The sequence below is a fragment of the Canis lupus genome, chromosome 10 (assembly GCF_011100685.1).
Source record: "Canis lupus familiaris isolate Mischka breed German Shepherd chromosome 10, alternate assembly UU_Cfam_GSD_1.0, whole genome shotgun sequence".
Classification (NCBI taxonomy): Eukaryota; Metazoa; Chordata; class Mammalia; order Carnivora; family Canidae; genus Canis; species Canis lupus.
This window is the reverse complement of record NC_049231.1, coordinates 68,487,760-68,606,047: the sequence shown is the minus strand read 5'-3', so window position 1 is coordinate 68,606,047 and position 118,288 is coordinate 68,487,760. Positions and strand designations below refer to the sequence as shown.

At 42.9% G+C, this 118,288-nt stretch overlaps 3 protein-coding genes and 1 long non-coding RNA gene across 7 annotated transcripts; 2 read left to right on the top strand and 2 right to left on the bottom strand.

Annotated features, from left to right (window-relative positions):
- The first annotated feature begins 358 nt into the window (after positions 1-358).
- PPP3R1 (protein phosphatase 3 regulatory subunit B, alpha) lies at positions 359-64,597 on the top strand. 3 transcript variants are annotated; one of them, XM_038551473.1, is made up of 6 exons: positions 359-494; positions 33,373-33,412; positions 52,487-52,663; positions 54,297-54,356; positions 55,279-55,463; positions 64,238-64,597. In XM_038551473.1, exons 1-6 carry the CDS (start codon positions 447-449, stop codon positions 64,283-64,285), a joined length of 558 nt encoding a protein of 185 aa, XP_038407401.1. In that variant the 5' UTR covers positions 359-446; the 3' UTR covers positions 64,286-64,597. The 3 variants fall into 3 exon arrangements, with proteins under 3 accessions (XP_038407401.1, XP_038407402.1, XP_038407403.1); XM_038551474.1 differs by lacking the exon at positions 359-494 and adding an exon at positions 2,599-2,704; XM_038551475.1 differs by lacking the exon at positions 359-494 and adding an exon at positions 4,055-4,111.
- A 2,512-nt stretch (positions 64,598-67,109) lies between these two features.
- On the bottom strand, positions 67,110-77,839 carry PNO1 (partner of NOB1 homolog). The gene is made up of 7 exons (XM_038551472.1): positions 77,578-77,839; positions 76,926-77,075; positions 74,257-74,340; positions 74,020-74,080; positions 73,668-73,785; positions 68,444-68,514; positions 67,110-67,557 (listed from the first exon to the last, which is right to left on the bottom strand). The coding sequence occupies exons 1-7, from the start codon at positions 77,788-77,790 to the stop codon at positions 67,490-67,492; spliced, it is 765 nt and encodes a 254-aa protein (XP_038407400.1). The 5' UTR covers positions 77,791-77,839; the 3' UTR covers positions 67,110-67,489.
- A 148-nt stretch (positions 77,840-77,987) lies between these two features.
- On the top strand, positions 77,988-100,223 carry WDR92 (WD repeat domain 92). Its single transcript, XM_038551470.1, has 8 exons — positions 77,988-78,494; positions 85,218-85,318; positions 87,610-87,740; positions 90,091-90,192; positions 92,551-92,666; positions 93,289-93,423; positions 96,151-96,248; positions 99,312-100,223. Exons 1-8 carry the CDS (start codon positions 78,312-78,314, stop codon positions 99,517-99,519), a joined length of 1,074 nt encoding a protein of 357 aa, XP_038407398.1. The 5' UTR covers positions 77,988-78,311; the 3' UTR covers positions 99,520-100,223.
- Positions 82,180-88,540, bottom strand: LOC111097804. 2 transcript variants are annotated; one of them, XR_005366208.1, is made up of 4 exons: positions 88,260-88,540; positions 87,308-87,422; positions 84,718-84,803; positions 82,180-83,539 (listed from the first exon to the last, which is right to left on the bottom strand). It is a non-coding gene; the product is annotated as an uncharacterized LOC111097804 (long non-coding RNA). The 2 variants fall into 2 exon arrangements; XR_005366209.1 differs by lacking the exon at positions 84,718-84,803 and having other exon boundaries at positions 88,260-88,538.
- Positions 100,224-118,288: the final 18,065 nt, after the last annotated feature.

The following is a 118,288-nucleotide window of genomic DNA, read 5'->3' as shown; positions in this document are numbered from 1 at the left end:
TTCACGAGAGACATTATTATTCATGAGAGACACAGAGAGAGGCAGCGACAAAGGCAGAGGGAGCCCGATGTGGGACTCGATCCCAGGACCCAGGGATCACGCCCTGAGCCAAAGGCAGGCGCTCAAGCCCTCAGCCATCCGTGCGTCCCCCAGCTACATTATAATTTAAATAGGCTTTTGCAGAAAGGCCATTGTTTACAAAACTCTTTGTAAAATGGTTTCTATGGAGAAATGAGTTTCCAAGATGGAATTTAGAATCCTTGGCTCAACCCTCTGCTGCTTAGCAAGAAGGGAAGGACCCACTTCCCTGCCATCTAGGTGCTAGGAACCTCTCCTCGACCACACCCTGGGGCACGGGGTGGGGGTGGGGGGCTGGCATCTCTGCTCCTTCCTTGGTACAGACAAGGATCCTGGGAAGGAAGGCGATCTATTCCCCGTGCAACCTCATGCCCATCAAAAGCGAATTCTGTGGTGTGAAACCAGGTGGCGAAAAGGTACAAAACATTCTTAAATCCGGGATTCTTGAACTAGGACATAGATGTTTCATCTGGGAGGAGAGGTAGACATTTCCTTTAAATCTGCATTAACAATAAACAGGTACTGAAAAGGAAGGGACAGGACTTCCAGGTCGTTTCGGTCGGCTCTCCTTGTCAACTGGCGTTTTCTTCCTAGAAGAGGGTGCAGCCAACGGGGTTTCTAATTGACCTCAGCAGAATCACGAGTAGAAGCGTGAGCCCTGGGGTAATGCTGCACCGGAGTACCTTAAACAGCCGCAGGAGTGGTACTTTATTTCCTCTGCCACCCTTAAATCGTGTGTGTGAATAAGGGACAGTGACCAGTCCTTGAAGAATAAGGCAGATTTCTGGGTTTCACAACCATCTAGAGTCTCTAATACATAAGATTTCCTGTGACATTCCTAACTTCTTACACGTAATTGTGGGGACACTGAAGCCCGAGGCTGCCTGCGGTCAAATAGGACCGTAAACATTAATTTCTTAAAAACTTTAACTTGCTCTCTGCTTACAGCTTAATTACTATCTTTGCATCTTTTCTTTTTTCTACTGCTAAATAAGAGAAAATTTGAAGATTCACTTTTGACCCATCTTGAGGCGGATTCCCATGTCTCTACTACCTTCTAACCTGCATCGCGGCCTCCTACTTGGACGCCTCCGCTGGGCTCTCTCATTAGCAACTCAGCACTCTTTTTTTTTTCTTTAATATTTTATTTACTTATTCATGAGAGAGAGAGAGGCAGAGACACAGGCAGAGGGAGAAGCAGGCCCCATGCAGGGAGGCCGACGTGGGACTCGATCCTGGGTCTCAGGCAGGTGCTCAACCGCTGAGCCAGCCAGGGATCCCACAACTCAGCCTTCTTAAATCCAAACTCCTCTTGCCCTACTCGGCACCCAAACTTTGGCTGATTGGTTTCTGTGAAGGACATCCTTATTTCCTGTCATCCGAACTGAACTTGGCCATCCTTCGCCTCTTCCTCCCTCCTTGTCCCCGGCATCCGCTATGCTGCATACTCAGGGCATCTCTGCTTCAGGTCTTTCCCCTTCCTTTCCTGGGCCATTAGTACTTCCCATTACCCCCTGCATGTCGGGATGTCATAAAGGTATCTCCCTCCAGCTTATGGGGCATAAGACTCCCCAAGTCACCTTTGGGTCGCTCAATTTTCTGAGAAGGCCCCCTTCTCACACAGGTCTTCGGTCTTGGGCTCACCTAGTTATCCACCGACGTGCAGACCTGCAGGGAGACTACTGGGCGCCCGCCCTCTCCCATACCAGGCTTCACACCAAAACTTAATGGAAAGAGACAAAGGGAGTGACTGAGGTCATACTTCGTTTTTTTGAACCTTAGGGCGAAAACCCGCGAATTAAAAGGTGCATTTTAGGATTCAGAATAGACGACCCGGTGTCAGGGGCAGAGATGCAACCTGCTGCAGGCCTGTATCTTGTGCGGTGTAGACAAGGCTGAGAGTGTGGGTGGTGCCCCCGGGTGTAGACCGGGACCGCGCAGACCTTGTGTCTCGCTGTGTCAGGGGCCGAGGCTCGCGACCTCTCACGGTGCCTCACTTCCCAACCTCGGACTCACCTGCACAGCACACACCTGCTGGGCGCCCGTGGTCTAAACTGGCTCAAAATCGCCAACGAGACCGCGGGTTACTCTAAACCTACTGCATCCCACAGAAGTCAAATCCTTTCCCGGTACTTAATCCCTCAAAGGGATCATTCGACTTTCACGGAGGACGTCCCAGGGCCCTGCACACGGGGCGGGGGATTTTTTTTTTTTTTAAGATTTTATTTTATTTATTCAGAGAGAGAGAGAGAGTGAGAGAGGCAGAGACCCAGGCTGAGGGAGAAGCAGGCTCCATGCGGGGAGCCCGACGTGGGACTCGATCCTGGGTCTCCAGGGTCACGCCCTGGGCTGCAGGCGGCTGCACCACCCGGGCTGCCCAAGGGTGGGGGAATCTTTTTTATGTACTGCTTAAAGAAAAGAAAAGAAAAAACAAAGAGGGTGTGTCTTAATTTTAGGATAAAGTCATCAAAAATAGCACACGGGACACGCAGCTCAGCTCGGGAGCCTCTCCCTGTTTTAAGGGCTCATCGGGGTCTAAACAGCAACGTATGCAGGGAGGGAGCTCGGAGGGAGCAGCGCGGCCCCCTCGGCCTTTCCCGGATGGATGCGCGGGAGGCGGCGGCAGGTCAGCTCAGGGGCGGGACGCGGGGGTCGGGGTGGGCGTGGGACGGACCTGCCCTAGGGCAGGTGACCCCCGCGGCCGAGCAGGACTCTCAGGTGGGGGCCACTCGCCCAGGGCCTTTAACAGCCTCCGGAGGATTCGCCCACGGGGGCGTCCCCACACTCCCCACACCTGCCCGGGCCGCGTCTCACACGTGATCCCCGAGTTAGCAAGACTTCGAAGAGGAGCGAGTGGTCACAGCAGATGCACACGGTCGTCCCCACCATCCCGGGCGGTCCCCTCGGATGGCGCCGCTCCCCGTGCCCGTCCCCTCCCCCCCCGCCCCTCCGCCTCGCTCCCCTCCCTCCCGGCGCCCCCCTCCCCCGGCCCCTCCCCTCCTCCTTCTCCACGTCCTCCTCCTGCCTCCCCCTCCCCTACCCCTCCCCTCCTCCCCCTCCACGTCCCTCTCCTCTCCCCTCCCCGCCCGCCCCGTCCTCCCCATCCTTCCCTCCACCCCAACTCCCCCGTCCCCTCCCCCACGTCCCTCTCCTCCCCCCGGGCTCTTCCGCCCTCCGTTTCCCTTAACGGGCTCTGCTTCCCGGGCAGGGAACCGCCCCCCTCCGGGACCCGCGAGACTCCCCAATAGAAGGGGCGGCCCGGAGGGAGCGCCCCGGCCCCCCGCCCTGCAGCTCCCAGCGGGCACGGGCGCCCCCGCTGCACCTCGGCCGAGCCCCCGGCGCCGGCACGCCCCTCGGTTCCCGCTTCTGCCGCAGCGCCCGGGCGGCCCCGACACCTTCCGCCCGCCCCGCCCCCCCGCCGCCGCCGCCCGGGCTCGCGCGCCCCTCGCGCCCCTCGCGCTTCCTCCGCCCGCCCCAGCCTCCCCCACCCGCCCGCCTCCAGCCACGTGACAGGAAGGGCTCCGCCGCGCGACGTCACGACGTCCCCGCCGTCCGCCCCCGCCCCCCCGCGCGGCGCACGCAGACGGCGGGGGGACGGCGGGGGGGGGGACGTGCTCGCGCGCCCCGCGCTCCCCACCCCGGGCCGCGCGCGGGTTCCCGGATGTGCGCCGCGCCGAAGCCCCGCCCCCGCCGCCCCGCGGCGCCCCGCTGGCCCCGCCCTCCGCCGCCCTCCCCCGCGCTCGTGCTGGAGGTTGCGGGTCAGCGCGAGCCTCCGCAGAGTCGGTCGCGGCCCCGCCTGAGCGCTCGGCTGCAGCCCCCGAGCCGCCCGCGCCGCCCGCCCGCCAGCTCCTCGGCTCGGGACCCGCTCCCCGCCCCCGCCCCCGCCGCGCGGGCCCGAGGGCCGCCGACCCTCCCCCACCCCGCGGGCCCCGAGGGCCGCCGCCGCCGCCGCCGCCTGCGGGAGCCCCTTCCGAGCGCCGCCGCCTCCCGCTCCCGCTCCCGCCGCGCGAGCCGCCGACCGCCGAGCAACATGGTGAGCGCCCGCCGCCCCCTCCCCCTCCCCTCCCCCCTCCCCCTCCGCTGGCGGGGCCGCCGGGGCCGGGGCGCAGAGGGGCTGCCGGACGGGCCTCCGGTCCCCCGCCCCGGGCCGCCCCCGCCGCCGCCTCCACGTGGACCCTCCCGTCCTCCCCCGCCCCCGCCCCCGCCCCCGCCCCCGGGCTCGCTCCTCCGAGGCCGGCCTCGTCCGGGTCCCGGGCAGCTGCGGACGCGCTCGGGGGCCTTTATGTAAGCCCCGCCGCCTCCCGCCGCCTCCCGCCGCCTCCCGCCGCCTCCCCGCGCCGGGCCCCCGCCTCGTCCCCCGGGCCCCGCGGCCGCGGCTGCAGCGTCGGGCTCCCCCCACCCCCTCCCCCCCGCGGAGGTGCCCGGGTCGGCGGCCCCGGCTCTCGGCGCGTCCCCGCCGCCCCGGCCGCCCCGGCCTCCCCTGCCCGCCCGCCGTCCTCTGCCTCCCGAGCTGCTTGTTTGAATCATGGCGACTTAAGTTTGTCTTTCCTTCCCCGGCGTTAATCCCCAGGTAGGAGTCCGCGCCGTGGTGCTGGGAGCAGACGCTAGGGTGTGTCCCCGCCCCGGCCCCGCGCCCCGCAGCCCGCGCCGCCGGGCCCGGCCGCCTCCCCTCCCCTCCCCGGAGCCCCGGGGGTGCGCCGTGACCCGGGCGCCGGCCCTTCCCCCGGCCCCGAGGTGTAGACGGCGGCTCGCGGCTGGGCTGGCGCCTCGCGTTCGGCTCCGCCCGGCCGTGGCCCTCGGTGTTCCAGGACCGAGCGGCGCGCGGGCTGTGAGCTTCGCCCGCGGGGGTCCCGGGGAAGGGGCTGCGGAGGATTCGGGAGTTGGGGTGGGGAGGAAGCCTGGCCCAGCTCGGGACCTGCCCCCCCAGATAGGGAGCCCGCAGGCCCAGCTCAGGACCTGCCCCCAAGTTAGGGAGCTCGCAGGCCCAGCTCGGGGACCAGTCCCCCAAGTTAGGGAGCCCACAGGCCCAGCTCGGGGACTTGCCCCCCAAGTTAGGGAGCTCGCAGGCCCAGCTCAGGGACCTGCCCCCTAACTTAGGGAGCTTGCTGGCCTAGCTCAGGGACCTGCCTCCCAACTTAGGGAGCTCGCAGGCCCAGCTGGGGACCTGCCCCCAAGTTAGGGAGCTCGCAGGCCCAGCTCGGGGACCTGCCCCCCAAGTTAGGGAGCTCTCAGGCCCAGCTCGGGGACTTGCCCCCAAGTTAGGGAGCTCGCAGGCCCAGCTCGGGGACCTGTCCCCCAAGTTAGGGAGGCCGCCGGCCCAGCTCTCAGACATGCCCCCCAGATAAGGAGCCCAGGTGTCTGCAGGCTGCTGCAGAAACCGGCTTAGATCGCGGCTGTCTGTGCTGCAGTCTTTTTTTGTTGACATAGATTTTTTTGCAGTTAGGAGTTGCACCTGAGAGCTCTAAAACCCCCTCCTCACCCATGGATTTTCCTTGAAGGTCAGGATCTTGAAGATCTTTGGCCACGGCTGCTAGTGTTTTTGCAGCATTTGTAAACAATACATTGTGAGCAATAAAGACCCAGCTACAAAAGATCCAGCCTTTTGTGGCATATGGATTATATATCAGAATGAGCTGGTTTCCTTCTCTGTGTGTGTTGGTTTGTTTCCTGTGCTGTGTCCCCTCTTTGACTCCCCCCCCCCCCCTTTTTGACCCAACACATTGGATTTGGGAAATACTTTCTCAGCTCTTAATTTTAACTTCCTGGTACTCAGTGTTTCCTTATCTTGAAAAAAGTGTTTTAAGATTTATCTTAGCGGTATTGTTTTTTTTTTCTCCCCCCCTAGGTCATTATTTCCTTCATACCAGTTTTCAGTATTTTCTGATTTTTTCTGGGTTCTTGCTTCTGCCATGGTCTCAGTACCATTTTGGACCTAACGGATTTGTTGTGACAGTAATTTCCCAACTTTAGAATGATTTTGGTCTGTTGAACGCAACACTGGTTTGAAAGTATCGAGACCATATCTATAGCTCAACTCTGCTATGTGGGATATTAATTAGCTCAAATAATTTGGGCTTTGGAGTGATCTAGTTCATTTTTCTAGTTAAGTGAGTATAGAATTCTGAAAATTTTCATTCCCTTTGGAAAGTTTTATTACAACTGAGTATCATGGACGTATTTACAATTTTGTCAGTGGGTTTTAATTTATGAATAAACTAAGAATATCGCTGATTAATTCAAGTAAGGAGAAAGTAAAAAGATGGGATTGAACCTATCAACAATCTTTTCTGACAGGTATTTATTTTAGTTGCTATGTAAGAGTAGTTTATTTCTTTTTTTTCCTGAGAGTTAAGTCTTTTCCTCCTTTCACCTCTTTTTGAATTTTAAACTGCTGAGCATTCAGGTGGGATGAAGATTTTACATATAACATACACATACCACAGCTGAGTCCTGAGCTTCTAGGAATTCTCCTTAAACCACTAACGGTCAGTTGTCTCTGATGAAATAGTGTATATTTGCTGAAATAAAAAAAATATATGCCTTCACAATTTTTTTCTCTAGGTGGGCATCTGTATTTTAGAGTACTTCAGTATATCAGTGTTAACTGATATGCAGAAAAAATAAAATGATGAAACAAAAATCACACATCTAGGTGTGTGTGTGATTGAAAAGTCTCTTGAGTGATTTTTGGAGGAGTAAATTTTGTAGGGGCATTTTTAGAAACTTTTCATGTATCAGAGATAGTTTTTTTTTTTTTTCAAAGATAGTTTTTACCACGTACTTAAGATAACAAAAATAGGATTTTATTTTGGATGCATATATGAATACTGTGCATAAGTAATTGGCTTTTTTAAAAAATTTGTTCCTTAGGAAAACCCTTAATTTTAAAAATGATCTTTTTATGTCCTTGTGTTTTTAAGCTTTGTGTTAAAATTATCTCCATAATCTATAAATAGATCTTAAAACATTTATTGCTGTCGTCAATACCTACTCTTAGAGTTGCACCCAACATATTTTAGTGTAGATTCTGTGACAAAGGCTATATAGCAACAACAAAGGCAAGCAACTTGCTTTATGGCCAGCAGAATTAAAATTCACATTAGTCATCATGAGAAAATTTCTCTGCTCATTATGTCCCAAAATGGATGAGAAAATTACAAAAGCGTAGATTGCAAGGTGGAGAAGCTAAGGGTCAGTCAACAAAGCAGGGCAAGGACCCGGTAACCGTGGGTAGATGAGGCATCTGTCATAGGTGGTAAGGCAAGGACCAGTACAAGGGAGCGGAAGGAGGTCCTCCTGGGCCAGGAGGATTAAGTAAGTCAGACCGGGGCCCAGAGTCTGGTCAAGCAACAGGGATTCATTCGTATCACAAATACTTGTAGATTTTGTCTGCTGTTCACTGGTTACTGTGCTTCGGTGTTGAGGGTATTAAAATGGTGAAGGCAGGTTTCCACCTTCATTTAAGGCTAGAACATTAGACAAATGCCAATAGGTATAAAGAAAAGTTAATGTGAGTTATCCTATGAATAATTCACACAAAGTCTGATAGAAAGTGAGGAAAGAGAAGGTTAGTTTCATCTGGGATTAGGGAAAGTTTGATGAAGGAGCCGACAATTGAATTGGGTTTAAAAAAGTTATTAGAATTGCAGAAGGCAGAGTTGGAGCATCTAGGAAAAGATGACTTTTTAAATCCTGGAGATAGGAAGAGAAAACATTTGGAGCACTAATAACTTGGACCAGCAGAGTCAGCGCCATTTGGGGACTCGTTGGGTCCCACCCTGGACCAGCTGAATTCAGAACTCTAGGGAGGGGGGCAAGCAGTCTAGGTTTTACAGCTTTTCCCCCTAATTCTGATATGTGCTGAATTTTGAGAGCCACTATTTAGAGAATATCAAGGAATGGATTTTTTAAAATTTTAGTTGGAATATCTGTTAGCGCACCTCACACTATACAAGCAGGACACATTTGTAATTTCCAAGGAACTTAATCAAGTGGAGTAAACAAGACAATTATGCATTGTGACGGGTGTTGAACAGTACGTGGCAGGCAAGAGTTGCCCGGTGCCTGGCTGGTTCAGTCAGTGGAGCATGCGGCTCGATCTTGGGGCTCTGGGTTCAAGCCCCAGGTTGGGTGTAGAGATTACTTAAAAATCTTAAAAAAAAAACAAAAATTACATGTCAGAGGAGAGGCTTAATCTGAACTGTGGTGAGGATGGGGCAGGGAGAAGAATGCCACTCAGAGAAAGCTTCCTGAAGAGATGGTGTCTGAGCTGAGTCTTAAAAGGAGGAGTATTTAGCCAGTGAGACCGTGGTCTAGATCGAGAGCTTTAGTTTATGACCGTAGAGGCATGAGACATGAGACGCACAAGGCAGTTTAGCATGGCTGGAGGTAGCGGGGTAGGGTGGAAAGGAGATGGGGGTGGTCAGGTAGACGGGTTTGCATGTCATATGGAGGATGTAACATTTTTTTTCCCTCCTGAAGCCAGTGGGAAACCATTATTTTTAAGCAGAAGAATGACATGGTCTTAATGACTTTTGTAGAGAGATCAGTCTGGTGGCCATGTGGATTATAAAATATAATAAATGAATAGAGGTGTGGGGACCAATGAAGAAATTGTCACAGTAATTCATGTGAGAAATAAGGACTTGAAAGACTAGTAACGGTGCAAATGGAGAGGAGAGACCAAGTATGAGACGCATTTTGGGAGGTAGAGGAATAGGACTGGGGATCCCTGGGTGGCGCAGCGGTTTGGCGCCTGCCTTTGGCCCAGGGCGCGATCCTGGAGACCCGGGATCGAATCCCACATCGGGCTTCCGATGCATGGAGCCTGCTTCTCTCTCTGTCTGTGTCTCTGCCCCTCTCTCTCTCTCTGTGACTATCATGAATAAATAAATAAAATCTTAAAAAAAAAAAAAAAAAAGGACTGATGATGACTGTTGGATTGTAGGGAAGAAAAAGGGGTGTACCCTTTCAAGGGTGTGGTTTCTGATTTGGGTGACCGGACAGAAGGTAGTACCATCCATTCAGCAAATGTTTACTGAGCACCTGCTGGGGGTAAGATTCAGTTCTAGGGATAGAAGAAATGTCCTCTCCTCAAGAAACTCCAGTTTGCCGGGATGACTGTTCCCTTTAGCTTTCTCTTATCATCTGAATATTAATGCTTGGAATGCTGTGTCGCAAGATTCCGTATGTTCAGTAAGATAGAGCGCTGTGAAATACTAAAGCTGCTTGCTGCATAGATTCCATGGCCTAGGGTAGAGGAGACCGGATGGCGTGAAGGGAGCAAAGGTAACGCGTTAGGGCAGTGATCCTCAGTATGCGGGTCCTGAACGGGCTGCATCAGCATCATCTGGGACTGTTTCGGAGTTGCACATCCTCTGCCTAGGCGGTATAGGAAAAGGAGATAGGAGGGAGTGATGTTGATTTCTATTTTGGACATGTTGAATTTAAAGTAGTTGTGGGGGGGCAGCCGGGTGAGTGGCTCAGCGGTTTAGCACTGCCTTCAGCCCAGGCTGTGGCCCCGGGGTCCTGGGATCGGGCTCCTCGCAGGGAGCCTGCTTCTCCTTCTGCCTGTGTCTCTGCCTCTCTTTCTCTGTGTCTCATGAATAGATAAATAAAATCTTAAAAAAAAAAAAAAGTAGTTGTGGGTCGGGGGCACCTAGACGGCTCAGTTGGTTAAGCATCTGCCTTTGGCTCAGGTTGTGATGCCACCCATGGTCCTGGGGTGGAGCCCTGAGTGGGGCTCCCTGCTCGTGGGGAGCTGTTTCTCCCTCTCCCTATCCCTCTCCCTCTCCTCCCCCTTCTCCCTGCTCATGTGCACTTATTTCACCCAGTTTCCTGGCTCACTCTTTTTCTCTCAAATAAAATCTTTTTAAGTAGTTACGGGTCATCTAGGTGGAAATGGCCAAAAGGTAAACTGGCTATCTGGAGCTCAGAAGAGAAATCTGGACTAGGGTTGAAGATTTGAGCATTGTCTGTGCAGATCTGTTAGGAAGTCGTTGAAACCAGGAAACTGGGTGAAATCCTGTGGAGAAAGAATATAAAATGAGAAGAGAAGAGGGCAAACCCTAAACCCTTCACTTAGGTAGGTAGAGGATGAGGAATCTGTTTTATTCTCAGAATAAATTGAGAATAAATTGCCAGAGAGGGTTGGGAAGTTAGAGTGATGTCACATCTGAAGGAGTCAGCAGGGCCTAGATACTGCAGAGCTCAGGAAAGAGAAGAACTTGAAAGTATCTTAGAGGCATCAGGAGAGGTCTGGTGACCCTGGCAAGACTACAAGAAAACACCATTTTGTGCCGGTAGCAAGGAAAGCCAGGATGCAGGGAGTTGAGGAATAAATGGGTGGCCAGACATTGAGTATAGACTCCTCTTTAAAGCTTTGACTAGAAAGAGACAAGATAAAAAGCTACAGAGTTTAGGTTTGAGGAAGGATTTATTTTGGGCTAAAAGAAATCGCCTGGAAAGAGAGTGTGGTTGAGGATTCAAAGGGAAAAGATGGAATTATTAATAGTTCGAGGTTCCCCAAGGGGGTAGGAGGAAATATGACTCTTCTTAGGCAGTAAGATTTTTTTTTTTTCATCCGTTAACATGAGAGGGAAGGAGATAAAAATGAAGACTGTTATACAGGTCATAATCTTTAAGACAGTAACTTCAGTTAAATCCTAGGTAATGAAAATAAGATTGCAAGGGGATGTAAACTCAGAATGCAGAGGCCTTGCCTTTGTCTTTTCACTCTTCTGTTACAAATACGTGGTATATACCAGATACGAAGTAGAGTTTGAAGAAGAAATAAGTGACTGAATAAGTGGAATAAAGGAGTGAGTGCTGATGACACAGCGGAGGCAATGAGTGTAAGTTCCTCTTTTGAGGCATTTATGGGAAAAGAGGGACAAAGAAAGGTTAACTTCAGTGGCTTACAGTTGGGGTGAGTTCTGTTTAAGATAGCAGGTGTTGGTATTCTTTAGAATTAGCGGAGAAGCCAGGCGAGGGAGCTGTAAGAAAGGATAATTAATGGAATGAGTGCTAGAAGTGGCAGAATGAAGAGGGATAAAGGGAAAGAAAGGACGTCTAAAGAGAGGGTAAAAAATCAGAGTGAGGTGAGTGGGCCATGGCAGCAGATACGTTATAATAACGGAGTTCATGTGAGGTGGCCTAAATTATCTCAGTAAATTCAAGATAAGTTTAAGGTAAGATCATCTGAAGTTGAGATTAAAGGCTGAGGCAAATGGGGTGAGATGGAGGGTGAGGAGTATGGAAAAGGATATTATGATGCTGATTTTGGGGGATTTGATAATAGGGTATTAAATAAATGTTATTAAATAGTAAGTGGGACCCAGGAGAGAGTACCAGTGGGTCAGTGACCTCGGGCATGAATATAGGAAACAAGAGTATTAACAAGAAAAGAGGGTTAATGCTTTGTCAGTCTTTGTTTTCATAACTTCTGATAAAATTACATAGGTTTAAAAGAAACCATTTTCTGAGTTTAGGTTTTATGTAAGGGGAACATCTAGTTGCAGATTGATATTCTTTAATTTTTTTTTTAAGGTTCTGAAGACACTATTAATACATTTGCTTAAAATTCAGATTATACCAAAAGGTATAAAATGGTGCGTGAGCCTTTTCAGGGCACCCCTTTCTCTCGTATTGATCACTTTTTTGAGTTTCTTACATACTTTGTTGTATACGTTAATAACAAAACAGATTTGGGTTTTTTGTATTTTTTCATCCTTCTTTTTCCTTTTTTAAACTTCTGACACTGTATGGATATATTACTTTTTTAATAATTTAGTTTTTATTTAAAAAGATTGCGAAAGTCAAGTTTAAAGAGATTTTAATGATACCATGCTCTAGTTAGCTTATTACTATTAGTTTTATTCCAAGGGTTTTCTTTCTTTCTTTCTTTCTTTTTTTTTTTAAGGATTTTATTTATTTATTCATGAGACACACAGAGAGAGAGGCAGAGACACAGGCAGAGGGAGCAGCAGGCTCCATGTAGGGAGCCTGATGCAGGACTCGAACCGGGGACTCCAGGATCGCGCCCTGAGCTGAAGGCAGATGCTCAACCGCTGAGCCACCCAGGCGTCCCTATTCCTTTTTTTTTTTTTTTTTTTTTTTTTTTTTTTTTAGGCGTCCCTATTCTAAGGGTTTTAACTGAATTTCATTGTAAGCACTGACTTAACAATTGAGCATAATTTTTAAAATCAGGTAGCAATTTTGTAACTATTGAGGTTGGTATTTTAACAAGGTTCTAACTATGACAATATTTTACAAAATTACTTAGGAAAAAAATTTTTTTAAAGTAATTTTTCCATCCAATGTGGGACTTGAGCTCATAACCCTGCGATCAAGAGCCATGTGCTCTACTGACTGAGCCAGCTGGGCCTCCAAGAAAATATTTTATTAGAGCATTTTTTTGTGCTTATTTTTTCCACTTATCACCTTATTACGCATTAACTAAATGGATAACACTTTTTTTTTTTATTTTATTTATGATAGTCACAGAGAGAGAAAGGCAGAGACATAGGCAGAGGGAGAAGCAGGCTCCATGCACCAGGAGCCCGATGTGGGATTCGATCCCGGGTCTCCAGGATCGCGCCCTGGGCCAAAGGCAGGCGCCAAACCGCTGCACCACCCAGGGATCCCTGGATAACAATTTCTGAGAAAAAGTAATCTCCAAAGTGTAGTCCTATAAAGCATCTATTTTATTTCAAGCTTATTTCAGATTAAATTTACTTCCTCACTTTTATACTTTCCAAATAAAGCTTTTATTTAACAGCGCGCATCTACTTTCCTTTTCTGAATCTTTTCCTTGAACTCTCATACCTTTTTTGTGATAATGAGTTGACAGCGTAAAGCATATATCTGGCACAGGAATGAGAGATGACTAATATATGTTTTTGGGTTTTTCTTTGATTTTTATAATCTTGTGCTATAAATTTTTTTTAGACTCTCGAAGATTTTTATTGCAAATATTTTAAAGTTTTGCACTGAAAGTTCAACAGGCCATAGGTTCTTAGAAGTTCCTTCCTCGGAGTTTTGTTTTGTCAGTTAAAGCCCTTTATTATGATTATCATAAGGAGGGCCATGTGATAATCTATTGCTATCCTAAAAAACATTTCTGAAAGTGAGATGACACTTTGACTTGTTTTGGTAGCATTATTAAACTTTTCTGTACTCTAACCGGGTCTCTTTTGTCCCTTGTAAATAATAGAGTATTCATTTTAATTTGTGTGAGAGTTAGGTATGCATTTTAAAACCTAAGTACAAGACAGTGAAGCATAGCAACCTACAGAAAAGATCAGATCTTTACCATTGGCCCTAATGAAGCTGTTAGCAGTTTTATTTTTTAATCCTTAATATGTCTAGTTTCAGAGCTGATTTTTTTATTGTATCTGCCGGAGTGTGATGCCACAAGGACGTGCAATAAGCTGGCATCCTGTAGTATTACTTGTAAGGCAGTCTTTAATAAAAATTGGAATGTCACGAAAAACAAGTGTAATGGGTAATAAGAGAAGTCTGTGACTTTGTGTCGGTCTTGCAAATGTTTTCTTAACAAATAGAATTTATGAGTTATAAACAAACTCATAATCTTTTTCAAGTAAATAACAAATTTATGAATAATCAGATTACTTAAGCTCTGCCTTCCTATCTGTCACTTTCTATCTTTACCATCATACTTCTTGGTTCTATTTGCTCATTTTCTTGCTTTTCAATCTACTACAGTCTAGATCTGTGATGTATAATTCCGTAGCCCACATGTGGTTTAATTTTAATTAAAATGACTTTAACTTACGTAAAATGATAAATTCAGTTCTTCAGCCACAATAGCTACCTTACAAGTGCTTAGTGGCTACTTGTGGCTAGTGATTCCTGCATTTGTGCAGATACAGAACGTTTCTGTCCTTGCAGAGCAGAAATTTTTATTAGATAGCACTGGTCTAGAATGATTATGTATCTGCAATTCACTGAAAGTTACTGTGTTGGCAGTAATCCTCTAATACCAGCAGGAGCTTTGGAGTTGGAAAGATTTGAATTTAGATTCTGGTTCTGCCATTCATTAGCTGTGTGACCTTGAACAAATACCATAAACTCTTGACCTTATTTAGTCGTGTAAAAGGGGGATAAAACTACCTCAGATCGTGGTGACAGTAGTGTCTGGAAATCCATTTGGTACTCATTAAATCTCCTTGGTTCTTCATTCTTACTTGACTTCTTTGTAATGTTGGAACTTCTTGGAGACTCTTGGAGTTCTTTCCTTTTTTGGCTTCTGTGACATTTTCTGCTAGTTGCTGTTCTCCATCTCTGACCATTTTTAATCTTAGTTCCTAGCTTCTCATCTGGGTTTGGTCCAAGGCTCTCTTAAGTATTGATTGCATCACTTTTCCATTTAAAATCCTGTATATTATGGTATTAACATAGCCTTCGCATAGCCCATGGACTCTGTAGCTTCTACGTGTTTACTTCGGCTTCTTTACCCATGTCCTTGCTTTTTCTCTATATTCTAGCAACGTGGGCTTGTTAGCATTTTATTCTGTATCGGATGCTAGATTTCTTCTGCCGTCTGTTTAATCTATCATCTGAGCCTTTTGCATAGGCTATGTTTGGAATGGTTCAGAAGTCCCTCAAGTAAGTAACGGAGTCTCCTACCCCCATGCCAGGTCAGACCGTGTTCCTCTGTTTTGCCAGCTGCCAGCGTAGACCCCTCCATATTACAGGAGCTTAATAAACATTTGTTGAATGAGTGAATTGAGTGAATACATATACTCTTTGTTTATTTTCATCGTCTCCTGTGTACTGATGGTTCGTATTTTCAGCCTGCATCATTCTTTTCTGCTCCAGTCTGTGGATCTGACCACTTACAGGATATTTATCTAAATGAGGGTGTCTATAAGTCACCTCAACTCATCAGAACTAAAACCACATTCATTATTGTCTTCCAATGCATGTTTCAATTATTCCCTAATTTTTCTTCCTAGAAACAGTATCTATTCATTCACTCCTATCTGGAAACCTGATATGCCTTTTTCTCCCCTTTACTACTATTTAAGTCTTTTTTTTTTTAATTCTTTTTTTAACTTATTTATTCATGAGAGATACAGAGAGAGAGGCAGGGAGACACAGGCAGAGGGAGAAGCAGTCTCCCTTGCAGGGAGCAAGATGTGGGACTTGATCCCAGGACTTCTGGATCACTCCCTGAGCTGAAGGCAGATGCTCAACTGCTGAGCCACCCAGGTGCCCCCCTACTATTTAAGTCTTAAGTAATCAATCATCAGTTACATCCTGTCCTAAAACAGTGTAATGTAGGAATATGTGGCCTGACCTGGCGTAGGGGTGGGAGGCTCAGTCACTTACCTGAGGGACTTCTGAGGAATTTCAATTTGGTTCATGTAACTATTGATAAAGAGGAAAGTATATTTATAATGTTCTCAGCATATTAATGCTTCATGCTGTTAGGTAGTAGCAACTGAATCCAAAACACACTAGCAACTAAAAGTAGCAAGAATAATAGCATTTTATACTATCCATGTAGCCCACATTCTTTCTCTTGACTCAGTTTGGCCATTTACCTATATTGGAAGAATTTATTGCATAATTCCCTCAGATATTTGTGCATTTTTCTCGTGTTTCTATAATTTAGTTTCAGATATCCCTTTTTCTTTTACTCTCGTGTACCTTTTAAAAGTCCCATACTTATTTGTTAGCTAACACATCTTTACCTATGCTTAATTAGGATTTTTGTTGGTTTTGTTAGTACTCTAATTGCCTAAGTTTTGAGTGTCTGCTTCCAACTCTGTTTTCCTTAAGCCGTGTTATTTTTTTTTAAGTAAGCTTTATGCCCATTATGGGGCTTGAACTCATGACTCCGAGATCAAGGAGATCAAGAATTGTATGCTCTACAGACTGAGCCAGCCCGGGGTCCCAAGCCATGCTATTTTTAATATGTAGTTTTAAGAGCATGTTTTTTTCAGGAATATAAGTGTCATGTTATAGATCACACAAATGAATCGGCTTCTTTATCCTTATTGCCACTGGCATTGTTGGAATTTCACTTAGATCTTACTGGGACTAAAAACAAAACAAAAAACAAAAAAGATCTTATGGGGACTATTTCCATAGCCTACTTAATGCTTTGCTCTTTTTGCCTCCAGTTTCTTCTTCATTCTGTCTTTCATATTGCCACTAGAGTTTTTCTTCTGAAAAGGAAATCCAGTGTCACTGCCTTACTTAAAAGTTAGTGCTATATCTTCTTATATTAAAATTTTTAATTCCTTTGTATAACACTCGTGTTCTGATCCTTATTTCTGGCCATCCTTGTGTTTAACCAAGTCAGACTACTTGGTTCTCAAGTGCCTCCTCTTTTTTCTTTTCTTCTTCTTCTTTTTTTTTTTTAATGTGTAAGTGCTTTTGTATGTACTCTTTCTTCCATCTGCACTGTCATCCTCCTTTGTTCCACAAACGTTAAGATCCTATTCTAGTGGCATTCTATGAAAACTTTCCCAACTCCCTCCAACAATTAATGGCCATTCATAGATAGCTTTCATGATAGTACATACCATATTTCATTGTGTTTAGTTGCCTCCCCTTACCTGTGGGATCCTCTAAAGTAAGGGATGCATTTTTACTCATTTTTGTAAAGCTAGTTCCCATTGTAATATCTCTCATGGAATATGAATGTAAATAATGGATAGGTATAAGTAGACATTTTTTTTTTTCTGCTGGCTTGGGAAGCCAGCAAAATGCAACTAGGTTAGTTATATTTATCGTCTAGGGCTAGGGAGGTCTTTGAAAGTCTTATGAATAAACAGTTACAAAGCTCAAGTGCATTAGCACAATGGGAAAGCAATTGGAAAGGAAAGTATTGATTCTAAAAGTAAAAGGACTTCTTTTATGCTTGGAGATATTTTTATGTATCTGAGTAAATTATCAGTTGCATGTGAGAATGTTATTCATTAAGGAGTAAGTAGACTTTTTCATAAATAAAGGAGACTTAATTTATAAATAACATTTTTATTTACTTAGGCTGATCTAACATAACATTTTTGTACTAGATATATTATAGAACAGCTGATAAAGTGAAACTGTTACTCTAAATCTTTGATTTCTTAATTTACCAAACACTTATATTTGCCTACTACAGCTATAAAACTTAGCGTTACAAAGATGAAAGAAAAAAAGACATAGCTCCCAAAGACTTCACAGCATAGACTGAGTCAAGCATGAGGAAGAAAATATTGTAATACAATATAGTGTATGTGTACATATACATGTATATATAAAATTAGAATACAGTATATGTGCTCTCTATATATATACACACACACATACACGTGAATATGTTTCAGTAGAGCTATTATAAGGTGCTAAATTTCTTCTGATCACTCTGCTTGCCTAGTTTGAACTTGACATGTAGCGGCTGTTTGGACATCCTATTACTCGTTTGGGTCATGCTACTCATAGACCGTGTCAAACAATTGAATGCTGAGAGAATACTATAATTTTATTTATTTTAGAGCGTGCATGAGGAGTAGTGGAGGGGGAGAAGAATACAGAGAATCTTAAGCAGGCTCCATACCTGGTGCAGAACCTGATGTAGGGCTGGATTTTACAATCCTGAGATCATGACCTGAGCTGAAACCAAGAGTTGGATGCTTAATCAGCTGAGCCACTCAGGTGCCCTGCTGTTTAAATTTTTAAAAATTAATGTAGTAAAAACTAGTATTTGTATTTTTGGATGATCTGAGTTTCATAATCATTTCATGCTGATTTCTGTGTAGCTTTCTATCCAGTAATTTTTAACAAAGTAGCACATGTATCTGAGTGTTGGGCTATAAGTAACACAATACCCACCCAACTAAATGTGGCCTAAATAATAAGGAATGTATTATTTCACAAACTGAGAAGCCTAGAATCAGAGTTACAGGGTGGTTCAGCAGTTGACCCAGTTTCATCAGGGGCATAGATCCACTTTACATTAAAGCTCCACTTGTCTGAAGAGGGCCACTGCAATTTTAGACACCAACATCTGCCTGCAGAATAGCGGGGAGCACTTCTTCAAGTGTCTCTTTTTATTAGATTGCAAGTCTCATTACAGATTTTTTCTTAAGGTCCATTGTATTGTCTGTATTTCTTGCATACCAGAAAAAGAGCAAATTTCTCACTCTGGCAGTTAAGTGCATCCTCCTCCCCCACTTGCCCTCTGTTGATTGAGAAATAATTGTCATACATCAGTGTAAGTTTAAGGCTTACAGTGTGATGTTTGATTCACGTATGTTATGAAATGATTGACACAATAGGTTCATTTAACATCCATCATCTCCTATAGATACAGTAAAAAGAGAAGAAAAATAATTTTTTTCTCCTTGTGATGAGAACTCTTAACAATTTTCCTATATTTCAAATAGCAGCATTAGCTCTGGTCATCATTATATCTCTAATACGTATTTCTCTTGTTACTGGAAGTTTGTACTTTCTGACCACCTTCCTTCAAGGCAGCTCTTAGAAATTGTCCCAAGGTTACCTTCTATCACCAGAGCCTAGGCCTTATGTAGTAAAAACAACTTCAGTATTTTATTTGGTATTCTGAACAAAAGTCGGTGAGGATGGTGTGATTGTAGGTAATGAAAATTAGGTTTTCTTTTTTTCCTTTAAGATTTTTATTACTCATCAGAGGCACACACAGAGAGGGAGGGACATAATCAGAGAGAGAAGCAGGCTCCCTGCAGGGAGCCTGATGCAGAGACTCAATCCCAGGACCCCGGCAGGGCAGACACTCAACCACTGAGCCACCCATATGCCTCTGGAATAAAATTTTTATAAATCATAGGTTCTATAAGAAACTTCTGTCCAGAATGTTTAAAGAATTCCTACAATTCAGCAATAAAAAACAACCAATGAAAAAATGAGCAAAAGATCTGAGCATTTTTCCAGAGAAGGTCAACAATTAATTGTCCATAAACACATGAAAAGATGCTCCGTATCATTAGGGAAATGCAAATCAAAACCACAAAGAGCTACCACTTCATACCCACTAGCATGGCTATAACCAAAAAGACCAGGTAAGTGTTGGTGAAGATATGGAGAAATCAGAATCTTCCGAACATTGCTTGTGGCGATGTAAATATTGTAGCTGCTTTAGAAAACAGTTCTTCAGCATGTTAAACATAGAGTTGCTATATAACTTAAGTTACAGAACCTAAACTATATAACCATTTCTAGTGTATACCTGTAAGAAATGAAATGAAAGACTTGTACATGAATGTTTATGCAGTATTATTTATAATAGCCAAAAAAGAGGGGACACCTGGTTGGCTCAGTGGTTGTGTCCCAGAGTCCCAGGATCAAGTCCCACATTGGGCTCCCCGCAGGGAGCCTGCTTCTCCCTCTGCCTGTGTCTCTGCCTCTCTCTCTATCGCTGTCCCTCTCTCTCTGTCTCTTACGAATAAATAAATAAAATATTTAAAAAAAGGGAAATAGTCCAAATGTGCACAGATTAAATAAAATGTGGTATATACATACAACAAAATATTTTATGGCATTAAAACAGAAGTATTGATTCTTGCTGTACTATGTGGATGACCCTTGAAAATATTCTAGGTAAAAGAAGCTGGTTACTGAGGAACACATACTGTATGGTTGTATTTTATATGATATCCAGAATAGATAAATATGAAGAAACAGAAAGTAGAATGGTGAGATGAGTGAGGGAGATGAGGAATGCCTCAGTGGATATGGGCTTGCTTTTTGGTGTGAGGAATTTGATTCTGGTAATGGCTGCACAACTGTAAATGTACTAAAAACCATCTACTTCAGATGGATAAATTGTATAGGTTGTGAATTGCATTTCAATAAAGCTATTATTTTAAAAACCAAACCCTTACAAAGCTATAGTAATCAAAGTAATATGGTATTGGCATAAAAACACATAAACCAGTGGAATAGAATAGAGAGCCCAGAAATAAACCTGCACATATGTAGTCAGTTTATGACAGAGGGTGTGGAGAGGATGGCCTCTTCAATAAATGATGTTCAGAAAACTAGACAGACACATGAAAAAGGATGAGGCTGGACCACTGTCTTACACCAGATATAAAATCAACTCAAAATAGATTAAAGACTTGAACATAAGACTTAACACCATACAATTAGAAGAAAATTGAGGCAGTAGTTCTTTGACATCATCTGTGTTGATGGTTTTTTGGATTAAACACCAAAAGCAAAGGCAAGAAAGGAAAAATAAACCATTGGTATTACATAAAAATAAAAAGCTTCTGCACAGCAAAGGAGAGTCAACAAAATGAAAAAGAAACCTACTGAATGGGAAAAATATTTATAAATCCTGTATCTGATAAGGGGTTATTGTCTGCAATATATAAAGAGCTCTACAGCTCAATAGCAAAATGACAGTCCAGTTTTATAAAAAAAGGATCTGTATAGACATTTTTCCAAAGAAGACATACAGATGGCTAACAGGTAGATCAAAAGATCCTTAGCATCACTAATCATCAGGAAAATGCAAATTAAAACCATAGTTAGATACCACCTCCCACCTGTTAGAATGGCTGTTATCAAATGTCAAATGACAAGTACTGGCAAGGATGTGGAGAAAAGGGAACCCTTGTGCACTCTTGGTGGGGATATAAATTGGTGCAGCCACTATAGAAAACAGTATGAAGTTTCTTTAAAAAATTAGAAATAGAATTGCTATATGATCCAGGAATTCCACTTCTGGAATTTGAAGGAAATTCAAACACTAAAAGATGTTTGCACTGTCCTGTTCATTGTAGCTTTATTTACAGTAGCCAAGACATGGAAGCAAACTAAGTGTCCATCAGTGGATGGATATGAATGAAGAAAATACAGTGTGTATATATGTCATGGGATATTAGTCATAAAAAAGGAAATCTTGCCATTTGCAGCAATGGGGTTAGATCTTCAGGGCATTATGCTAAGTGAAATAAGAGAGAAGGACAAATACTGTATCTCACTTCTGGAATCTTAACAAAAAAAAACCCCAAAACTGAATTTAATACAGAAAATAGATTGGTAGTTGCCAGAGGCAGGAGATGGGTGGGTGAAATGGGTGAAGGTGGTCAAGAGATACAACCTTAGTTATAAAGGAACTCATGAAATAATACAGCATGGTGACTTACAGTTAATGCTATATTATTTGAAAGTTGTTAAGAGTAGACGTTAAAAGTTGTCATCACAAGAAAAAAAATTATGATTGTTCTGGTTACTGACGTTAATATTAATAAGATCTACTGTAATCCCAGGGTCCTGGGATCAAGCCCTGTGTCTGGCTCCCTGCTCAGCTCAGAGTCTGCTTCTCCCTCTCCCTCTGTCACTCTGCCTGCTTGTGCTTTCTCTGTCAAATAAATTCTTTTTAAAAATTGTCTTAATTTGATGAAAATAATGTCATTGTAGAAGTAAAGTTTTTGTTTTTGCCAACCCAGACTTTCAGAAAGATCTCTACTTTAATAAAGCTTTTGTCGGCAGCCCAGGTAGCTCAGCAGTTTAGTGCCTGCCTTTGGCCCAGGGCGTGATCCTGGAGACCCCCGATCGAGTCCCGCGTCGGGCTCCCTACATGGAGCCTGCTTCTCCCTCTGCCTGTGTCTCTGCCTCTCTCTCTCTCTGTCTCTCATGAATAAACAAAATAAAAAAAAAACTAAAATAAAATATTTTAAAAAATAAAGCTTTTGTCATGTGTCTGTTGCTACTTGAGAGGTGTCTTACAGCTTTTGGGAATGAGATCTTATTCTTAAATCCTTCCTTTTATTAATTGCTTACAGTGTATCCAACACTTTGTAAGGTATTTTTAACTTTTTGGACATACACTGAGTCAGTCCTGGAAAAATTCTGGTTTGGAAGGTTAATTGGCGAATGGACTATGTTTACAATTTATATAACAGTTGTTTAGAAATTAATACATTTTTTCAAAGAAATTACAAAAGGGGATTTACTTTATAAATATAAAAAAGGATATTTTGGTGATAACTTAAAAATATTAGTATTTTGTATGTCTCATAGAGTAACTGTAGTGAATAAAACCAGAAGACTACAACCACTGAAGTTTGTGGGATGTGGGTAAAGCAGTGCTGAGAAGGAAACTTAAAGTACTAAATGCAACTATATTTTAGAAAAAAGTGTAGATAATCTTGAGCTCCCATCTCAGAAACCTGAAGAAGAAAAATTAAAAAGAGAAGCACAATCTACCCAAAGCAAAGAAGCAGGGGAACCCTGGGTGGCTCAGCGGTCTATCGCCTGCCTTCGGCCCAGGGCATGATCCTGGAGACCCGGGATCGAGTCCCACATCGGGCTCCCTGCATGGGGCCTGCTTCTCCCTCTGCCTGTCTGTCTCTCTCTTTCTCTCTCATGAATAAATAAAAATCTTTAAAGAAAAAAAAAAAAGCAAATAGAGATAACAAATCAGTGGAATTGAAGACAAAAACCAGAAAATCAATGAAATAAAGAGCCAGTTCTAAAGACATAATTTTGACAACTGTGATGTAATGGACTAGTTTCTTGAAAAATACAAACTACCACCCTTCACCCAATATGTAATAGATAATTTGAATAGTCTCTATTACCTTGATACCCCCCTGGAAAATAATGCAAAAACTATCAATTTGCCCACATCAGTGTATATCCAAAAATTTTAAGGAAATTAAGCACTATGGGGAAAAAAGTTGGAATACTACTACCGAGTAGTATTTATACTAATAATAACTAGTATCAGTTCTTGCACTGTCCTGTCACTGATGAAACGCACAGCTGTTTCACTATTTGAAACTCAGTATAAAAATCACGTGATCACATAATTTGATGGAAAAGACATTTAATAAAATTCAGGACCAATTCATAGTTTCTTAAAAAAAGATAAAAATAGATATTTATCCAACTGTAACTCAGTTGGATAAAGACTATACAAATCTGTAGGTGCCATTATACTTAATGGCAAAGACCAAATGCTTTTCCTATCAGATCAGTAACAAGTAAATACCTGCTCTTAAACGGCTCTTTAAACATAGTGATGAAAGTTTTACCCAGTGGAATAAGGCAAGAAAAAAAAGGTATACAGATTGTAAAGGAAGAAAAACTCCCTATTTGCGGATGATATGATTGTCCACATAGAAAATAGTGGGAAATCTACAACAGCCAAAAACTAGAATAAATCCTCAAGATCAAAGGAGACAAGATAAAAATACAAAAACCGAGGTTGATCTTGGGTAGAAAAGAGTAGGATTGGTTAGGTTAGATATTATTTAAAAGATAAATTTTAAACTGTGAGATTGAGTAATAGACACTGCTATTTCAGGTCCCATCAGGCAGTAGGATCTTTATATTTTTATGCAGTAGGAGCTTTAAGCTAGTTAACGTATTATGTACCTTCAAACATTTGCTAGGTAAAGGTACAGAGTATAATTTTGACAGCATTTATCAGGCTAGGAAACTTCGGGGTTTGGTTTTCCTCCTGAAATAATTTGACAGGTACAGATGTTACTTCTTTTGGAAAACTCGTCACTGTTTGACAGTGGTATTCTGTGTTAACATTTTTCCCGTATGGTGACATCATAACTAATTTTTATAGAGTGTCCACAGTATCCCTGGTACCAGGATTTGTTGCCATAACCAAGGTCATGTTTGATTTGTATTGCTAACTATTTCTGCTTCTGAGATTTACTGCCTTAAAAAAAAAGTTTCATGTGAGCCTGTGTATGAGAGGGCGAGAGCGCATGAGTGAGGGGCAGGGGAAGAGGGAGAAGCAGACCCCGATGTGGGGGCCGGTCCCAGGGCGCTGTGAGCTTGGCCTGAGCCGAAGGCGGGAAGGCAGACGCCGAACTGACTGAGCCACCCAGGTGCCCCTGCCATTTCTTGTCTTGTGCCGATTGCTGTACTGCCCACAAAGGAACGGAATAGAAGTGAAGCATCCTCTGTTTGGTAAACTTTGGTCTCCTGAGTCCACAGGATGCTGTAAAGGGCTTCTTGATCTCCCCTGTCCTCCTTCCTTTACTATCCTCCTCTATATTTAAATATATCTAGCATCTTTGCTCGTCGTCGGAAACGGTACAGCTGGAAGGACCCTTTGAACTCGTCTAGTCAAACTTTCTTACTTCCTTTATGGAGAAGTCCATGTCTAGAGCAAGGGATACTTGTGAACTCCCTTGATAGGGAGGGAGACTTGGCCTTGGAATCTGCTGGTATCAGTGCTTTTTATCTCTTGCTTCTATCCTTTGATCTGTTCACTTCTTTCCCCCCAGTTTATCCATCCGCAGTTTCACACGTTGTTTTGTACTTTTTTTTTTTTTTTAAGATTTTATTTATTCATGAAAGACACAGGCAGAGACCGAGGCAGAGGGAGAGAAGCAGGCTCCCTGCAGGGAGCCCGATGCAGGACTCGATCCCGGGACTACGGGGTCACGACCTGAGCTGAAGGCAGACCCTCAACCACTGAACCATCCAGGTGCCCCTTGCTTTGTACTCTTGAGAGCAAAGGGTGGATGTCTGTTCTAGAACAAGTATTAAGATGGTCAGTGATTTTACCCAAGAAATTAATAGATTTCTTTATAATAATTCCCATAACTGTGGGAAGTTGGCAAACTCTGTCTTTAAGCAGATGAAGACATTTGGATTCTTTTTCTTCAAGTCCATATTATTTAGTATTTTAAAAACTTACCATATCATGATTACCAATTTGATTGGAGGAATAGGAATATAATTTCTAAAGAAATTTTCTGGCAAAGAAATGAAGAAAGTATTTTTGGATCTCTTTCATCTCACTTTGTTTAGAGTTACTTTGATCCTGAAATGTCTTGATGTGAGAGAATAAAAATAAATTTTGTAGATGCATACGGTAAAGTTTAGACGATTTTCAAAGGGCCTGCTGTCAGAATACGTGGACCCTTGTCTTCAGTAGACTTGAAGAGGGGACAGCATGGCCTTACTGGGCCATAGGCTCCTCTTGGGAACATATCAGAGTGCTGCTTGCTTATTTAACCTGTCCGGACATCCAGATGCTTAATAGATAACTCATTATGACAGGTGAGCATCAAGGAAAGCAGAAATCCAAAGTTCCTTAGTAAATGAACTTTTAAGAACGTAGAGAATCTCCTAAGATGCCCTGAATCTAACCATGTTCTGTAACACATTGGTGCGTAACATGCCACTTAAACGAGGTTCCTGAAGGCTGTCTGGATTTTTATGTGCACCTATAGAATACTTCTTGCATAGATTTAGGACAGTGTTAAATCTGGCAAGGGGTTGCAAAAGATAATAAAACCGTTGCTGCCCTCATGGAATTTAATATCTGAGAAGGGGACTAAGTAAAGGATCAAGATTACTTAAGTTTCTGGTTCCTCATGATACTGTAAGATTAATCTAAAAATATGTAATTTGCTACCTTGAAATGAGTCTGTAAGTTACAAAAACAAAAATCCATATACTTGATATGTGAATAGTAGTATGATAGGAAACATTATTTTAAAGAAAGTGATGAGAAACTTATATTTTTTATTTGCAATGTTTTTTCTTAACTAGAGACTTAAATCTATGAGTCCTAAAGTAATTCCATTATATCTGAGACTCCTATTGAGTTTTTTAAAAAAAATAAGCTTTAGGGGCACCTGGGAGGCTCAGTCGGTTGAGCATCCAACTCCTGATTTTGGCTTAGGTCGTGATCTCATGGGCTGTAAGGTCAAGGAGCCCTGTGTGGGGCTCCGCATGCTTGTTCCCACTCTGTCTCTCTCCCCTTCCCCACCATCCCCCCTCCCTGCTTGTGCATGCACACATTTGGATGCTTTTTCTCAAATTTTTTTAAAAATCAGCTTTATTGAGGTATAACTAACATATAACAAATTTTAAGTGTATCGTTAACGTCATGACAGTTTTGTAAGCACCACCACAATCAAGATGTGTAAACATTGCTGTCACCTTTAAATGTTACCAGTACCCCTTTTCACTGACCCTCTTAACCTCTGGCAACCCCTGATCTTTTGGTAACTGTAGTTCGCCTTTTTTAAAAGTACTTATAGACCGGGATCCCTGGGTGGCTCAGGGGTTGAGCGCCTGCCTTCAGCCCAGGGTGTGGGCCCGGAGTGTGACCCCGGGGTCCTGGGGTTGAGTCCCGCGTGGGGCTCCCTGCATGGAGCCTGCTTCTCCCTCTGCCTGTGTCTGTCTGTCTGTCTCTCTCTCCCTCCCTCTTCCCCTCTCCGTGTCTCTCACAAATAAATAAAATCTTTAAACAAAAATAAATAAATAAAAGTACTCACAAACGGAATCACGCAGCAGGTAACCTTTTGTATCCAGCTTCTTTCACTGACTGCTTTTGAGACCGATTTATGTTGTGTGTATCGGGTGTCTTCCCTCTTCCTCAGTAGTACTCCAGTGTCCAGATATACCAGTTGATCCATTTGACGGTTGACGGACACTTAGGTTGTTTCCTCCTTGGGCTGTTAACAAAGCTTCTGTGGACTTACATGCACAGATCTTTGCATGGGCATGTTTTCATTTTTGAGTGTCCTGTTAAACTCGCTGATGGGAATCCATCAGACTGTTCTCCAAAATGGCTTTGTCATTTGGGGTTCCCACCAGCAATGTATAAAAATTTCATTTGCTCCGTAGCTTCACCCACACGCGCTATGTCAACATTTTTACCTCTAGCCACATACACAGTGTGTCTGGGTGTTGACCTCTGTTGCTGTGTTACAAATGACCGTTAACTTAGCGGCTTAAAACAGGGCCTGGTGACAGTGTCATAGTTGTGTAAGTCAGAAGTTCTCTGCAGGGACTCACAAGGCTGCAGCTCAGGTGTGAGTCAGAGTGAGCTCTAGTCTGGAGGGTTTGGGGAAGATTCTGTTCTGAGCTTGTTTAGGTTGTTGGGGGGACTCAGTGTCTAGCTGTGGCATGATCGCCGTCTCCGTTCCCTGGTTCACTGTGCGCTGGAGGCCTCTCGCCCTTAGAAGCTGCCTGAGTGCAGTGGCCTGTTCGGTGGCATGCGGTGCGCTCCCTCGTCCTGAATTCTCCTCTGGGTTTGAATCTCTGACGTCCACTCTTTGCTTCTAAAAGGCTGTTATGATTAGAGCAGACCCACCTGAATAATCGTACCAAGGTCAGCGGGTGTGGCACCTTAATTACATGTACACAGTCCCTTTGAGCCAGTCCCTAGGCCTTAGTATTTGAGTAACCGGGAAGAGCCGTTTGCACACCTAGGCCTGGGAGTGTCGTGCGGCGGGGGTGGGGGTGGGGTGGGGGGGTGGGGGGGGGTGGCATCTGAGAACCCTGCCTAGCACCTAACCATGTGCGCTGCATTCTCAGGAGCATTTGGTATGTCAGTTTCTAAATTCCGGGCATATATATACTAGTTGCAAATATTGTATCTAATTGTAATTTGCATTCCGCTAATGTCTAATGATGTGAAACATCTTTTCATCTTATTTGCTGTCTTTATCTTTTATAAAATACCTACTCGTGTTTTGTCTTTTCCTTTTTAAAATACCCATATCCATTTGTTTTATCATTATTTGTTGCAAAGGTTTTTTTTTCCCCATTGAATTAACCTGGACACCTCTGTCAAAAAGATTGTGTGTGTGTTTTACATTTTATTCTGTTCCATTGATCTTTATGTCTGGTCTTACACTGATACTCTATTAGTGACTAGCCTTACTCTTAAAGTCAGATAGTGTAACTCCTTCGACATTGTTCCTTTTACAAATTGACTACGTAGGTCTGTATGGAAATGCATTTGCTTTTTGTATACACCTTGTATTGGGTGACTTTGCTTCATTTTTTTAGTTGTGATAGTCTTTTGTAGTTTGTTTGGTATTTAGATACATAATCATGTTATCTGCAAGTAAAGGCAGTTTAACTTCCTCTTTCCAGTCTGTATTGCCTTTTATTTCTTCTTGCTTGCCTTATTGCACTGCTGCAGATAGCTTTATCTTGTTCCTGATCTTAGGGAGAAGGCATTTAGTCTTTCACAATTAAGTATATTAGCTGTAGGCTTTTTGTAGGTAGACTTCATGGATTGAGGGAGATCCTTAGCTTGCTGAATTGTGGTTCTTATTCTATCATGAATGGATATTGAAATTTGTCAGATGCTTTTATTGTATCTGTTGAGATGATCATATGGTATTTTTTCTCTTTTTAGTCCATTACTGTAGTGAATCACATTGATTTGGAATATTAAACCAACCTTGCAATGCTGGGATATTCCTCAGTTGGTCATGAGGAAACAATTTTATGTTTTAAAATTTTTTTCTCGATTTGCTCAGATATTGTTAAGGATTTTGTGTCGGTTGTCATGAAGAAGTAGGAGAGTATAGTTTTCTTTTTTTTAATTTTTATTTATTTATGATAGTCACACATAGAGAGAGAGAGAGAGGCAGAGACACAGGCAGAGGGAGAAGCAGGCTCCATGCACCGGGAGCCCGACGTGGGATTCGATCCCGGGTCTCCAGGATCGCGCCCTGGGCCAAAGGCAGGCGCCAAACCACTGCGCCACCCAGGGATCCCTAGTTTTCTTTTTCGTAATGTTTCTGTCTGATTTTGGTACGAAGGTATACTGGCCTCATTAAATGAGTTAAGGCGGCATGTTTTTTACTACGAATATATGATCAAATTGACTGGTGAAGCCAGCCAGGTCTGTAGTCTTCTTTATAAGAAAGTTTTTAACTCAAATTCAGTGTATTTTTATAGCTGTAGAGTTATTCGGCTTTTCTTTTTTTTATCTTGAGTCAGTTTTGTCATATTCTGTCTTTCAAAGAAACTTGTCCATCAAAGTTGTAAAATTTGTTTTCATAACATTGTTTAGAAAATTCCTTTATTATTATTTTAATGTCTCTAGGGTTTGTATTGATTTGCCTGGGGGGTTTACTTATTGACCTTTTCCAAAAAATGGGTTTTTGTCTTTATTGATTTTTCTTGTTTGTCCACTTCTATTTTATTTCTCTTTTTTTTTTCTTTGTGATTTCTCTTGCTTTAAGTTTAACTTACTCTTTTTCTAGTTTTTTGTTTTTTAAGATTTATTTATTTATTTATGACAGACGCAGAGAGAGGCAGAAACAGAGGCAGAGGGAGAAGCAGGCTCCCTCTGGGGAGCCCGAAGTGGGACTCGATCCCAGGACCCTGGGATCATGACCTGAGCCAAAGGCAGAGGCTCAGCAACTGAGCCACTCAGGCATCCCTCCTTTTGGATTTTCATGGGTTTTTATGGAAAGGCTTCATTACATAAGCATGACTGATTAAATCATTGGCATTTGGTGATTAATTCATCCACTAAACCCTCCTCCCCTAAAGGAGGGTAGTGGAGCTAAAGTTCCAACCCTCTAATCACATAGCTGATTCTCCTGCAACCAGCCCCTATCTTTAGGTTCTTTCTCAGCTTCACCCCTTAATATAAGAAAAGACACCTTTAAAAAAAAAAAAAAGAAAAGAAAAGACACCTTTTTATATAGTTCTCATTTAAGAAATTCCAAGAGTTTTAGGACCTTTGTGCTAGAAACAGAGGAAGACCAAATATAATTCTTATTATAAATCACAATATATTTAGGATTTTTAACATCCTCCTAATTGAATCCACTCTTTTAACATTATGAAATAGCCCTCTTTATCCCTGGTAATATTACTCGTTCTGAATTCTACATTATCTAGTATTACTAGCCACTGTATCTTTCTTTGGATTAATATCTGTGTGGTATATCTTTCTTTTTAGTTTTAACCTAGCTCTAACCTCTGTTTAAAGTAGGCTTCTTGGGACATCTGGGTGGCTCAGCAGTTGAGCGGCTGCCTTCGGCCCGGGGTGTACATGGTCCTGGAGTCCCGGGATCAAGTCCTGCATCGGGCTCCCTGCAGGGAGCCTGCTTCTGCCTCTGCCTGTGTCTCTGCCTCTCTGTCTCTGTGTCTCTCCTGAATAAATAAATAAAATCTTAAAAAAAAAAAGTAGGCTTCTTATAGATGACATACAATTGGATCTTTTTTTGTTTGTTTAAGATTTATTTAGAAGACTTCCTGTGTGCTTGTGTGAGCAGGGAGTATGAGCAGAGGGAGAGACAGAGAAGCGGGTTCCCCACTGAGCAGGGATCCAGACATGGGGCTCCTTCCCAGGACTCCGATCATGACCTGAGCCAAAATCAAGAGTTGGATAGTTAACCAGCTAAGCCACCCATGCGCCCCTACAGTTGCATCTTATTTAATTGTAGCTTTAGAATGATTACTTAACATTGTATTATTTTCAGAATGTTTAGATTTAAATCTGCCATCCTGCTATTTTACTTCCTATTTTTTCCACATTTTTTGTTTTTTTTCCTATTTATCTGCCTCCTCTGGGTTGAGTATTCTTCATGATACCATTTTATTCATTTTTTTATTAGAAATGGTCGCTCTAGGGTTTAAAATACACATCTTTAACATCATGCTGTACTTTCAAATAACATTGGAATGTTTCCCTCATACTGTAAGATCTTGACAGCATACATCACTCTTCTGTCTCACATTGATGCTGCTCTTGTCATAGATGTTACTTGTGCAGCACGTTATACACTCTAGAATACATTGTTACTGTGTTTGTGTTAAGCAGTCAGTTATATTTTAAAGGTGTTTAAAAATGAGGGAAAAAAAAAAGCCACATTTGCCATTTCTGGTGATCTTCATTTCTTGGTCTAGGTCCACATTTCCATTTAATGTCATTTTTTTTTTTTTTTTTTTTTTTTGCCTGAAGGATTTTCTTGCGATATTTCTTATAGTGCATGCGTATTGGAGCTTAATTCTTTTAGTTTTTGGTTATCTGGGGGAAAGCATTTTGCTTTGAATCATATTTTTTTGAAAGCTATTTTTGCTGGGCACAAAATCAGACAGGTTGAGGTATGAGTTCTAAGTTTAGGAGACAGATGAGGCATTCACTCACTGTTAGTGGAAAAGCACTGAAGGGTTCCACCTGGGCTGGTGCTTGCTGCTTGTGGATGCTGGCCAGCTAGGAATGATATAGATAGAGGAGGGATGGCATCATTTATAAAGAATTGATAACATTATAAAGGTCAGTGAGTTGAAGAAACCTGGACCTGGTTTCAGAGTTCTCCCTGAAACTACCATAGAACCCTTTTTGCCTTCACTTCTTTTTTTTTTTTTTTTTTAAGTTTTATTTAAGTAATCGCTACATCCAGTGTGAGGCTTGAACTCATGACCCTGAGATCAAGAGTTGCATGTTCTACTGATTGAGCCAGCTGCTCCATACCCTCACTTTTAAGACAATTACAGTATTAATCATTATTGTTAATAAAACACAAACCAAAACAAACCAAACAAAAAAGACCAACCCAACTCAGAATGACAATCCAGAGTATCATTGTACTCTTTCGAGAGCCTCTCAAGAAACATACTTTTAATAGAGTGTGGGGTTTTTTTTTTTAATATTTTTAAAAAAATTTAGGCCTGAAATATGTGATGCAGTAAAAGATAGGAATCATGGTAAGAATCTTAAATAAGGGGTGGAATAAACAACTCTCTCTTGTTCATTACTATCAAGTTTTCTTAATGGTTGCTATTTCTTCCATTTTTAACATATATTTGATGTTTAAAGTAATCTGAAATTAATTCTGGAAAATTGCAGTTATCTGCTATAATTTTCAAGGGAAAGGCTAATTATTGGTAACAGAAGAATTAAAGATGCAAAATTACTGATAACCTTTTTTAGAGCTCAAACTTATAGCTAATGAACCGGACTAAAATATGTTTTTCAGGCTGTATTCAGTAACCTCTGAGGCTCTGCTAAGTATATTCATATGTTAATCCTATTGTACACATTGCTAGACAGGGTCAAGATTAGGTAAACGGAATGAACATAGGATGTGTGGTATTGATTTTATCACTGAACTTTTAAGAATTCAATTATTTAAGGATCTGTAGACTTTTTAAAAAAGTTTATTTATTTATTTATTCATGAGACCCAGAGAGAGGCAGAGACACAGGCAGAGGGAGAAGCAGGCTCCCTGCGGGGAGCCCAGTGTGGGACTCGATCCCAGGACCCTGGAATCATGACCTGAGCCAAAGACAGATACTCCACTGCTGAGCCACCTGGTGTGCCCGTAGACTTTTTTCTCCAAGATTTTATTATTTATATTAGAGATGAGGACAAACAGACCCCACGCTGTGTGCAGAGCATGATGAGGGGCCTGGATCCCATGACACTGAGATCATGACCTGAGCTGAAATCAAGAGTTGGATGCTTAACCGACTGAGCCACCTCAGGTGCCCGTAAATTCTATAGACTTTTAAAAGATCTTCATGATTTTTACATCATGTGAGTCTGTTATACTTGGAGTTTTTAGTGTTTTAGAATTACTCCTGGTTTTATCACTAAGCAAATGATCTGATCATTCACCAGGTACTTGACTGCCCTGGGCTCAGTTCAGTAAGATTCATTAAATGTAGACTCTGGGCCAGGTCTGTAGTTTTTTTTAGAGCTCTTTTTTCCTTCTATAAATTTAAATGGAATCCTGCATAGAAAACAGATGGTTGGTTTTATATATTTTATAAGTTAGGAATTCAGGTAAATTATCAACTTGGAGTTTTATTCATGAAATAAGACTTCTCAAGAAAAAGACTTGAATTGGCTGTCTTACTTTGGACCCATTTTCTTATGAAAATTTGTCTTATTTTAGTTGAGCAGCATATAGAAAATGGTTTCAGTGCAGGTATAAATGCTAAGAAGCTCTTCTTTTTCTTCTTTTTTAAGAGCTTTACAGTCCCGAGAAACTTCATTAAAATAGAGGTGACGGGACGCCCAGGTGGCTTCAGAGTTGAGCGTCTGCCTTTGGCCCAGGGCGTGATCCAGGGATCCTGGGATCGAGTCCCACGTGGGGCTTCCCGCAGGGAGCCTGGCTCCCTCTGCCTGTGTGTCTCTGACTCTCTCTGTGTCTCTCATGAATAAATAAATAAATCTTTAAAAAAATAAATAAAATAGAGGTAACAGGAGAAGGTTTTTTCTGAACTTTGTCCCAAATTGAATTCAGTTAGAGCATTGATAGTCTTCAGTATGTTACAATTGGGTATTCAGCATATTTAGGGCATTAAAATATTTAAAATAAATTTTACTCAAATGTTTGTGTAAGTCACACAACTCAGGTCTGTTTGATTCAGATCAGATTTGATTTGTTAAGAATTTTACTATGTAAAATTTTTTTGTATCTGAAAACTGTAATTTATAGATCTGGATACTTTGGTTTTTGGCTTATTTCCCTATGTTTTGGGACCCAAATAACCTTTTAAATAAATTTGTGACTAATTATTATTTCTTTTTTCTAGGGAAATGAGGCAAGTTATCCGTTGGAAATGTGCTCACACTGTAAGTCAGATATTCTTGTTATCAAGAATGTCTTTTGTTTACACATCTCTATATATGTATGTATACATATCAGGTCCGTCTATATATCTATACAGCTAAGTTAGCCCTTAGCTATTTAAAATGGATAATGAATTGACTTTTAGTCTTTATAAGTTATTAAGAGTTGGGAAATTTTAAAAAATAAAGTTGTTCTTTATATCTGCACTATGCTGTAGTTACAGATTAACCCTCAAATCTCAGTGGAGTAACCCAACAGAAGTTACTCAGATTAACAAAGTTTCAAGTAAATGGCTAATTTATTTATCCTTTGGTAACATAAAGTATTTATTGAAGGCAATACTTCCGTAGACCAAGTAGCTATTGCAAAAGAGGTTTCTCAGGGAATGAGGAGTGTAAAAAGTGTGGGTGGTCTGGTCATTTCTGACAGTACTGGAGAATGTAAAGAAAGAAAAATGACAGTTTTAGAAATTCTAGATCAGTCAGGATCAAGGGGCTTAAATAAAAATCATAAAGTCTCTGTGTAAGAGGGTAGAAGTATAAATTGTTACCTCAGCATATTGCTAGAATTGACCAAAACCAAACCTAATTATGACTGGAGACCAGGGGTTGGTAAACTGCCTGCTGGGAGTTTTTGTTAATAAAGTGTTGTTGGACTATAGCTGTGCCCATTTACTTATATTTTGCCTGTGGCTGTTTTCATGTGACAGTGGCAGAACTGAATAGTTGTAACACAGACCATATGGTACCCTAAGCCTAAAGTGTTTACTACCTAGCCTGCTACAGAAAAAGTGTGCCAGACCCTGTTGTAGACTGTAGTGGTCTTCTGGATTTGCGAACTGTCACTTCTGGGAGTGTCTAACCTACCTTTGAAAGACGATCAAGATTAGAGCAGTTAGGTACTGGTGCTCCAGGTGTTACCTAGATCTGTAATTCTTACCCTGGAAAAGTTCCCGTGTCAGTTTTATAGTCTCTTTAGAATTGAAAGGGTTCTGCTCAGAATTGTGCCTTGCCACTTACTGTTTAGTTTGAGGATGTGACTTTTTTTTTTTTTTTTTTAGATTTCATTTATTGGAGAGTGTGGGCGAGAGAGAGAGCAGAAGCAGGGGGAGGGACAGTAGAAGAGAGAAAAGCAGGTTCCCCACTGAGCGCAGAGCATTGATGCAGGGCTTCATCCCAGAACCCTGAGATCTGACGTGAGCTGAAGGCAGATCTTAACCCACTGAGCCACCCAGGCGCCCCGAGCATGTGGCATAATTATTTCTCCAGTTGCCAGTGAGCAAAAAGGAGGTCTGGAAATCTGTAATTAGATGGGCATCAGGCTGCAAATAGAGTTGGGATTGGCTGTTGGGATTACAGCTCTGATAGGAAAGAGGTATTAGGAAGTTAGTTTTTGTTTCCTCGTTAAGGTTAAACCATGTCATGCTTCCTCATCCCTCCAAAAACCACCTCAATTCTATGTTCTTGATGAGGCCTTATGTAATTGGCATAGCCTTGAGTGGTCTTCTCCACTCTTCAAGTAGTTACTGTCTGTTTTGTTCTTTTAGTATTTAAATTGTGCTTTTTAAAAAAGCAAGAAGGTTCTTTATTTTATTCTGTAAGGTACTGTCTTTGGCTCTGTGATATACAGATAAGTAAGCCCCACACGGTACTTACAGTCTGGCTATTGAGAGGAATTACTACAGTATAAGTAAACCATTATGAGAAATAAAAACAAAGGTTCTAAGGAGGGAAGATTAATTTGGCTATGGATGTTAAGAAAAGCTTCATGGAGGTTGTTTTGAAAGCTGTTTAAGATTTATCCAGTACAAAGATGGGCTATTCTCATTATTCTCATTATTTAATTAATTATTTATTTGTTTGTTTGTTTGTTTTTTGCCTCTCAATTCAGTGTTCACTTCTTATTGAGTTAAATTACTGTAGGCCACTGTGACTTTTTGTTGTCTGTTAGCTAACCTGGCTGAGCTAGGAAATGTATACTGTGCTGGGGTGATTTGCTCAAAGTTGAGACCTTAGTTGTAACTTGGCCTGAAAACTTGGAAAAGTGACTGAGTGCAAGATACTACTTTAGATAGTTTACGCAGAATACTAATGGGGGAATAGTTGGAAGTTTGAGTGGAAACTCAGCTTTAGCTAGTTTTTACTGCTGATGAAACCAGTATAATTCTGAATGTTTCTGATAAAATTGGTAAACACAGGTCTGGCTTATTTTGTAGACTGACTGAATATAGATGAAAACAAATCTTTTTTTTTTTTTTTTTAAGAATTTATTTTAGAGAAGGAGCATTAATGGGAGTGGGGACAGAGGGAGAGGGGAAGAGAGAATTCCAAGCAGACTCGACACTGAGTGGAGTCTGTTGCAGGGCTCCATCCCACGACCCCAGGATCATGACCTGAGCTGAAATCAAGAATCAGATGTCCAACCGACTAAGCCACCCAGGTGCCCCAAGAGATCTTTTATCTGAAAAGATTTCTCAATTTTCTTTCATTAGAAGGTGACCTATGAAGATCTTGGCAGATTCTGAAGGCATGTCCTTTAACAAAAACAGCTGTCTGTAGAAACCTTGAAGACATCATTAGCTTTTAGGACATTGCTCTCATTTTGCGTAAAAAAAAGTCAGGCAATTCAGGCAATTTTGTTTCTGGTTTGAGAATATACAGATGACGTGAAAGTGTAGAGACTTGACTTTGTGCTGTTAATTTCTGCTCTCAATCAGACTGTCACAGGGAAGTTTACGTGTTCATATCCCTGAGAATCATTGTTTTTCTTTGTTATGAGAACAAGACTTTTTCAGAGAAAAAGTTAATCTACGGTTAATTTAATTTCCTCTTTCATTTTTGCATTCCTTTTTTCCTCCTTAATTTGGACTAGCTTAATTCCATTCAGTATTTGTTTTAAAGATTTTACTTATTTTAGAGAGAGCATGCACAAGTGGGATGGGGGTCAGGGGGAGAATCTCAAGCAGACTGCCTGCCTGCAGGTGGGGAGCCCCAGAGATCATGACCTGAGCCAAAATCAAGAGTCAGACACTTATCCGACTGAGCTACCCAGCAGCCCCCCGTTCAATTTTTAAATAATGTCTGTCTTAAAGAGTGATTTAGGGTTGACCCTCAAACCTTTATTCATTGTCTCAGAAATCTTTGGTGGAAACTCTTTTAATATCAAAAATTTCATTTTGAGTGTGTACAGGTGAAAATATGTTAAAACATTTTATTCCTTTGGGGTGCCTGGGTGGCTCAGCTCGGTTAAGCGTCTGCATTTGAATCCGGTCATGATCCCAGGGTCCTAGAATTGAGCTCCACGTTGGGCTCCCTGCTTAGCTTCTCTCTCAGCCCACTCCCCACACCTCACCCCACTCATGCTCATGCTCCCTCCCCTCTCTCACAAATGCACACATGCTCTCTCTCAAAGAAATAAAATCTTAAAAAACAAAGCAAAACCCATTTTATTCCAGAATACTATTTAGTATTAAACTTATTTGTCATTAACTTTGAAATTGACTTCTGGATTTATTACTTCGATTAAGATATTTATAAATGTATCACATAGTTCATGTTTCTTTTTTTTTTTTAATTTTTTTTTAAATTTTTATTTATTTATGATAGTCACAGAGAGAGAGAGAGAGAGGCAGAGACACAGGCAGAGGGAGAAGCAGGCTCCATGCACCGGGAGCCTGACGTGGGATTCGATCCCGGGTCTCCAGGATCGCGCCCTGGGCCAAAGGCAGGCGCTAAACCACTGCGCCACCCAGGGATCCCAGTTCATGTTTCTTAATCTACCAGCTGTGCTTTACCATTTACTTACTAATCTAGTGATCCTGAACTCGATTTTACCTAGTTTGTTGAGAATTGCTTATATTTTGATTTCTTTTGAGTCAAACTGTAGAGCTGGGTAATGGAGAGAGGGATGAAAAGCTCCCTATAGTGTATGACTTGAACATCTGGGTTTTGAGTTGTTACCTTGTTTTACTGTTATAGGTAACCTTTTAAAAAGATCCCTGGATTGTCTGTTAGCTTCTAAATATTTTTAAGATTTTAGGCAGGTAGTCTTAAGAAAAAGTGAGGGGCTAGCTATCCAATTTGGGTATGTCAGCACCTACAAATCTGAGGTTTTAACAATGAAGTCCATGACGTATAATAATGTGATAGGCTGCTACAGATTTGAATAATTTTGTAGCTGGTGTGCAGAAATCAGTTACTTTAGCTGGTGAAAAAGCCTAGCCAACTAGTTAGCAAAAGTATGATGAATTCTTGGGTCTCCTTCCAAATGTTAGAGCAAAGGATAAGGAAAAATATACAAAAAAGGAAAGATTTGGGGCACAAATGCAGAGAGTAATAGCATCTGCCTAGGGGAAATTTCAAAGGATATAATAGATAAAATAGCAAAACTAATCAGTGAAATAGAAAAATTTCCTCACCTGAAAAATCAAATCTTCTGATTGAAAAAGCATTCTGATAACCAAGTTTAGATAAAAAAAGATTAATATTTAGTCTCAACTTTTGTAATTTTAAAATCCCAGGAGGAAACGAACTAGGGGTGGTGGAGGGGGAGGAGGGCGGGGGGTGGGGGTGAATGGGTGACGGGCACTGAGGGCGGCACTTGACGGGATGAGCACTGGGTGTTATTCTGTATGTTGGTAAATGGAACACCAATAAAAAATAAATTTATTATATAAAAAAAGAAATAATAAAAAATAAAAAAAATAAAAAATAAATAAAATCCCAGGAGTAGAAAGAAAAACCTCAATGCTGCTAGGCAAGGGAAAAAAATGCCTAAAAAGAAAAGGAATCTGTTGGCATTGGATTTCTTAGCAGCCCCAATAGATATTAGAAACAAGTGGAGGAACATATTCGGAGTTCTGAATCCCTAAATCCAGAATTTGGTTCCAGCTTAAATGATTATTCAGGTTTGGGACCAAATTAAAGATATTGTCAGCAATTAAAGGGCTTGGAAAATGCACCTTTCATAAGTTCTTGAATATGTACCCAGAGAAATGAAATAGAAGTTAAAGAACATAAAATGAGATCTAAGAAATGAAATCTCTCAGACATCAGTGAAAATCACAGGATAACAGCTATGCCAGTGGGCCTAGAAAACAGTTGGTACAAATTAGAGCAGGAGGCCAGAATTGTCTGTGAAGAGTGTCTTCAAGAAGAAAGAAAAGCCATAATATAAATTGTGTCCTGGAATCTTCTCCCTCCCTCCCTCCCTCCCTCCCTCCCTCCCTCCCTCCCTCCCTCCATGTCCTCTTCTTTTGGAATTTCTTGAAGTAAAAGGCAAGTCAAAAAAAAAAAAAAAAAAAAAAAAAAGAAGCCCTGGATATATAGTATCACATTATTGATGATAAACCAGATTGAACTCTGGAGCAGCCATAAATAAGTCTTGAATAATTCGTGTTGCAAGTAAAAAGACTCTTAAATATCCATTCTTTAGTGAAAATACCATATTCTGGGGGGGGGGGTTTGGGATGGGGAGTGGTACAAAGCTAAAGAAAAGTGCAACTAAGTGTTTAAATGCAAGCATAATATTAGGAACAAATAAAAAATAAGAGGAAAACCTGGAGAATATAGTATGTAATGAGTTGTGGTTGGATTTGACTTACAAAACAATGGAAATCTTTAAGAGATCTGTCTTTTGAATAAGATACGTTACTGACCTCACGTGTACACTTGGGTTTAAAAAAGTGTGACTTTTAAGCCATGGTTATTAATAGCAGTGGGAAAATTCATTGTGTTTTTATGATCTTATAAATACATGATTTTTCGGTAGTTATTGCCTGTTTTGATTAGAACCACAGTATAGATAAACCAAAAGGAGAAAAACAGCATCAATACAAACACCTTCAGTAGGAAAGCCAGTAATATATAAGTTAGAGAACATCTCAGTAATACACTGTTTGATTTTTATCTATCCGGAATGAGAACATTCTTATTATTCCCTTTTCTCCACATTTAGCCTGAAAATGCAGGTAAAGGAACAGCAGTGTCTAGTATCTCTCAGCCTAAGCTTCTGTACTGTTCACATGGAACTAACATAGGAAGAGAAATCAGATCAGAAAGGATTTCAAGAAATCCTGTCACTCAGCTTTGCCATCAAGCTTTATAGTATTGAGCATCTTAACTCTCTGGGTCTGTTTACCTCATCTTGAGTTTTTCATCTCCAAGGTTTCTCTGAACAATTTACATTACATGGCTTTTCTGTGATAAATTTTCTTCTGAAGCTCAATTACCTCTGGAAATAATTTTAAGAAAAAATTTTAAGATTATTACAACTGTACAGCTATTTTTGACATTTTTGGACAACATTCCTATGCCTGAGTGATTTCTAGAATGATGGATCGTTTATGGTCATGTCTTTTATATGAGGTAGAAAGCAGTCAGTGGAACATGCAGCATTAACATTTTGAAGGAACATTCTAGAAGAAAGAAAACAGTTACCAATATTAGTAACAAAAGAATTTGAAATCATTACAGATCCTACAGATGTTAAAAGAATAACAATGAAATGCTATGAAGAATTTAATGCCAAAAAGTTCTGCATCTTAGATTAAATGGGAAGATTTCTGTAAAAACAAATACCTAAAACTGACACAAAAGTAGAAAGTCTTAATAGAATTGTATCTGTTAATGAAACTGTATTCTTTTTTTTTTTAAGATTTTATTTATTTATTCATGAGACACACACACACACAGAAGGAGAGAGGCAGAGACACAGCAGAGGGAGAAGCAGGCTCCATGTAGGGAGCCTGATGTGGGACTTGATCCTGGGTCTCCAGGATCACACCCTGGACCGAAGGCGGTGCTAAACCGCTAAACCACTGGGGCTGCCCTGAAACTGAATTCTTATTTAAAAATCTTTCCACAAAGAAACTCCAAGCCACGTGGCTTTACTGGTAAATTCTAGCAAACATTTAATGAAAAAAAAAATCATAATCTATATTTCCTTCAAAAAATAGAAGCTAGCATTAGACCATTAGCAATATCAAAGACATTATAGAAAACTGTAGACCAACATTCACCATGAATGTAATGCAAACATCCTTAAATATTTTTTTTTTCATCCTTAAATATTTTTAAATAGAAGCCAGCAATATGTAGAAAGGACAGTAAAACATGACTGAGTGAAACTTATCCTTGGAGTAGGATTTTTAAATAAACAATATAATTCACTATGTGGTTAGAAAAAGAGGATAAAAACAATGATCTTATCAATAGATGTAGCAAAATCTTTGACAGAGTTTAGTGGTAAATACTCTTAGCAAATTAGGAATAGAAGGGAACTTCCTAGATAAAGCATCTGTAAAAACCCTATAGTTAACATCAAACTTAATAATGAAAGACTGAATGCTTCCCATCCAAGATTGGGGAAAAAAGATATAGTTTTTCCACTCCGACCAAATGTAGTCAAAATTGTACTAGAAGTCCTGGTCAATACATTAAGTCCAGAAAAAGAAATATAATATGTTCAGATTAGAGAGGAAGGAGTAAAAAATAAGAGCTTTTATTTTCAAACGATGTCATTGTATAAATAGTAAATCTTGAGTTACAAGAAATAAGTGAATTTGGCAAGGTTGTAGAATACAAAAAGTGTGCAAAAATCAGTGGAAATTTCATATAATCACAATGAATAATTCAAAATGAAATTGACAGAAATACCATTTATAAAGAATAAAAATGAGCATATTCATGTAACCTAATAAATGTAATATTTGTATACAGAAACTATAAAACATTTCTAAGAGAAACTTAAAAAGACCAATAAATGAAGAGAGAGAATCACATTCATGTTTTGGAAGACTTGGTAAGGCATCGGTTCTACTCAGGCTGATGTACAGGTTCATGTTGATCCTTAGCAAATTCTCAGCAGGACTGTTTTTTTTTTTTTTTTTTTTTTCCCTTAAGATTTTATGTATTTATTCATGAGAGACACACATACAGAGAGAGAGAGAGGCAGAGACACAGGCAGAGGGAGAAGCAGGCTTCCTGCAGGGAGCCTGACGTGGGACTTGATCCCGGGACTCCAGCATCATGCCCTGGGCTGAAGGCAGGCAGGCGCTAAACTGCTGAGCCACCCAGGGATCCCCTCAGCAGGCTTTTTGTGAAAATTACCAAACTAATTGTTAATTCCATTTGGGAATGTCCAGGTCATAGAAATGCCAGAACAATTTTGAAAAAGAAAAACAAAATACTAGGACAATGCTCCCTGATTTAAAGATTTACTATAAAACATAAGACTAGTATTGGCATAAGACAGAAATGAATCAGTGGAACAGAGTGGAGGGCATAGGTCCATACACCTGTATACACATATACACACACATGTAGCTTCACTGGTAAATACATAATTTGATTTGTTTCTAATTTGTATATAGTTGAAATATAGTTGACATTGTGTCAGTATAATATGTAAATTTAAGATGTACAACATGTTGATTTGTATAATTGATTTTTTAAAAGATTTATTTATTTGAGAGCATGAGCAGGAGGGGGGGAGAGAGAGAAAGGGGTGCGAATCTCAAGCAGACTCTGTGCTGAGCATGGAGCTTGACACAGGGCTTTATCTCATAACTGGGATCATGACCTGAGCCAAAATACAGAGTTGGACGCTCAACAAATTGAGCCACCTAGGCGCCCCTGATTTTTCACAAATTCATTGAAGATACCACTGTAAGGGATACTTTTCAATAAAATACAACTATATTTCTATATGGAATAAAAATTTACCTCTACCCTTACTTATACCATATACAGAAAATTACATGGGTCATAGATTTAAACATAAAAGCTAAAACTATGGAACTTATAGAAGAAAGGAGAAAATCTTCATGACCCAGGATTGTCAAAGATTTTTAATACATATAAAATACAAATCATAAAAGAAGAAAATGGATTTCATCATAATTGAACATTTTTGCTGCTTTATTTATATTGATTAATTGAGCATGAGTGGAGGGGAGGGGCAGCGGGAGAAGGAGAGAGAATCCCAAGCCGACTCTGCACTGATGCTGATATAGGGCCTGATACCATGACCTGAACCAGAATTAAGAGTTTTGACACTCAGCTGATGGAGCCACCCATGTACCCCACTTTTTTGCTCCTATGAAAAGGCAGCTTATAGATTGGGAGAAAATACTTGAGAAACCTACTCTCTGACAGGACTTGCATCAGTCAGTATATAATATAGACAGAATTTCACAACTCTTTCAGACAACCCAGTTTTTAAAAGGTAAAAGAGGGATGCCTGGGTGGCTCGGGTTGAGCGTCTGTCTTCGGCTCAGGTCGTGATCCCTGAGACCCAGGATTGAGTCCCGCATCAGGCTCCCTGAGGGGCCTGCTTGTCCCTCTGCTTGTGTATCTTCCTCTGCCTTTTTCTCTGTGTCTCTCATGAATAAATAAAATCTTAAAAAAAATAAAAGGATAAAAGATTTGAACGGTCACTTCACAAACGAAGATAGACAAATTGACAATAATCACCTGAAAAAGATGCTCAAGATCCTTAGTCCTCAGAGAAGTACAGTTTAAAACTATACAGACGGCTGCCACCCACTAGAATGGCTAAACTTAACAAGATTGACAGTACCACATGTTGACAGGAGCTCCAAATGGGGACCTCCTAGAGTTCTCACACATGGATGAGGAGAGTGTAAAATGGTACACCGCTGTGGAAAGGTTTGTGATGATTATTGAAAGTTCATAAAGTTCCTTATATGCTTACCCTGTGATTCAGCAAGTCCAGGAAAACATTTGTTGACGAAAGACTTTGTGAATATTCTTAGCAGCTTTACTTCTTATAGTCCCAAACAGGAAACAGGTGTGTCTAGTAACCGGTGAATGCATAAAAAAAGGAGCGTGTGTATCCATAGAGTGGACTATATATACTACTCTGCAATAAAAAGGAACAAACTACTGACCTATAAAACAGCTTGAATTAATATAGAAAACTAGAGAAAAAGTAGATACAAGAGTACGTCATATATGATCCCATTTATTATATGAAATTCTAGACATTGCAGAAAGCAGAACAGTGGTTACTTGCTCTTGGTGGTAGGGGACATGATTGTCTGCAGAAGAGCGCAAGGGAACATTTTGGGATGATGGAAATGTGCTTTTATCTTGATTGTAGTGATGCATATAATCACTATTCATTTGTCAAAACCTATAGAACTGTGTATTTAATGATGTATTTTTGGAGTGTCAGTTATTTCTCAAAGTTGGCTTAAAATTTCTTATTAGCATCCTACAATTGATAATTCTTTTTTTGGTGCTGATGTCTAGCTTTTGCATATTTGACAGTTCATTTTTTTTTTAAGATTTTTTTTTATTCATTTGAGAGAGAGCCAGCAAGAGCATGAGCAGCGGGGAGGGTTAGGGGGAGAGGGAGAAGCAGACTGTCCCCTGAGCAAGGAACCCAATGTTGGGCTTGATCCTAGGACCCTGGACCTGAGCCCAAGACCAACACAGAACCGACTGAGCCACCCAGGCGCCCCTACTTTTTTTTTTTAATTATATGAAAACTATAATCTAGAAACACCAAAACTGCATGCTGCCTCTTGGATTAGAAAATGATGATATCCCCTAAATTTGTGTGACTGTATAATCGTGTTGCATAAAATACTTTTTCTGTTATTTCATAATATTGGTAGATTGTTTCTTTGCTTTGTTGTCAAACAGTTACTTACACAATGTAAATATTAAACTGCTAATCATACACAAGGTCATTACAGAATTTGGGATTTTTTTTTGGAACTTCTTATGGTTTTATCTGTGACCATCTCGACTGCGCCCTCTGGTGGTTTTTGCAGCTTACTTGGGGTAACATGAAAATACAGTCTTCCTTTGTAAGGAGATATATTTTACAAAAGACCTTACAATGTCAAAATTAAACTTTATGTTGAGAAACTACCCCAGTACCTCGTATTGATGACACTGTAATGATTTATTCTTGTGGCAGTCTTTATAAGAGTCCTTCAGTTCATGTTTCTTCGTAAGTAATTTTGTTATGCTTGGTAGTTCTTTCTAGAATATTTCTAGGTAGAGATTCTGAGATTCCTTGTTAGAGTAATCCTTCCTAACAGTTTTCATTCTATAATATAGTTCTAAATTTTTACCATAGAAAGTAGATTGGGGAAGCTCTTCTTGGAAATATCACCATACAGTCAGGATGAGGCTGGAAATTTTCATGGTGCCAGAAATTAAGGAAGTGCTCAAAATGGGGATTGTTGGTAAGTCACATAGGAGCCAACTTGAGGTAGTACCTAAACAAAGCTGGAAAAATTTGACTAACAAGTAATGACAGTATTGGACTTTAACCTATGGAAAATATCTGTGATCCATGCTGTGATATGAATAATTAAATAAGGAAATAAAAGGAGAAGGAACAGTTTTTAATTTTTTCTTAAATAGGAACATTTCAATTAATGTAGGAAGAAAGAGGGGAAAAGAAAATCATTGTTAAGCAAATAGTAATAAAGTCTTGCCCACAAGATTCACCTATAGGTGCTAAAGTTGGGTCACACTTTTAGGAGAAATAGGCTATTTGCATAGCCTCAAAGTATTGCCCCCCCCCCCCCCCAGCCGCCTTCTCTGATACTTTTAATACAAAGGGGAGAGGTAATAGATTTATAGTGGAGAAATCTGACAGACACCACCCTGGCCGGGTGACCCAAGGTAACATCACTAGCAAAAAAGACATGACATCATGAATCCTTTGATAACAATGTGCTGATGAGGACACATCATCATTTCTATGGTATTCTTGCCCCAAATGCCCAAATTCATTCTAATCATGAGAAGACATCAACAGGTTCAAGCTGAGGGACATTTTGCAAATTACCGGATTAAAAGTTTCAAGAACATGGAAGACCAGGGAAGAATTAAAAGCTGTCACAAATTAGAGGAGACTAAGGAGAAATTATTTTAAAAAATGTTAATGTCTCACCAAACCATAGTACAGTTATCAAAATCAAAAAATTCACATTGGTACAATACTATTAAATTGCATGTTTGAATGAAAAAACTGGTGACATCTTAAAAGCTTTCCAAGATTCTAAACAAGATCCCACATTACATTTAGTTGTTTCTTTCAAAATATTATTACTGCTACAAGATTTGAAAAGATTTACTTTGTTTTTGTTGTTAGATGATTAATAGATAATAAATTATTTATAAATTGGCTATTTAAAAGAATTTCCTCGGGATCTCTGGGTGGCGCAGCGGTTTGGCGCCTGCCTTTGGCCCAGGGTGCGATCCTGGAGACCCGGGATCGAATCCCACGTCGGGCTCCCGGTGCATGGAGCCTGCTTCTCCCTCTGCCTATGTCTCCACCTCTCTCTATCTCTCTGTGACTATCATAAATAAATAAAAATTAAAAAAAAATAAAATAAAATAAAAGAATTTCCTCAACGAGGAATAATCTTGTTTCTGTTAACTACTGTGCAATTATTGGGAATTGGCTAAAGTTCAAGGAAAGTTTATTTCTCTACCATTCTGCTTATTTCTGTTCATTTTGAAAAATCTCAGAATCATGTAAAAGAGCTTAGACTTCAAAGTAGTTTTTCTAAAAACAAAAACAAAGTAGTTTTTCTATTCATCCTAACAGTGGAGTAGCATCTTGGTGTGTATGTAGTAATAAGAATAATGCTTTAGCAGCTAGAGACCTAGATGTTTTCTATATAATACTATTTGGAATCTCTTTTATCCTTTTTTTCTAAATGAGAAAGAACTATGAAGGGAAATGGTTGAGTTTATCTGAGAGAGTGATGATTGAGTGTGCAACCTTCTATCTCGTATTATATTACTCTAATATTAATACATCCAGTTGACAGTATTTATTAAAATTTACTGTAGTTCTCTTCAGTAAATAGTGTTGGGAAAACTGGGCAGCTACAGGCAAAATAATGAAACTAGACTACTTTCTTACACCATACACAAAAATAAATTCAAAATGAACTAAAGACCTAAGTGTGAGACCTGAAACCATGAACATTCTAGAAGAGAGCACACGGGAGTAATGTCTCTGACATCAGCTGTAGCAACATTTTTCTAGATACGTCTTTTGAGGCAAGGGAAACAAAAGCAAAAATAAACTCTTGAGATTTCATCAAAATAAGCTTCTGCACAGCAAAGGAAGCAATCAAAACTATATGGCAGTCTATGGAATGGGAGAAGATAGTTGCAATGACATATCTGAGAAAGAGTTAGTATCCAGAATATATGAAGAACTGATGCAATTCAATGCCAAAAAACAAACAATCCAGTTAAAAATGGGCAGATGACATGAATAGACATCTCTCTAAAGAAGATACCCAGGTGCCAACTGGACGCACACAAAAAATGTTCAACGTCACTTATCACTAGGGAAATGCAAATCAAAATTACAGTGATATATCACCTCATACCTGTCAGAATGGCTAAAATGAAAAAGACAAGAAACAGGCCTTGGTGAAGATGTGGAGAAAAAGGAGCTCTCCTGGAGCCCCAGGAGAAACATGGAGGTTCCTGGAAAGGTTAAAAATAACCCAAGAATCCAGTAATCATACTACTGAGTATCCAACCAAAAAATAACAAAAACACCAGTTCAAAGGGGTGTGTGTACCTCTGTGTTTATAGCATAGCAGCATTATTTGCAATAGCTGAATTATGGAAGGAGCACAAATGTCCATTGATAGATGAACGGATAAAGAGATGGTATATATATACAACAGAATACTATTTGGCTATAAAAAGAATGAAACTGCTATTTGCAGCAATATGGATGTAGCCACAGAATATAGTGCTAAAAGAAATAAGTAAAAAAGATAAATACCATACGATTTCATTGATATGTGGAAATTAAGAAACAAACTAGCAAGGGGGAGAAAAGACCTGAACCAAGAAACAGACTCAACTCTAGAGAACTAATGGTTACCAGAGAGGAGGCGGGTGGAGGGATAGGGGATATAGGTGATGGGGATTAAGGAGGGCACTTGGGATGAGTGAGCACTGGGTGATGTATGGGATTGTTGAGTCACTGTATTACACATCTGAAACTAATAGAACACTATATGTTAAGTATACTGGAATTAACAACTTAAGGGATCCCTGGGTGGCTCAGCGGTTTAGCGCCTGCCTTTGGCCCAGGGCGCGATCCTGGAGACCTGGGATCGAATCCCACGTCGGGCTCCCTGCATGGAGCCTGCTTCTCCCTCTGCCTGTGTCTCTGCCTCTCTCTCTTTCTCGATCTGTGACTATCATAGATTAAAAAAAAAACAAAAAACAAAAACCTTAAAAAAACCCACTATCTAAATGCAAAAAAAAAAAATTCTGTAGCCAAATGAATTCTCCAAAGGAAATTCTTAATTATTTTATGTGTTAATGAGATTCCTGAAATCACTTGTTAAAATGAAGTAACTATCTAGATTTCATCTTTATTCTTGAGTATAGTGAAGGTGCAAGGATCTGGGTAAGGTCTCCACAGTTTAATTTGGTGTTTTCTGTGTTAGCAATCCATCAATTCCTTATTAACAACTTAAATTTCATAAACTGATGAAAAGATCCAACTTTTTAATGTCTTGGTTAAATTTAAGAAAATGATGTATATGACTTTTATAAGATTCTTTATTTTATTAGTACCTTGTATAATATAAATTGAATATTGTAGGCATTTTCAACCATTAAAAATGATAGTTTTTCCAAAGGTATCCTTACAAGAGGAAAAATAACATGTTTTAACTTGGCAAAACATATGAAAAAGAGTATCTCTGAGTCACAAGATGAGTCAAGAGGGTGAGGTGTTTTTTTCCCCCCCCTTGTCCATCTGTTTTAAGGGAGTATGATCCCAAGCAGTAGAAAAAAATCTTTGATGAAACTTGGTACCAAAACTTGGAATCTAATCCTTAATATTTAACTTGTACTAAGTGCAGACCTGAACCAATTAATGGTACTACCTGTTTCAGAGCTCTGTGCCTAATTTGTAGGAGATTGGTAAGTGCCGATATTTCAAGAATTGAGATGCTGTGTCATGCTCCAGCATACGTTTAATCCTGCGGCACATGTGGTCTGCAGTGCTGGCGAGTGCAAGTGCTGAATAACTGCTTCGTGGTAACAGTAAAGACCAAATAGATTACTTTGTTCCATGCCTAAAATAACTTTTTTTACCATTTATTTTTGAACCTAGCTTTCTTAGATCTTGGATTTAAAAAATATTTATGGCATTGCCTTCTAGGCTGACCATTTAAATATATTGTAATTACTTAGGTACAGATTCCTCCAGTTGTTCAGTTAGCCTCAAATAGATAATAAATACTAGGTAATCTAATCTCTGTCTTAACTTACCATTGTGATCCACGCAGGAAGGAAGGGACAGAAAGCAGGAAATAAAACAGGTGATTGGAGAATAGATACTCCCTTCTTTCAAATTAAACTGGCTTCTTAAAGAATCTCAGGGTGAGTTTTGGCTGCGTGGGGTATGTGAGAGAGGTGAATAGAGATTAAATAGAACTCATTCTCTCCAGGTCTTACTTGAGGGGCTTTTTAAGAAGCCAGTTAAAGTGTGATCGCTGGCACATTGCTTTGCCTTTGAGGAAAGTTGTAACTACTCGTCCAGAATAAGTATCAACTATCTTGTAATATTTCATAAGATATTTAAAGCAAAAGACAAATTTTAAGATTTTACTTATTCATTTGAGACAGAGAGCATGAGCAGGGGGAGAGGGAGAAGCAGACTCCCTGCTGAGCTGAGGGCCCACCTTGGGGCTCGATCTCAGGACCACCCAGAGATCATGACCCGAGCCAAGGCAGATGCTTGACCATCTGAGCCACCCAGGTGCCCCCAGAAAATGGTTTTAAATGTTGCTTTAAGGGCTTTTGCCAGAGAATGAGTTAATGATACGTACAACAATAGAAGAGTTAGTACCTCCTCCCTTTTTTAAATCAGAAAAATTGATAGGAGTCTCCTAAATGGAGAGTTCGGGGAAGGACATTCCAATAGAGGGTATATAAGGAAGTGGAAGCATGAAATTTATGCTCTCTGATCAACTGTGCCAAGAGCATTGTAGCTAAAGTCAAGATAATGGGGGAAGAGAAGGATGGAAATTCAAATTGAGGCTAACTATTGTCGAGGGCTCTAGATTTTTTTATCCTGATTATATCAGGAAGCCACTACATATCGGTAAGCACGAGAGTTAATGATTTGGCTGAATGTGTCTTTTAGAAAGATTATTGTTGGCAGTATAAAGAAGTCAATTTGTTGGCTGATGATTTATCTTTATTCTTAATATTCCTTAGTCATTTGTCAAGACTGGAATGCTGTCTTCTGGATTAGTGGGGTTTTCTAGGTAATTGAAACATAATCCTTCACCTCATTTTCAGTTTCCTGATGTGACTTGATGAACCGTTATTTATGTCCCAGCCTTAGTAAATGGAATCTCACAGTGTCTGGGTTAGGGCGCTGCATTTCCGCCTTTGCTCCTTCCAGTTCCTGATACGCACTCGAGACCTGTTGCTAAATGGCATGGCATGCTGTTGGTGGACATACGGTCTCTCCTTTTCCACTTGCAGTATACGTTAGTGATCCTTTGTGTTCCGTTTCCTCGACGTCTTTTCTGGTTTCTGGTTGTAAACTAAGGCAAAACTAAATATTACCAGAAAATAGTTAACTCATCCTTGGTATGTACAGAGAGGAGAGTAGCTTTCAGCAAAATCTATGAACTTGGAGAAACTTGTGAAAGATTTGCTGATTGGTGTCTGATTAGATAAGTAGAGTTTTACTCTAAATTCTAATGGCACTTTGATCAGCAAATTTTATTTATTTATTTATTTATTTATTTATTTATTTATTTATTTATTTATTTATTTATTTATTTATTTATTTATTTATTTATTTATTTATTTTTAAAAGATTTTATTTATTTATTCGAGATAGAAAGGCGCAGAGACACAGACACAGGGAGAGGCAGGCTCCCTGCAGGGAGCCCGATGTGGGACGTGATCCCAGGACCTGGTGATCACGACCTGAGCCGAAGGCAGACACTTCACCACCGAGCCACCCAGCCATCCCTGATCAGTAAATTTTAAATCTGAAACACAGTGCTAATTTAAAACATTCATTGAGCACCTTTTATATGCAGCGTACAGAAGAACAATGAAAAGTCGTGATTTCTGGTCTGGGGTAGGAGAGATGTGTAAATAAATAAATGAAAAGCATTTGAGGGACTTAAAGTGAAGTTTTTTTCTCCAAGGGTACAGGTATCCAATTTCATGAATTACAGAAAATCAGGTACTCAGAAAATCAGAAAATAAGGTTTATCTGAACAGTTTGTTTTTTATCATCTGTTCATTAAGGAATATACTTTAATGGATAAAAGGCTCTTTGTAGTTGATGTGTTCATGGAGTGTGTGTTTAATCGTTGGAAGCAGTGGTTAGATGAATCGTGAAAGGCATTTCTGTTCTGTGGTAAATTTAGTATGTATTCTTGAACGTCTCAAATGCTGCAAAAAATCACATATCTGGGGAAAGTATGGATTGGATAGGCCACTCTGCAGCTTTGTTAACAGTACTTAGAAAAACTATAAAGATCTGAAATTTTTTAGCACAAATAACCTGTGGTGTTTGTAGCAGTTCATTTATTAGCCTTAAACTAGGACTTGTGCTTCCTATTTTGAACTTTCTTCCCGATCCTTGAGACATCTACTTCAGCAGAAACTTAATTTTGTAAAAATTAAATAATGAGCCAGGTTATAGTCACTTTTAATTGCTTTTCGAGGCTCGGTGGCGGGGAGACACGGAGGTGGAGAGATGAGGAAGTACATTTGCAGCTTGTTCATTTGTTATCTGTGCTTTTCACCCGATAACAATGTTGAAAAAGCCTTGAAGGTTTTGAAGCCACTAAACTTGGAGTTATTTTCACTAAAGGCATTTGTTTTCACCTTTTTTTTTTTTAAGATTTTATTTTATTAAGACTTGCTCTTTAATTTGAGAAAACTTGGTCCTTTTCCCTTCATAACACACTAGGAAAAGTCCCTGCGTACCAGTGGCGTTTCTGCTCCAGGACTGACAGGACTCAACTGCTTCATACCAGAGCAGCATCTGGTAGTTGGACAGTGTGTACTTCAGTAGTGCAGATAATTACAGTTTGTATTCCATTTTAAGATAATATTTTTATATTTAAAAAATCTGTTCTTTAGCTTTTAAGTTCTTATAATGAGGATGCCATATATTTGAATTTTCAAGAACAGTTTGTAGTCTCACTCTCTAATATTGTGGGCTATAATACATGTACACCCATGGGCTGCATAACATTTGACTTGTTAATTTTCTTTTAAAAGTTTCTTTTAGGAAGTTATGCTTTTAATATTTTATTCTGTTACCAGTGATTAAAATTATTTGTATGAATTAGTCTGATTTCTTAAAGGAATGAAAACAGTAATGTAATTTAGGAGAAAATTATCTTCTTCAAGAAAGTATATGCTGCTAAGAGACCTGATGCTGAATTTTTATAGAGTAATCACAAACTAATACAAACGGTTCTTAAGTTTATTTTTCTTTAAGGCATTAAAGAAAAATTAATTTTGTTAGCTCTGGTTCTTTTGGTTAAAAAAGTTGAAAGCTTGTGTTTTATTTACTTGCTAAGAGTATCTCTGGAAGAATACTCAAGAAACTGGCAACATTGCCTCTAAGGAGGGAATTGGATGTCTGCAGGGTGGGATAGGAGGAGGCCTTGAATTCTGAACCATGTTTAAACCATGAGCTATTAGAAATAAACTTTAAAAAGATAAGTGAAAATCAAGATACTCTGGTACAGAACGGAGATTGATTTAGCTTGCCTAGTAGGAATCACCTGACTTCCATGATCAGCTTAGCATTGCAATCCTATAATATCTTGGTGCGGTATACAGTTGGTTATGGCGTGGGCAGGCAAACAAAAAGGTAACCAAATAAAAATATCATCGACTTTCTCTGTTACAAGGAATTAACCAATAGTTTATGTAACTCTATCAGTTAAACTAGAAATTAAACTATTGATTAACTGATGGATTTTTTCCCTTTAATTTTGATAAAATCATTTGTAAATCTTGCTACCTCTTTTGGTTTGCTTTTAGTTGATGCTGATGAAATTAAAAGGCTAGGAAAGAGATTTAAGAAGCTCGATTTGGACAATTCGGGTTCTTTGAGTGTGGAGGAGTTCATGTCTCTGCCTGAGTTACAACAGAATCCTTTAGTACAGCGAGTAATAGATATATTTGACACAGATGGGAATGGAGAAGTAGACTTTAAAGGTAAGAAAGTATTTTTTTAATTTAACAAGTTAGGTAATCTATAATTAGTTTTACAGTTCTGTATATGAAATATCTGACATTTAGTTTTTTAAAACTATGTTTTTTGGAGATTGTATAATTCATTATGTTAAATTCTCAATCTGTGGTATATGAACCTTAATGAACTAAGATATTTTACTCTTTTTTTCATAAATAATTAAATTGTCCTTTAAGGTAAGGTAAGCTAAGAAAAAAAAAAAGAAATTTAGTATTTTCTTTGTTTTTAGAAAAGCAGTCTTAATCTAGGGCAACATTATAATAGAATTGCATTTTTAATTATTTTAATTTTTTAAACTTATTTTTAAAGATTTTATTTACTTGACAGACTAAGAGATTACAAACAGGGGGAGTGGCAGAGGGAGGGGGAGAAGCAGGCTCCCCACTGAGCAGGGCTCCATCCCAGGATCCTGAGGTCATGTCCTGAACCGAAGGCAGACGCTTAACCGACTGAGCCACCCAGGCACCCCAGAACTGCATATTTAGAAACCTTTTTTAAAGAATGAGACTTTAAAAATAAAATGAAGAATGAGACTTGCACTAACCAATAAATTAAACTGTAGTAATAAGGATGTGGGCATTATACAAAATATTATTTGAATTAATCTAGATTTTTATGTAAAACAGTAGTATTTTTGATAATATTACCATGATACAAAATTTTATATTTGATTCTATGATTTTAATCAACAGATTTTGTTATTTTAGTTCCAAGAACTGAATTTTCAGTGAATGGGGATCTAAAGCTGATTTTATGACTTAGTGTTTAGCAGGCAGTGAAGAAAAATGATCATTTTCACAAGTCCCATTTTCATTTAAATGGGACTGAATTTTGGAACCAGAAATTCAGATTATTTTTGTTCTGGCAAAACAGTGTATAAGAAGGGCACCTGGCTGGCTCAGTTGGAAGAGCATGGGATTTGATCTTGGCATCATGAGTTCAAGCCCCATGTCAGTTGTAGGGATTACTTAAAATAAATAAAAATTTCTAAAATCCCAAAACAACATATGATTTTTTTTAATACTTTTTTTTTTTTTTAAAGATTTTGTTTTTAAGTAATCTCTACACCCAGTATGGGGGCTGAAACTGAAAACCTTGAGACCAGGAGTTGCATGTGCTACCTACTGAGACAGCCAGGCACACCATGATCTTTTTATTTTTTACATTTCTTTATTTTTAAAGATATTCATTTGCTTGAGAGAGAGAGAGACAGAGAACAGGAGAGGGAAAAGCAGACTCCCCGCTGAACATAGAGCCCAACACAGGGCTTGATCTTTTTTTAAAAAGCCCCCTAGAATAGGTATATTCCAAAAAGAAAGAGTTAAATAGCTTAAAGAATGTGTTTCTTTTTAGTAAGCTCTCTGTTGCTTAATAAATACTGTTCAAATTGATTTCACCCTAGAGTTCAGATTTAAAAAAAATATATGGAACCTTGTTTGTCGAAGTTTCAAATTTAGCATTTTCAGTTTAAAACACTGCTTAGTAATATTTTTCTTTTGTAGCAGGGAGACATCATTTTGTGAATGTGTGTGTGTGTATTTTTCTGTATAAAGAATAGAAACTTCTGATTTGTAAACACTTTTTATTCTTGTTCAGAATTCATTGAGGGAGTCTCTCAGTTCAGTGTCAAAGGAGACAAGGAACAGAAGTTGAGGTGTAAGTATTTTTCTTCAGGGAGTTCATTTTCCCTTTTATACCACTACCACCCCATACTACATTATAATTTCCTTTTAAAGTATTATAAAAGATGTCTTCTATTCTGGATCCTTAATATATACCTAACAGCAATTTTAAATTCTGGAGAAAATCCTTTTAGGATATTTACAACTAGTATTTTTTAAAAACAATGTCATTGTTGTTTTTTAGTTGGATAGAAACAAAAGTTTCCTTCTACTGAGAACAGCTATGTAAACTACACGTCTTGGATAAGATATTTTTTTTTTTTTTTTTTAATGAAAGTGAGGAAAAAATGTTCTAATGTGATTAGGTGAACTTAGTTTATCATATACATATTTAGCTATAAGTCCACTGTTTTGGTTAATGTAAGCAGCCTCTATTAAAGTGGACATCTGGTACCTTTTTAAGGTAGTCAGCTCTTAACTAGAGAGACATTTTACTCAATCACAGTTCTCTGAGGCACAGGATAGATGCAGACATCCTTTGTAAATGAATTCTTAATGTAAATGAGAATAATAGTAATAGCAATTATTGTCTTTCATTGAACTTTGCTGTGTTTCAGACACTGTTCTCAGCAATTCTCATGTATTAGTTGTCATCTGAGAGTACTCTAAAGAACACGGGAGGTTGGAACTGTTAGTCCCAATTTTATGTGTAGAAACTGAAGCTTAAAGGTTAAATAACGTAACCCCGAGGTACGCTGATTGGCCCCAGCACTCTTGACAGCCAAAGCCTGTCCTCAGCCCAACTCTTACCTACTAGAGACAAGATCCAGTGTGGGAAGGAGCCATCCTCATAGTTCTAATTCTCCGTATTTGCCACTTACTGTTTCTTCCTCATTCCGAGTATTTTCCTGTGATTGCCTTATAACTATCACTGATTTTCCTTACTCTCTTTTTAGTTGCTTTCCGTATCTATGACATGGATAAAGATGGCTATATTTCCAATGGGGAACTCTTCCAGGTGCTGAAGATGATGGTGGGGAACAATCTGAAAGATACACAGTTACAGCAGATCGTAGACAAAACCATAATAAACGCAGATAAGGATGGAGACGGGCGAATATCCTTCGAGGAATTCTGTGCCGTAAGTACAAAGGGCTGCTTCTCCTGACCACTAGGCTCTAAAGTCCTTTACAAAACCACTTCATAGGTTGCATTCCTTATACTTGTTTTGCCCTAGAAATTTACATATTTGATTTTGCCTGATGGCCCATATTCAAAATTTTTGTGTTCCTGGCAACTGTTAATAACTAACAACTGTCACTCTCAAGAATTCATATTCTCAGTGATTATTTGGTAACGCACCACAGGAATGGAACTAGTCACTTTGCTTATTGTTGGTAGCCCCCCTACTATAACCAGAGTATATTCTTAAGGTTGTTTATCTAAAAATAAGTATGTTTGAAAATCCTGGTGGAAGCTATGTGTTCATGGGTTTCAGTGAGGAATCTGGACAGAAGGTTGGCTTCACGAGGGTAACAGAAATGGAGTCCACATGCATCTCAGACTCCTCAGTGAGGCAGTGTCAGTGGTGATTCCGCCCTCCTCCCTCTCACAAGCTATCAGTGGCTGGTTCTTGTGTGTTAGGGGAAGGGCCCCGCAGGTGCAGGGACTGCAGTTACAAGGAGCCCTAAGAAAACTCACTGGAAGTGGAAATGGGGGCCACAGATGACCTTCCAGTTTGTTGCCTTTCTTCAGTACATCTAGGGTCTTACCACCACTGACTGCTTCCAACAGCCACACAATCACTCATCTTTCACTACTTTGCCCCTAAAGCAAACATATCAGCCTTTTGATATTTTACAGGAAGTTATAAGTGCAAGCTAGAGATGCTAGAGAATCCAGAGGAGAGGCCAAGATAACAAAGAGAAACGTTTTGAAATTCTTCGGTTATGATTGGATGCTTCTGTAGGCAGATTCCCTCCTCCCTTTTCATCTTTTATTTAGACCACACAAGGAAAAACAAATGACTGGTTGTGTGTCGTCATGTAAGCTAAGGTTGCTGCTTGGCATTTAAGTAGAAGTTCATATTATCCTTTATATTCCTTCATCTCAAGGGAATACTGTCTGCATGTTGTTTCAAAAAGTAGGGTGGTGCTCTATTTTAAAGAACAGACTGGATGATTTTGGAAGAGAGTTAGTTTGAGAAGGAGGGGTTAGGAATCCAAGATGGCAGAGGAGTAGGAGACCTTTGTTTTGTCTGGTCCCAGGAATTCAGCTAGATAGCTGTCAAATCATTCTGAACACCTGCAAACTCCACTGGAGATCTAAGAAAAGGATTGCTGCAATTCTGCAAATAGAAGAGCAACCATTCTCTGCTAGAGTGACAAGACAGAAAAACCCACCGCAAAAAAAGAGAACCAAGAGTCAGTACTGACTGCCAGGGACCCCGATCAATATGAATATAAGTAAGATGTTGGAATTAGAGTTCCGAATAACGATCATAAAGATACTATCTGGGCTTGAAAAAAATACAGAAGACACTAGAGAATCCCTCGCTTGGAGAAATAAAAGAACTAACATCTAACCAAGTCGAAATCACAAAGGTTATTAATGAGATGCGTTAAGAAATGGAAGCTCTAACTGCTAGGATAAATGAGGCAGAAGAGAGAATTAGGGATATAGAAGACAAAGTGATGGAGAATAAAGAAGCTGAGAAGAAAGGTAACTACTGGATCATGAGGGGAGAATTCAAGAGACATGTGATACCATAGAGCGAAACAATATTAGAATAATTGGGATCCCAGAAGAAGAGGAAAAAGAGAGAGGCACAGAAGATATATTGGAACAAATTATAGCAGAAAGCTTCCCCAAGGAAGGAAAACAGGCATTCAAGTCCAGGAAGCACAGAGAATCCCCATCAAAATCAGTAAAAATCGGTCACTTCGACATATGATAGTGAAACTTGGACATCTCAGAGACAAAAATTCTGAAAGCGGTCAGGACAGGTTTGTAACCTACAAGGGTAGAAACATTAGACTGGCAGTGGATTTATCCACAGAGACCTGGCAGGCCAGAAAGGACTAGTATGATGTATTCAGGTTGCTAAGTGAGAAAAACATGCAGCCAAGAATACCATATCTAGCAAGGCTGTCATTCAAAATAGAAAGAGAGAAAGAGCTTCCAGGATGAACAAACTAAAAGAATTTGTGATCACTAAACCAGCCCTGCAAGAAATATTAAAGGGGATCCTATAAGTGAAGAGAAAGCCTGAAGTAACATAGAAAGGAACAGAGACAGTATATAGAAATAGTGACTTTACAGGTAATAGAGTGTCACTAAATTCATTCTTTCATTAGTTAACTCTGAATGGAAATGGGCTAAATGCCCCAATAAAAAGACACAGGGTATCAGATTGGTAAAAAGAGCAAGACCCATTGAGATGCTGTCTGTAAGAGACTGATCATAGACCCAAAGACACTTCCAGATTGAAAGTGAGGGGGTGGAAAACCATTTATAATGCTAATGGACATCAAAAGAAAGCTAGGGTAGCAATCCTTATATGAGACAAATTAGATTTTAAACCAGACTGTAATAAGAGATGAAGAGGGACACTATATCATTAATTAAAGGGTCCAGCCAACAAAAAGATCTTAACAATTATACATATTTTTATTCCCCTAACATGGGAGTAGCCAATTATATAAACCAATTAATAACAAAATTAAAGAAACACATTGATAATAGGGGACTTTAACACCCCACTCACTTCAATCATAGATTGCAGATCAACAAGGAAACCAGGGCTTTGGATGACACACTGGATCAGATGGACTTCACATATATTCAGAGCATCCATCCTAAAGCAACAGAATATACACATTCTTCTTGAGTGCACATGGAACATTCTCCAGAGTAGATCACATACTGGGTTAAAATCAGATCTCAACTGATCCCAAAAGATTGGGATAATTCCCTGCTTATTTTCAGACCACAGTGATTTGAAACTTGAACTCCATCACAAGAGGAAATTTGGAAAGAACTCAAGTACATGAAGGCTAAGCAGCATCCTACTAAAGAATGAATGAATCAACCAGGAAATTAAAGAAGACTTAAAATTCATGGAAGCAAATGAAAATGAACACACAACTGTTCAAAACCTTTGGGATGTAACAAAGGTGGTCCTAAGAGGAAAGTATACAGCAACACAAGCCTTTCTGAAGAAACAAGAAAGGTTCTTAAATACATAACTTTACACCTGAAGGAGCTGGAGAAAGAACAGCAAATAAAGCCTAAACCTAGCAGGAGAAGAGAAAATAAAGATTACAGCAGAAATCAATGAAATAGAAACCAAAATAACAGTAGAACAGATCAACAAAAGTAGGACCTGGTTCTTTGAAAGAATTTGTAAGATCAATTAACCACTGGCCAGACTTACAAAAAAAAAAAAAAAAAAAAAAGACAAAGGACCCAAATAAAATCATGAATGAAAGAGGAGAGATCACAACTAACATCGAAGAAATATATACAATTATTAGAACATATTATGAGCAATTAGATGCCAACGAATTAGATAATCTGGAAGAAATGAATGCGTTCCTAGAGATGTATAAACTATCAAAACTGAGAAAAAAAGAAATAGAAAACTGAACAGACCTATAACCAGCAAGGAAATTGAATCAGTCATCAAAAGTCTGGGGCCTCCAGGGCGCTAGGTGGCTTCCCAGGGGATTTCTACCAAACATTTAAAGAATTAATATTTACTCTTCTGAAGTTGTTTCAAAAAAGTAAAAATGGAAGGAAAATTTCCAGACTCTTTCTGTGAAGTCAGCATTACCTTGAAACCAAAACCAAAGACCCCACCAAAAAGGAGAATTACAGACCAATCTCCCTGATGAACATGGATGCAAAAATTCTCACCAAGATTCTAGCCAGTAGGATCCAATAGTACATTAAGAGGATTACTCACCACGACCAAGTGCATCCCTAGGCTTCAAGAGTCGTTCAACATCTGCAAATCAATGCGATACACTAATTAAAAGAAAGGACAAGAACTATATGATCCTCTCCATAGATGCAGAAAAAGCATTTGATGAAGTACAGCATTCTTTCTTGATTAAAACTCTCCAAAGTGTAGGGATAGAGGAAACATACCTCAATATCATAAAAGCCACGTACAAAACGCCCACAGTGAATATCATTCTCGGTGGGGGAAAACAGAGCTTTCCCCTTAACGTCAGCAACACAACAGGGGTGTTCACTCTCACCTCTGCTGTTCAACATAGTACTGGGAGTCCTGGCCTCAGCAAGGAAATGGCATCTGAATTGGCAAAGAAGTCAAACTCTCATTCTTTGCAGATGACATGATATTCTATGTGGAAAACCCAAAAAATTGCACCACAAAATTGCTAGAACTCACACAGGAATTCAGCAAGTGGCAGGATATGAAGTCAATGCAAAGAAATCACATTTCTGTATACTAACAATGAGACTGAAGACAGAGAAATTAGGAACTTGATCCCATTTACAATTGTACCAAAAATTATAAGATACCTAGGAATAAACCTAACCAAAGAGGCAAAGGATCTATACCCAGAAAACAAGAGAACACTCATCAAAGAATTTAAGGGAGACACAAAGAGATGGAAAAATGTTCCATGCTCATGGATTGGAGGAACAAATATTGTTAAAATATCTATGCTACTTAGGGCAATCTATACATTCAATGCAATCCCTGTCAAAATACCATCAACTTATTTCACAGAGCTGGAACAAATAATCCTAAAATTTGTGTGGAACCAGAGAAGCCCCCAAGTAGCCAAAGGAATGTTGAAAAAACCCAAAGCTGGTGGTATCACAATTCTGGACTTTACAAAGCTATAATCATCAAGATAATATGGCACTGGCACAAAAATGGACACATAGATTAGTGGAACAGAAGAGAACCCGGAAATGGACCCTCAACTCTATGGTCAACTACTCTTCAACAAAGCAGGAATGAATATCCCCTGGAAAAAAAAGACAGTCTCTTCAATAAATGGAGTTGAAAAAATTGGACAGCCACACGCAGAAGAATGGAACCGGACCATTTCCTCACACCACACACTAAACTACACTCCAAAGGGATGAAAGACCTAAATGTGAGAAACGGGCAGCAACCTGTTTGATCTCCACTCTTCTTGCTGGACATGTCTCCAAAGGAAAGGGAAACAAAGGCAAAAATGAGTTATTGGGACTTGATCAAGGTAAGCTTTTGCACAGCAAAGGAAACAGTTGACAAAACCAGAAGACAACGGACAGAATGGGAGAAGATTGTTGCAAAAGACATCGGATAAAGGTGATCAAGTCTATAAAGAATTTACCAAACTCAACACCCAGTGAACAGATATAATCCAGTCAAGACATGGGCCGAAGACATGAACAGACATTTCCCCAAAGGGGACCTACACATGACCAACAGGCACATGAGAAAATGCTCCACATCACTCAGCATCGGGGAAATACAGATCAAAACCACGATGAGATCCCACCTCACAGCGGTCAGAATGGCTAAAATGAACAGGTCAGGAAACGACAGATGTTGGGGAGGATGTGGAGAAGGGGAGCCTCTTACACTGTTGGTGGGAACATATGCTGGCACAGCCACTCTGGACAACGGTGTGGAGGGGCCTCCAGAAGTTGAACATAGAGCTTCCCTACGACCCAGCAGCTGCACTAGGGATTTACCCCAAAGATACAGATGTAGTGACCCGAAAGGGCACCTGCAACCCAATGTCCACAATAGCCAGACTATGGAAAGAGCCCAGATGGCCAGAACAGACGAATGGATAGAGGAGGTGATACACACAACACACACACACACTGGAATGCTACTCAGGCATCAAAAAAAAAAAAAAAAAAAAAAAAGAAATGTTGCCATTTGCAACAATGTGGTTGGAACTAGAGGGAGTAAGTCAATCAAGAAAAACAATGATACCTTACTCATATGTCAAGTTTAAGAAACAAAACCGAGGATCATGAGGGAAGGGAGGGAAAAGATGAAATCAGAGAGGGAGACAAACCATAAGAGACTTAATCATAGGAAGCAAACAGGGTCACTGGAGGGGCGGGGGGACGGGGTAGCTGGGTGATGGGCACTAAGGGCACGTGATGTGAGCACTGGGTGGTGTTCTGTGTAAGTGATGAATCACTGACCGACCTCTACCTCTGAAATTAATAATACACTCTATGTTAATTAATTGAATTTAAATAATAAATGAAGAGAGTTAAGCTTGAGATTGAGAGTTTGAGCTGTAGTGATGGAACAGCTGTAAGGGGTGTCCTCGCCTTGTTTCTTGGGGGCCAAAGATCACAGAAAGACTCCCGAGGACTGGTGTCCGATTGTGACGTGAGACCAGGCTGGTAGTGGCAGCACAGATGGTAGCCCATTTTAAAAGAAGGAAAGAAAAGAAATCCTAAGCCTTGAGGGAATGAAGTAAAAATTGGAAAACTCTCGCCCGGAGTGACGTGGAAGAGCTGTATACAGACAAAGACTCCATTTGTATTTAGTAAATATAAAATGTAAATTAAAGTCACATATGAGTCACTTGTCAGTGGGTGGAAATTAAAATACATCTTTAGGTATAGAAATGCTACTTAACACTGAAGACAGCTGTGCTTTGAGTTCCTCTCCAGTGTTTGTGATAAATTGCTTTTGTATTTTTGAGGAGCACAGTTCAGAAGTATAGAAAAATGTTTGCGTTAAATAATCCAACTTTTCTGAACATTGGTCAAGCCCATAACTCTGGCTTCATGGAGTCCTTTTTATTCTGATTTCTCAAGCTATAGCAGTGAAAGAGCCGGGAAGTTACTTTAAAAGATCACATGCTTTTTTGCCTCCTTTAAAATTTTCAGAAATTTTAAAATAGAAATGATTAGTGACTGGATTAAAGTTGGGGTTGAACTGAACGCGTACAGTTGACCCTTGAACGACATGGGTTTGAGCGACACTTGTCCACTTGTGCAGGTTTTTTTCAATGAAGTATTGTACTTTCTTTTGGTCTTGATTTTATTTTTTTATTTTTATTTTTTTTAATTTTTTATTTATTTATGATAGTCACACAGAGAGAGAGAGAGGCAGAGACACAGGCAGAGGGAGAAGCAGGCTCCATGCACTGGGAGCCTGATGTGGGATTCGATCCCGGGTCTCCAGGATCGCGCCCTGGGCCAAAGGCAGGCGCCAAACCGCTGCGCCACCCAGGGATCCCTGGTCTTGATTTTAATAATGTTTTCTCTCACTTTGTTGTGACACAGTGTGTGATACACGTAACTCCAGAATGTGCGAGTTGACTGTTGATGTTATTGGTGAGGCTCTTAGTAGTTTAGTTTTGGGAGAGTCAGAGGTTACGCGTGGATTTTTGACTGGTGGGGGCGGGTGTTGAAGAGCTTGCTTTCCGAACTCCGGGGATCTTAAAGGTAAAGGCTGTGAACCCCCAGGACAGAAGAGCTAGGAGTAGGGAGGGTAACAGCCGGATTCAGTGACTTGGAGGTCGGTGAGCTAGCGGGGCCGAGGTCGGAGCTGCGAGCTCGGGAAGCTGCGAAGCCCCTGCCTCCCATCAGGGCCGCGGCTGCCCAGCAGCTAGAAGGCGGCGGGGCCGTGCACCCCGAGGGTCGCCACACACTCAAGCTGGTGGAAGAATGAACACACTTCATTGTACGCACGACGGCGTCGCTTCTTGGGAAACTGCTGGAAGGTGTGCTCCTGTTGTAGTCGCTTGTAAATTCGATAAAGACCGTGTGGGGCGGAGGAGGCAGAGGGTGCAGCCCTAGGGGAGGAAATGCCCGGGATGGTGAGGGAAGGTCAGAGGTGACACATGACTAAAGTTGCTGAATTTCTGTCCATTCAGAATGAAGACGGAGCAGTCGGAAGGGTGGGGTGGGAAGTGGGGGGAGGAGACGGCCGCGGGCGGTGTCCTGCGGAGGCACCGACTGGCAGGTTAAGCTGGCGTTTTCAAATAAAAATTTTTTAAAAAAGATTTAAATTGAAAAATAATACAGATGCAGTTATATGCAGCACCAGGGATTATCAAAAACACGTTGGGTGACACGGATCAGACAGGAAAGGTCTCATCAAACTAATCACGTAGTCCCGGGCGGCGGCCTGTGTGTGTTAGGGCGGGAGGAGGCCGCAGGAGGCCACGGAGGAGGCCACGGAGGAGGCCCGCTGACCGCCCGGGGACCGGTTACTTGGGGCTTTACTCGGGAGAATTCAGCAAGCTGTGAACGTTTAGGACGCCCCGTGCGTTCTTTACGTAGGTCGTACTTAATAAACCGTGGCCCCCAGATGACAGCACAGGTGACTGCGAGTAGATCAGTGACTCGGGACTGTCCTCCGTGGATTCAGGGCCTTGGGAAAGCCATGTGCAGAAAATTGTATTCATTTGGTACTTCTTAATACTTTCTAGAATAGACCGACAGCTAAGCCCATATTTGGATCTTGAGGATAATTTCTGTGCCCACATCCAGGTATCCCTTAACATTAGGCTGAGAGAGTAGCGGCGGTGGCCGGCTGCACAGTGGGCCAGACCCTCCCACGCCTGCTCCGGGTCTTTGGGCTTTAGAACAGTGTTTTACATCTTTAAAGTGTTAAGAGCGTGGGAGAAGAACATGCGAGAGGAACGGTGCGTGGCCTGCAAACCTGAAGCACGGCCTGGCCCTTCACGTTTGCCACCCGCTGTCCTAGGACACGAGGAAATGCCTGTTCTCCCGGGAGAAGAAGCCGTGAGAATTCTCGAGGCACTGCAGGTTTAAAAACAAGAAGCCAAACAAGCAAGCTTCTGAAAATAAATTAATATGTATATTTTTTGGTCAAGAGGGTGAGACTAGTTAAAAAGGAGTTTTCAAATACGGTTAAGCTTGATTTGTTCGTGTCTGTTGCAGGTTGTAGGCGGCCTAGACATCCACAAAAAGATGGTGGTAGATGTGTGACTCTTTTTTAAAGAGTACCACCCAACACTTTTGCTTTCTTCTCCATCTCTGAAGATCTGCTCAAGACGTCCAGCAATGCTCTCTGTGTATTTAAATGGAAGTATTTTTCTCTGTGAAGCCACATTTTCCAACACGAGCCTCATGAAGCCAACTAAGTGTTATTGAACTCTTGTTCTCTCAATAACTCAGTGTAGCACTTTAAAGTCTGAAGGACAGCAGCATGGAAAGAGCATATCAATGTGGTGAAGAAAGGGAAGGGGTTGGCTTTTTAATTTATTTTTCTTCATCTTTTATAACAAGAAAGTATCTATATATACATATGTAAATATTTATATATAGATATATGTAGCTTTCTATATGTGTAGTAGGTTGGCTTTAATTTAATCTACTTGATTCAGAAACAAAACGATAGAGTACAAAAGTGCCAAGCAGAACATAAAACATCCTTACTTTTATTTCACACAGTTTTATATATAGATAGAAAACTGTACAATTTGAGCCGGGTGTTAGGCCAGCTATCTTCCTTTTCCTGTGCTTTCTCCTTTGAGAGATTGACAAAGCATTTGTTAACGTCCTCTCTTATTTACCTTAATTGCATTTTTGTATCAAAGGAGTTTGTAATTTTATTTATACCTATGAATATATATTGCCAGGGACTGTGTCTCATTGCTGAGCAGCTTCTATCACCTCTGCTTGAGGAGAAAGGGTAGTGCAGTGCCGCTGCCAAGAGCTCCTCCTGGTGTCCTCCGGGAACTGCACAAAGCTTGTGGCTGCTTCCTTGTTGTTTCTTGACTAGGAGCCATCTCCACGTTCAGTGACCGTCCCTGAGTCCGCGTACGTCACGAGCTGTGGAAAGGCCAGAAGCCGTCCGAGGCGATCACTGTTTCCCTTAGACGTTCAATGATACCCAAAGCAATCGTGGAACGGCTTAGGATAGCCGTTCGTTAGTTAGTACGTGGGTAAACGGTTTGTCACCACACTTCCCTTTGAACCATAAACCCCCCTCCTGTTTCAGAAGACTTGCAGCTCCTCAAAAACTAGTGATGCTCAGTGTGCATGTTTGTATCTAACGCTCACATACATTTGTGACCTAAACGGGAGACGTCTTACTGAGCTAACCGCCGCCGAAGAGCAGCAGTCTTCCCCAGATTTGCACCTCTTGAACTTCTTTACCACGAGGCATAGAGTGCATGACGGTTTTTTCTTGATTTGCCCATATCTGTAATGGATGCTAACTTACTGAACGTGTGATATAAAAGTAGCTGATCATGTCCCACCACTTGATATTATCCCTTCCCTTTTCTGCAAAGGTACTATTGGCTGGAAGAAAACATTGTGGTTAGCTTTCTAGGAAAGTAGTCTTCCCCTGTATAGTTTTTCTAGAAAAAACGGTTTTGTAATCGTAAGTGGAAAAGGGCAGGTTCAGTCAAGGTGAGTGAATCTTCAGTTGGGCACCTGCCTGCCATCGCTGTTCCTTCAACTGAGTGCTGCACATCATGGGCTCTGTCTGTGAGAGAAAAATCCCGGTGCTTGGTGTCCTTGCATGACATGGAGTTTTGCATGTAGATCAATTTAAAATGTACCTCTTGTTTACATAATTTGCATAATTTTAAAAGATAATGTTGCCAAACTTTGGAAATGTTAATGTTCAAACTGAAAATCTCCACTACATGTAACTTTCTTCCTCTGGATCAGTACGTGGCTTATAATCCCAGCCAGTGGTTTGATCTGTTCCAGTGTCAACGGCCATGTGCTCTGCTTCAAGGGGGAACTAGTCTTTTGTGAATTTTTTGTACATAAGTATTTGTTACAGATATTTTAGCAAATGCTTTCTATTTCTCTTGCTTGTGCATATCTTGGCTGGCGTTACAGAAAAATAGTGCAAACATTATTTCCTTACTGGGGAATGAGGGTTTTTTTCCTTCCCTTTTTTTTTTTTTTTTTTTTTTAGTGTGGGTGGGGGAGGGGTTTATGTTGAATGTTTAGTTTTTCTTCTGCATGAAACATCATGTTGTGGGATCTTTAGAAAACTTCATACTGTATGAATAAGAAAATAAAATATTTGAAACTTGCTCAAGTGTGTTCACAGTGGTCTTTGCTGGGCTTCCCAGCCATTTGATCGTGTCTTTGTTCACTTGGTAGTCGTTTTGCGCTTCTTTAAGATAAATGGATGTTCGGTATCTGACTAGAAGAACCTGCTTTGTCCCTGGTTGAAGCCACAGCACTACGAGCACCCACCAGGCCGCCCCCCACTGCTCCTCTGTGGCGCCTGCCGTCTCCCCACCAGGCCCACAGCTGCCGCCAGCAGGGCCGCCCCACCAGACACCCCTGCACCCGCCTCTCCTCCTCCCCTTCCTCCACATTTTCCCTCCGTGACAGGACGTACCTCGGCATCCTGTACATTGGTCTTCCCTGGTTATTGAAATAAGAACTCAGCAGGGGCAGTGACTGTTGTGTCCCCTGTTCACGGGCAGCCTCATGGTGGAGGCTACCTCGCTCTCCGTGCTCGCTCGTTACCGAGCAGAGGAGTATTTGGATGGGCAGCCCCAGGTCAGCAAGCTCTTGCGTTTGTAGGACATTGTGGTTTTCTTGGTAAAAACATTATTTTACCGTATTTCCCCTTCACCCAAACATTGGTTAAGGTCTGGCTACTTTCACTAAGTGCTTATTTGAAAAATAAAATTCTTGTATCAACCTTGTGATGTAATCTTTAATTTTATAAACTACAAAACAGATCAACCTTCCTTTGTTCACAAGTGATTTCTGAACTTGCTTCTAAAAAACCCACATGCCACCTAGTATTAAGGGTCATGATTCAGAGCGATTTTGTGAGCTGATTGTTTAATTACACTCCATAGACAAGAAATGTTTATAAAAAGTTACAAATTCATAAATAAATTCATATAGGACAGTTTAAACAAGGTTCCCTCCAATAAGAGCATTATTATGCAAATCTTTTATTTAAAATGAAGTGATAAATTATGATGTATAATTACGGTATTAAATTCAGATACGGGAAGGATCTTCAAGTTGCTGTATTATCAAACCTTTGCTTTCTGCTGATGCTTCTGGCTGAGAACGGAAGAAGCGATGAAGGCTGCAAGTGACTAAAAAGTTCTTCACGTGGTTTCCTGTGACCACAGGCAGAGGGCAAGGGCTTTTATTTACTCGAGTCCAAAGACAAGGTAAGCCTCTGATTTGAAATCAGAATCGATCTGCTGCTCTGCTAGCCACGGCTCGGATATTGCCGTAAACCTTTGATGGAGGATTTCCTGCAGAGGAAAATAAACACACCTGTGTAAATACACTCACGGATACAGAAGACACACGGAAAGCCATCTGCAACTCTAAGAACGCACATTTTCCAGTGGAACGTTCTTAACAAAAGAACCATAAACCATACCCAATGTATACTCTAAAAATATTTTAAATCCTAAGGGTCAAAGGCACTGAGTTATCTAAATATTTCACAAGGAAGCTGGTCAGTCTGATCTGGGCACTGGTGGAAAATCCCATTTCGAGCGAGCTCCTACAATCCTGTAACTCTTAGGCAGAAGTTGCTGGCTTTGCTGCACAGTTTGAAAATAGGACCAGGGCGCCCGGGTGGCTCGGCTGGCTGAGTGAGCATCGGACTTGGTTTTGGCCGTGGCCCCAATCCCAGGGTCATCAGATTGAGCCGTGAGCTGGGTCTCTGCGCTCAGTGCCGAGTCTGCTTAGGACTGCCCTCCACACCCCCTTCACCCACGGAGTCACCTCCACACCCCCTTCACCCACGGAGTCACGCTTGTTCGCTCAAACCTTTTTTTTTTTTTTTTTTTTTTTTTAAAGGGCAAAGTGCATCTATTAGGTTGACTTGTGATCAGCAGCTCCCTTTTTGTTGGAACCTAAAACACAATGCCTGCCTGCTATTCTGGAATGGCTTTTCATGGCACCTCGGGAAAGCAGCAAACATTTAAGCAACATAACCCAATAAACCTTTTCTCCAGCAAACTGACAGAATCCAAGCAAAAATACTTTAGACCCACATTTGCCAACCCTTGTTTCTACTTGTAATCTTTAACATCATCCTTAACCTGAACTGATTTGCAAATGTGGTTTGAGTTCTAAATCCCCTAGATTCTTTCCAGAGAAAACCGCCAAGGAATAAATTATTCTTACCCAGGATGAGGTTGCAAATGGCAGTTCTTGCCATCTTGATGTTTTGGAAAGAGCCAAGGATGTGAACTTTCCTGCAAGAGAGAATGTGAGATGAGTGAGCAACAAAAAAGCATTTCCTTAACTAAATCCCATAATCCAGAAACCCTGGAAAATCATTAGACACAGATCCCTAAAAAAAAAGATGGTGGTAATGGTCGCACAACTCTAAATACACTAAAAATCACTCTGAAGGAGAAGTCTGTGGTATGTAACTTACATCCCAATAAGAATTAGGAGAGACACAAAATTTAAGAAGCCAAGAATTTTAAGATTCTTGACTAATAATAGCTACCATCAAGTGAGTGCTTTTTATGGGCCAGGGCTTTATGTGTTCCCGCTGAATCCGCACGAGCGTTGTTAAGGTAGATGGTATTCCCATTTTATAAATGAGGAAAGAAATTTACAAGAAATAAAGAGATCTGCCTCATTCTACACTGGCAGAGCTGTCCTCAAGAACCCAGCAGAGTCCCCCTGTACTTCATTAAAACATTTGGATTTCAACTGCAAAGTTCTAAAGGTCATCTAAATTTCTTCACCACTCAGGATCATCCAGGCCCAATGGAAACTTCTGGCTGACTCAAGAGGGACAATATAGTATTTTGCCATTTTGAGCCCATCTTCCAAAATGTCAGTAAACGGACACCAAAATTGGCAGTGGGAACATCAAACAGAACCCTCCCACCCAGATGGGCCCAGGCATTTCTGAAAGTGGGGTTAAAAATGACAAAATCTGTTCAAGATGATGCCTAGACCTTCTCCACTGTAACTGGCAAAATTACCGACATGGGGGGAGCCCCCCAGCTATTAGGTGTTGCTCCCTGGGAAAGGTAAAAGATGTGGTGCCTGGACCAGGGGTACCAGGTACAGCTGAGGTACGGATGCCACGTTACAAACAGGCAATGTCAAGCAAATATTTGCACACTTAATTGAGACCTCCCAACTATCTTCCATAACTGGGCTTCAAAGTCTGGCAGCAAAGAGCCTGGAGAATGCTTCTCTGGGGGAACCCGACCTGCTCAATAATAAACACGGAAAGATCCACCAGGGCTCCCTGAAGAACAGCCTGGCGATCGGTATGTAAGTGAAGCCTACATTCAGCCAGCATCCTCCCCCTGCCCCCGGGATGCCCGGAGACCAGGACTTCTAGTCTGCTCTCGGCTGCCTCACCCCTGAACGTGTGGCACACCCTGAGGATCAAAAAAAAGAAAAGAAAAAGAGGCTACAACCAGCTAGGTGAAGATAGAGAAACGGACACTACGAGGAGAAAAGAATGAAAACGGCAAAGACCAGAAAATCCAGTCGGTAGAGAAGCTATTTTCATGTGAATCAAGGGCACGGTGTTAAGAAAACTAAAAGGATTAGAAGACAGAGTTACAGAAAGGAATTAGAGACAGGATAAGGAAAGAAAAAGGGAAACCAAAGCAGTTCAAGAAAATTTCTAAGAATTATAGAAAATGAGTTTCTACTTTGAAAGGGCCCAGTAAGAGAAATAAAAATAGACCCACGCTAACACACAGCACTATGAAATTTCAGACATAATACAACTGCCAGCTAGTTCGCTCAAAGAATCAGGTATCAAGATGGCACTGGCCCTCTTAGTAGCAACACTGAAAGCTGGGCTACAGCAACGTCTTCAAAAATTCTGAACAGATGGGATTTATATAACAGAACTCTATGGTTGGCCAGGAGAGAGGACATCTTTGGAACTAGAAGTTCTCAAAACACAATCTTCCTAAGCTGAGCTAGCTCCTCGACTACATACGGCATCAAAATAAGGAGTCGGGGGGGCGGGGGCAAAGGGAATGCAGGGTTGGTCAAACAGCACAAGCTTCCAGTTACAAAACAAGTGAAGCCCTGGGGATGTGATGTATACAGCATGCCTAGTAGAGTCTACATAATGGAAAGGTGCTAAGAGTAAACCTTAAAAGTTTTCACACAAGAAAAAACAAATTTGTAACTGTGGTGATGGATGTTAGCCAGACTTATGGGGGTGCTCAGTTTGCAATATATACAAATATCAAATCAGAAAAGAGAAACAAAAAAACCATAAGGAGCACTCGGGGGAAAAAGAATCCAACAACCAAGGGATTCAAACAGCAAAAGGTGAGAGGAAACCCAGGATGCCAAGTGGGTGCCAGGCAGAGAGGGCAGCAGTGTTTCTGAGAAAAAAGGCTCCAGGAGAGATTTCTCCAACGTTTGATGCATCTGGAAACACCAAGAGGATAGAACAACATACAGCTTTTTAATGGGTTTTACTGATAGATAATTAGCACACAGATAAAGAAGATTTTTCTTTAAAGATTTTATTTACTTATCTGAGTGAGAGAGAGCGCAAGCACGTGCAAGAGAGGGAACCTGGGCAGGGGGAGAAGCAGGCTCCCCAGAGCAGGGAGCATGATGCGGCGCTCAGTCCCGGGACTCCAAGATCATGACCTGAGCTAAAGGCAGACGCTTAACCAATGGAGCCACCCCTGCGGCCCAAGATTTATCTATTCAAGTGAAAACAAGGTGGTAAGGGACAGAGTGATCACAGTTACCACCTGGCCCAGCTGGTGATATGCTGAGCACTGACAGCCCAGGGAATACTCCATGTCGGTCTTAACAAAACCCACAAGGTACTGGAGAACGCAGGGAGGGCTAAGTACACTGGGTGTTTTAACGGCTGAGTAGTTGGGGTAGAGGTGGGAGGACAGATGAAAAAAACCTGAATTTTCAAGTTTCATAGTAGAATGTCAACAGTTAATCTGAAAAAACAAGTCAAGAAGCTGGTATATAAACAAGGTATTTGAAAATATGGATATATGATTTTTAAAAGTTAGCTAAAAGAGTTGAAATTAGTTCCTTTGAGGAAGAGGAAATGGGAGTAGGTGGTACAAATGTGGGGCTTGCTAAGTACATGTACGTGTCATTTCGATAAAAATAAAAATTCTTGACAATAGCAGAGGAAAGATGAGGAAACAGCGAGCATACGTAAGTGTGAGTAGTTGTGCCGCTGAAACCACCAAAGGGACGGGGCGGTGGCTGGAGTGGAGGTCTCAGGACCCACAAGTAACATGACTTCCCATCTGATGCACTGAGTTTATTTGGAATAGTATCCTGCTCACATCGTACTGTAGTTTACCAGGTTATCAGCAACTCATCAAAAACAACTCTTACAGGTGCCTGCAAGTCTGTGTCATGGTCACAGCGTTATCAGGAAGTTGCTGAACATGTGGATTTCAAATTAGCTTATTCATACCACACACTCCATTTCAAGTAGTATGTGACTCAGTTTGTAACTCGGTAATAGCACCATTATTCTTAGCGGCCCCAAACTGCAAACAGCCCAAACCTCCATCCACTGGGAATGGATGAACAAAATGCAGACCTCACGCCAGTACTTGGCTTGTAAGAACTGCTGACCTACCCAAGGAACGGAGACACTCCAAACAGCAAGCTAATTAAAACAAGCCATACACCAAAGACTGCATCCTCCTGTGCACTTCCATTTATACACATTTCTAGAAAAGGCAAAACCATGACAGAAGGTAGATGAGTGACGGCCTGGGGTTGAGGTGGGATCACAGACCGGCCTATACATCTTCCTGAAACTGAAACAGGTAATGTGGTTTGTATGTACATCACGCTGCAGTAAAGCTATTAAAAAAGCTAGTTCAACTAGTTAATTTTACGTTAACACTCATCAACGTACTTAAAGTTTTAAACTTCATAGGACCCATAATTTGATCAGTGCATCAGTTACATTTTTAAATCCTCAAAAGTCTCCAGGGCGACATATGATACTTTCTAATGTGGTGTGGATTTCAAAATATTTTAATTTCTGGTTCGAAACAAGCTCTCCTCACGGCTGCATACTCCCAACTCCAGGCTCGCCTCGCAAGGACCAAGGTTACAATAAGCCTGTCTTCCAGGAAGGGGGCCGTCAACGTGGTGGTGTGGTTAACCCTCCACTGTAAACCAGAGTCCAAAACTTAGTTCTAAAAAATGGTGAGCCCGAGTTTAGAACAAAGATAGGAGGATTCTAAATAAAATGATTCCTGGGTTTAGTAGCGGGCAGGTCCCTCCTCCTGTCAGTCAACTGCTTCGTTCCCCAACTTGGCGGCATTATATAACCTCCACACCATCTGCCAGGAGCCCCGACCTGGCACCGCAGCAGCTGCAGCCCCGCCGGGGCTAATCCCAGCTTGACTTCCTGCACCCTGACTTTAAGCCTGGCTCCTCTCCTTTCCGTTCACATAGAGCTGCTCTCTAGCTTTTCACCTAACGTGCAATACTCACCATCCTCCCGTGAAAAGCCTTTACATAGAATTTAAAAATATTTATTAAATTATGCACATGTATTTCTTTCTTTACAAGGAAAGTCACAATGGCATTTATTTTTTTTTATTTTTATTTTTTTTTAAAGATATACCATATATATCAGGGCTTGGTAAGTTATGAACCACAGGCCACATTCAGCTTGCTGCTTATTTTTTTTTTTTAATTTTTATTTATTTATGATAGTCACAGAGAGAGAGAGAGAGAGGCAGAGACATAGGCAGAAGGAGAAGCAGGCTCCATGCACCGGGAGCCCGACGTGGGATTCGATCCCGGGTCTCCAGGATCGCGCCCTGGGCCAAAGGCAGGCGCCAAACCGCTGCGCCACCCAGGGATCCCCACAATGGCATTTAAAACACCCACTCCTTCCTCTCTCCTACTGATGTACCGGTCCCCTCGGATACTATTTAAATCTTCACCTGTCAAGTAACTTCTTTTAATAGTAATTATAAACATTTCCTTTGCTTTTTTGAAGATTCTATTTATTTGAGAGAGAGAGAGAGAGAGAGCACGAAGAAGGGAGGGGCAGAAGGAGAAGCAGGCTCCCTGCTGAGCAGGGAACCCGGAGCAAGACTCGATCCCAGGGCCCCTGGACGGCGACCTGAGCAGAAGGCAGAAGATCAACCGACTGAGCCACCCAGGCACCCCTAATCATTTCCTTTATTGCTGAGAAAAAAAGCTTAATTCCTGAGATTTTTCTCAACTCACTTAATCTGCTTCCAAAGTAACTGTATTTCATCCAGAACTGCACACTGGCAAAGAGTCAGTGGCAACATTATGCATGAAATCCAATTTTTATGACTCCTTGAAGCCAGCAAAAGATCACATATAAATCAGGACAATAATATTCTCAAGACCAGATACTTACACATCAGCCAAAACTATCCGTGTCCGTGTCACATTCTCTATGGTGAACTTGGTTTTTCCTCCTTTGCCAGCAATTCTTCCTATTGCCCTGGACAGGTGGTCTCCCTTTAGGGGCTTCACTAAATGAGAGAAGCAAGACCTGAGGAGGCAAGCGACTTCAGCACGCCACCCACTCCATCATGAAATTTAATCACTAACTGAATTAACCCTCCTAAAAGACGCAAAAAAACTTTTTTGAACCTGCCGATAACACAGGTCAACTGATGCCATGAGAAAGCTAAGAGTCTCCTACAATACAAAGTCAGCAGTACAAAAGTACAACAGTTAAGGGAAAAACACCACCCTAGACTCACCATCTGTAATTTCAAAAGACTCTAGGAAGAGATCATCCAACCTAATGAGGGCAAGCGCGTCCTACAACATAAAAATTAAAGCTGTGAAGTCCTTCTGTTTACATACCTGAGAATAACTGTTAAAATTCACCAGACCTAGAAGACTCAAAAAATATTTTTTTAAAAAGCTCAAACCCGTTGAAATGTTCATACTAAGTGTTTTTAAGCACCCAATTCAAATGTCACAAAGTCACTCACCTCCACCTGAAACCCAAGAATAAAGGCTTTCACAAAATCTGCTGCTTTTGTTAGAGCACTAACATCCTTGGTTTCTTTACAAGTCTGTTACAAAAACAAAAAAAAACAAAAAAAAAACACACATATTAAGACCAGAGGTGAAAATATTACAATAAAACACCAGGGCAGACTTTCCTCATTATTAAAATTTCCTTAACCACCATCCTTCCCCAATATATCCTCTATGACCCAGTTTTTGGTGAGATAAGCACTGTGTTGATTTTGCACAATGAAATGCTCCCAGCTCCAGAGTTGGGTAGTTCCATCTGAAGACTACACCCCAAGACCCATGGGACTCGGGGGCCAACGGCAGGATTCCTCTGGCAGCCCAGTGGCCCACAGCTCAGGGACCCCCTCTTCTCTTCTCCCCCTGGGAGTGCTGATCTCCTCTCCTGACTTCAATCATCGTCATACGCCCATGTTTCCCAGAGCACTAACTGCGGGACCCACTACCATGAATGGTGTAAGCGGGAATCTCGTCCTTAAAGGCTTTATTAGATACCTGCAGAAATAGCTGCTACTCGTAAAGTCCCCACCACTCACAATGACACGCACCGCAAAGGTGCCTTACGCACAACAGCTCTAGTCTCCATGACAACACTGAATATTAAGTAACATAAACCCCTTTTTATTTGAGGAAAATAAAGTACTAAAATGTGAAAAAGGCAGAATTCTGACACAGGTCTGATTCCAAAACCTTCATCTCCATTCTCCGATGTAGTTGAGGAGACCAAATATTTGAGAAATTTCAAACTACCCGAGGTTGTGTGATACACACCTCAAACCAGATCCCGCTCCCATCCCGTCTGTGAGTGACCCTGGGCAAGTCCCACAGATGCTCCGGGTCTTAGGTTTCCTCACTGGTAAAGTAAACGGGTCCGCGTGGGGGGTCCTGAAGGTCCCCCAGCATCAAGACTCACTTGTTAGTGACGGACCTTGATGAACATACTCCTTTTACTCTCAGTTTGCTCACATCTAGAGGCCGCAGGGCTGTGCATGCGAAGCACCCCGTGTGCCTGGCAGCTGGCCGTACCGACGGGTGTGAGTGGAATCCAGACTGACACCTCTGCGACATGTCCTAAGACAGCCAGGCACAGTCTGAAGAGGTGACTGGAACATGGGCCCATCCCAAGGGCGAGAGCACTGGAGCTGGACTCTGAGATGACAGGAGTTGAGGCCGCAAAGGAATAGAGTACGGGGGAGAAGGCCTGCTCCCCGCGGCAAAGTCCCCCACAGGTAGGGACCCGGAAATGCTCAAAGAGCTGGTGACATGAACCTGGGGCTTAGATTCCTACTTACAAAGGCAAGGTCATTCAAAAAGCCAACTCTTACCTTTGAGAGGTTTTGAAGATACTCGGGGTGAAAGCCGTGCGGTCCAGGAAAAGTAACCCGCACCAGCACGGGGGGGGGGGGGGGGGGGGGGGAGTGGGGAGTGGGGAGTTCAAAGCAATGAAGCAAGGGAAACCTCTGCGGAAACAAGCCGTTCTGGCACAAAAGGACAAGGACCTGCACGGAAGTGACCGTGAGAACAAAGAGGAGTTCTGCTGCCAACGTCTAGATTTTAAACTTTACCAACTACTTAAAGCAGTGCCTCTGCTTTATTCCGTCATTCTAGTTCAGCAGAGAGGAGTCTTCAGCGGTCCTGAGGATGCTGGGTGGCTCAGCGGTTGAGTGTCTGCCTTCAGCCCAGGGCGTGACCCCAGCGTCCCGGGATCGAGTCCCACATTGGGCTCCCTGCGTGGAGCCTGCTTCTCCCTCTGCCTGTGTCTCTGCCTCTCTTTCTGTGTGTGTGTCTCGTGAATAAATAAAATCTTAAAAAATGGAAAGTATAATTTTGGTCATCGATTCTGATATATAAAACTGGTGCCCAGAAAAGGAAGCCCAAAGTCGACCTTGCCTAGCTTCTGAGCTGACGCCATGGAAAGCAGGTATGTGCGCGTGTCCCTTACACGCTCCTTCCTGTGTAGGACACAACCGCTTTACCCAGCCTGGTCTCCTTTCCACGCAGAATATCATCAAGATACACGCACAGGCATCGTCAGTATTTTGGTAGGACCTTGGATGCACCTGATGGATGCAACGAGTATTTTTTTTTTAATTTTTTTTTTATTCATTTATGATAGTCACAGAGAGAGAGAGAGGCAGAGACACAGGCAGAGGGAGAAGCAGGCTCCATGCACCGGGAGCCCGACATGGGATTCGATCCCGGGTCTCCAGGATCGCGCCCTGGGCCAAAGGCAGGCACCAAACCGCTGCGCCACCCAGGGATCCCCATTTTTTTTTTTTTTGAAGATTCATTTATTCACGAGACACACACACACACACACACACACACAGAGAAGCAGAGACCCAGGCAGAGGGAGAAGCAGGTGCACGCAGGGAGCCCAATGCTGACTCGATTCGGGGACCCGGGGTCACGCCCTGGGCTGCAGGCGGCGGGATGCCAGCCCGATCCAACGACTACTTGGGTTGAATGCATGCACATTTTGAAGACTCCTCCGTGTGGCCATTTAACAAAACAAATCCCCGTTAAACGAAGTCTATTCACGCCTTCTCACCCCCGCCCGCAGGAGAGCAACAGACCCCGACACATTTGGGAACATTTGGGAACTGGCTGACATCCTCCTTACCCTAATTTCCACATTCCTCGATTTCAGGTTAAACCGTATCTGAAGCCCCAGGTGCTCTACGATGGGCGTGAATATCTTCATCCAGTTCTCTTTTAAGGGCGTGTACCTGTTGGCCGGGACGGCAATCTTCCTGGTTTCTTCTTTCCCACCCTAGGATCAAAGGACACGCAGGTCAGGAGATGCCCCGGGGGCCGCAGGTGCAACCCTGAGCGGGCCGTCCTTCCCCAGGACGCTTGGGCTCGACGGATTAAAACCTCCTGGCGCAGAGCCCCAGCTTGGAGGAATTCACTAAAGATGCCCCGGGGGATGCGGGGGCGGGGCCACGAGGCGAGGGGGCGGGGCGAGTGCGGAAGGGGCGGGGCCACGAGGCGAGGGGCGGGACTAGTGTGGAAGGGGCGGGGCCACGAGACGAGGGGCGGAGCGACAGGAGGGGGCGGGGCGGGCTCAGCGGCTTGGCGCCGCCTTCCGCCCAGGGCGTGACCCCAGGTCCCGGGTTCGAGTCCCGCGTCGGGCTCCCCGCAGGGCGCCTGCTTCTCCCTCCGCCTGTGTCTCTCATGAATTAGCAAAATCTTAAGGACTTCCCTCGGGAGCAGCCCCGCAGCTCCGGCAGCACCCGCAGGCCCCGGCCCCGCCGCGCGGTCCCCGCTAGTACCAGGACTCCATCCCCGGCGAGGGGCGGGAATACGGGCCTCTTCGCGGGCCGGGCCTCCTCCGTGTCCATGCGGCCCGCGTCCGCGCCCTCGCCCGCCGCCGACAGCTGCTCAGCCCGCCGTTTCTTCGCCCGCCGAGCACCCCTGCGGGCGACCGGGGTGAAGCCGTCCCCGGCCGCGGCGCTCTGGGCGTCCATCTCCGTCTCCGCCTCCATCCCCGCGGAGCTCCGGCGCCAACATGTGCTTCCGACCCCGACGCGGGCGCCGCTGCACTGCGCAGGCGCACGTCGCGGGGGCGGGGCTGCGTCGGCCAACGAGCCGCAGGGCCCCGCCCCGTGCCCTCGGGGTCCTGCAGGGGGCCTGAAGCGGGCCGGCGGAAGGGAGGACGCCCCAACACGTGCCTGATTCCCGGGGCGCCGCCCTGGCTTCGCCGGCCGCAGCCGGGGCCTCGGGCCTCCCAGCGTGGGTGTGCACGGGAGGCAGCAGGTGAAGACGGGAGCCGAGTGCGTGCCGTCGGGGAGGAAACGTCTCCGCGACTTGAGCAGCGCGTCAGGCACGGCCGCGGACGACTACACCGACCGGCCGGGGCGCCCGGGGCGGCTACGGCGAGCGGGAGGGGGAAGCTGTCGTTGCTGTTTGGGGTCTGGTTTCCCGGTTAGCGCTCTCGGGGCGCGCCGGCGGGGCCGTGGGGCCGGGGGCCGGGGGCCGGGGGCCGGGGGCCGGGGCGGGGGGCGCCATGTCGGCCTTCGAGAAGCCTCAGATCATCGCCCACATCCAGAAGGGCCTCAACTACACGGTGTTTGACTGCAAGTGGGTGCCCTGCAGCGCCAAGTTTGTGACCATGGGCAACTTCGCGCGGGGCACCGGCGTCGTCCAGCTGTACGAGATCCAGCACGGGGACCTGAAGCTGCTGCGGGAGGTGGGCGCGGCGGGGACCGGGGCGGGGGGGGGGTCCGGGTCCGGGTCAGGGCCGGGTCGGGGTCCGGGTCCGGGTGCGGGTTGGGGTCCGGGTCGGGGTCCGGGTTCGGGTCAGGGCCGGGTGGGGGTCAGCGTCCGGGTCGGGGTCCGGTCGGGGTCCGGGTCCGGGTCGGGGCCGGGTAGGGGTCCGGGTCGGGGTCCGATCCCGGTCGGGGTCCGGGTCGGGGCCGGGTAGAGGTCCGGGTCGGGGTCGGGGTCCGGTCCGGGTCGGGGTCCGGGTCGGGGCCGGGTAGAGGTCCGGGTCCGGGTTGGGGTCCGGGTCGGGATCCGGGTCCGGGTCAGGGTCCGGGTGGGGGTCCGGGTCGGGGTCAGGGTCCGGGTCGGGGTCCGGGTCGGGGTCGGGGTCCGGTCCGGGTCGGAGTCCGGGTCGGGGCCGGGTAGAGGTCCGGGTCCGGGTTGGGGTCCGGGTCGGGATCCGGGTCCGGGTCAGGGTCCGGGTGGGGGTCCGGGTCAGGGTCCGGGTGGGGGTCCGGGTCGGGGTCCGGGTCGGGGCCGGGGTCCGGTCCCGGTCCGGGTCCGGGTCGGGGTCCGGGTCCGGGTTGGGGTCCGGGTCCGGGTCCGGGTCAGGGTCCAGGTCGGGGTCAGAGTCCGGGTCGGGGTCCGGTCCGGGTCAGGGCCGGGTAGGGGTCCGGGTCCGGGTCGGGGCCGGGTAGGGGTCCGGGTCGGGGTCGGGGTCGGGTCGGGGTCCGGGTCGGGGTCCGGGTTCAGGTCCGGGTCCGGGTCAAGGTCAGGCTCCAGGTTGGGGTCCGGGGTCCCGGTCGGGGTCTGAGTCCGGGTCAGGGTCCACCGCTGAGTCCCGTCCCGTCCCCGTCCCCGTCCCCGTCCCCGTCCCGGGCTGCCCTAAACTGCTGTTTGATAGAAGCAGAAGCCGAGGTGCCTGCGTAGGTGGCGGAGGCGCTGGCCCGGTGTCCGGTGTCGCAGGCACGTGAATGACAGCGTCCCCGCTCTCGGGCGTTTACTTTCCAGCGGGGGAGCCACGATCCGTTAAATAATCAGGCCGAGGATGCATAAATACAAACCGACATGAATTCTCTACCATAAAGGAACACGGTTCTGCGAGAGTAAAAGAAACTGGGGCTCGGGGGGCTCCGCGGTGGAGCACCTGCCTGGCCCAGGGCGTGACCCCGGGGTCCTGGGATCCAGTCCCACGTGGGGCTCCCTGCGTGGAGCCCGCTCCTCCCTCTGCCTGGGTCTGCCTCTCTCTCTGTGTCTCATGAATAAATTAGATCTTAAAAAAAAAAACTAAAAACAACTGGAGAGCATCTGCTTGGACGAGGCAGGTGTTAAACTGTCAGCTAAAGGATCAATACAGTTTGGATCTGCAGGCTTGGATTAGAAGGTACATGAGATCCCGTCTAACTGTAAATTTCTCCGAGTGCTGGTTTTCTCGTTCAGTTTGTCTTTTCTTGCCGAGTACTTGGGTCAGAGTTCCTAAGCATGGCTTGGTCGTCTTCGCCTTGTCTTCTGTGGTTCACTGGTTAGCCCCCAGGCACCCGTTGCTGTTTTAGGGTCCAGTTCGGATGACTTGATCCCCACAGGAGCACATCCTGACACTGCATTCCTCGGGTACTTAGGGTCCGCTCCAGAAGTTGTGTCCCGTTTGTCTCTAAGTAGGTCGTAAGCTCCTGGGGAGTAAGGGTAGTGTGTTTCATGAGCGCGGCTTGTAAGGTTCAGCCGCTCAATAAATTACCTGTTAAAAGCACGAGTGTACGTATACCTGTAAAAGGATGTAACTTGGAAAATTTAAATAATTGGTTTATGGATCATTAACCAACAGGTGTCAGGGTTTGAACAACTGGGAAACCTTGGAATAGGAGACAGAAATTTACAGGTGAAGCATTAGGAACAGATACCAACTACCGTCACATTTAACCAGAGAGCATTTGCAGACTTGTGGCTTTGAAGGTAGGATTTGTGCATATTTCAGGACTACACTCGTTCTACAAGGCGAAATAGGGCCCTTTGTCTCTATCTCTTGGCAACCTATGCCAAGACACTATGCTGAAGAAGGGCCGAGGTACTCAAGGGACGAATCCCTTCTTCTAAAGAGAGGATAAAACTAGCGCAGAAATACTTTTAAGAACTTGGATTACGTTTGGCTGTGATGGTGCAGTGGGAAAGGCTGTAGGTTTAATACAGGCTTGGTGATTCCCAACCCTTACTGTGCATAGGATCAGCAGAGTGCGTTCTGGAGGTCGGTGGGGTGGGTGTGTGTGTTTTAAAATATTCACGCCATGGTCCCACCTTAGGGAATTCTGATGCCGTGGGACTCTTGCATCTACACTAGAGTGAGGCCTGGACATCAGTATTTTTAAGACTTCAGCTAGATGATTCTAACAGGTACCAGGGTTGACTGCCACTGGGTAGGTGAATTCTTGAAACACTTGGTTCTTCATTGTGGAACCACCTCAGGTCACGTGTTCCAAAGCTCGTGCATCCGAGGTAAAAATGTGGCAGGGATGCCGATGGGTCTCTGTCCGTGTGTGCCTGACCTTGGTATGAAGGACAGACGGAATGAGGGCCTGCTGTACGGCTGAGCTGTTTGTTCCATCGCACGCAGGGTTGCGGGGTTCAAGTGAGAGCTGAGAATCTGTCTCTTTCTCATCAAACTTTACAGGTGTGAGACTTCCTCATCCTATAAAGGGCACCTTTTCTCTAATTGGCCCAAAGGACGAGGGGTGGCCCTGAAAGATGGAGTCATGGTTGTGGATGTTTATGGTGCAGAAATTAATAATAAGCTAATAAAGTTCTGCTTTTTTAGCCCCGGCACCACTGAGTTTACTGCTTGTTACCATTTGGTTGACTAACTTTTAATGTTAATTAAAGTAGTACCAGGATGTGGAGGAGGAAATACTGACAAGCTGTACTAGACCCACCCACAGACAGAACAAAAATAGCTCTCATGGGAATTATCCATCATGGGCTGCCTTAATCATGTCAGCTTACTGCAGCAAAGAGAACCAACAGATATGTCAAAAATGACCATCTATGATGTGTCCTACAGCGAAAGTTATTACTATATACCAGTTTCTTTGTGAAACAAATTTTGTAAGATCTTTTTAGCCATTTTTTTTCCTAATAAGAAGAATGTAAGTAACCATTGGATTTTTTGAACCTTTTTTCTCCCCCAAAGGTAAAATAATTTGACAGAGGCTGAGAAGGAGCCTTTTTATGAACTATTAAAACTTAGCTTCAGGACGCCTGGGTGGCTCAGTGGTTGGGTGTCTGCCTTTGGCTCGGGGCATGACCCTGGGGTCCCAGGATTGAGTCCCGCATCGGGCCCCCACAGGGAGCCTGCTTCTCCCTCTGCCTGTGTCTCTGCCTCTCTCTGTGTCTCTCATGAACAAATAAATAAAATCTTAAAAAAAAAAAACTTAGCTTCTCTCCAGTGCTACTTCTTAAAGCTATTATGACCTCCATGAACATCTTAGAAAGAGAAAACACCCCTGCTTTTCTGTAAGTCCGCTTGTCAGCAGAGCTCAGCTCTTCTCAGCAAACTGTAGTCGTCATCGTCATGCAGATAAGGTTTATACATTTGAGGTTTTAAAATATTTTTATATTTTGAAATAATTTGACTCTTGCACAGCAGACTATGAGTACCTATTTATTTTTTCTTTGGTATAAGGAGACGAGAGAACATGAGGGAAGCGTAAGTACCATATATTTACATCTTGTAAAGATTCGAGTGAAGGTGAAAACTAAAGGACACTAGTCTGAAAGTAGGTTCAGTTCATGACTGTACCATCTCCCTCACCAACCCATTGGTACTTCTCATGACTCTCAGGTTTAGGGGTCGGGGTCCCTGGCCCTAGGGACCTTGAGTAAGCCTGTGTCCTCATCTGGAAAAGAGTGTTCCAAATACTTGGCTTGCAGTTGTGTTAAACAGAAAAGGGATGGCATAGCCTGGAGGGCCGTCTAGAATGGTATCTGGTATGTGTGTTGAGTATATGGATGCTGTTTTCATCGTGGCATATAAGTGACACCAGAAACTGTGTGTCATGTGAAACCGTGGTGGGAGAAATGGGAATATGGACTCCAGCAGTGGTTGCCCTTTCCCCAGCACTAGGAATGAGAGGTTAATGCTCTTTTATACTTTCATTCAACAGACGTTGAGCACCTGCAAGGTTGCCTAACAGATGGGACGAGGCCCCCTTCTCATGGTATTCATTCTAGAAAGGTTGGGATAGATAATTGAATAAAACACTTTTATTGGTAAGTGCTTAGTAAAGAAGATTAAACAGGGTGAGTGATAGTGCTTTGGGGATTCCACTTCAGAGTGGAGGAGCAGGGAAAGCTTCTAAGAGGAGGTGACATTTAAGCTGAAATCCAAATTGCGAGAAGGAAGATCTCATGATGTGAGGGAAGAGCGATTCAGGCATTAGTTAATAGTAAGTGCAAATGTCCTGAGGTTGAAATGACTTTATTGTGTCTAAAGAGCAACAAGAAAGCTAGAGATGTGGCTGCAGTGTTGTAGAGAGGAGAGAAGCGGGGAATAAGATCAGAGAATCACGGCGAGATTGCAAGGAGCTTTGTATGTTTTGTCTACCACAGGCCTTGGTGCCACTCCTGCGAGTCGGGGCCTCTATAGATGGAGATGCATTTGTTCCATTCCATTATATTCCAGTGAAGACTGACTTTCAGAATTTGTGCAATGACAAATGTGGACACATCTACTACAGATCTATTGTAGTAAAGCGGTTCTTAGTTTGGTTTCTTTCCTTCTCAGGTAGGGATTGTCAGACGTGTTCAGGTGCCAGAACTCTGAACGCTTCGGTGCTGTTTTTGGGATTCTGTAAAAATGGAATAGTCGGTTCTAATTCTGCACAAAGAAGGGGTTTTCCAGTCGAAAAATCTGGCTGCATTATCATAATGTGGTCTTTGTAGCATGTGAAGTAACCAGACCTAAGTTTCATGAAACAAAGACAGAATCTTCATTTCCAGGTTTTCTTACGGGTGTGCATTTGCTGATACTTTCTAACAGACGAGCTGAAAGAGATATCCAAGAAAACTTAAGTTTGAGAAAAACTATCAATTGACAGCTTTAAACTGTGTGTGTGTGTGTGTGTGTGTGAATTTATGTTGGTGCCTGGACGATCAGTGTGTTGTAGGAGTGTGGCTCGAGATTCTCTGTTTCAAAGGGCCAAAAGGTAAGAGTCAGATAAAGAGGTTGCCTAGGGGGATCCCTGGGTGGCGCAGCGGTTTGGCGCCTGCCTTTGGCCCAGGGCATGATCCTGGAGTCCCGGGATCGAGTCCCATGTCTGGCTCCCGGTGCGTGGAGCCTGCTTCTCCCTCTGCCTGTGTCTCTGCCTCTCTGTCTCTGTGTGACTATCATAAATAAATAAAAATTAAAAAAAAAAAAAAGTCGCGTAGGGAGGACGGTGTTTTATTACCAGCAGGAAAATCTTCAAAGGGCTGTGCGGGGCGCAGGGCCCGAGGGGAGGTCAGCTTTGGGCTGGAGGCTTGTTGGCCCAGGAGGCTGCAGCCCAGCGCCGCAGGACACAGGCGGGAGGCCAGGACCAGGACCAGGACCGCGCTGTCCCGGCCCTGGGCGTCCCGTAGCGGCCTCGTCTGACCCCACGTGACCCGAGTTCTAGGGTCTAAGGCAGCGGCAGACTCCAGGAAGGGCTTCAGTGGCCGCGGCAGGGGGGTTGGGGTGGGCGGGGGCAGCAGAGAATGGGAAGCGTCAGAAGTAAGGGGAGATGAGCGGAGGCCCCGCGGAGGGGTGGGAGCCGGTGCGGGGAGCAGGTGCGGGGAGCAGGTGTGGGGAGCCGGTGCGGGGAGTCGCATAGGAGCTGCTGTTTGGCCCGGGAACTCCTTGCAGGCGTGGCCGGTCCTGTCCCGTGTTCGTGTCCCATCTGCCTAGTTCATTAATTTGCATCCAGCAGGAGCTCACGAAAAGTGTTGACTGCCTGGTTGGACAGGTGTGCGGAGCTGAATGCTTCGAGCTCCTCGCCCGCGGCAGGAGGCTCGCACGGTCTCATCCCTAAGGGCCCTCTCGGTGACACGGTCTGTACGTGGTTAACACAGTCTCGTTTCTTAAATAGTGCATCGGTGTGTGGTGGTTTTACTAACACGATTGTGTGCGGTACGGGGAGCAGTTGCTTTTTAAAGAAACTTCAAAATATTGGTTACTCCAGACCAGTAGCAGCGCCCTTGGTACCCACGTGTATACAGATCTCTCTGCATCGATAAGGTCCCAGAGAGAATAGGGACATAAACATTCTCGGTTTATAGGGTTCTGCAGGGAAAACTGCAAGAGACACATAAACATTTTTGTTCCTGTAGCCATCTGGTAAGAATAATATCTTCATTATGTTCTCATTTCTACTGAGGATCTTAAAGAAGAACAGCACATTAAAGGCAGAAAGTTTCATATTTGCAAACCATGCCAGAGACGGTGTACTTGTCAGCATTTGAATGTCTCATTAGTGAGATGAGAGGAAAGGCAAAATTAAGACTCCTTCTCTTTGACAGTCACATACATACTTTTAAACTATAGAAAAGCGACTAGAGGAAAAGCATGATAATTTTGATCAGAAAATGTTTTAATTGCTTTTGTATTACGTGTCTTATTTAAGTCCTATAATAGAGCCATAAATACCATGAATTATATAAATAGCTGCTTACATAAATAACGTATCCTCTCTCCCTCCCTTCTGTCAAGATTGAAAAGGCCAAACCCATTAAATGTGGAACATTTGGTGCAACATCTTTACAGCAGAGATATTTAGCGACTGGAGATTTTGCTGGAAACCTTCATATATGGTAAGATTATTTAATCAATATTAAGACACGAGGTAGGTATTTTCTTTGATAAGTCTTGTCGGTCTTCCTCTGAAGGGGCGAATTCTACTTTTAAAATGTTTCTTGTTCACTTTTAACTGTTATAAAAATGTGAGAATTGTCTTTTAATACATATTTCTAGATTTCATATTCAAAATCTCTTTAAAAAAAAAAAATCTCTTTAAAAATACTTTAAATTTTCTTTAGATTTTGAATGATGTTGCCAGTATTTATTTCCACACATGCTGTTTGGTGCTGGCGTTTAATACCCTGTATGTGTATGTAAAGGGCTCTTCCCTGCACATGTGTAACGCAGAACAGTTAGATATTGTTTACATGTCAGCAAGACAATTAGCCTTACTGAATGATACACAGAGATTTTGTTTTGATTTTTTTAATGTAGAACTCTCATTAAAATTTTTTAAATACTTTAGTTGATATCTAAGCACGACTTTTCAGGAACGCGTCTGTTGAGCAAATCAGTATAAACCTGTTACTAATGAACAAAACCATTATTATGCCAAATGCTTGTAATTTTCATGTTCGACCTGGATTTATTTTCTCATATTGAAATTAAATTGCAAGAACTGATATTCCTTTTAATTCTTTCTCAAGAATATCTTATTTTAACTCTTTAAAGTATATAGTGATGTTCTAGAAGAAATCATCTTCTTTGCTTCATGTTTTCTAAGGTGACCTTTCTTGATTCTCACTCATAATCTGCTGCTTTCTAATTGAATTACTTTGAAATATCTCTCTTAGAATATAAAACAGAATGAAGCTATTTTAACTTCCTTTTGCTTTAACTGCTTAGTCAGCACTTAGCAGAATGCACCGGTTCTTACATGCTGTGTCATATACTTTCACAGAAATCGGGAGAGGCCAGTCTGATTGTTATTTTTAAAAATAACATATTTCAGTATAAGAATATGCAAAAAATATAACTGTTGACTGTCTTCCTAATAGAGTCTCCTAGAATAGTTATAGGTATTACTGACTTACTATCATTGTTTAATCTTACAATTTCATGTTATAAAAAGCAGGGTCGTAAAGTCTGTCAAAGCAGTTCTTTTAAGTAGAACCTCACTCCTATTTAGTCTGATTCTTTCACAGTGATGCTACAAAGGTAAACATCTCTTAACCAGGTTGAGCTATCTGAAATTTTAATTAGAGAGATTTTACTAATCTTGGGATAATAATCTAGTAATAAGTTAGGATTACATTTTGTGAATAGCTGCATTTATTATTATTTTTTTAAAGTATAAGTTGTCAAAAACTGACTTGTTAAAGAGAAATGTGGATTAAAGGCTCTAGGGAAAAAGGGAGGCATGAGAAGTGGTATATTAACATAACCTACTTGAGCCTACCATCTCGGGGAGACTCAGACGCTCATAGTTAGCAGGTACTTTCCTGCATTCCTCTCTCTTAACTAACCTAGATTTAGACAGACTTACATTTATTGTGACCAGCATGATGATACACTAAGAAATATGTAACTAGATGAAAATAGTACGGAATTTATTATTTTTTAAATTTATTTATTCATGAGAGACACAAGAGAAGAGAAGCAGAGACACAGGCAGAGGGAGAAGCAGGCTCCCTGCAGGAGCCCGATACAGGACTCCATCCCAGGCCCCCAGGATCATGCCCTGAGCCGAAGGCAGATAGATGCTCAACCACTGAGACACCCAGGCATCTGGAAAATAGTATGGAATGTAGTGAGAAAATAGTACGTTACAAAGGAGGGAACATATGCAAAGTAAACGCTATTCATATTTTATCCCTCCAAAAGGTCTCAAGATCAGACTAGCAAGGCCTATTTTGGAAACATTCTGAATTACTTTGAATTTACTCTGTGTTTAAAGTAGTGATGATTAGACTTCAGTGGACCAAAGGGTCAGAAGATTTGGGGCTCCTCCTCCATTACGTCTGGGAAGGAGCCCAGGAATCTGCATTTATTAGCAAGCTCACCTGGTAAATCATGTGCAGAGGCCCTAGATGATGATCTCCAAGAATCACTAAGTGGGCTCAGGACTTAGAGTTGCAAGTTGAATGATGGCAGTTCTCATTGAGGACTTGACAGTAGCTAAAGAGGAGACAAAATGTTGGAAGTAAATGTATAAATTATGTTCATACTTGAAACCCTTATTTTTTTTTTTGAAACCCTTATTTTTAAACAAAAATCTAAATTTGATGTGCATTCTTAAATTTCAGTAATGGACTAAATGTGTGGGCCTCGTGGAGTAAATAAGAGGCTGTGTTCTGTTGTCTAGGAATTTGGAAGCTCCAGAGATCCCAGTATATTCCGTAAAGGGCCATAAAGAAATTATAAATACCATAGATGGCGTAGGTGGACTGGGAATTGGGGAAGGTGCTCCTGAAATTGTGACTGGCAGCCGAGATGGTAAGTTAAAGTATTCTGTGTATTTAAAAATGCTTTTTCTTTAGATCCTTGTGCAACAGTTCATCTTCTCTATTAGAAAATCCTCTTCAGTAGCCTTGACTCCTTAAATCTAATGGTACACTTTTTTAATAGGCAAGTTGAATTGCTTATCCCTCAACTGCCTCAGACTTCTGGGTGTTTTGAGACAGAGGCATAGCCCTTACCATTTTAGTTTTGAGCTAGTTCAACTACTACCACTGTTTCCTCTGAACCTTGAAGATTTAAAATTTCCTCACAGGTTTTTGAGGCAGCTGACAATATAGGATGGGAGGCAGCTTTTCATTTTTGTGATGGGGCGGAGGGAAGGAGAGGGAGAATCTGAGCAGCCTCCACCCACGCCCAGTGCAGAGCCCAACACCAGGCTTGATCTCACGACCCTGAGATCACGACGTGAGCCGAAATCAAGAGTTGCATGCTCAACCCACTGAACCGCCCAGGCACCCCTCACTTTCTTTTTTTTTTGAAAAGCAGAATTAGTACTTGTGAAAACTGTCATGTTGACAGCCGGTTGAACATCGAAGGTCTGTGATCCTCCACCGAGCGTTGTAGAAGGATCCGAGGGCACCAACTTTACTTGTCCACCCTGCGGTTACTAAGGGGACAGGTCTGTTGGTGTTCAGAGGTGTTCTGAATGCCTGTAAAGGGAGTCAGAATTTGCTTCCTCATAAAATACTTGGCACCTTAGTGAGTTTAGCTAGTTTTTAATGGCTGCTCAAGACTATGAGGAAATTGTTTTAAAAGAAAAGTGAAATATATTTTTCTAAGAGTTTATTCAGAGTGTCTGTTTTAGAAATCAGTTATTCCTTTTAATCATAAAAGTCATATGGAATATAGAAGGAGAATTAGCATTCAGTCTTCCACAGCAGCATAACCCTTAGATTTGTTTTCCTTTCTAGCCTCATCTACAATTTTGTATAGCTGTCAGTGTGGGTATGATTTTTGTCTTTTTAGATTTTGTGTTTTGTCATACGCAGATGTTGCCGTTTCCATCACTGCCATTCTAATGACTATGTGATAGTCACTACACTGTGGGTGTAGCTCAGGCGTCCTTAACCATGTCTTTGTTAATAAGCATTCAGTTTGTGTTAAGTTTTTGTTTATTGTTTTAGGCGAGTGGCTTTAAAATAATGAAGGAATGAGTATCATCATGTATATAACTTTCTTAGAATTAGCATATTTTCTTAATTTTTAAAATTTACTGTCAGACTTTCCAAAGTACCCGTGTACATTCCACGCTACAATAGATGAGGTGGATTTCCAGTATACCCTACTGGCATTGATTTTCCTTCCTGGCTCCCCCCCCCCCCCCGCAATTTTATAGATAAAAATCATAGTCCATTCCAATTTGTGTTAACTTCTGTATTTAACTTTCTGTATTTGTCAGTTAGTTTTGCTTTGTGAATTGTCTATTTATGTTCTTTGCTCATTTAACTATTGCAAATTCCATATGAATCTTATCAATTTGTATGAGCCCTCTAGCGTAATAATTTGTATAAACCCTCTAGAGTAATATAATAACCTCTGGTGACATTTGTGAGAAATTCTTTTAATGACACACTTTATTTTTTTCCTTGGAGATAAATCTAAGTGGGATATCTCTCCTTTTCCTGAGTTTATTATCTCTTTTAAGGATTTTTTACCCTTTTCCTGTTGTCTTTCAAGTACTTGCCTCTTAGCCATTTTATTAAATGCATTTGTATTTCTCATAGGCAATGAGGAGTTTAGTTAGTAGTCCTGTAATTTGCATTAAAAGGAGAAGCATTGGGAAGACGTATGTGTTAATTTTATTTAATATTTCCCTCATCTCTGTTGCCACAGGGAAATTAAACTTAATTGTATGTGAGATAGTATTCTATAACCCCATATAAGAAATCGTAACTGTAAAAATTAGAGTTTATTCATCTGTATAAGAAAAATGCCAACAGTTACATGGGTTGTATGGAAAAAAATGGAAATGACACTGATATTATTCTAAATAACCAGTGTATTAGGTTTAGGCTCAAAGAAAATAAGATACAATCTGAATTAATAACCTTTGTGTTTCCTTTGTCATTCATACCTTGTTGATAACTTCAGAACAGCTGTTGGCTTTTCTGTATCTATTAACTTAGACATCGAGTCGGACAATAAGATAGGGGTTATGTCTGGTATTAAATACAACTTGCCCAAGTAGAAGTCAGAAATATGTGAGTATTCTTCGAGTGTTCTATGGTCTGTTGTATCGCCACAGACACAGGAAGTCATAGGAAGAGAATGCAGAAATGTCATCAATCACTATTGAATTTTGCCAACTCACTTGTATGTACGACAGGCACTGTGAAGGTGTGGGACCCAAGACAAAAAGATGATCCTGTTGCCAATATGGAACCTGTACAAGGAGAAAACAAGAGGGACTGTTGGACTGTGGCATTTGGTAAATTATTGAAGAACCTTGCATTTGAGGTATCAGATGGTGAAAAGCGCAGTGCTTCAAGAAATTCCCAATAGTCTCCTTACAGTCTGTTTTGTGGATTGTTCTGATAGTGTATTGAGGCAGATAGAGACGGTGCTTATTAATGTCAGCCTCTGGGGCCTCGGTTTGAATCCTCGCTTTGTTATTTCTTGGCTGAGTGAAGTGGGCAACTTACCAAGCTTCTCTCTGTTCCTTAGCTTCTTCACTTATAAAGCAGAACTAATAATAGAATTTACTTAATAGCATTATGAGGATTCAGTGAATTAATACATGGAAAGTGCTGAGACTTGTGCTTAAATTATTAAGTGCTCAAAATATTTGCTACTATTACACACTTCTGTTTAACTAGATAATGTTGACCTGGTTTGGAGCCAAGTGCCATTAGTGGAGCTAAGCAGAGTCTCAAAATCAAATGGTGACCTAACAAATCTTACGTTATACTCGACACAGACAATGTTATTTTCTAGAACATGTTATGCCATTACAGAATTATTTATCATTTGATAACTTCTGTTCCTCTGTTACTATTACTTAAAATGCACATTGACTTTGTAGGACTAAATGATGTGTGCCCTAGTATCTCTCTTGCTGACAGCCATAATTAAAATAATTTTTGGGATCCCTGGGTGGTGCAGCGGTTTAGCACCTGCCTTTGGCCCAGGGCGTGACCCTGGAGGCCCGGGATCGAATCCCACGTCGGGCTCCTTACATGGAGCCTGCTTCTCCCTCTGCCTGTGTCTCCGCCTCTCTCTCTCTCTGTGTGACTATCATAAATAAACAAAAATTTAAAAAAATAAAAAAATAAAATAATAAAATAATTTTTGCTCCTAAAGGATACGGATCATACTTAGTTGGAAATCTGTATGTTCTTTCTTCTGTTTCTTCGCATAATCTTGTGTAGATAACAGGCATTAAAAGTGCGACTTAATAGTATATGTGAATTATTTAACTTTTATATGTTGTTTAAAAATTGCAGTATTATTTAATCAGAGGAAAGTCTTAGATTTCCAATTAAAAAAATAAGTTATTGTATGGGAATTACTGTGTTTGTATGTTATGAGCAATAATATATAAATTTAGTGCATGTACACTCTAGGGAGAAATTTCAGAATTTGTATTTAGAATCATTATCTAAAATTTGATACAATAATTAAAATGTAATTACCTGTGGGTCCATTAATGCCTTTCATCTTTGATCTAAGGGACATAAGTACAGTTTTAAATTTGGGACATAAAGTTTGAGAAACAATTGATCTCTTTTATGAATGTCAGGTACATGCAGAACAGTGTGAACATGCAGAGGTGAGAGATTCCCAGTCTTGCCTCAAGAAGCTTATAGTTTAGTAAAGAGGGTATGACGTCTACGCTATTGATGGTACAGGGCGGGAATGATAAAAGGTGACAAGGGGTGTGGATGAATATAGAAGGCATCTCGAGGGGCAGGTGGCTATGGAGGAAGAACATTTTGACCCCAGGCCAAGTATATATAGTATTTGAATCACTGAAGTTGGGAGGAAATGTCAAGCCTGGGGAATAGCCTGAAATGTGCCCAAGAACGTATGTTGAAGGAAACCGTGGCGGGAGTAGCCTTTCCAAAGTCAGGAGTGTTTAGATGGTTGGAGGCGGAGGTGAACTTTTGAGAGTTTTTGTGGGGATGAGATGTGACCAGAACTTGAGGAAGATCAGATTGGTGGTGTGTGGCGGGGAGAGGGGAGGCCAGAGGTCCTCCAGAAGCACCCCCGGATCCACACAGGAGGAGTTGAACCTCAGGTTACAGTCTTACTGCAGCTGTGATCGTTCCTACAACTACGCACAGATCACAGTGTGTTAACTTAACCAGTTCAGATTTATTTCCGTGCAAAGAGAACACCAGACGACATTTTGTAAAATGAAGGAGTTTTCAGGTTGTTTCTATTTGCGTCCAAATGTAGTTGCTGCCAGAGAAAGCAACCGTAGCACAGCTGTAGTTCTTCTACCCAAAGCTGCTGTGTTTGGACATAACCGACCCGGCCGCGTGCGGGTCGGGCAGAGAAGGAAGGGCGCTTGCACGTAGACTCCGGTGAACACCGGTCAGCCCTTCACTAGAGAACCTCAGCAAGGGAGGCTTTAAAAAAAACAAAAAACACAAAAACTCAAAAACCAGTATCAGATAGCCAGCCTAATAATCCTGACGTCCCGTCGGGGTTGGCAACTCGAGATTCGGCCTCTTGTGGGTTTTTTGGTCTGATTTGGTACCAGTTATATGTGTGTTTTACGACGTGATTTCAGCAGCCTTCAGACGAGCCTTCCTAAAGACCCGCAATGCGTCTTGATTTCCAGGCAATGCTTACAATCAAGAGGAGCGTGTTGTTTGTGCTGGCTATGACAATGGCGACATCAAACTGTTTGATCTGAGAAATATGTCCTTGCGGTGGGAGACCAACATAAAAAATGGGGTAACGTACACTTGGCTTCTGTGTGGGTGGTCTGAGCGTGCTTTTGTCCACCTCCGAACTACTTTAGAAGGAGAGCGCCCCTCATGGCTCATCTCGGGCAGCCCCCTGCCCATGGCTTTGAACCTTCAGGGCTGTTCAGCCCTCTGAGAATTTAATGATTCTCATCAGGGGTCCTCTCTTCAGAAAGTGAGCACACGTTGAGATGTGCTGTGACAGTCCCTGGTGGCCACCAGCCCCCGTGGCCTGTGTGTGGACCCCCGTGGGCGAGGCCGTGTGATAGTGAAGTGAGGTGGTAACGGGCCCCGTGCCTGCTAATACTGGAAAGCCTGAAACAGTAGTAGCCTCCCCAAGTACTTTCAGATTTGGGGGTCGTGAATTGTAGACCTTTAGTGAAGAATGTGGTTCCTTCCTGTTTTTTAAAATCAGCTTTGACTGGGCGGTAGAAAATAAAGTTACATGAAAACAGTAAAAGATCCCATGGGTTTCCAGATTGATCTCAAAAGATATAGTGATTATTTAAATGCTTTCACATGAACTGATAATTTTACTGTTTGACTTAGTTTAAAAGAACCTCCTGAATAACAGTCATTGGACCATCAATAATACGTATTTTCTATTTCAGGTGTGCAGCTTGGAGTTTGACAGAAAAGACATAAGTATGAATAAATTGGTAGCTACGTCACTGGAAGGAAAATTTCATGTTTTTGATATGAGGACACAGCATCCAACTAAAGGTTTTGCTTCTGTTTCAGAAAAGGTAAGTTAGGAGAGAAATGTCTTTCTATGAAGAGGAATGTTCATAGCTTGTTTTAGACTAATAAATAGAATTAGTCACCGAGGTTCCTTCCAGGTCTTTATGTGAAGGGAGCTATTTTTAATGCATTCCTGTAGGAACTTGACAAGTTTTTCTGTGCAGAGAGTATTTTCCCAAAGTTTATCAATTTTAGATTTCTTGATTACAATAAAGGCTTCTCAGTTGGCTAAGAATCTTATATTGTAGTTTAAGAACAATTGCAAGACAACTAGCTGATGCTAAGAACTGCATCAACAAAATGTAGCCTTATGCTTTCTAATAAATATATAATATTTGTGTTAATATCTAATTATATACTTCTCAAAACATATCAACATGTATATGTTATTTCCTTTCATTTTATATCCCGGTTTGCTATATTTTTTTTTTTTTTAATTTTTATTTATTTATGATAGTTACAGAGAGAGAGAGAGGCAGAGACACAGGCAGAGGGAGAAGCAGGCTCCATGCACCGGGAGCCCGATGTGGGATTCGATCCTGGGTCTCCGGGATCGCGCCCTGGGCCAAAGGCAGGCGCCAAACCGCTGCGCCACCCAGGGATGCCCCCCGGTTTGCTATATTAAGTGAAATCATTCAAAGCATTAATCATGGGCACATAGTAGATTCAGAAAAATTATTTATTCAGTCACTCACTTACACATATACGTACCATACGTTGCTCCAGACGTATTTGAGTAGCTTGGAAGGAAACATCCACGGCACCTGGTGGCTCAGTCGGTTAAGCATCAGCCTTCGGCTCAGGTGATCCCGGGGTCCTGGGATGGAGCCCTGCATGGGGGCTCCTGCTCAGCGGGGAGCCTGCTTCTCCCTCTCCCCCTGCCCCTCCCCCTGTTCTCTCTCTCTGTCAAATAAGTGAATAAAGAAAATCTTAAAAAAGAGGGAAACGTACAGTATTACGACATCAAAAATAGATCAAGAAAGCAAATCACAGGGAAAATACTGGTTAAAGAAAAAAACAAGATGATGAAGTCTGGAGTAAGGGGATTGCATAAAATTCAAGCTGAAACGCCCTGTCATTTGCCGGAGGGTTGGGAATGTGACTCCGACCTTCCTTGAATGTGGAAGTAAAGATCCGTTACAGGTTTGTGGTTTCCATAAGATTAAAACTTGTAAGTTGCTCAGGAACTAAACATTTACTCTCTCGCTCCCTCTCCCTCCATCACGGATTCAGTAGCACTTCTCAAACCTTCCTGTCTTGTCTTATTTTGTTATTACTGCTAATTATTATTATTACTGCATATAAATTGCTGTCACTGCCTGATGAACTAAATTCTTAACAACGTAGCTGTAAGTTGCAGTATCTTTTGCCTCGTTATTTCAGAATATAGTAAGTGCCTGTCAGCAGCTTAAAGCATTTTATTAAATAGGCTCTTATGCAATTGTGACACGTTTCTCAGCCAGTGGTTTGTTTGTTTGTTTTTAAGATTTTATTTATTTGAGAGCATGAGTGAGCGAGCACAAGCAGGGAGAGTGGCAGAGGGAGAGGGACAAACAGACCCCCCTGAGCAGGAAGCCTGACTCAGGGCTGGATCCCAGGACCTGGGATCACGACCTGAGCCAAAGGCAGACGCTTAACCACTGAGCCACCCAGGTGCCCCCGTAGCCAGTGTACTTTAAGAGGTCACATCCCCTCTTGCTTTGTGCGTGTATGTTTTTATTCAGTTTTCAGGAGAGAAAAGAGAAGCTTAAACTATGAAATAAACTGAAATACGTTTTAGCACCTTGAATCCAGTCACTTGAGGACTCTTACACTTGAATATGGGATTTTATTTTACAAGACTATTCAGTCAAATGCCAAGACTAATCGCTCACTGAAATGTGAAGTGTCTAAGCATTACCTAGATCTGGTTGGTCTCAAGCAGAAATCCTTCCTCCCTCCCGCTCCCTCCATCTTTCCTGCCTGCTCCCCCACCGCCCACCATCTCGCTGTCTCTCAAATTCCTTGCAGTGACTCTTACACCATTAACACTGATTTACTAGCTGTTGTCGAGGTGCTAACAAGCTCTTAACCTGCCAGGTGCCATTTTTGTCTTTTAGTTTAATATGACTGATAAAGACCCTGGCTTATTATGACCTTAAACACCGTCTTTAAGTCCTTGTGGTCCTTATTTTGAAGCCTGGACAAGTCAGATGGTATAAAATAAAGATAAGGCTCTGGGAGCTTTAAATTAAAATTCATTCTGTATATGGGAACTCTGTGTGGTTCTCACTCAGTTTGCTGGAAACCTGAAGCTGCCGTAAAACATAAAGTCTACTGTTTTTGAAAAAAAAATTCACCCTGTACCTTTTTCACCTTTGGATGAAGTATATATGTATTTGCATTTTGAGTTTTTCTTCTCCCTCAGAGTGAGCTAGAGATATTTAAATGTGTAGAAATCGATTTGCATACTTATGGTACTATAAACTTATATGGACTTTTAATCTGATAACATTTTTTTAATCCACCAGAACTTTGTTTCATAAAGCAATAAAGAAAAATGATGCTTTTTGTGAGGGACTCTGTAGTGATCTCTGTAGCCCTTACAAAGAAACGTGCCGGAAATACTTCAACTACTTTTATAACAGTTGAATTCTAGTAAAACAATTTTTTCCTGCAGAGTTTCTCTATTTGCACAGTCTTTTTTATCATGTAAATGTAAAAACTAGTTGTGTGCCTCTTGTCCTGTCTAGGCCCATAAATCAACTGTGTGGCAGGTCCGACACCTGCCACAGAACCGAGAGCTCTTCCTGACGGCCGGGGGCACCGGCAGCCTTCACCTCTGGAAGTAGTAAGTCTCTGCCCGCGCACGTTGCTCCTTTTTAAGTCACTGGTGGGCGGAAGGTAGGAGTAGAGTGAACTTTGTTGTCTCTCTTCCTCCTTTGACTTCGTTCATTTTGATATGATTTTAAGTTAAGTGGTATTACGTAAGTGTTATTTTGCCAGGTTTTAAAAAAAATTAATGTACTTATTTTACACTTAGTAAATACTAACATTCTTTAGACACACTAAAGATATTGGTCATTTTAGTTGTGTCTTCCGTATAGCAGGGTAACGTAGGAATCGTTCTTTTCATAGATATAAAATCATAGTTTTTGCTAGGTTTCCATTGTTTGTTTTCCTTTGTAATTTTGATATGAAACATTTGAACAAAGGCTTTTGAAATATCATTCTGGTTGCTAGAACACTGCCTTTTGAGAATAGGAAGATGGTTGGAATTCTTAATTTTAGATCCTGATAATTCCCTTGCCCAAGTTCACCTACCATTGCTGTGAAGGAACCAGCACAGTGCCGAGGCCCCTGATGGCGTCCAGGGAAAGCCTGGCCGTCGAGTGGGCTGTGTGCGGCGGGCAGGGGGCGAGGGCGAGGTACAGCTGCCGCTCTGCTCGGCGTGCCGGGGCCCTCAGGTGGCACGTACCAGGTCAGCGGTCATTTAAAGGCCTGATAAAAGTTGAGAGTTAATGGTTTTTCTTTCTCCATCACTAAAGGCAAAAAACCCAACAACACACAAATGAAAGGATATTTCAAAAGTAACGTTTGATTAACGACACACGAATAAGAACACTCTTCAGCACGGCTGGGACTTTGCCATGTGCGAAATACTCGTCTGTTTATCAGCTGCTGTTAGGAGCTAGCAGGGAGTCTGAGAAACAGGGCTGCGTGTGGGAAGGGTTCAAGCGTTAGGGATCCAGCTGACCAAAACCGGAGAGTGAATGTTTTCGGTCAAGACTGTATAGTTTCTGTTAGTGAGAAGCAGAGGAGAAGCCGTAAGAATTCCGGGAGAACGGCCGGTGGACAGCCCACTGGTGGCTTCCCTTTGCCTGGTACGCTGCCCATCGTCCCTCCCCGCTGCCTCCAGCCCAGGGCTCCGGCCCCGTGGTGAGCCGAGCGGGGCCCATCGGTATCCTGCGGGGACCGTGCTCTTCAGACTCCTTCCCCGAAGAACTCCTTCCAGTTTCCTTTGTCAGCCACATTCCATGCGACGTGCAAACGTTTCTGCAGCTAGAATTTTTGATGACAGTATAAAGTGGGGTCTTGTATGTAATCAGAAATTTGAAGCTTGTCTCGATAGGAATTTTCATCTTCATCGTAGAGATACCTAGTCTTTCTTCAGATTGGTTAGGAGCTTTGCTGTCGGAGTTGTTACTACACCAGCAGAAGAGATATGGTTTAACTAGCATGATATTTGGCTTTCTTTCCATTTGCCAGTCTCCCTCAGTAGTAATGTAGTTGTTCTACAATTACTGAGTACCTGAGAGTTCCTAGAGCATCTCATCTAGTTAAATCAGAGATTGTTTTTTGAGTGGATGGACTCCAACATGCAGATTTCTTGTGTGTATTTGGTTTTTTAAAAATTTTATTTACATTCAATTAATATAATGTGTTACTAGTGTCAGAGGTAGAGGTCAGTGATTCATCAGTCTGTGCCCTCCTTCATGCCCATCACCAGGTACCCCCCGCCCCCTTCCCTCCAGCAACCCTCAGTTTGTTTCCTAGAGTTAAGAGTCTCTTAGGTTTGTCTCCATCACTGATTGCATCTTATTTTTTCCTCTCTTCCCCTATGATCCTCTGTTTTTTAAATTCAGCATGAGTGAGATCATATAATTGTCTTTCTCTGATTGACTTACTTCATGTAGCATAACACCCTCTAGCTCTATCCACGTCTTTCCCAATGGAAAGATTTCTTTTTTTTTTCTGATGGCTGAGTAGTAGTCTAGTGTGTGTGTGTACTACATCTTACATATACTACATCTTCTTCATCCAATTTTTGTGTATTTAAAACTCTCACACATGCATATACATTCTTAAAACTTTAATAGATAATATAGAAGGTTTAAAAAATCTTTGTTTTAAATACTAAATAATTGCATCCTTTGCCAAGAGACATGAAAAAATTCTGTAAACTGTGTCATCATCCGAATGTCTTACTCCTTTTAATCAAAAGAGGTTGTATGGTCCAAGAAGAAGAAAGAATAGTAGGGATCTGCCTAGCACTTGTGTTTCTGCTCTGCTTCTGAGTTGCTTTGTCCCTCTCACACTCTTGGCCTCTATGAGCATCGAGGAAATGAAGGTAATGTCATGGTCGGTACCAAACAGGCTTTAGAGCCCCTCTGAGGAAGATTATTCCTGTTTTTCACTAGGAACTTCTTTTCCCCCTTCTCAAATCTAGACCAAATAGTATTTATAGTTGTTAACCTTCAGCTCTACTTATTTTATGAATTTATATGTTCAGCTGAAAAAAAAATGTTCTTAGAATTGCTTTTTTTTTTTTAAAGCAATGATTTTTTTTTAAGATCTAAAGTCTCCTAGCAGCACGTTTCCATGGCAATGGTACACACAAGGTCTGTGGGCTTGGGTCTGTGTCATAGAGCTCGACAGTTAGGAACAGAGTCTGCTGCTCATTCTGGAAGTGCTTAGGCGATGTTCCGCAAGTGTTACTTACAGCTTTTGCCTTTGCACTTGCGCTGCCTGTGGTGTCCAGGAAGCCGGATCTAGAGAAGGACTGCGTAAAAGATTATCAGGAACACCAAGCAAGTTTAATAAATAAGGCTAGGTCAACCTAGAACTTTATAATAAAAGAGAATACAGGCTCAAGCTGAGCAGAGATGATGTTTAAAAGTTTTTAGTAGAACCGAGCCCTTTATTTCTTTTTTAAAGCTATATTTTGGGGGATGAGGCTGAGGCTGAAATAGTGTCTATTTGTATAAAACGCAACATGGAGAGATTCTTTAAGTCCTTATCAGCTTGAGTACCCAGCAGAGAAGTAAAAATGGAGCTACTGGACTGTATGTGTATAAATACGGTGTGGAGAACGCTAGGATCTCTGTCCTTACCACTCCGGTCTTGTTTGCAGCGAGTACCCTATTCAGCGGTCAAAGAAAGATTCTGAGGGAGTCGAGATGGGAGTTGCGGGCTCGGTCAGCCTCCTGCAGAACGTCACCTTGTCTACCCAGCCCATTTCCAGTCTCGACTGGAGTCCAGATAAAAGGGGTCTCTGCATCTGCAGTTCTTTTGATCAAATGGTAAGAGTACTGATCGTTACAAAACTCCATAAAATTTGATCCGAAGACTTAGGACCTGAAACCTTCCGGAGGAACGCTCAGAGTATTTAGGACGTGCCCGGGGATCCTCTGGCCCTCACTAGCAGAGTTGGATTTGACGGATGAAAACAGTCCCCAGATGCAAACGTCCAGACCCGCCTCCTCTCCGGGTGTGAAACCCCGAGAGGTGTGTTCCATCCACTGGACTTGGACTGGTTTGCTGCAGCGTGGGGGGACCGCTGTCTCCAGAGCCGGCGCTGCTCATCTCTCCTCCATCTCTACGAAAAAGTTGGTACTTTTCTGCATTTAAACATGTTTTAAATTTGTTCTTCGACCCCAGAGTTACATATTTTACCATAACACCTGGTTTCAAATAGTTCAGTCTCAGTAAAAGTACCATGAATTAACCTTCATATACTTTGAGAGATTTCAGTGTCAGTAAGTTTCTGTACAGACTATTACTTTATAAAATACCGAAATGGCATGGTCAGACTAGATTTGGTAACTGTTTTCAGCTGTAAGACTCCTAAAACGAAATATCATTTACCAAGTGAATATTTATAGTGACCTCTTTTTACCTAAAAAACAGGAGTCAAATTAGACTTGCTTATTGGCTGGTAGGTGATGTTGAGATGTAGAAGATTATGGGGGTTTTCTAGCCTTATTTTTTTTGTCAAATCTTTTCATATATTTTATAAATAAATTTGTTTTTGAAATCTGTGGAAGCTTTGATTCTGTTCACGTAACAGTAGTAATAAGGCCAACACCATCACTTCTTTGCTTTATGAATGCTTAGTAAGTACCTCGTGATCCACGGTTTCATCGTGCTCACGGGATCTTTGGCTCGGCTCAGAGGCATTCACTTTGTCACGCCTTCCTTAAGCCTCCCGTCCCCCCCCCCCAACTCAGGAGTCGGAGCACCTAAAACACTTTAATATGTAAGAGTCCTGTGACTTTATGGGTGCTTGGAAACTCAGTGTTTTGGAGTATTAAATTCAGAAAATTGACCTTTTAAAAAAATCCCCAAGAGGTTTTTTTGCTGTGGTCATAATTATGGAAGTAAACTGAAACTGAATTTAAAGCCTGTACCTGCTGGGTTGTTTTGTTTTTCATTTTTAAAAGAAAAATAAAAAATATGGAATTCTCTTTTAGGAAACTTGTATTGGGTGGTGCATTTAGGTTTAAGTCAAGAACAATAATTACTTCTGTTTCATTAAATCTGCCATGGACTGTAAGGTGATCGATCTCCCACCACTGGGAAAGGCAAATGCTGCCCCCAAAGCCCATACACGCTTCTCATCACTCAGCATTTCTTCACTATTCACTGGATGTTCTTTTAAACTTAGATACGTGGTTTTTTTCTTGTGTATCCTTACAAAGGAAAATATAAATAAATTTGGTACCACGTGCCTCCGATGTCTCCCAATTCAGAGGCTGAGCCTCCTAAATCACCTTTCCGTGTTTTCCTTGCAGTATTGTCCTTTGTGCCATAAAAGATGTTGGTGATGCCGCACACGTGTCTGCTCTGAGTTTGGGCCTCGGGGCCCCCTCTTGGGCGCGGGGATACCTGGGCCTAATGACCGAGGGGGACGGCCCCAGAGAGCAAGGAGGGAATCCCTGTACCCAAGGCCGTGCGAGTGGCCTTCCCTGTGGTCCCTGCAGCTGCACGTCCTACACCGCGCGTTCAGCACCTGGGACGTGGACAGCTCTGTGCGGGCCTCGTGCGGGCCCACGGTCGGCTCGGTGGGCTCAGGCCGCGCTGGCGTCAGGCCCCACGTGCCTTGCACTAACGTGGCCCGACTAGGAGGATTTGGGGGCGTTTATAGAGAAGCAGAAACACCAGAGAAGCAAAATCGCTGGGGATATTATGAGATGGGACCTTGTACGGCTCCGGGACCTGGCTGGGCAGCCAGGGGGCAGCAGGTGACAGCAAGGCCCAGCAGGGACCCGAGCCTGTGCCCTGGGGACCCTGGGCAGGCCCTGGAGCACGCGTGCACACGCCTCCGGCCCGGACGCTGCAGGCGCCACAGTGGGGTCCCGGGAAGGGCACGGCCGCCCACTTATGGGGAGCCAGCTGCTGGGTGACCTCGGCCTGGGCCTCTTCCTGCCTTCCAGGGCCCACCCCGACCTCTCTCCTGCCCCCACCGTACACTCCCCACCTTCTCAAGCCCCCTAACCTGGACTTGCAGGTTTGTGGTGGGGACCTAGCCTGGGCACGTAAGGAGCCCAGATGTTTGGGGGCCACGCTGCAGGTGCTCACGGAAGCTCAGTTGCTGACTTCTCTGGAAGCCGGGTCTGCGTTTGTGGAGGTGGGAGGCATCATCACGGAACCCGAAGAACTCAGGATCGGAGAGAGGAGGTGATCCGATGGAAAGAAGAGCCGGTGACCGGTGCGGTGACCCCCGGAGTAGGAATCGGGACAAAGGCGACCAGGGAGGGAAGCTGAAGCTGTGAAGGGGTTGACGGAGGACACAGGCGTCTGGGCCTGGGCTTGAGGCTGCTTGCCCAGGCCGGGGGGGCCGGGCCGGAGGGGGAACGCTGGTGACGGGCATGTGCGTGACCCTGGGGGCAAGGACAGGGACACTGATCGTGGCATCAGCTGCTGGGGAGGTGTGGGCCTCTTTCCCCTGGGCTCACTGCAGCCTCAGGCCCCCCGACCCCACATGCTGGCGAGCACCCCGAGGATGGGTCGGCGCAGCTGAGCACCCCCCTCCCCGCCCACCCGGGACCCTGGGCCACGGCCGAGCCCCGGGAGCCCCCACCCCTCATCACGCGATGAGCCCCCTGCTCCCGGGGAAGCCGGGCCGCTGGCAGCAGGCAATGGGCCCCGCGTCCCGCACGCCCGCCTCCCACTCCACAAACTCCACGACCTCACGCGAACGAAAGGGGACTTGATCTGCGGCCTTGACCAGGCCAAGTGGCGTGGCTTGGGAGTCAGGCCCTGCGCGCCGGGCACCTGCGGGGGGCTCCCCGGGCACCTGCGGGGGACTCACCCCTGGGCACCTGCGGGGGGCTCCCCGGGAAGCAGGGCCGAGGTCACGGCCCAGCTGCCCACCAAGGCCCGTCATCTCCGGAGCCACACGCACTGCGCCCCCGGGGACCGTGCTGTCCCCGCTGTGCCGCCGGCACCGTCACCCCAACAAGCTGCTCTGCTGGGGAGAGTCCACGCTGACAAACCCGGGAAGCACGTAGATTGAATAGTGGCCTTGAATCAGTAATTCTGTAAGTTTCTGATTCTACGGAGCTATTACCTTTATCATCAGATGGGCCCCTCCTAAAGAGGGCCAGAGGGTCTTCTGGAAAGTTCCTGAGACTGGAGGAAGGCGGGTTACGGGTGCTGTGGAGTCCTGGCTCTGCAGGCCGTGCTGCGCGGGCGCATTTCCTTGGGTGGCCCGAGCCGAGGACGGGCTCGGAGGGACCCTGGGCCTCGGGGGCTCTGCGGGCTGAGGTGAGCACCCGGCGAGGGGGAGGCCACCGGGAGGACGCGGCAGGCACACGGGGGACAGTGGCACCCAGCGTGCCGGGGCTCCCAGCAGAGCCTGCCTGCGCTCAGCCGGGGGAAGGGAGCTGGGTGGCGGGGACTGCAGCTGCAGGTCCCCGAGCCCGGACGCAGCGGCCTAGCGTCCTGTACCGGGCGGGGGTGGGGAGCCCCGGCCTGCGGGCCCCTCAAGGGCCTCGCTCCTGCCCCGGTAGCCCTGCAAGTGCCCCTGCGGCGGGAGGTGGCGGGAGGCGGGGGCACAGAGCGGCCGAGCCCCGGACAGCGTGGCCAGTGCGGCCCAGGGGCCAGTCGTGCGGCCACACCTCGCCGAGAGCGGGCCAGGAAGGGCTGTCCCCGGGGGCCACGGCACCCCCCGGAACAAAAAGGGCATCTCTTCTCCGGAACTCGGGAAAATGGACATTGATCTCACATCAGGAGTTTGCTGCAAAACACCATTACGTGAGCATGGCTTTGGGGAGACAAATTGGCAACATCCATCAAAACGTTAAATGTTCATATTCTTTGAACTAAAAGACCAATTTTTAGAGCTCCCCTCCACGTATTTACTCTCACGTATCTGCGCACACGAATGTGTGTATCTGCGCCTATCGTGGCACGGCGCCGGGTGTGAGATCACAAAACTGGGAACAAACCAAATGTCCATCAACAGACAAACTGTCCGAGAAGCTGTTCTGTGCCCCCCGGGGGCCTGTGCAGCTGTGAAAGGATGAGGTGAAGGGAGAATGGGGGAAATCCACAGGACGCGAAACCACACGCGTGGGACAGGATGTGCAGGAGGGGAGCCTCCTGCGCTGTGGCTGGGAAGGTGACCTGGTGCGGCCACTCTGGAAAACTGTGGAGGCTCCTCAAAGAGTTAAACATAGACCTGCCCTACGACCCAGCAATTGCCCTGCTGGGGATTTACCCCAAAGATTCAGATGCAATGAAACGCCGGGACACCTGCACCCTGATGTTTCTAGCAGCAATGGCCACAATAGCCAAACTGTGGAAGGAGCCTCGGTGTCCATCGGAAGATGATGGATAAAGAAGCTGTGGTCTGTGTACACACTGGAATATTCCTCAGCTGTTAGAAACGACAAATACCCACCATTTGCTTCGACGTGGAGGGACCTAGAGGGCATTATGCTGAGTGAAGTAAGTCAATCGGAGAAGGACAAACATTATATGGTCTCATTCATTTGGGGAATATAAAAAATAGTGAAAGGGAATAAAGGGAAAGGAGAGAAAATGAGTGAAAATATCAGTGAGGGAGACGGGACATGAGCGACCCCTAACTCTGGGAAATAAACAAGGGGTGGCGGAAGGGGAGGGGGGGATGGGGTGACTGGGTGACGGGCACGGAGGGGCTCACTTAGCGGGATGAGCACTGGGTGTTATTCTATATGTTGGCAAATAGAACTCCAATAAAAAGAAATTAAAAAACAAACAAACAACAACAACAACGAAGAAGAATGAGGCCACCAGGAGCACGGGGACGGCCAGGAGGCATTGCTAAATTTAACAGCAGGCTGCGGCATGTTACATGTAGTGTGATAAGCACAACGTGAGCTCAGTAGTAGAGTGTTATTATATGTGTTCCTGGAGGTGTATCGGAATCTTTGTGGACAGAGAAAGGAGCCTGTGTAATTTGAAGGAGCTGCCGGAAACTCTAAAAGAGAGAATCACAGTTAACGACCGTGAGCTGAAGCCCTGAGGATGAACAAATGAGTCGAGTCTGGGGTCACAGAAAGTGCCACCAATCTGGTTTCCAGAAGGGTTCTGCTTGTACCAAATCAGCACCAACATACTGGGTGGGCCAATCAGATGTAAGGCCTCTGTGGCACATCTTAATGGTGACACTGGGCGGGGGGGGGGGGGGGGGGGGTGGAGTGGGGGGGCTCCTGGCAGGACGGTGAACAAGACACCTGAGGTAATGCCCTACTACTGTAGCATTGCATCCAGGTGATGACGTGATTTCTATTACATTGAGCTCTTACCAGAACCAAAGGGAGATCTCCAATGATTAAAAAAAAAAAAAAAAAAAAACCACAGCATATAAACATGCAAAGTAAGCTAAAACCAGGATTGAGAAAGGAAAGAAAGCTGCAAACTTGGAAGGTAAAGGTCAGTGGCAGCCACAAATGCGGGCGCTGGAGGCTACGCTCAGCCTGCTGCGGAGCCCATTGCCTCTTAAGAAGGTAGAAGTTGTCTCCTGTTGGTGGTGAATACACGACGACTCCAGGAAGAAGTCCCTGCAGATCCATCTTGGAGGAGGGTGTCATTAATTCAGGTTTCCAGGATTCCCACGGATTATGTAAAACCAAATAAAAGATCACAATAAAGAGTTACCAAACGGGGTGCCTGGGTGGCTCAGTTGGTTAAGTGCCTGCCTTCAGCTCAGGTCATGACCCCAGGGCCCTGGGATCGAGTCCCGCATCGGATTCCCTGCACGGCGGGGCACCCGCTCCTCCCTCTACTGCTCCCCTCTCTGCCTCACACTCTCTCTCTCATAAATAAATAAATAAAAATCTTTAAAAAGTCAACAGACACGTGAAGAAACAAGGTGTGATGATGATAGCACTTAGGACTAAATTTAGCCTGCCATGGCAAACAAACCCAATAAAGGTGGCTTAGACGTGCATTTATTTGTTTTCCTGTAAAACAAACCGAGAAGGAGGTGTCCAGGGCAGGTTTATCACAAATTCATCAGGGACCGGTTTTCTTATGGTTTATGAATCCTCTGAGATCTTGGTTAAGATCACTGTGCTCGTGATCCCAGGTGGCTCCCAGAGCCCCAGACACCCATCTTCCAGACCATTATGGAAGGAAGGACAAGAAGAGTATCATTATTCTCTTCAAAAACATTATTCTGGATGCTGCACACAGCCCCTCCGCTTATAACTTACTGGTAAAATGTTATTTATTTGTTTTTTTCTTACTGGTAAAATTTTAATTCCATCGACCACATCAGGATGTCAAAACAAGAAAAAAACAAAAAAACAGGGAGTTTTAACTGGCTGACAAGAAGCTTGGCTAAAAAAATCCATATTTTCATTTCTAGGAAGGGATGGGGGAAGGGATACTTATTGGCAACCTCCAGTCTCTGACACTATGAGTGTGTCATAGTCTGAATAATGAACCCCCAAAATATCCCAGTCCCAGTCCCTGGCTCCTGTGAATGTTGCCTTGTATGAGAAAAGGGACTTTGCAGCTGTGATTAAGTATATCGAGATGGGGAAATTATCCTGGATGATCCAAGTGGACCTTCAATGCAAACACAAGTATCCTTATAAAAGGGAAGAAGAAGGCGACTGGACTACGGAAGTAGGGACATCACTATGGGAGCAAGAAGCTGGAGCGAGGCACGGAAGGGGTCCCAAGCCCCAGAATGAACGTGGCTCTGAGAACCTGGAAAAGGGAAGGAAATTGATTCTGCATCTGGAAAAAGCAGCCTTTCCACCACCCTGGCTTTAACCAAGTGATTGTGGACGTCTGGCTTCCAGAACTTTCCGAGGATGAACTTGGGTTGTTTTCAATCACTAATTCTGCGATTATTTGTTATAGCAGTTATAGGAAATTAATGAAGAGTGAGGGTCAGAAGAAACAAAAAAACCAACCATAATGCTCCTCCAAGAATTCAGATGTTGTGATGATCAGATACCGAAAACTTTAAAGAACCTTTAAAGATGATTTAAAGATTCAAAATTCATTTGGGGAATAATAGTAAAAGGGAATAGAAGGGAAGGGAGAAGAAATGTGTGGGAAATATCAGAAAGGGAGACAGAACATAAAGACTCCTGACTCTGGGAAACGAACTAGGGGTGGTGGACGGGGAGGAGGCAGGTGGTGGGGGTGACTGGGTGATGGGCACTGAGGGGGGCGCTTGACGGGATGAGCACTGGGTGTTATTCTGTATGTTGGCAAGTTGAACACCAATAAAAACTAAAAACTAAAAACAACAACAACAAAATTCACCTTAAAAATGTGCACAGAAGAGACTACCAACAATGACCTAGAAATCCGAAAGGGGATCCATTTCAGAAATGGAAAGTTATCATCTTGCTATGAGTAACCGATGGATGGGTTAAATGCCAGATTAGGAATGGCTGGGAGAAGAAGTGACAAACTATAGAAAAGAGCTGAGGAAATTACCCGCACTCCTGCGCGGAGACCTGGGGCGATGAGGATGACAGGTAAGTCAACAGTGTGGAAGACAGAAGGGGCATGAGAAGAGAGACAACGCCCGAAGTGGTGAAATATGGTGAAAGCCAGGGATCTACAGATACAGGAAGACCAACACACATCAAACAGAATAGAAAAAAAATTCTACACCCAGACACATTTTTGTACGATTCCACAAAATACCAAGGATCTTTTAAAAAGCCAGAGAAAAGGGATCACCTACAAAGGAAAGGCAAGTGGGGCGACAGTAGGCTTCTCAATAACAACAAGGGGAAACAGGCAAGAATATCTTCCAACACACTGTCCAAATAAGATTGTAATTCCAGCAAAGGTTTTTTTTTTTTTTTAAGAACAAAGGCTAAATAAAGATATTTTCAGAGCAACAAAGAATGAGGAAATTTACAACCAAAGGCTCTTAACTTCATGAACTCCTAAAGGATATCATTCAGGAAAAAAAAAATAATAATCTCAGTAGGAAGGTCAGAAATAGGGCAGCCCGGGTGGCTCAGCGGTTCAGCGCCGCCTTCGGCCCAGGTCGTGACCTTGGAGACCCGGGATCGAGTCCCGCGTTGGGCTCCCTGCATGGAGCCTGCTTCTCCCTCTCTCTGTCTGTCTCTCTCTCTCTCATGAATAAATAAATAAAATCTTTTTTTTTTTTTTAAAAAAAAAAAGAAGGTCAGAAATATAAGGAGGAATGATGAGCAAAAATACCCGGTAAACACGAAGGCGAAACTGAGGTAGATGTGAACAAACTTTAGCTGGATGTGATTAATAATAATAATATAATACAAATATGATGATATTCAAATACAAGTTGGCATCATACGAGGTCCCATTTTACACACCCACTATCTTAGCAAACACGAGAGGCCTCGAGTTGGTGACAATGTGGAACAAGGACTCCTACACGCAGCTGAAGGGTGCCCACGGGTGCAAACACTTTGGAAAATAATCTGACCCTGCAATAGCCTAGAGAAATTCTTGCATATGTGGACTTGATGACAAGTTCAAAAATGTCCCTAACACCGTTGTCAGCAACAGCAGAAACTGGAGACAACCCAAGTGCCCCTCAGTGGGAGACTGCAGGAGTAGATTGTGATCTATTTACACAAATGGAGCTCGGCAGTGGAAATGTTGACAACACAGTCAACTGGTACGATGGGGACCAATTTGACAAACATAATGTTGAATGTAATTCCTTAAATCGCAGGATTCTCACTCTTAAAATGAGGACAATCCTAGTTTCTATCTCACAGAATTGTTATGAGGCTTTCTTTTAAAAAATAAAGTTTCATCCTTTTCCTCTTCTTTTTTTTTTAAAGATTTCTTTATTTATTTGAGAGAGAGAGAGAGAGAGAGAGAGAGCAAAAGAGAAGCAGACTCCCTGCAGAGTGGGGAGCCCAACGTGGGGGCTTGATCCCAGGACCCTGAGGCCATGACCTGAGCCATAGGCAGACGCCGGACCTGCGGAGCCACCCAGGCGCCCCCGTGGTGAGGCTTATATAAGATAATCCTTGTGGAGCACTTAGTAGGTGCTCAGTAAATGTAAGGAGCAAATACTGTGATGACTCCTATTCTGGGCTTCATCCTCCCTTTGGTCACTGCGTGCAGTTAAGCTCTGCCCATGTGTAACCACTCACTCTCGCCTCTACCTCCCCAGCGCATCTGCTCTTTTCTGCCCAAACCCTTCCAGGCTCCTCTGCCCTCCCCCCACCCACACACACACACGTGAGCGTGAGCAGCATCCAGGGCCGGTGTGACAGAGCACTGAAAAGCACGTATACGGATGCCAAGAAGGGAATCCTAAGCATAAAGGCACAGAATATTCTTTGTGTCGCGGCCCGGCCGATGTGGCTTGTGCTTCAGAATGTGTTTGGGTGGTTCTCACAACCCTGAACGACTAATGTCTGAGCAATGCTTCCTTAGGGTTGCAACCTGGACATTCAAGTCTGACCACATAAAACAAAAAGACATCCGCTTAGGGAGACTTGGATGCTGATGGGGTCTGAATGGCTTGTGGCAAATGCTTCCAGAACTGGGATTCCCGAGGAATAAGGAATGCACAGTTGGTTAGGGCAGGCTGGCAAACCGTGCTAGAATCCTGGCAGCAGAAGTCTTGAGCTGGAAGCCTCTGTTTCATTGTGCCCCAGGGACTGCAGAGAAGTAAGTACAAAGTCACCCTTTGCCTCGACTTTCTTCGTTTTTTCGCTCCAGTGTGGCAAGGCCGCTTGCATCTGGCTCAGGAACTGGGCGTTTTGCAACACGTTTTGGAGTGCTTCCCTTTGTGTTCTCCAAGATTGCAGCTGGGTTCCTTGGCGGGAAACAGGGGTGGGAAGAGAAGCTCATATCTAGCTGCCTTCACTCTCCCCCACACCCCTGACTCTCAGTAAATGCAATCCCTGGCCTGATGCCTAATGTGGCTCTTGGGTCCATGCTTGCCAGCTCCTGGGTCCCTCCCATACTTCTGTCTTCCCTGGCTCCTGCCGTTGTATCGTGCAATGGGTTGATCTGTGTTCCCCTAAAAGGTGTGTTGAAGTCTGTATTAGGGTTCTCTAGAGAAACAGAACTAATCAGAAATCATAGAGATACATACAGAGAGATGTACTATGAGGGACTGGCTCGCATGACCTGCAGGCCCACGAAAGCCCGTGGTCTAGTTCCAGGCCCAACATGCAGGCCTGAGAACCAGGAGCATCGGTTTTACTGGACAGGAGATGGATGTATCAGTTCAAGCGGGGAGTAAATCGGCCCAGCATGCAGCCCAGCACGGGCCTTGAACTCACAACCAATGAGATCAAGATCTGAGCTGAGATCGAGAGCCAGACTCTTAGCTGGCTGAGCCGCCCGGGCGCCCCTATTATTCCCAGTTTTTGAACACATTGCATTTCGTGTGGTCTCAGACCACCTCTTTGGAAAAGTGTATTGATTTCCATACCTCTCTAGTCCAGTCTAAAGCAGAAGGAACCACACTCCACAGGACTGAAGCTGCTCCACAGCTGGGGCCATGGGACCATGGATGGAGGGAGGACCTCAGTGGAGATAAGGGTGGTTCACCGTGTTGCCAACAGAATTAAGGGCCTCTCAATTATTCCTTCTGTAGGAGGAGATTTCATTAATGTCTTACTTATCCAGATTTCATTTCTCCTGGGCTGGCGAATAGGACATTTCTTTGTCCAGATAACCGGCGGCTATACACTGCTCTTCTTGCTTGTTTAACCCAACTCGCTTTACCCATTTCTTCATTCTTCCCACTAACAAACCTAGCCTTCATCACACGGACGTAACATACTGTTCTGAAAACAAAAAACAAAAACACAGCAACCCAGGCAGGATGCTGGGTTAGTGACAAGAGTGCTAGCCCAACCCTCTCCTCCTTTCCCCGCTCCCCACCATCATGCTCTTTCCAAAGAAAAGTTTCGTTGCAGTTGTACACCACAGATTTTGCATCAATTAGTTATTAAGGTTGTGTCTCTTAAGCTTTAATGAGGGTAGCTGTGATTTTAATTCAAGACTATGATTTATTTCATACCTACTAAGTGTCAGACCGTGCAGGGCATCAACGTGAATAATTTTATTTGATCCTTACAATTGACCTGCAAGGGAGACCATTGGGTTCAGTTGTTTGGAAACTTTGGTTCTAAATTGTTTTGTTCTTAATCTCACTTAAAAAGCAATAATTTGTTTTTAATTTTGTATAGATAATATATGCATAAAATCTAAAGGCAGTGGAAATACAGCCAGTCCAAAATGATATGTAGCATATGTGTAAACGCACACTGGATCTTGAAGGCCTGATAGGAAAAAAAAGAATGTAATGTGTCTCATTAATAAGTTTTATATTGATTGCATGTTGAAATTTTAATATTTTGGGTATATTGGGCTAAATAAAATTGTCACAAAGTTAGAGGATTTAAGACTACTTCATTTTGTTCTCAGAGCCCTTTTGCTTTTGTGAATACCTGGCCCACTGACCCTATGAGCTTATGCTTTAGAAAACAATCATGCACCAGTATCTTTTAGGGTAAGGAAATCGAAGCCTTCCATATGTAAATGTTTAGTTGATTTACAGTGAGCCTACAGCTGAAATCAATCTAGATGGTGTCTTGGGGACGCCTGGGTGGCTCAGCGGTTGAGCATCTGCCTTCTGCTCGGGGTGTGATCCTGGGATCTGGGACTTTGTCCCGCATTGAGCTCCTTGTGGGAGGCCTGCTTCTCCTCCCTCTGCCTGTGTCTCTGCCTCTCTCTCTCTCTCTCTCTCTCTGTCTCTCATAAATAAATAAATATTTTTTTAAGATTAAAAAAAAAACCCAAATAGATGGTGTCTTGGACAGGATTCCTTAGAAGCGGAGCTTAAAACAGGGACTTGGGTATACATAATTTATTGAAGGAGTACTCTTCAGAAAAATCAATAAATAGGAGTCAAAGAGGCAAGATAGGAAGGCAGGATAGGGAGGGGGAAAGAGCTGAGCATGGACATCACCTAGGTGAACTCTAACCTTAGCCAGATCCATGGTGGGTGGACTCTGGAGCTGTGCTGTCCAATAAAAGTTACTAAAATGTTGGGAATGTTCTATGTAATGGTCACTGTCCGGTATAGTTACCACTTGCTACACACGACCACTGAGTATTCATAATATGGCTAGCATAACTGACAAACTTATTTTAAAATTTAATTTAAATGTGAAGAGTTACACATGGCTAATGTCTACCATGTTGGACAATGGAGTTCTGTAGTATAAGCCTCAAGACGGAGCAGGGAGGAGGGGGCTGGCCCCCTGTGCTCTCCTTGCCTGTGGGCTGCCCCAGCCTTGTTGGGGGGTGGATAGGACGTGATTCTCTAGGCAAGGCTGTTGGCAGGGGACATGCACACAGCTGAGGCGTAGGGGTACTGGCCGAGTAAAGGGGATGACGCACAACCCAACGCCCACTCTAGGTTAGTTCTCCGCTGGATCATCTTGACACCTTAAGAGGAAATCTATTTGATTTTTCAGTATCTACTGCAATCTTTGAGGTGGCTAGCCCAACGGCTCTAAAGAGGAAAAAAACGAAAACGACTTTGCCCCTTTCCACACCGAAGTGTCATAGATCTGAAGTTATAAATGAGGAAGCCTGAGTTCATGTTTTATTTATACCTATTACACTTGATTTATGGTGTTGGAAAACATATTCAGCTTAATTTATGCAGGAATTAACTCTGGTAGAGATTAATTTTGGATCTATGGCCCCTTCCTAAAGTATATCATCACTTTTCATAATCTTGGCTTGCAGACAGAGATGGTAGTGAGTCAAAAAAAAAAAAAAAAAAAAAGAGAGAGAGAGAGAGAAAGAAGGAGAAAAACAACACCATAAACAAAACCAAAACACTGCCAGAGAGAAACACTTTAGGTCTTTAAAATGAGAATAACAAGACGATTTAGGATTAGGATCCCTTTAGGGTTCACTGATAAAGCCAGAATTTATTAGAATTTATACAGTGGTACTTTACGATGGGTTCAGCCATTCATAGAAGGTTTTAGAGGAAAATACATTAGACAGAAGGAATGTATTGGCACATACTTGGCACAGACTAATGCTTAATACTAAGGAATTAAAAAATCTGAAATATTTAATCCATATTACAGTTGTTATCTATGTTATATCTTTATAGACCACCAGGCAAGTGTGTGTGTGTGTGTGTGAGAGAGAGAGAGAGAGAGAGAGAGAGAGAGAGAAGAGGAAAGGGATGGGAAGGAGAAGATATCATATTAAAAAAAAAATCAAAGGGAGGCCTCTGCCTGGCTCAGCGGGTAGAGCATGTGACTCTTGATCTCAAGGTTGTGAGTTTAAGCCCCAAGTTGGGTGTAGGGCTTATTAAAAACAAAAACAAAAACATCTTTAAAAAGCCAAAGGGAAGCACAACATATAGTTTTGAGCCTCCTGGCAGTCAAGGGAAGAAAAGGGAACAACAGACGTCATGCCTCATACAAGAAAGTGTAATAGTTTGCCAAGAGGAATTAATTTTGTTTTTGTTTCAGAGTGCGGTCTCTCTACAAACAGAAAGCTGTTTTTATTAAAAGAAAACCCCCGAAACCCAAACAAACCCTAACATAGTGGATGATGTCTTTTTCCTTTTTTTCTTTTCTCTCGTCTTTTCTTTTCTTTTCCTTCCTTAGGCCCCAGCCGTCTTTATTGCCTATTCCTGACCCAGTTCACTCACTGACACTACCTGCCTGGGCCCAGCTGATGCCTGTGGTCGTGACCCCTGGTCATTCTGGCCTCTCCCTGTCCGAGCCTCAGGCCAGGCAGCGCCAGCAGGTGCACAGAGGAGGAGACAAAGTGCATCGCACCCCCCACCCCGCCCTTCCCAAAGCAGATGGCACCATCTCTCCACAGCTGTATGTTTCCACAACTGTCCTTTCCTGAACCCTGGAACTGTGTCATCACCCTGGTGATGGGACAGCGGTGCCGAAGGAGTGTCTGGGGACAGGGCACCAAAAAGACCTCCCTCGTTGGGGGGGTCTCGTCTGTTAATTTTTTTTTTTACGATTTTATTTATTTATGAGAGACACAGAGAGAGGCAGAGACACAGGCAGAGGGAGAAGCAGGCTCCCTGCGGGGAGCTGGACACGGGACTCGATCCCGGGACCCCAGGGTCACGTCCTGAGCCAATGTCAGGTGCTAAACCGCTGAGCCACCCGGGGAATCCCCTGTCTGTTAATTTTTATTTGAAATGGGCACGGGCGTTCTGCGTGGCCATGTGGAAGAAATAGAAACGATTAAGGATTTAAAGTAATTTGTCCAAGGTCACGTAGCTAGTGATGGACCATAAATTCCAGTTCAGGTGGTCTGACTCCAGAGCCCAAGATGTGATCTGTTATGACTACTTACCTCCCTGTCATACCTGTAAGGGGCAGCTCTCATTTTCTTGGCTGCCTGCCTCCCACTTTAGAAGCTGACAAGTCCAGATGTCGTCTCAGCTTCCCCTGCAGCTGGCACGTAGGCCCTTGACCTAGGCTTGACCGAAGAGGTTCACCCACTAGTGATTTTGAGCTGGGAGCTGGCGCCGTAAGGAGGCAGAGATGGTGGAGAATCCAAAGGTACCGAGCTGGTGGTAGCAGGAGGAGCACATCCAAAGCTCAGTGTCCGTGGCTGCCACGTGACCTGCAGCATCCACTGTTCAGTGGTAGGGGTGGTTCCTCCCTGGCTGGGTTCGGGGGCGTGCTCTTGGCAGGGGTCCACCTGCTGCCTAGCTCCCTTGTCTGGGCTCCTTTTCTAGCCTGGTTCTAATCATGTTGGAAACTCCTTGAATTACTTAATAACTCAGCAACAAATATATATATATATTTATATTTATATTTTTATTTATTTATTTATTTATTTATTTATTTATTTATTTATTTATTTATTTATTTATTTATACATATTTTTTTTCTTCTTTTTTTCCTGCTTAATCAACCAGAGCTAGTTTCTGTTGCTTGTAGCTAAGACCCCTGGCCGGCATAATATCCAAATCCATTATCCTGAATATAGGATGACTACCACATACCCCATTCCTATCTGGAAAAAACAAAACAAAACAGCAACAACCCACATATGGATCCAGAATTTTATGAAAGTTTAACTGAGTGGAGGACGAAAGTGGCAGATTGTGTATCTTCGGGAGGACTTTCTAGCTCATCTATCTGACTACTTACTTATGGTCCACTGTCGTTTGCATGGATGAATACGAGACCTTACAGTGTGTTGCTCTTAGAGTCCAGAAATGGATTTTTACCTCCCAAGTATAATTTGAATTCCAGGTCTAACTGTGAGCTTTAAACATTTTGTAATGAATTTAGCTTTTGAGTAATAATAAGAAAAAAAATACTAAATATCTTTCCTGCTCATTATAGGAAAAATGGCTTCCCCAAACTGTAGCACTTAACAAAAAACTAAGATCACAGGGGGAAGCTGAATTGCTGAATTATTTAATATAATCTGACTCATTAGAGTCTTGGTTTCTGAGATGGAAGAGGATATGATAGCTTACATAGAGGTCACTGATACATTCCAAGATGAAATTCACTTTGAAGAAAATGAAATGTGGTTGGTGTAACTAATCTCTCCGGCCTAATTCAACAGGGGAGTTGAGTGTGCCGTTTGACGAGGGGGTTATAATTACAAGGCATCTTGGAACTTCGGGGAGAAGCTACTGCTTCCGATGGCCACGCGGTCGACTGAGATGTCAGATTATTAGACAGGAATAAGCCATACAGAGGCCAGGGGTTTGACCTTGGAAAGTCTAGACACCCTAACATGATTACCATCACTCTAATCAGATTATAAAGTAAACACACTCTCTACAAAGCAAAGAATCTGATGGGGTTATTTAGAAGATGATGAAAAGCTGCTTTCTATCTCTACCGAGGACACAACAGGAAGAAATGGGATGGTTTGCAGCATCAGAGGCTTTGGGAAGATCAATGGTTCTAAGCCAGGATTACTTTGGGGACATTTTTGGTGGGAGGGTGAAGGAGGGTATTGCTGGCATCTAGTAGGCAGAAGCCAGGGATGCTGCTAAACATTCTATAATTTAAAAAAATAATAAAAAAAATAAAAAATAAAATAAAATAATTAAAAAAATAAACATCCTATAATTTATAGGACAACCTCCACAACGAAGAATTATCTGGCCCCAAAATGTCTAACAGTTGCCAAGCTTGAGAAACCTGAGTTAGACGTAAGGAAAACACTTCTGATTCTGAAATTATATAAATAGTGGAATAGGTTTGCAGGTCCAAGACTAGTGTGAGGTGAGTGAAGCATTTGCCTTAGGCGGCAACATTTAAGTGCCAAAAACCTCAGTTATCAAGATAAATAATATTAAAAAAAAACCAAAATCAATGCAAAAAAAAATCCATGATGAACAATATAACGACATTTTAAATAAAGACAGGATTCAGCAGAGAAGGGATCTGGGTAGGTGGAAGTTGAAATGTTATTTACCTTGATTACTGAGGCTTGGAAAATCAAGCCCCCGGCCCCCTTGAAGTCTGTGCCTGAAGGCCAGTGTGTCATTCCTCTCATCCTAGTCCTAGCCTGTTGGATTATTAAGCGTATGCAATTGTTTTAGCTAAATGGTGATTTGATTATTACTATACTGGGGTTAGTCAGGTGTGGCAAAGGTAAACGAGAAGGTCTTTCCAGCTCTAGAATTTCAGATCTTAGGGACTACGTTAAGCAAGGAAGCAATCCCTGTATTAAGCTGCATAGAATTTCCCTCACATGGGTTTTTAATTTCTCTGATTTATAGCATGGCCTTGATTAGCCAAGATCACCTTCATTATGAATGGTAATATATGAGTGGAATCCCAAAGAAATATGTGGCATTAATTGCGGTCTTAGGCCATACCCTTCCGTCGTAACTCACCCTTCCCGAAAAATGACCCTTGTATGATTTTTCCATTTTAATTAGCAAGTAAACTATTCCTGCTTTTAATCCTTTCTTCTTCCCAAAACCCACTTCACCTCAAAACCAGCTAAGTATTCTTTTCTGGGCTCCACGGATATTGACATTATTCTATATCATTTGTCCCTTTTGTTTCTCAAAATGCCTTACATGGTTTTTGTTTATTTGTTTTTGTGGGGGGAAGATTTAAAAATTTCTCTTTCTAACTGGCCCGGGAAATTGTCTACATCTAATTGCTAAGTGTACGTATGTGGGATATAGAGTACTTACAACATAATGCTGACCCCCTCAGAAATGCCAGATGAAAGAGTCCAAGATAATTTACTATCTGGGCAGGGCAAGATAGACAGTTATAAAAAAATTGCAATAATATTACTAATTAGGAGAAATGTGGTCTTGGATCCGTATCAGAACAAACACTCTAACCATTATAGACTGCTTTCCATTAATGTCCCTGGTTTCCGTCGACGCGTGGCTGGCCTGTTAGGGTACCTGCATTCAGCAAATGTACTCGTGCATAAAGTAACTGGATATGGGACCTACCACTTCCCCATATCCTGTCACTTAATCTGACATATGTACAATTCCTTTTGATCTGTGCTAACCATCTTTATCTGAATGCATATCTCAACTTCCTATCTGTTATTTAAAAAAATGCTTTAATCAGAGGGTGGTGACAAGTTGGGTTGAATTATAGGGTTTGGGTTTAGGATTTTTTTTTTCTTTTCATTTTGTTAAAAACAAAGCAACGTCAGACTTGGGCTCCTTCTTCCTACCCACGTCGTCATTGCTATTGTGATGAGCTATTTGGAATTTATTTCTTGAAAAAGGAGTAAGAGGAAAGAAGGAAAAAGGGAACTGAGGAACTAAGTGGTAGATGGGGAGATGAAGAATGATTCTAATATTATTTGAGTCGCCAAAGCTAGGCATATCCAAATGTTTTCTTCTCTTTTTCTCCTTTTTCCATTCTTTTTCGTTTTCATTTTGGGTCAGAAGTGAACAGAAGTTTTCATGCGTCTGTCTGCTGCTTAAGTAAAGGATGCATTTAATTGTCTAGGATTTGGGACTCTCAGCTGCCTAGATGTGAGCTTTCCAGAAAATCCACCAGGAGAGGGCGGTGTGGAACACTGAGTGCTTACTCAGGGGGTTGCGGGGGGGGGTAAGAAGTCACTTTAGTATCACACATTTTGGCTAAGGACAGATCATAGAGTCTAAATTGTATGCGGCTAGGTTTTCCAAATTCAGAAAACGCTGATGACGACGCTTAAAGCTTCCTTTCTAATAAACTATATACATGAATATTAAGTGTGTGGGCTGCCTATTATTCTGTTTCAAGAAGAAAAACCCCCTAAAACAAACAAAACTATGTTCCCTAGAGAATTTTAGTTAGACCTTTGGAAAGAAAATCAAATGAAACAAATGGGATGTTTGTTCTCTTTTCTAAATAGAGAATGCCTTTTCTCTAAATAAATATTAACTCTGCATATTTTTATAATCATACCGTGGTCAACTGTCTAGTTAATTTTCTTCTCAAGCTTATTATTATTATTATTATTATTATTATTATTATTTATAATAGACTCCTAAGTCCAAATAAAAGAAAACAGCTTTTTAAAAAAGTATATTGAAATGTAGCACGATATTCTGTTAAAGGGGTTCTTTAATCCAGCCATTGGTTCAACAGGTTTGTGTGTATAACTGGC

What these genes read in the sequence shown, in the direction of transcription:
- WDR92 (XM_038551470.1), top strand. Translation starts at nt 78,312, where the DNA reads ATGTCGGCCTTCGAGAAGCCTCAGATCATCGCCCACATCCAGAAGGGC. An exon ending in TGTGACTGGCAGCCGAGATG is followed by an intron (nt 87,741 to 90,090) that starts GTAAGTTAAAGT and finishes TATGTACGACAG; the next exon opens with GCACTGTGAAGGTGTGGGAC. An exon ending in AGACCAACATAAAAAATGGG is followed by an intron (nt 92,667 to 93,288) that starts GTAACGTACACT and finishes TTTCTATTTCAG; the next exon opens with GTGTGCAGCTTGGAGTTTGA.
- PNO1 (XM_038551472.1), bottom strand. Translation starts at nt 77,790, where the DNA reads ATGGAGGCGGAGACGGAGATGGACGCCCAGAGCGCCGCGGCCGGGGAC. An exon ending in CGAGGAATGTGGAAATTAGG is followed by an intron (nt 74,341 to 76,925) that starts GTAAGGAGGATG and finishes TTTTTGTAACAG; the next exon opens with ACTTGTAAAGAAACCAAGGA. An exon ending in CATTTGCAACCTCATCCTGG is followed by an intron (nt 67,558 to 68,443) that starts GTAAGAATAATT and finishes TTTCCTCTGCAG; the next exon opens with GAAATCCTCCATCAAAGGTT.
- PPP3R1 (XM_038551473.1), top strand. Translation starts at nt 447, where the DNA reads ATGCCCATCAAAAGCGAATTCTGTGGTGTGAAACCAGGTGGCGAAAAG. An exon ending in GTTGGAAATGTGCTCACACT is followed by an intron (nt 33,413 to 52,486) that starts GTAAGTCAGATA and finishes GTTTGCTTTTAG; the next exon opens with TTGATGCTGATGAAATTAAA. An exon ending in TGGAGAAGTAGACTTTAAAG is followed by an intron (nt 52,664 to 54,296) that starts GTAAGAAAGTAT and finishes ATTCTTGTTCAG; the next exon opens with AATTCATTGAGGGAGTCTCT.